The sequence below is a fragment of the Ornithorhynchus anatinus genome, chromosome 1 (assembly GCF_004115215.2).
Source record: "Ornithorhynchus anatinus isolate Pmale09 chromosome 1, mOrnAna1.pri.v4, whole genome shotgun sequence".
Taxonomy (NCBI): Eukaryota; Metazoa; Chordata; class Mammalia; order Monotremata; family Ornithorhynchidae; genus Ornithorhynchus; species Ornithorhynchus anatinus.
Window position 1 is genome coordinate 2,528,569 of NC_041728.1, and position 130,793 is coordinate 2,659,361.

At 54.7% G+C, this 130,793-nt stretch overlaps 1 protein-coding gene across 1 annotated transcript; it reads right to left on the minus strand.

Annotated features, from left to right (window-relative positions):
* Nucleotides 1-34,518: 34,518 nt before the first annotated feature.
* On the minus strand, nt 34,519-104,302 carry JAG2 (jagged canonical Notch ligand 2). The gene is made up of 27 exons (XM_029049742.1): nt 104,275-104,302; nt 103,733-104,050; nt 71,980-72,034; nt 69,012-69,272; nt 68,404-68,464; nt 60,385-60,515; nt 59,636-59,755; nt 59,384-59,497; nt 58,046-58,159; nt 57,701-57,814; nt 56,734-56,780; nt 55,916-56,089; nt 55,212-55,362; nt 52,842-52,994; nt 52,220-52,333; nt 51,016-51,129; nt 49,635-49,748; nt 48,419-48,535; nt 47,337-47,364; nt 46,887-46,972; nt 44,519-44,632; nt 43,910-44,025; nt 42,699-42,956; nt 39,812-39,943; nt 37,984-38,140; nt 34,723-35,048; nt 34,519-34,641 (listed from the first exon to the last, which is right to left on the minus strand). Exons 2-27 carry the CDS (start codon nt 104,036-104,038, stop codon nt 34,519-34,521), a joined length of 3,600 nt encoding a protein of 1,199 aa, XP_028905575.1. The 5' UTR covers nt 104,039-104,050; nt 104,275-104,302.
* Nucleotides 104,303-130,793: the final 26,491 nt, after the last annotated feature.

Sequence of the window (130,793 nt, forward strand, 5' to 3'; positions counted from 1 at the left end):
AGGGAGAGGCCCGAACCCAGTCCAGTGGGAGAGAAAGCCAGGTGCCGCCTAAAAATAATAATAATAATAACTGTGATATTCATTAAGTGCTTACTGTGTGCCAGGCACTGTACTAAGCGCTGGGCTGGATACAAGCAAGCCCGCACCCACCACCTGCCTGATGCCCTCTCCCTACCCTCGTCCTTGGGAGGCTGACTGAACAGTGGGTGACACCAACTGTACAAATACACATGAACATATACCCACACAGATATATCCACCCACCCCTCAGTGGGCACTGAGGGACAAAGGGAAAAGACACAGGGCGGGGCACGGTTTTTGTCATTGTGTAAGTGGGTAAGCTTGAGCAAGGGTGTGCATGAGGGCATCCATCTTCTCTATACCCCTAAAAGAAGCCATTCCAGGAGAGCAGCAGTGCCCCCCAAACGTCTGCCCACAAGGGACCAAACATCGGCTCCAAAGGGATTCAATCAACCTGAACCAGAAGGGCAGAGCAGCATGGCATAATAATAGTAATAATTATGGCATTTGTGAAGTGCTTACTATGTGCGAAGCACTGTTCTAAGCGCTGGGGAGGATACAAGGTGATCAGGTTGTCCCATGTGGGGCTCACAGTCTTTATCCCCATTTTACACATGAGGTCACTGAGGCCTAGAAAAGTTAAGTGACTTGCCCAAGGCCACACAGCTGACAAGTGGCAGAGGCGGGATTAGAACCCACAACCTCTGACTCCCAAGCCCGAGCTCTTTCCACTGAGCCACGCTGCTTCTCATAAGTGGTGTAGTGAATAGAGCCCAGGCCTGGGAGTCAGAAGGTTGTAGATTCTAATCCCGGCTCTGCCACTTGTCTGCTGTGTGACCTTGGGCAAGTCTATTCATTTCTCTGAACCCCAGTTACCTCATCTGTAAAATGGGGATTGAGATTGTGAGCCCCACGTGGGCCAACCTGACTACCTTGTATCTACCCCAGTGCTTAGAACAGTGCTTGGCACATAGTAAGCGATTAACATATACCATCATTATTATTATTGTTATCCACTAGAACTAGGGGGAAGAGATTTGGAGATAAGGAGGGAGACGGATTGAAGCCCACAGTCCTTCATAAAGCAAAAGAAGCAGCGTGGCTCAGCGGAAAGAGCATGGGTTTGGGAGTCAGAGGACATGGGTTCGAATCCCAGCTCTGCCGCTTGTCAGCTGTGTGACTGTGGGCAAGTCACTTAACTTCTCTGTGCCTCAGTTACCTCATCTATAAAATGGGGATGAAGACTGTGAGCCTCATGGGGGAACAACCTGATTACCCTGTATCTACTCGAGTGCTTAGAACAGTGTTCTGCACATAGTAAATGCTTAACAAATACCAACATTATTATTATTATTATGAAGAGTAAATCCCATTTCAGGAATTGGTGTGGAAATGGGCATGGGGCCAACTTGTCCATCTTGCCCACCCTGCCCTCCCCCGGACAAACAGCCCAAATTCCAGGCTGTGCATGGGAGTGGGCTGCGGGAACAAGTTGGAGCAGCAGAGAAGCAACATGGCTTAGAGGTAGAACCCAGGCCTGGGAGTCAGAAGGACCTGGGTTTTAATCCCCACTCCATCCCTTGTGTGCTGTGGGACCTTGGGCAAGTCGCTTAACTTCCCTGGGCCTCGGTTCCCTCCTCTGTAAAATGGGGATTAAGAGTGTTGAGCCCCATGTGAGACTGGGACTGTACCTCAACTGCTTAACTTCTATCTACCCCAGTGCTTGGGGTAGAACAGTGCTGGCCACATAGTAAGTTCCTAACAATGACCATAATTATTATTAATTATTACTAACATTTAAAGCAGAGTGTGCTTACCTTTGTGTGTATCTTCTTCTGTGTACCTATATGTGTGCATGGGTCTGTACAAGTGTGTGAGAACATAGGCATGTGCAGGTGTGTGTGCTTATTGACGTGTGTGCGTGCAGATGTGTTTAAGCATACGCTCACGTGTACACATGGGTTTCTGGTTGAGTGAGCACGTGTGTGTTTGTGTGCCCGCCTGTGAATGTGTATGCATTCAAGTGTAAGTATGGTTACGTGTGAATGTGTTAGCATATGTCTGTGCTTGTCTGTACAACTGCTTGTGCGCGGGGGCGGATGCAAGTGAAAGCATGAAGGAACATGTGTTTCAGTGTTTTTCTGTGTATGCAGTGGTAATAATATTTTTTGAGTGTCCATTGGTTACCATGTCCTGTACCGCATGCTCCATCTCTTCTGGAGTGGAGATCTTTGAGTGGGATCTCTGTGAGACTGTGAGATCTCTGGGATCTAGGAGGTGTGGGAGGACCAGGAAAAGCCCCTGAAAAGCAAGCCCTCTTCTTCCCTGATCAATCCCCACCTTCAAAGAGGGCTAGCCTAGTGGGATTTTTTTATTTGGGGGCATTTGTTAAGCACTTAATGCAAGCCAGGAATTGTACTAAGCACTGGAGTAAGCCCAAGCTCAACAGGTTGGACCCACTCCCTGTCCCACATGGGGCTCACAGTTTTAATCCCCATTTTACAGTTGAGGTAACTGGGGCACAGAGAAGTTAAGTGATTTACCCAAGGTCACAAAGCAGACAAGTGGCAGAGCTGGGATTAGAAGCCAGGTGGTCTGACTCCCAAGCCCGGGCTCTTTTCACATCTACTGAGCACTTTTTGAGGTAACCCCTCCTCCTTTCCCCATGGATGGGAACTCGCTCCCTTGGATGCCTCTAGGCAAAAGTTCTGCCCTCTCCACTCCCTCACAGACTCCTTCCCCACCACACACACACACACACACACACACACACAAACACACACACACACACTCTGTGCTCAGCACTCTTCCTAGAATCCAACTTTCCTCTCCATCCAGTCCTGACCTCTCTTCTTCCCTGCAGTTTCTCATTTCCTTCTGCCTTCAAGACATCCCTATTTGGATGTCGGAGAAGCAGCGTGGCTCAGTGGAAAGAGCCTGGGCTTCAGAGTCAGAGGTCATGGGTTCGACTCCCGGCTCTGCCACTTGTCAGCCGTGTGACTGTGGGCGAGTCACTTGACTTCTCTGTGCCTCAGTTACCTCATCTGTAAAATGGAGATTAACTGTGAGCCTCACGTGGGACAATCTGATTACCCTGTATCTCCCCCAGTGCTTAGAACAGTGCTCTGCATATAGTAAGCGCTTAACAAATACCAACATTACTATGTCCCGCTGACGTCTCAAACCTGTCCAAAACAGAATGTCTGTCTCTCTACTGCTGTAGACTGTAAGCTCTTTGTGGGCAGGGAAGGTGTCTATTGTTATATTGTACTTTTCCAAGTGCTTAGCACAGTGTTCTGCACCCCTTAAGTGCTCAATAAATATGATTGACTGATTGACTGTCTTATCTACCCACCCAAACCCTGGCTTCCGCCTGATTTTCCCATCACTGTAGACAACACCGCAGTCTTCCTGTCTGACAAGTCACCCTGGCGGTATCCTCGACTCATCTCTCTCATTCAACCCACGTATTCAATCTACCACTAAATCCCGTCAGTTCAACCTTCACAACATCTCTAAAATCCTCTCTTTGCTCTCCATACAAACTACTACCATGTTAATCAGCCTCCTTGCTGACCTTTCTGCCTCCTTTCTCTCCCCACTCCTGTCCATACTTCTGTAGACTGTAAACTCGTTGTGGTCAGGGAACATGTCCGCTAATTCAATTTCATTGTACTCGCCCAAGCATTTAGTCCAGGGCTCTGTGCACACTAAACATTCAATAAATACCAGTAATTGATTGATTGGATGATCTGTCCTGGAAAGGTGCCCAGAACAGTCATGGGTTCGACTCCCGGCTCTGCCACTTGTCAGCTGTGTGACTGTGGACAAGTCACTTAACTTCTCTGTGCCTCAGTTACCTCATCTGTAAAATGGGGATTAACTGTGAGCCTCACGTGGGACGACCTGATTACCCTGTTTCTCCCCCAGCGCTTAGAACAGTGCTCGGCACATAGTAAGCGCTTAACAAATACCAACATTATTATTATTAACAGAAGCAGCACATGGTTTCTCCATGGGTTCTGCTGCCGCTCTTGAAACTCAAGGCTGGGTGGGCGGTTGGGGTGACCCCAAGGGCTTCACTCAGGGATCGACAGAATGCTGGCTTCCCGCTCCCTGGAAGCTGAACATTATTGGTCTTTTGGTCCAGTCCCAGGATACCACCCGTTTGCGGTGCCCCGGCCCAGCAGTCCACAGAGGACCGAACTGATGGCATCCACCGCACACCCCACCGGGATGGGGCCTCAGAGATGAGGCCTGGCTGGCCTGCAGAGGGTTTGGCTGATAATCATCCACCCAACACCTCGACAGGGCCTCGGACCTCAGAGGCCAGAGCTGGCCAGACCGCCGAGGGACGAGCTGACAGCCGTCCGACTCACACCTCGCCAATGTCAGGCCTCATGCGGCCCCAAAAGGATATGAGGGTAAGCTGGAGGGGGCTGGCGGCGGGGGGGAGAGGGGCTCTCAAAATAATCCTAGCGGATGTTTCCCGGTCTGCCTCTGGCAGGCAGCCAGAGGGCCAGGACAGCATTTCCCAAATATCGTCCCCGGAACCGGAACCACTGATGTTGGTCCTCGGGGCAGTTGGAAGGGGGCATCCCGGGGGCAGCTGGGGTGGGTGGGGCTGGGGGACCTGGGACAGAGGGGTGGGATGGTGACCACCAAGGGGGAGATGGGGTTGAGGGAAGGCAATGCCCAGACTCTCCTCCCTTGGGGCCTTTTGCCCAGTGGCAGAGTCGCTGGTTGGCCCTGGTTTTGTGGTTCATGCAGAGCCAGAAATTTGGTTTTCCCTACCAAGCCCAGACCAGATTCCTTCATTTGAGATGTAACCTTGACCATTACCCTGACCCTAACCTAATCCTGAGCCCTGACAGACCCCCCAGCCTGCCTCCACATTCAAAACCCTCCTGAATAATAATAATAATAATAATAGTATTTGTTAAGCACCTACTATGAGGCAGGTACTGTTCTAAGCTCTGGAGTGGATGAAAGATAATTGTATTCATTCAATTCACACTATCGTATTTACTGAGTGCTTACTGTGTGCAGAGCACTGTACTAAGTGCTTGGGCAAGTACAATACAACCATAAAGGGAGACAATCTCTACCCACAACAAGCTCACAGGGTTGGACACAGTCCCCGTCCCACATGGAGCTCTGAGTCTTAATCCCCATTTTACAGTTGAGGGAACTGAGGCCGAGAGATGTGAAGTGACTTGGCCAAGGCCCCACAGCAGACAAGTGGCAGAGCCGGGATTAGAACCCATGGTTCATCACCTTTTGACTCCCAGGCCCGTGCTCTATCCACTAGGCAATACTGCCTAGGCTCTTTTGGAAGCCTTCCCCAACTCACCTCTACCATCCACCTGGCCCAGTGGTCAAGCCAACTGGCTCCAGCAGCCCCCACTGGCCTCCAGCAGCTCCCATGGCCAGGCTAACGGGTCCCCAGCATCACAGCTCAGGTGCTGAGCCGGCCCTGCAGAGCTCAACCAGCCACAGTTCACAGATGATCCAGGGCCCCCATCCCCTCCTCTCCCACTCCCCTGTGGACCATGACCCTCCAGGGGGTGGGACAGAAGCTTCCCTCCGAGCTAAGCCAACACACCAGGACATGGTCAAACTTTCCACTGCCCCATCCTGACAGCCCAGGCCATGGACGGTCACTGGAAACCATCCTGTAGTCATCAGCCAATCCCTTCGTTCTTCTCCCCTCCCAGCCCCACGGCACTTACATCCATATCTGTCAATTATTTATTTGTATTGAAGTCTGTCTCTCCCCCTCTAGACTGTAAGCTCATTGTGAGCAGAGAACACATGTTTATTTTCGTATTGTCCTCTCCCAAGCACTTAGTACGGTGCTCTGCACACTGTAAATGCTCAATAAATACAACTGAATGAATCTGCCCTCACCTGCTCTTTACCACGAGCCTGTGTGTGTGTGTGTGAGTGGGCACATGTGTATATAACCATGTGTGCATGTATATGTGTGTGTGCATGTCCTGTCTCCCACATCTTTTCCTCTCTGTCTATCCCCAAAGACTCCCACCACCCAGTGTGAGCTCTTCTCGATGCGGATGCTCAGCTCCTAATAGTGATAATAATGATGATCATTGTGGAATTTATTAAGCTCTACTACATGCCAAGCTGTGTACCAAGTGCTGGATGAGATGCAAGACGATTAGGTCGGACATGGTCCCTGTCCCCCAAGGGGCTTAGAGTCTAAGTGGGAGGGAGAACAGGGGTCGAATCCCCATTTTACAGATGAGGAAACTGAGGCCCAGAGAAGGTCACAGTGACCTGTCTGGACCCGCCCTGCACGGAGCCTCCCCCAGGGTCTGGCCGTGAGTCCCATGGGGGTCTGCTGGTTGAGGTCTCATGGGACCCAGGGCCCGGGGCCAGTTCTGGCATCGGAGAAGGAAGCGGAGCACCCCTAGAAGAAGCAACAGCAGCTGGGCCTGGGCTGTCTCGCAGGGTGTCGCTTCCACAGAAATTCTAATCTGGGATCTGGGGCGGGGGCCGGGATGCCAGGGGGAGGTAAGAATAGTGTGTGCATGTTCATAGTCCGGCTCTGGGGTCCCGGGGGTCCTGGGGATGGACGCAGCCCGGGGGGGGGGGCGGGTAGGCTGGAGGTTTCCTGTCGGCCTGGAGCTCCTGACCCCCCAGGCCTGGGGTGGCTTCTGGACAGCTCCCCTCCCTCCGTCCCCCTGGGCCCAGGCACGATGAACCACTGGCAGCCAGTGAGGCCCTGGAGAGAGGAGGTGGGTGGATGAGGGATCGGATTCCCATTAGGTGCGGGGGGGGTGTGGGGCTGGGGAGCGGGTCTCCTTACTTCCCGGACTGGCGCTGGATCTCGTCCAGGTTGGGTGGGTGGGTAAGGGAACCGAGGCAGATAGAAAGACAGAGACAGAGAGAGACAGGGAGGCAGAGAGAGACAGAGAGACAATGACAGAGGTTGGGAGGGGGTGTTTGAGGATGATTTTTACTATGGTTGAAGGGCAGAAATGGAGATTATATAAAGAGTCTGTCTCGTCCTCTCGCTCTCTTTCTTCTTCTGTCTCCCTCCCTCCTTATCTCTCTCTCTCTTTCTCACACTCTCTTCTTCTCTGACGCCTTCTCTCCCCCCAAATCTCCCCTCCGAGGCCAAGAAAATGCAGCTGGAAAGCAGATTTCTGTGTGGCACCACAGAGCGGGGAAGACAGATGGCCGTGGAGAGAATAATTACAGGTAGATGCCAGTAATTGACTGAAAGGTGCTGTTGGGATAATATGATTTAGAGTTACGTGAATTAATCAATAACACTGATTGAGCATCTGCTGTGTGCAGAGAACTGGAATGAGCCCTTGGGAGAGTAAAACAGAGTAAGCAGACAGGCTCCTTACCCTCAAGGAGCTGATGTCTACAGCGTGGCTTAATGGAAAGAGCACGGGTTTGGGAGTCAGAGAACGTGGGTTCTAATCCTGACTCTGCCACTTGTCTGCTGTGTGACCTTGGGCAATAATAATAATAATAATGGTGTTTGTTAAGTGCTTACTATGTGCCAAGGACTGTTCTAAGCACTGGGCTAGATACAAGGTTATCAGGCTGTTCCTTGTGGGGCTCACAGCCTTTATCCCCTTTTTACAGATGAGGGAGCTGAGGCACCGAGAAGTGAAGTGACTTGCCCAAAGTCACACAGCTGACAAGTGGCAGAGCCGGGATTAGAACCCAGGACCTCTGGCTTCTAGACTGTGAGCCCGTTGTTGGGTAGGGATTGTCTCTGTTGCCGAATTGTACTTTCCAAGCGCTTAGTACAGTGCTCTGCACACAGTAAGCATTCAATAAATACAAATGAAAGAATGAATGACTCCCAAGCCCGTGCTCTTTCCACTAAGCCATGCTGCTTCTCTGGCAAACTACTTAACTTGTCTGTGCCTCAGTTGCCTCATCTGTCAAATGGGGATGAAGATTGTGAGACCCACGTGGGACAACCTAATTACCTTGTATCTACTCCAGAGCTTAGAACAGTGCTTGGTACATAGTAAGCATTTAACAAATACCATCATTATTATTATGTAGAGCGCTGCACTGAGCATTTGAGAGAGAACCCTAGAATGAGTAGATCTGCTCCCTGCCCTCGGGGAGCTGACAGTCTGCAGCAGCCCCACAGGGAGGGCAGTGGAAGGTCCTGGCTGCAAGGGAAGAAGGGAGGAAGAGACACGGATCCTGGCCTCAGGGAGCTGCCAGTCCAGTGCTTAGAACAGTGCTCCAGCACTTAGAACAGTGCTCCAATGCTTAGGACAGTGTTTGGCACATAGTAAGCGCTTAACAAATATCACCACCATCATCATTATTATATTTTATTAAGAACAGACCCACCCAGGTGTGCAACTGGGGAAGACACAAGCCACAGAAGTCATTCATTTATTCATTTAATCATATTTATTGAGCGCTTACTGTATGCAGAGCACTTACTAAGCACTTGGAAAGTACAATTCGGCAAAAGAGACAATCCCTACCCAACAACGGACTCACACTCTAGAATGGGGAGACAGACCACAAAACAAAACAAGAAGACATCAATAGCATCAAAATAGATAAATAGAATTATAGATATATACACATCATTAATAAAGTAAATTAATAAATATGTACAAATATACATAAGTGCTGCAGGGCAAGGAAGGGGGTAAAGTAGAGGGAGGGATTTGGGGCAATGGGGAGGGAAGGAGGAGCAGAGAAAAGGGGGCTCAGTCTGCTGAGTCGGGCTGACCGCACCAGGCTGAGACAGACAGGAGTAGAAATATCATTCACAGGGCAGAGGAGGTCACTGCCAATCCCTGCAGTTACCAAATATTTTCTTCATGCCATTTTAAGTACTTATTACGTTCCAGACACTGTACTAAGCACTGGGGGAGATACAAGATCAAATTGGACACAGTCCAATCATCCCCATTTTACAGATGAGGGATCCGAGGCACAGAGAAGTGAAGCGACTTGACACAGCCAACAAGTAGCAGAGCTAGCATTTGAACGCGGGTCCTCTGACTCCCAGGCCCATTCTCTTTCCACTAGGCCACTCTGCTTCTCATTTCTGTCCACCTCCACTGGATCGTGATGTGGCCAGTCAGCCCCTAGAGAACACGTGTGTGCTCAGCATATCCCTCACTCTGGGTGGGGCACGGGGCTGGGGTCAGCCCTGGCGGATCTCCCGCACCGAGAAGGATGGACGTTGCAGGGGATCAAAAGTTTATCAACTCCCTCCTCTCCATCCAAGCACCTATCATAGGAGGGAGAACAGTTATTGAATCCCACTTTACCGTCGAGAAAACTGAGGCACAGAAAACTTAAGTGACTTGTCTAAGGTCATACAGCAGGCAAATGGCAGAGCAGGATTACTCTTGACTCCTACATCAGCCTCTTCACTGACCTCCCTGCCTCCCGTCTCTCCTCACCACGGTCCATACTTCACTCTGCTGTGGTGTTAATTATTTTATTGTACTCTCCCAAGTGCTTAGTACAGTGCTCGACACACAGTAAGCACTGAATAAATATGACTGACTGACTGCTCAAGTCATTTTTTCTACAAAAACGTTCGCTCCATGTTTCCCCACTCCTCAAAATCCTCCGCATCCGCCTCCACATCAAACAGAAACTCCTTACCTCCGGCTTTAAAGCACTGAATCCCCTTCCCGCCTCCTACTTCACCTTGCTTCTCTCCTACTACAGCCCAGCCAGTACACTTTGCTGTTCTAATGCCACCGTGCCTCAGTTTCATCTATCTCACTGCCGATCCCATGCTCACATCCTGCCTCTGGCCTAGAACTCCCTCCCTCTTCATGTCCAACACATCACTCACCCCAACTTCAAAACTAAAATCCCATCTCCTCCAAAAGGCCATCTTTAACTAAACCCTCAATTCCCCTACTTTCCCTCCCTTCTGCTCTTCACACAGAGCACACAGATCCACACACTTAAATCCAAATCCTTACTTTGCGACTTCTCATATCCATAATTTAAAGTCTGCCTCCCCCTCTAGACTACAAGCTCTTTTTTTATTACAATAACAATAATAATAATAATGGTATTTGTTTAGTGCTTGCTATGTGCCAGGCACTGTACTAAGTGCTGGTTGGATACCAGCAAATCAAATTGGACACAGTCCCTGTCCCACGTGAGGTTCACACTCTCAATCCCCATTTTATAGATGTGGTAATTGAGGCCTAGAGAAGTGAAGTGACTTGCCCAAGGTCACACAGCAGACAAGTGGTGGAGTCAGGATTAGAACTACGACCTTCTGACTCCCAGGCCTGTGCTCTATCCACTATGCCATGCCGTTTCTCTGTGTCAAGCACTGTTCTAAGTGCTGCGGTAGATATGAATTTATCAGATCAGTCACAGTCCCTGGCTCACATAGGGCTCATAGTCTAAGTAGGAGGGAGAACAGTTACTGAATCCCATTTTACAGGTGAGGAAACTGAGGCACAGAAAATTTAAGTGACTTGCCTAAGGTCATACAGCAGGCAAATGGCAAAGCAGGATTAGAACCCAGGACTCCCAGGGCCCCGCTCTTTCCACTAGCCCATGCTGCTTCCTTTCATTCGATCATATTTATTGAGCCCTTACTGTGTGCAGGGCACTGCACTAAACGCTTGGGAGAGTTCAATACAACAATAAACAGACATATTCTCTGCCCACAGCGAGGGATCGTATCTTCCACCTCTAGTGTATTGTACTCTCTCAAGTGTTTAGTACAGTGTTCTGCACACACTAAGTGCTCCGTAAGTACCCTTTTTTGACTGATTGATGGGGGAGAGGAGTAGAGTAGCAGCCTTGTCTACCCCCCAGCAGTTGCTAGGTGACAGATCGACTCTCTCTGAACCAGCCCCTGGTCCACGGGTTAAAATATTCCTTTTTTCAGCTCCCTGTGTGTGGAGGGTTCCCTTCCAAGGTTCAACCCTCCGCGACGTCCAGAGACCGGACCGCTTCCAGATGGACAGTCCACCTAACGTCCGGCCGCTGCCAAAAGGCCCTAGAACAGTGCTTAGCATGTACTAAACGCTTACCAAGTACCATAATAATTATTACAATAGTGTTCTGCGGGCAATAAATGCTCAATAAATAACATGGATTATTAGGGAAGCAGCATGGTGTAGTGGATAGAGCACAGGTCTGGGACTCAGAAGGTCATGGGTTCTATTTCCCTCTCCAGCACTTGTCTACTGTGCGACCTTGGGCAAGTCAACTTCACTTCTCTGAGCTTCTGTTACTTCACCTGTAAAATGAGGATTGGAACCTTGAGCCCCATGTGGGACAGGGACTGTGTCCAACCCGTACTATGTTCCTAGCACTGTTCTAAGCGCTGGGGTAGATACAAGGTAATCAGCCCCGACGTGGGGCTCACAGTCTTAATCTTCATTTTACAGATGAGGTAACTGAGTCACAGAGAAGTGATGTGGCTTGCCTAAGGCCACACAGCAGACAAATGGCAGAGTCAGGATTAGAACCCACATCTTCTGACTCGTCCATTCAATCGTATTTATTGAGCACTTACTGTGTGCAGAGCACTAAGTGCTTGGAAAGTACAATTCAGCAATAAAGAGAGACAATCCCTGCCCACAAAGGGCTTACAGTCTAGAAGGGGGGGAGACAGCCATCAAAACAAGGAAACGGGCATCAACATAAATAAATAGAAATATAGATATATACACATCAAAACAAGTAAACAGGCATTCATATTAATAAATAGAATTAGAGATGTGTACATATATACACAAGTGCTGTGGGTCAGAGAGGTGGGGTAGAGCAAAGGGAGCATGCTGGGGCGATGGGGAGGAGAGGGGGAACTGAGGAAAAGGAGTCTTAGTCTGGGAAGGCCTCCTGGAGGAGGTGAGCTCTCAGGAGGGCTTTGAAGAGGGGAAGAGAGTTAGTTTGGAGGAGGTGAGGAGGGAGGGCATTCGAGGACGGCAGTAGGACGTGGGCCAGGGATGGATGGCGGGACAGGCGGGAACAAGGCCCAGTAAGGAGGTGAGCGGCGGCAGAGGAGCGGAGCGTGGGGGCTGGGCTGGAGAAGGAGAGAAGGGAGGGGAGGTAGGAGGTGGGTAGGGGATGGACTGCTGTGAGGCCAAGAGTGAGGAGTTGTTGCTTGACGTTAAGGTTGGTAGGCAACCACTGGAGATTTTTGAGGAGGAAAGTGCCATGCCCAGAGCCTTTCTATAGAAAGTTAATCTGGGCATCAGAGTGAAGTATCGACTGAAGAGGGGAGAGACAGAAGGTTGGAAGATCAGAAAGGAGGCTGATTCTGAGTGCTTGTACTAACTCCCAAATCCTCGCTCTTGCTACTAAGCCACGCTGCTTCTATCTTTCTATCTATGCTTCTATCAGCTTGTATCCGCTCCAGCGCTTGGTACAGTGTCCCGCACATAATAATAATAATAATGCTGATATTTGTTAAGCGCTTACTATGTGCAGAGCACTGTTCTAAGCGCTGAGGTAGATATAGGGTAATCAAGTTGTCCCCCTTGAGGCTCACAGTTAATCCTCATTTTACAGAAGAGGGAACTTAGGCCCAGAGAAGTTAAGTGACTTGCCCACAGTCACACAGCTGACAAGTGGCGGAGCTGGGTTAGTAAGCGCTTTAAAAAATACCATTATTATTAATTATTATTATTATTACCAACACTTCCCTGCTCAAACCGCATCCCCGCCCTGGCGTCGGTGGATTGCTTTGCTGCAGCAACCGCCAGAGGGCGCTCCCTCCCCGTCCCCGACCCTCCACCTTGGGGGAATGGGCTGCTTCCCCGCGTCGGCCGCCAGGGGGCGCTTCCGCCTCATTAATAGTAACATTAGTATTCATTCATTCATTCAATAGTAATAATAATAATGATGTTGGTATTTGCTAAGCGCTTACTATGTGCACAGCACTGTTCTAAGCGCCGGGGTAGATACAGGGTAATCAGGGTGTCCCACGTGAGGCTCACAGTCTTCATCCCCCTTTTACAGATGAGGTCACTGAGGCACAGAGAAGTGAAGTGACTTGCCCACAGTCACCCAGCTGATGAGTGGCAGAGGCGGTATTCGAACCCATGACCTCTGACTTCCAAGCCCGGGCTCTTTCCACTGAGCTACGCTATGCGCAGAGCAGTGGACTAAGCGCTTGGAATGTACAATTCGGCAACAGATGGAGACAATCCCTGCCCAATGACAGCTCACGGTCTAATTGGGAATAATAATAGTGGTATTTGTTAAACATTGGCTATGTGCCAAGTACTGTTCTAAGCACTGGGGGGGATACAAGGTAATCAGGTTGTCCCACGTGAGGCTCACAGTCTTAATCCCCATTTTACAGATGAGGAAACTGAGGCACAGAGAAGTGAAGTGACTATCCCAAGGTCACACGGCAGACAAGTGGCACAGCCGGGATTAGAACCCATGACCTCTGACTCCCAAGCCCTTGCTCTTTCCACGGAGCCACCCTGTAAGCACCATAACCATTTGTTAAGCGCTTACTATGTGCAGAGCACTGTTCTAAGCGCTGGGGTACATACAAGGTCATCAGATTGTCCCACGTGGGGCTCACAGTCTTCATCCCCATTTTACAGATGAGGTCACGGAGGCCCAGAGAAGTGAAGAGACTTGCCCAAGGTCACACAGCTGACAAGTGGCAGATCAGCAATTCGAACCCATGACCTCTGACCCCCAAACCCGGGGTCTTTCCACTGAGCCACGCTGCTTCTCCCATTCTCCCCTCCAACGCCATGGGATCGGCTGGTTTTGATGTCTGTCCCCTCTCCCTTTTAGACTCTAAGCCTGTCGTGATTCATTCGTTCATTCAATAGTATTTATTGAGTGCTTACTACGTGCAGAGGACTGTACTAAGCCCTTGGAATGCTCAATTCGGCAACAGAAAGAGACAATCCCTGCCCAATGACGGGCTCACAGTCAAAACGGGGGAGACAGACAGCAAAGCAAAACAGAACAAAACAAAACAAGTAGCCTGGCGTAGATATCATCAAGATAAATAGAATCATAGAGATATACACCTCATTAACAAAATAAACAGAGTAATAAATAAAATATAAAAATATGCACAGCCCTGAGGGGAGGGGAAGGGAGAAGAACAGAGGGTGGGAGAAGTGGGAATGGGATAATAATGTTGGTATTTGCTAAGTACTTACTATGTGCACAGCATTCATTATTCATTCAATAGTATTTATTGAGCGCTTACTTTGTGCAGAGCACTGTACTAAGCGCTTGGAATGTACAAGTCGGCAACAGATAGAGATAGTTCCTGCCCTTTGACGGGCTGTTCTAAGCGCCGGGGTAGATACAGGGTAATCAGGTTGTCCCACGTGAGGCTCACAGTTAATCCCCATTTTACAGATGAGGTAACTGAGGCACAGTGAAGTGACTTGCCCACAGTCACACAGCGGACAAGCGGCAGAGCCGGGATTCCAACTCATGACCTCTGACTCCCAAGCCCGGCCTCCTTCTACTGAGCCACGCTGCTTGGATGATGATGGTATTTGTTAAGCGCTTACTATGTGCCAAGCACTGTTCTAAGCGCTAGGGTAGATACAAGTTAACTGTCCCACGTGGGGGCTCACAGTCTTCATCCCCACTTTCCAGATGAGGGAACTGAGGCCCAGACAAGTGAAGAGACTGGCCCAAAGTCACACAGCTGGCAAGTGGCGGAGCTGGGATGAGAATCCACGACCTCTGACTCCCGAGGCCGGCCTCTTTCCATTGGGGATTGTCTCTTTGTTGCCGAATTGTACTGTCCAAGCGCTTAGTACAGTCCCTTGCATGCAGCGAGCGCTCAATAAAGACGATTGAATGAATAGAGAAGCAGCGTGGCTCAGTGGAAAGAGCGCGGGCTTGGGAGTCAGAGGCCATGGGTTCGAATCCCGGCTCCGCCACTTGCCAACTATGTGACTTTGGGCAAATCACTTAGCTTCTCTGTGCCTCAGTGACCTCATCTGTAAAATGGGGATTAAAACTGTGAGCCCCCCCCCCCCGTGGGACAACCTGATCACCTTGTATCCCCCAGCGCTTAGAACAGTGCTTTGCACATAGTAAGCGCTTAACAAATACCACAATGAATGAATGAATGAATGAATGAATGAATGTTTGTTCCCCTTGCAGCCGCCAGGAGGCGCCCCGACCCCACCAATCCTGCCCAGCAGGTCGCCTGGGTCCCCACATTCCCTCCTCCATCATTTCATTCATTCAGTGGTATTTATTGAGCGCTCCCTGTGTGCAGAGCACTGTACTAAGCGCTTGGGAAGACCAATTCGGCAACAGAGACAATCCCTACCCAACAACGGGCTCACAGTCTAGAAGGGGGGAGACAGACAACAAGAGGAAACAAAAGAAGTAGATGGGCATCAGTCCCATGTTGGTTGGGTCCCCTCCCCAGGGGAGCTGGGCTCAAGGTTTGGAACGGTTAGCTTAGCGTTTAGCGTGGTTTAGTGGAAAGAACCCGGGCTTGGGAGTCAGAGAGGTCGTGGGTTCTCAACTCGGCTCCGCCACTTGCCTCCTGTGTGACCTTGGACAAGCCGCTTCACTTCTCTGGGCCTCAGTTCTCTCATCTGTAAAATGGGAGTGAAGACTGTGAGCCCCCTCTGGGACAACCTGATGACCTTGTATCTATCCCGGCGCTTAGAACAGTGCTTGGTACATAGTAAGCGCTTAACAAATACCATTATTATTATTATTGTTCTCTGTGCCTCAGTTCCCTCGTCTGTAAAATGAGGATGAAGACTGTGAGCCCCAAGTGGGACAACCTGATGACCTTGCATCCTCCCCAACGCTTAAAACAGTGCTTGGTACACAGTAAGTGCTTAACAAACACTATTATTATTATTATTATTGTTCTCAGTGCCTCAGTTCCCTCGTCTGTAAAATGTGGATGAAGACTGTGAGTCCCAAGTGGGACAACCTGATGACCTTGCATCCTCCCCAGCGCTTAGAACAGTGCTTGGTACATAGTAAGCGCTTAACAAACACTATTATTATTATTATTGTTCTCTGTGCCTCAGTTCCCTCGTCTGTAAAATGAGGATGAAGACTGTGAGTCCCAAGTGGGACAACCTACTCACCTTGTTTCTACCGCAGCGTTTAGATCAGTGCTTGGCACATTTGGTAAACAAATACCAAAATTATTAATTATTAATTGGGAGCCTCCCCCCTCCCCCGGATTCGGGTAAATATTGCCCACCCGGGGTGGAAAGCCGGAAAGGGGGGCACCCCCCAAAAAAATTGGGGGGTTTTGGAGGCTGCTCATAGCCCCCTCCCCTCCCCAGGCCATTTCCCATCGTTTAGCACAGCAGCAGCAGGTGGCCGGGATGAAGGGGGGCAAGAGTCCGTGGAGACCTAAGCCTCCCTTTTCCTCCTCTCCCCTCGTCCCCGCATCGCCCCGACTCCCTCCCTTTGCTCTACCCCCCTTCCACCTGAACAGCCCTTGTGTAGCTATGTACATTTTTGTAATTCTATAATAATAATAATGGCATTTGTTAAGCACTTACTATGTGCCAAGCACTGTTCTGAGCACTAGGGTAACTACCAGCGTGGCTCAGAGGAAAGAGCCACGATTAGACCGTAAGCCCGTCAAACGGCAGGGACCGTCTCTATCTGTTGCCGACTTGTTCATCCCAAGAGCTTAGTACAGTGCTCTGCACATAGTAAGCGCTCAATAAATACTATTGAATGAATGAAAAGAGCCCAGGCTCTGGAGTCAGAGGTCATGGGTTCGATTCCCGGCTCTGCCACTTGTGGGCTGTGTGACTGTGGGCGAGTCACTTCACTTCTCCGTGCCTCAGTGACCTCAGCTGTAAAATGGGGATTAAGACTGTGAGCCCCACGTAGGACGACCTGATTCCCCTGTGTCTACCCCAGTGCTTAGAACAGTGCTCGGCACATAGTAAGCGCTTAACAAATACCAACATTATTATTATTATTATTACCAGGTAATCAGGTTGTCCCACTTGGGGCTCACACCCTTCATCCCCTTTTTACAGATGAGGGAACAGAGGCACAGAGAAGTTAAGCGACTTGCCCAAGGTCACGCAGCAGACAAGTGGCGGAGGTGGGATTAGAACCCACGTCCTCTGACTCCCAAGCCCGGGCTCATACCACTAAGCTATGCTGCTTCCATTTATTTATATTAATGATGTGTATCTATCTATAATTCCATTTTTTTCATTCATTTATTCCATGGTATTTATCGAGTGCTTACTGTGTGCAGAGCACTGTACTAAGCGCTTGGAAAGTCCAATTCAGCAACCAATAGGGACAATCCCTACCCAACAACAAGCTCACAGTCTAGACAACGGGTTCACAGCTCACAATATTGATATTGATGTTATTGATGCCTGTTGACTTGTTTTGATGTCTGCCTCCCCCCTTCGGAGAAGCAGCATGGCTCAGTGGAAAGAGCCGGGGCTGGGGAGTCCGAGGTCATGGGTTCGAATCCCACCTCTGCCATTTGTCTGCTGTGTGACCTTGGGAAGTCACAACTTCTCTGTGCCTCAGTTACCTCATCTGTAAAATGGGGATGAAGCCTGTGAGCCCCACGTGGGACAACCTGATGACCTTGTATCTACTCCAGTGCTTAGAACAATGCTTGGCACATGGTAAGCGCTTAACAAAGCCCTTGGGTATATCTCTTTGACTCCATTTATCTTGATGATGCCTGAGCCAGGCTGCTTGTTTTGTTTTGTTCTGTTTTGCTTTGCTGTCTGTCTCCCCCGTTTAGACTGTGAGTCCGTTGTTGGGCCGGGATGGTCTCTGCCTGTTGCCGAATTGTACATTCCAAGAGCTTAGTCCAGTGCTCTGCACATAGTAAGCGCTCAATAAATACGATTGATTGAATGAATAATAATGTTGGTATTTGTTAAGCGCTTACTATGTGCAGAGCACTGTTCTAAGCGCTGGGGTAGACACAGGGGAATCAGGTTGTCTCACGTGGGGCTCACAGTTCTCATCCCCATTTTACAGATGAGGTAACTGAGGCACAGAGAAGTGAAGTGATTCGCCCAAAGTCACACAGCTGACAAGTGGCAGAGCCGGGATTCGAACCCATGATCTCTGACTCCAAAGCCCGTGCTCTTTCCACTGAGCCATGCTGAATGAATGAACAGATACCGTTACTATTATTATTCTAGACTGTGTGCCCAGTGTGGGCAGGGATTGGCCCTAATTCTTGCTGAATTGAACTTCCCAAGGGCTTAGTGCAGTGCTCTGCACACGGTAAGTGTTCAATAAATACGATAGAATGAATGAATGCATGCATGAATGCGTGAATGAATGAATGCTGCATGGACGAATGAATGCACGAAAGAACGAATGAATGAACAAATGAATTAATGCATGAATGAATGATTGCAGGATGAATGGATGAATGAATGAACAAATACCATTACTATTATTATTATTATTATTCGAGACTGTGAGCCCAGTGTGGGCAGGGATTGGCTCTCTTTGTTGCTGAATTGTACGTCCCAAGTGCTTAGTACAGTACTCAATAAATGCATGCATGCATGCTGCATGCATGCATGCATGAACGCATGCCGCGTGAGTGAATGAATCAATCCATGCTGCATGAATGAATGATTGCTGAATGAATGCATGCATTCTGCATGAATGCATGAATGATTGCTGAATGAACGAATGAAGATCGAATGAATGAAGTTTGAATGAATGACGATTGAATGAATGAATACATGAACGAACGAACGAACGAACGGATGGACGAATGAATGAAGAATGAAGGAAGGAAGAAGGAAGGAAGGAAGAATGAATGAATGAATGAGGAATGAATGAACGAAGAATGAATGAAGAATGAATGAATGAAGAATGAATGAATGAATGAAGAATGAAGAATGAATGAATGAATGAATGAATGAATGAATGAATGAATGAGAGGGCGGGCGGGCGGGCGGGCGGGCGGTGGAGCAGGGCGGGCCCCGCCCCTCCGGAGGCAGGCGCGCGCAGGGCGGGGCCGCGAGCCGCTCCCGGCGCGTGGCGGGCGCGTGGCGGGCGGGCGGGCGGGCGCGCGGACGCGCGCGAGACGTCGGGCGGGGAGGGGAGGGAGCGACGACGACCAGAGGGGGGCGCTCCGTCCCCCGCGCCTGCGCACCCCGAGGCGGAGCCGCTCCCGGCCCCGCCCCTCGACGGGAGGGGGGGGCGTGCGCGCGCCCGCCCGCGTGCGGCCACGTGGGCCGAGGGCGGGCGGCCACGAGGGCGAGGCCGGGGGCCCCCGCAGGCCCCGTCCCGCCCAGGACCTGCCCCTGCGGGGTCCGGACCCATTTTCTGACGGGATTTGGCCGAGCGAGGGCCGCATTCCGGGCCTGTGCGGGCCCGACCGGCCTCCCGCCACAATCATAATCATCATCTTGGTATTTGTTAAGCTCTTACTCTGTGCAGAGCACTGTTCTAAGCGCTGGGGAGATACCGGGTCATCAGGTTGTCCCACGTGAGGCCCCCGGTCTTCATCCCCATTTGACAGATGAGGTCACTGAGGCACCAGAAAGTGAAGTGACTTGCCCACAGTCACCCAGCTGACAAGTGGCAGAGCTGGGATTCGAACCCATGACCTCTGGCTCCCAAGCCCGGGCTCTTTCCACTGAGCCACGCTATGTGCAGAGCACTGTACTAAGCGCTTGGAATGTATAATTCGGCAACAGATGGAGACAATCCGTGCCCAGTGATGGACTCACAGTCTAATCAGGAATAATAGTGGTTTTTGTTAAACACACAATGTGCCAAGCACTGTTCTAAGCGCTGGGGGGGATACAAGGCAATCAGGTTGTCCCATGTGAGGCTCACAGTCTTCATCCCCATTTTACAGATGAGGGAACTGAGGCACAGAGAAGTTAAGTGACTTTCCCAAGGTCACACAGCAGACGTGGCTCATTGGAAAGAGCACGGGCTTTGGAGTCAGAGGTCATGGGTTCGAATCCCGGCTCGGCCACTTGTCAGCTGTGTGACTGTGGGCAAGTCACTTCACTTCTCTGCGCCTCAGTTACCGCATCTGTAAAATGGGGATTAAGACTGTGAGCCCCACGTGGGACAACCTGATTCCCCTGTGTCTACCCCAGCGCTTAGAACAGTGCTCTGCACATAGTAAGCGCTTAACAAATACCAACATTAAGTGGCACAGCCAGGATTAGAACCCATGACCTCTGACTCCCAAGCCCGGGCATTTTCCACTGAGCCACGCCGCTTCTCAATGCCATGCCAGCCTGTCATTAAGACCCGAGAAAACCCCACCTTCCAAGCCAGGAGACCCGCCGGGCCTCCACCCCAGTAAGGCCCAGAGGCGAAAGGGAGCCCTGGTGGCCCGAGGCTGGGCCCTCAATTGTAATGATTGAGCGCTTACTGTGTGCAGAGCACTGCACTGAGCACTCAGAAAGCATTAGACAGCAATTCTGAGAGACCATCCCTGCCCACAACGGGCTGGGAGGGCACAGCAGCAGAAGTCAGGCAGCTTGACCGAAGCTGCCCCCATGCCCGCAGAAAATCGGGCCGCCAGGTAGACCTGGACCCCGTCGGGCCGCCAGGTCGATCCGGACCCCGTCGCATTTTATGATTATGGAACAGGCTGTTAGATAGGGACAGTGGTTATGAATTAATTATAGACTGTGAGCCCGTTATTGGGCAGGGATTGTCTCTATCTGTTGCCGAATTGTACATTCCAAGCTCTTAGTACATTGCTCTGCACATAGTAAGCGCTCAATAAATACGATTGAATGAATGAATGGTCGATTAACAACTGCTGCCCCATGACCCCCTCAGCTCGTTGTGGGCAGAGAATGTGCCTGCTTATTTTCATATTTGTGTACTCTCCCAAGCACCTAGTACAGTCTGCTGGACAGTCCGCTTGGCTGTTGTGTGACCTTGGGCAAATCACTTCACTTGATGATGATGATGGTATTTGTTAAGCGCTTACTTTGTGCCAGGCACTGTACTAAGCACTGGGGCCAATACAACAAATACTGCCATTCTTATTTATTACTACAGTGCTTTGCACACAGTAAATGTTCAGTATATATGATTGAATGTATAAATGGATGCCTACAGTCTCCTGGAGAGGAGGCCTGCACCCAGAGCGGAGGCCGGGAATTGGGGCCGGCGGCGGGGAGGAGGCCAGCTGGTAAATCCCAGGGTCTGCGTGAACCAGGCAAAGCTTATTGAACCCCCGCTCGGGGGCACAAAATCTCGAGTAAACACAGCAACGGGCCCGGGCAGGAGACGGAAACATTTTTAGCAGCAAACTGGTTCGTCCACATATTTTATCCTTCGGTGCCTGAGCTCCTGATCCCAGATCCCAGCTCCATCGACTAGGAAGAGCTTGGAAAAGACAGCAGAAAATGAAGCACCCAGAAGTCTCTATCGGGTGCAGAGTGCTGAATTGGGCGCCTGCTCTGGGCAGGTGCCTACTACACGCAGTGCACTGTGCTGAGTGCAGAATGGTGTAGTAGATTCCTGGGAACATACAATATCGGGAAAAGTTCCTGCCTTCAAGCAGCCTAGAGTTTCCGGGAAACTACCAAACTTATTCATTCATTAATTCATTAAATCGTATTTATTGAGCGCTTACTGGGAGCAGAGCACTGTACTAAGGTCTTGGAAAGTACAATTCGGCAACGGATAGAGACAATCCCTACCCAACAACAGGCTCACAGTCTAGAAGGAGGGAGACAGACAACAAAAAAAAAAACAAGTAGACAGGCATCATTACCATCAAAATAGATAAATAGAACCATAGATAAATGCTCATCATTAATAAAATAGAGCAATAAATAAGTACAAATATATATGAGTGCTGTGGGGAGGGGAAGGGGGTGGAGCACAGAGAGGGAGTAGGGGGAATGGGGAGGGGAGGAGGAGCAGAGGGAAAAGGAGGGTTCAGTCTGGGAAGGCTTCCTGGAGGAGGTGAGCTCCCAGTAGGGCTTTGAAGGGGGGAAGTGTGCTAGTTTGGCGGAGGTGAGGAGGGAGGGCATTCCAGGTCAGAGGTAAGACGTGGGCCAGGGGCTGACGGCGGGAGAGGTGGGAACGAGGCCCAGTGAGGAGGTTAGTGGCGTCAGAGGAGTGGAGTGTGCGGGCTGGGCTGTAAGAGGAGAGAAGAGAGGTGAGGTAGGAGGGGGCAAGGGGTTGGACAGCTTGGAAGCCAGCTTAAAAAGGGAATGCGAATTGACAATAAGCTCCTTGAAGGCAGGGATCATATCTACACTCCTCTAAATATGCTAGATGCTGTGCTTTGCACCCTGGATTCAGTGGTATTCAGTTAATACCACTGCTTGAAGAGCGTGGGTACAGAGGGTAAGAGAGGAGGGAGGGCAGGCCGGCAAGGAGCATCCAGGGCACACATGATAAAGAAGACTAATCCTGATCTCATCTGCCCCCACTAGCCTCTAAACACCTCGTGGGCAGGGATCGTGTCCACCCTCTCTACTGTCCTGTAGTTTCCCGAACGCTCAATACAACACTCTGCGCTCAGTAAACTACCGGTAAATACCTTTGATGGATTGGTTCAAGGTCACAGGCGTGGGAGTTGCTCTTTGCCCAATGCCGGAGTAGATTCCCGCCACTTCTCGGTTCCTCAGAGGAAGCCGGGCCTCACGTGGCTCTGCCCGGGAATGCCCCAGGGAGAAGGGGCGGGGGCAGTGTCTCTTGGCAGGTTCCCGTGGAGCCCCGGTTTCCCGGGAGATGGACTCTCAGAGACGCCGAGGTCACTGCCGGGGAAGGTGGGGAGATGGGAAGGCAGGCGGGCGCCCTCTCCTCTCCAGGGCTCGGTCATCCAGGATGGCCTGCTGTGGCCGGGCGGGGTCAGAGATCGGAGGGGAGGATGGAGGGGACAACAGTCAAGGCACTCCCTGCCACCCTGATTTGTCCCTTCTAGCACCATCACAAGACTCTAGTTTTGTTTTGTTGTCTGTCTCCCCCTTCTAGACTGTGAGCCCGTCGTTGGGCAGGGATGTTGCTATTGTACATTCCAAGCGCCTAATACAGTGCTCTGCACCCAGTAAGCACTCAATAAATACGAATACAAAAGAATGAATGAATCAGAAGGACCTGGGTTCTAATCCTGGCCCCGCCACTTGTCTGTTGGGTGACCTTGGGTGGGTCACTTCACTTCTCTGTGCCTCATTTACCGGCAGGGACTGTATCTGTTACCAATTTGTACATTCCAAGTGCTTAGTACAGTGCTCTGCACATAGTAAGCGCTCAATAAATACTAATGAATCAATGAATGAATGAATGAATCTGTAAAATGGGGGTTGAGACCGGGAGCCCCATGTGGGACATGGACTCGCTCCAACGTGACTAGCTCGCATCTACCCCGGAACTTAGTACAGTTCCTGCCTCATAGTAAGCGCCCAACAGAGACCGTAAAAGAAAAGTAGTGTCAGGAATGCTGCCGGAAACGGCACCTTCTCCTTCTTGGTGGTACGCCTGCCAGATCGAATTGTACATTCATTCATTCATTCAATAGTATTTATTGAGCGCTTACTATGTGCAGACCACTGTACTAAGCGCTTGGGATGAACAAGTCGGCAACAGAGACAGTCCCTGCCGTTTGACGGGCTTATGGTCTAATCGGGGGAGACGGACGGACGAGAACAATGGCAATAAATAGAGTCAAGGGGAAGAACATCTCGTAAAAACAATGGCAACTAAATAGAATCGAGGCGATGTACAATTCATTAACAAAATAAATAGGGTAGCGAAAATATATACAGTTGAGTGGACGAGTACAGCGCTGTGGGGATGGGAAGGGAGAGGTGGAGGAGCAGAGGGAAAAGGGGAAAATGAGGCTTTAGCTGCGGAGAGGTAAAGGGGGGATGGCAGAGGGAGTAGAGGGGGAAGAGGAGCTCGGTCTGGGAACGCCTCTTGGAGGAGGTGATTTTTAAGTAGGGTTTTGAAGAGGGAAAGAGAATCAGTTTGGCGGAGGTGAGGAGGGAGGGCGTTCCGGGACCGCGGGAGGACGCGGCCCGGGGGTCGACGGCGGGACGGGCGAGACCGAGGGACGGCGAGGAGGTGGGCGGCGGAGGAGCGGAGCGTGCGGGGTGGGCGGTAGAAAGAGAGAAGGGAGGAGAGGTAGGAAGGGGCAAGGTGACGGAGAGCCTCGAAGCCTAGAGTGAGGAGTTTTTGTTTGGAGCGGAGGTCGATGGGCAACCACTGGAGTTGTTTAAGAAGGGGAGTGACAGGCCCAGATCGTTTCTGCGGGAAGATGAGCTGGGCAGCGGAGTGAAGAATAGACCGGAGCGGGGCGAGAGAGGAGGAAGGGAGGTCAGAGAGAAGGCTGACACGGTAGTCTAGCCGGGATATAACGAGAGCCCGTAACGGTAAGGTAGCCGTCTGTGTGGAGAGGAAAGGGCGGATCTCGGCGATATCGTAGAGGTGAAACCGGCAGGTCTCGGTAACGGATAGGATGCGTGGGGCGAACGAGAGAGACGAGTCAAGGACGACACCGAGATCGCGGGCCCGAGAGACGGGAAGGATGGTCGTGCCATCCACGGTGATAGAGAAGTCCGAGAGAGGACCGGGTCTGGGAGGGAAGATGAGGAGCTCAGTCTCGCTCACGTTGAGTTTTAGGTGGCGGGCCGACATCCAGGTGGAGACGTCCCGGAGGCGGGAGGAGATGCGAGCCCGAAGGGAGGGGGAGAGGACAGGGGCGGAGATGTAGATCTGCGTGTCATCTGCGTAGAGACGGTAGTCAAAGCCGTGAGAGCGAATGAGTTCACCGAGGGAGTGAGTGTAGATGGAGAACAGAAGAGGGCCGAGAACTGACCCTTGAGGAACTCCAACAGTTAAAGGATGGGAGGGGGAGGAGGCTCCGGCGAAGGAGACCGGGAATGACCGGCCAGAGAGGTTAGAGGAGAACCAGGAGAGGACAGAGTCCGTGAAGCCAAGGTGAGATAAGGTATGGAGGAGGAGGGGATGGTCGACAGTGTCAAAGGCAGCAGAGAGGTCAAGGAGGATTAGAATGGAGTAGGAGCCTCCAAGTGCTTAGTACAGTGCTCTGCACGTAGTAAGCACTCAATAAATACTACTGAATGAATGAATGACTCTACCGATCCCCGACCTGATGCGGATGCTGACCTGGGCACCAGCTGTGTACAGGGGACCGTACTGGGCACCTAGTCAGCCAATAGTATTTATTCAATTCAATTCAATAGTATTTATTGAGCGCTTACTATGTGCAGAGCACTGTACTAAGCGCTTGGAATGTACAGATCGGTAACAGAGACAGTCCCTGCCCTTTGACGGGCTTATGGTCTAATCGGGGGAGACGGACAGACAAGAACAATAGCAATAAATAGAATCAAGGGGATGAACATCTCATTAAAACAATAGCAAATAAATAGAATTAAGGCAATGTACATTTCATTAACAAAATAAATAGGGTAATGAATTTATTGAACACTTACTGTGTGGAGAGCACTGTACTAAGATCTTGGAAAGTACAATTATATACAATTATATAACAATATAACAGACACATTCCCTGCCCACAACAAGCTTACAGTCTAAGCTACCCTACACAGAGCCCTGTTCTGGTAGATTGTTATCTGCCAGGCACTGTACTGAGCAACCAGGCTGGCAGAGCTCTCTCCTGGATGCCTACAGTTCTGTTGTATTAGTACGGTGCTCTGCACATAATAAGCACTCAATCAATAACATTGATCGAGTGATTGATTGACTGATTGACCGAGACTTGTTCGTCAGTCCCGAGGGGAGACTTTATCTCAGTTGGTGTCACTGTACTGGGCACCGGCTGGGTGTTGTGGGGGGCACTGTACTCTCTTGATCACCTCCGGTATTGAGAGGGCTCTGCTGAGCACACACGATATGCTCAATTGTCTAAACACCCGGTCCCCTTTCTCAAGTGGACCCAAATACACAATAGATAAAGGAAGGGCTTGGATCCAATGATCAAAGCAGAAAGAAACAAAGACGTTATCTTCATATCAAAGAAGTTAACATATGAAAGCTAAAGGATGAGAGGACGGCAGGAATGGGACGGGGGTGGAACAAGGGAAGGCCTCCTGGAGGAAGTGGCTTTTTGGAAAAGTGCAGAAGGGGTTGAGCGAGGACAGGAGGGGGTGGGATGGGGGGGAGGCAAGGAGCGGGAAGGGCCTAGTGGGTAGAGCCCGGGAGCGAGAATCAGAATTTCATTCGTTTTTATCCCCATCTCTGCCACTTCTCTGCTGTGTGATCTTGAGCAAGTCACTTCACTTCTCTGGGCCTCGGTGACCTCATCTGGAAAATGGGGATTGAGACTGTAAACCCCTCGTGGGACAAGGACTGTGTCCAACCCGATTTGCTTGTATCGACCCCAGCGTTTAGAACAGTGCCTGGCACATCGTAAGCGCTTAACAGATGCCATCATTATTATTACTATAATTATTGGATGGGATTGGGGTAAGGCGGGGCGGGGAACGGTGTAAGATCGGGGGGAGGGGGAAATGAGGTGAAGCAGAGAAGGGGTTGGGGTGGGGAGGAACCCTGGAAGCAGCCCGCTGTGCTGCCCAGCCCCGTCCCCCAGGACCATCACCTCTCACTGAAGAACAACAATCCGCCGGGGAGGGAGGGCAGGAAGCCAAGAGGCGATGCAGGCTTCGTTACTGCAAGAAAACAACGCAGAACCGATTCTCCTAGGCCACAGGGCCACCTACCTGAGTCAGGTCCCCCCGCCTACTCCCCTCTATCCAGCCCCCAACCCAATCCCTATCACCTTGCCCCCTCCTACCTCACCTCCCTTCTCTCTTTCTACTGCCCAGCCCGCACCCTCCGCTCCTCTGCCGCTCACCTCCTCACCGTCCCCCGTTCACCCCTATCCCGCCGTTGACCTCTGGCCCTCGTCCTACCCCTGTCCTAGAATGCCCTCCCTCCTCACCTCCGCCAAACTAACTCTCTTCCCCTCTTCAAAGCCCTACTGAGAGCTCACCTCCTCCAAGAGGCCTTCCCACACTGAGCTTCCCCTTTTCCCTCTGCTCCCTCTCTGCTCCCCCTCCTCCCTCTGCTCCCTCCCCCTTCCCCCTTCACCTCCCCTCAGCTAAGCCCCCTTTCCCTCTGCTCCTCCCCTCTCTCCGCCCCCCCAGCACTGTGCTCATTTGTATATATTTTTATTACCTTATTCATTTTGTTAATGCGGTGTACATCCCCTTGATTCTATTTATCGTGATTATGTTGTCTTGTTTTTGTCCTTCTGTCTCCCCCGATTAGACCGTAAGCCCGTCATTGGGCAGAGATTGTCTCTATCTGTTGCCGAATTGTATATTCCAAGCGCTTAGTACAGTGCTCGGCACACAGTAAGCGCTCAATAAATACGATTGAATGAATGAATGAATGAATGAATGAATGAATGAATGAATGACACACAGGATCACCTGCCTGGGTCAGCTCCCCCGGGGCCCAGCTCCAGGGATCAGGGCGCAGTTCAGGCCCAAGTCCCCGGGGATCAAAAATCAATGCAGTCAGTGGAAAGAGTAGGGGTCTGCGAGTCAGAGGACTTGGGTTCTAATCCCAGTTCTGCCACTAGTCTGTTGTGTGACCTTTGGGAAAGTCACTTCACTTCTCTGGGCCTCAGTTTTCTCATCTGTCAAATAGGGATTAAATCCCTGTTCTCCCTCGAATTTAGGCTGTGATTCAATGTGGGACAGGGACTGTGTCCGACCTAATTCGGTACCTACACCAGCGTTTAGAACAGCTTTGACACAAAATAAGTGCTTTACAAAGATAATAAAGAAAAAAACCAAAGTTCCTCAATTGTAAAATGGGGATTCAATACCTGTTCTCCTGCTGGGAAGGTGGGCCCCACACAGGATGGGGACTGTGTCCGAACTGATGATCCTGTGGCTTCCCCAGCGCTGAAGATGGACCCTCACAACCTCTTCCAGGGTGGGTGGGCTGGTTCCTCTGGGGACCTCAATGTGGGTAGCAACTGGGGCTGGGAGTCAGAAGACCTGGGTTCCAGTCTGGATCTGCAGGGGGATCCCAGGACAAGGCACTTCAGGAGTTTGGGGGAAGGGGAGGAGGGAGAAGAAGGAAGGGAAGGAGGATTAAGCACTTTAACTGTGTCAGATTAACCCCTCTGGGCATCCACTGCATCTTTTTTTTTTTTACTAGGATTCATTAAGCGCTTACTATGTGCCAGCCACTGTTCTAAGCACTGGGGTAGATATTCATTCGTTCGATTGCATTTATTCAGTGCTTACTGTGTGCAGAGCACCGGATTAAGCGCTTGGAAAGTACAGTAGAGCAGCAAATAGAGACAATCCCTACCCACAATGGGTTCACAGTCTAGAAGGGGGGGGATGGATATCAAAACAAGTAAACAGGCATCAATATAAATAAATAGAATTATAGGTATATACACATCATTAGTAATCAGGTTGGACACAGTCCATGTACCACATGGGGCTCACAGTCTTAATCCCCATTTTGCAGATGAGGTTACGAGAGGCCCAGGGAAGTAAAATGATTTAATAATAATAATAATGTTGGCATTTGTAAAGCGCTTACTATGTGCCGAGCACTGTTCTAAGCGCTGGGATAGACACAGGGAAATCAGGTCGTCCCACGTGGGGCTCACAGTCTTCATCCCCATTTTTACAGATGAGGTAACTGAGGCACTGAGAAGTGAAGTGACTTGCCCAAAGTCACACAGCTGACAAGTGGCCGAGCCGGGATTCGAACCCATGACCTCTGACTTCAAAGCCCATGCTCTTTCCACTGAGCCACGCTGCTTCACGATTTGCCCAGGGTCACACAGCAGACAAGCGGCAGAGCTGGGATTAGGATCCAGGTCCTTCGGACTTCCAGGCCCCGTGCTCTGAAACTAGGCCACACGGCTTCTGATGATTCCATCAGCTGCATATCCCCCACAATCTTCTCCCCATCGGGCAGGGAACCTCAAACAGATACCTGCCGATCAGGTCCCGAGGAGGGGTCTCCCGGGGGGCGTCCCCCAGCTGCCTCATCACTACCTGCTCCCTTCTCCCTAGCTGGAGCCCTTGCTCCCCCACAAGCAAACCCGGCTCCCACCACGCCAACATCCCACCCTCCAGCCCGTGACTTTCTCCACCCTCCTGCCGGCCTCCCGGATTGAGAAGCAGCGAGGCTTAGTGAATAGAGCGTGGGACTGGGAGTCAGAAGGACCTGGGTTCTAATGTCGGCTCTGCCACCTTCTGTCGCGTGACCTTGGGTAAGTCACTTCACTTTTCTGCGCCTCTAGAGACCTCCTCTGTGAAATGAGGATAAGAGCATGAGCCCCATGTGGGACAGGGATTGTGTCTCACCTGATCAACGTATATCTACCCCAGTGCTTAGAACAGTGCTTGTCACGTAGCACTTAACAAGTACCCTATTATTAGGCCACACTGCCCTGTAGCCATTACCCCCTTGACTACCACCTTCTCCTGCTGCCGACCTTTGTTCTAATAATAATAATAATTAACAACTGTGGTATTTGTTAAGTGCTTATTATGTGCCAGGCACTGATCTAAGCACTGGGGTGGATACAAGCAAATAGGGGAAGATCCATTCCCTGTCCCACTGGGGACTCACAGTCTTAATCCTCATTTTACAGATGAGGTAACTGAGGCACAAGGAAGTGACTTGCTCTAGGTCACATAGGATTCAAGAGGCAGAGGCGGGATTAGAACCCAGGTCCTTCTGACTTCCAGACCTCTGCTCTAGCCACTGGACCACGGTGCTTCTCATATGTATCTGCTTATTAATTGTATCTAGCCACTCCTCCTTGGCTTATTGTACATTAGCAACCTGTATCAGCTAGTTTTCCCCCACTGCACTGTAAGGTCCCTGAGGCCAGTGGGCCTTGTCTCTTACAGTGCCGTACATGCAGGAGACACCCATTACAGTGACTAGAACACTGACCTTCATACACAGTAGGGACCCAGTACAGTCCCCTTCCCACTGCGCACAACCAACATAGTATCCAAAACGGTACCCTGGACACAACACCCAGCACAGTGCCCTGCACACAGGAGGTGCCTAGTACAGTGCCTTGCACACAGTAAATATCCAGGAGTGTCCTGCACATAGGCAACATTTACTACAGTGCTCAGCCCACAGTAACAATAACAATGATGGTATTTGTTAATAATAATAATAATAATAATGTTTGTATTTGTTAAGCGCTTACTATGTGCCGAGCACTGTTCTAAGCGCTGGGGTAGACACAGGGGAATCAGGTTGTCCCACGTGGGGCTCACAGTCTTAATCCCCATTTTACAGATGAGGTAACTGAGGCACCGAGAAGTTAAGTGACTTGCCCAAAGTCACACAGCTGACAAGTGGCCAAGCCGGGATTCGAACCCATGAACTCTGACTCCAAAGCCCAGGCTCTTTCCACTGAGCCACGCTGTTAAGCACTTACTAGGTGCCTCCCTCTGCTCTACCTCCTTCCCCTCCCCACTACACTTGTGTATATTTGTATATATTATTTATTACTCTATTTTATTAATGATGTGTATATATCTATGATTCTATATATCTATTCTGTTGGGATTGATGCCAGATTGCTTGTTCCATTTTGCTGTCTCCGCCTTTTAGACTGGGTGTCAGTTGTTGGGCAGGGATTGTCTCTATCTTTTGTCGAATTGGAAATTCCAAGCACTTAGTACAGTGCTCTGCACAGAGTAAGCGCTCGATAAATACGATTGAATGAATGAATGAAGTACTGTTCAAAGCGTTGAGCTAATTGGGAGGGGTACATTCTCTGTACCCCATGGGGCCACAGTCTTAATTCCCATTTACAGAGGAGGTAATTGAGGCACAGAAGAGTTAAGTGACTTGCCCAAGGTCACCCAGCAGACAAATGGCGGAGCCAGCATTAGAACCCAGGTCCTTTTGACGCCCAGGCCTGTGCTCTATCCTCTAGACCATGCTGTTTCCCTACAGTACCAGCCCAGTAGATTGCCCTTTATTCATTTAATCGTATTTGTTGAGTGCTTACTGTGTGCAGAGCACTGTACTGAGCGCTCGGGAGAGGACAACAATAAATAGACACATTCCCTGGCCGCATGAGCTTACAGTCTAGACTTACATAGTACATACTACAGTCACAAGACACTGTCCTGCACACAGTAGGTGTTCTGGAAACTCTGAAGAATGGATGACAGAGGGTCTCCCCAACTTTGTCATCTGCAGATCCTGGGGGAATAAGTGGGGGCAGGCCCTCATGAGTCACTGGGGAGTGGGGCCTAATGGAAAGAGCACGATTCCGGAAGTCAGAAGGACCTGGGTTCTAATCCCAGCTCTGTCACTTGTCTGCTGTGTGACCTTGAGCAAGTCACTTCACTTCTCTGGGCCTCAAGTATCAATCATCCCCTTGATTCTATTTATATCCCCTTGATTCTATTTATTGCTACTGTTCTTGTCTGTCCGTCTCCCCCGATTAGACTGTAAGCCATCAAAGGGCAGGGACCGTCTCTATCTGTTACCGATTTGTACATTCCAAGTGCTTAGTACAGTGCTCTGCTCATAGTAAGCATTCAATACATACTATTGAATGAATGAATGAAAAGTACCTCATCTGTAAAATGGGGATTAGGACTGACCCCTATGTGGCAAGGTAATTCACCTTCCTGTGCCTCAGTTACCTCATCTGGAAAATGGGGATTAACACTGTGACCCCCATGTGGCACATGGGCTGTGTCCAACCAGATTGACTTGTATCTACCCCAGCACTTAGAACAGTGTTTAACCCGTAGTGCTTAACAAAAACCATCATCATTATTATGATGATGATTATGTGAGACAGAGCCCGTGTCCAACCAAATTTCCTTGTATCTACCCCAACGATTAGAACAGTGTCTGGCACACAATAAGTGCTTAAAAAATACAATTGTCATTATTATTATTATTGTTAGAAAGCAGAGGTGGGGTAGGCAGGCAGGACCGAAAGGATCTTGCTTCTGGTGGGTCAAAGGGAAACAGATTTTCCTTCTTCCCAGATGTTCCCGTCTCTCCCGGTTCCCCCCAGCCTCCCAAACCCCTGGGCTAGGCAATGAAGACATTTAATGCGAGACGCCCCAGACGTTGTTATAAAATGATTTAATAAATAGTTTCTCTGAAAGTTAAGAACCTGTCCAACAAAATGTACTAAAACAGAAGGTCCTGCAAAGCAATGACTGCATTAAATGTAGAAAATAACGCGTTTCCAACATTCACTTGTTCAATTGGCCAGTTTTTGCTTTCTGAGCGGAGGGTGCCCCCTCCCCCATCTTCCTCCCGTCTTCCCCGCCCACAAGGGAGACCACCCCACCCGGGAAACCAGTATTCTGGGAATGGGTGCTCGCCCCCTTAAGAACAGCCTTACGGCCTCAGACGGACAGACAGACATGCAGGAGGACAGAAACGCAGCCCCCTTTTCTCCCCGCGCCCCCCGGGGTCAGCCGGCTTCGGGGGGAAACCAGGATTGGGGGGTGCTGCCCCTATTAATCCAGGCGACGGGTGAAGGAGTATAGGGGTAATGAGCAGGAGTCCTCTAGACCGTCAGCTCGTTATGGGCAGGGAGCGTGTCTGCTAACTCTTGCGCTGTACTCTCCCAAGCGCTCCGTACAGTGCTCTTGCACATAGTAAGCGCTCAATAAATACCATTGATTGATTGATTGATTGACTGAAAGAGGACAGAGAAACTCTCCCCCCACCCAAGACAATGAACTCTCCCCCGCGCTGGGCCTGGGCTGGAAGTTGCCAAGTGGGGGAGGGCGGGTGACCCCAGGGCCTTCAGGAACGCGCTAGGCCTCAGTCGGGGTCCCCGGCCTTGGCTGGGAACGGTGGGAACGGGGAGACCACCGAGGTGGGGGCGGGGAGAGGGGTCCCGGCTCTGACCCCCAACGTACGATGAGTCTGGACGGACCACCCCCCCCCCCCCCGCAACCCAGAAGAGGATTCGGCAAAACCTCCGTCCGCCCCTTCTTGGCCACCACATAAATTACAAAAGGAATGGTCTATTTCAACCAAAAACAGACAGAAATAGTTTAAGTTATTAAATCAAATATACAGAGGGATTCATTTAATATGTACATATTTACACACACGCACTTTCACAATGAGAAAATGACCAGGTCAGAAAGGAGGCCTCCCCCTGCCCTAACCCTAACCGCCCCCTCACCCCCAAGGCTGCAGGTCCTTTGACAGTTGCTATCGGAAAGTTCCGTCTCAAGGCACTTAACACATACTTCAATACTGCAAATCCTAAGAGTAAAATGAACAACAACAACAAGAAAAAACCCACCACCAAAACACGGAACGGAAACGGGATGAACGAGAGCGAATGGGAGCCCAGCTGAAAGGCCACTGTTTGAGTCTTCCACGGTATCTCTGTGTGTGTGTGTGTGTGTGTGTGTCAATGTCCCAAATTAAGGGGACAGTATTTTCTCTCTATCTCTCTCTCGCTCAAGCAGATGTCCCCGGCCCAGAGTGAGTAAGGCAGGTGTGTGGAGGAACCGGCTCGAATGGCTTGGGTCACATGAGTGTTTATGTTTGTGTGTCCATGTGCCCGAGCATGTCAGTATCCCAAGCACAGTGGAGATCTCTTTATCTCTGTCTCTTTCCTTCTCTCTCCCAGACATCCCAGAGTGGGTAAGGCAGGTGTGTGCAGAGACCGGCCCGAGCGGCTTGGGTCACGCGTGTGTTTGTGTGCGTGCCTGCGTTTGTGCCCGCAGACACGTCTGTGTCCCTAAGCACAGAGGCGAGCTCTCTCTTGCGGACGTCCCAGGGCCAGAGCAGGTAAGGCAGGTGGGTGTAAGGAGAGACCGGCCTGAGCGGCTCGGTCCACGTGTGCGTGTGTGTACGTGTGTCGGCGTCCCCAAGCACAGTGGCAATCTCTCTCTCTCGTTCTCTCGCTCTCATTCTCTCTCTCTCATCCCAGGCCCAGAGCGGGTAAGGCAGATGCGTGTAGGCCCGAGCGTCTCGGGTCACCAAAGCGCGTGAGGGGGAGGCGAGAAAACAGCTACAAAATTCACACATTTTCCTCAACCAGGAGGAGGTTCCCAGAGCCACCGTTAAATTAGAACAAGTAACAAAAGGAAATATTCTGTAAACAGTGTACAATCTCTTTGTAATAAACTTTACACGATATATTGAAAATACAGACCCACCCGCCCTCCCTCCGCCCTCCCCTCCCCCCAACCCCCCCGCCCCCGGCCCTTCCTCCTCGGCCCGACAGTTGAGTGTTTTCGAAGTAAACTTTACAAAAATAGCAACTATCAAAGAATACTCCATCTCTTTTTCACCTGACGGTCTGTGAATAATTTATACGCGGCTAAAGAAACATAGAAAATAAACATTTTTTTTTTTTTACACAAAATAAAGAAACTATAAACAGGAACGAGACTCAGCTTCTCAGTCCCTCAGTGCCGAGGGGTCCTTGTCCCCCCACACCCCTGGACCCTTGCCCCAGCCTCCCCCTGCGCCGGTCGGGGCTGAGAGCCCCCCGCTCCACCCCTTCCCCCCTCCTCCCCCGCCACCCCCGATCCCCGGCTACCCCTTCCCCACCTCCACGGGGGACACGTTCACATTCTTGACGTCCCGGTTGTCCACTTTGGGGGGCCCCGAGGGGCAGGGCTTCTTCCCGGGCGATTCCTGCGAGCGGTCCAGGGACCCCTTGGGGGCGGGGAGGGGAGGCCGAGGTTTGTAGGGGAGGAACTTCCCGCCCCCGGGGCCGCAGCGGCCCTCCTCGTCCTCTTCGTCCTCCTCGTCCTCCTCGTCGTAGTCCTCGCCCACCTCGTAGCCCCGGCCGCCGTGGTCGCCGCCGCCCCCGGGGCGGGCCCTGCGGGGCGGGCCCAGGAAGTTCCGGCACTCGTGGGGCGCGTCCTTGCTGCCGAAGGGCCGGTCGATGGGGTTGCGGATGGGGTTGAGCGGGGCCCACTGGTTGCTGGCTCCGCCATCTTCTCGCGCCAGCTGGCCCCTCTCGCGCTCTTTTCTCCTCTTGCGGGTCCACCAGACGCACAGCACGACGCAGGTCAGCCACACGGCGCTGAACACGGCGCAGAGGACCGGCACCAGGGAGTCTGAGGGCGAAGGCAGACGGAGATGGGGTCCTCACCTACGGAGGTCGGGCGGGCCCGGGTCTCCCCCGGCACCGGCCTGGGCAAACAGTCTCCTCCTCCCTCCAGTCGCCTGGGGTGACCCTGTCTTGCTCCTTTCTCTCCCCCTCCCTCCCAGGCCCCACTCCAACATCAGAGGCTGAACCAGTGCGCTAGACTGTAAGCTCGTCTTGGGCAGGGAATGTTTCTATTTATCATTACATCGTACCATCCCTAGCACTTAGTACGGTGCTCTGCACTCCTTTTACAGTGCTCCCCACAAGAGGAGAAAAGAGCACGAGAGGGGCCAGCTGGCGCGGGAAGATGGCGGGCCCAGCAACCAGTGGGCCCCTCTCAACCCCATCCGCAACCCCATCGACCGGCCCTTCGGCAGCAAGAGATGGAGTGCTCAGCAACACGGTAAGTGCTCGATAAATAGGACAATGAATGAGTGAATGAATATTCATTCATTCAGTTGCATTTATTGAGCACTTACTGTGTGCAGAGCACTGTACTAAGCACTTGAGAAAGTAAAATACAGCAGTAGAGACAATTCCTGTCCTCAATGAGCTCTAATTATGGTCTTTGTTAGGTGCTTACTACTTAGAACAGTGCTCAGTGCTTAGAACAGTTCTTGGCACATAGCAAGCGCTTAACAAATACCATCATCATCATCATCATTATTACTATTATTGTTATGTGCCAGGCACCGTACTAAGCTCCGGGGTGGATACGAGCAAATCGGGTTGGACAAAGTCCCTGTCCCACGTGGGGCTCGCGGTCTCAACCCCATTTTACAGATGAGGGAACTGAGGCACCAAGAAGTGACTCGCCCAAGGCCAAACAGCAGACGAGTGGTGGAGCTGGGATTAGAACCCATGACCTTCTGACTCCTAGGCCCGTACTCACCGGTCACTGGGGGAGAAGCAGGGATGGAGAGGGGAGAGTTGGGGGAGTGGGATGGTCCACGCTGGGTCACTGAGGGAGAGTCAGAGGTGTGGGACGGTCCGTGCTGGGTCACGGGGGGAGAGTCCCGGATGGAGAGGGGAGAGTCGGGGGTGTGGGACGGTCCGTATCAAAGAGTGAGGGGCACTACTCTCCCAAGCTCTTAGCACGGCGCTCTGCGTATAGTAAGCGCTCAATAAATACAACTGAATGGATGAAGGAGCGCCCAGGAGGACTCCAATGCACAGTTCCTTCAGGCGTCCTAGTGCTGAACCCTAAGGGCTGAACCCCCCAGGGACCCTCTGGTCCAGGCCCCTGTCCCGTTTTGGTCTCTCTCCCTCCTCTAACTGTCCATTCTGGTTTGTGGTCAGTGTGGCGGGTGCTGACCCTGGGGAGGGGGAGCCAGGATGATGTCGGCACTCCCTCAATAATAATAATAATAATAATGTTGGTATTTGTTAAGCGCTTACTATGTGCTGAGCACTGTTCTAAGCGCTGGGGTAGACATAGGGGAATCAGGTTGTCCCACGTGGGGCTCACAGTCTTAATCCCCATTTTACAGATGAGGGAACTGAGGCACAGAGAAGTTAAGTGACTCGCCCACAGTCACACAGCCGACAAGTGGCAGAGCTGGGATTCGAACTCATGAGCCCTGACTCCAAAGCCCGTGCTCTTTCCACTGAGCCACGCTGCCTCAACCCCTGACCCTCTCTCAAACACAGGGCAAGGAGGAGGTGACGGCTGCCAGGGTCCTGTTTCCTTTTCCCGTGTCCAGCGGGGGTCGGAACCTCTAGCTGGGCTACGCCCAGCCGACGTTTAGCACCTGGGAGCGTCCCTGGTTCCTTGGCCCTAGGCCCTTTGAGAGAGGTCACGCTCCTGCTCCGGGAACGGGCCCAGAATGGCCACAGGGAGCGACCAGATAGAATGTGGCTCTGGGCTTCAGGGTCCACGTGCCCGCCCCTCCCCCCGCCACTGCATTCAACTGATCGATCGACGATCGAGCCCTAGCCGAGAGCGACGCCGGCGGATCCGCTCGGGTAGCCGGATGGGCACTTGGGGGGGGGCTCAAGTCTCGTGGCCGAAGGGAAGGCGGGACAGCGCCGTGGGTCTGAGGATCCCCACGTACGACGCCTGCTCCCCCTTATCCTCCCTGCTCCCCTGGCCTCGGCCTGGTCGTGCCCAAGGGGAGAGGTCTCCTCCAGACTCTAGGTTCCTTGAGGGCTGGGATCGTTACTACCAAGTCCACCTGTCTCAAGTATCCTGTCTCAAGTGCTTAGACCAGTGTTCCACACACAATAAGCACACAATAAACACCACCGATTGCCTGACCGATTGAGGGCTGGGGGAGGGTCCCATGCCCGTCTCTCCCGCTGAGTCCAAATCTCCGCCCGTTCTGGGCCGGAGCCAGGAAACAAAACACTTCCGCCGGACCTTCCTCCCGCCAGCCGGGGGTGCAGGGAACGAGGTCCTCCATAAGGCGCCTATCGGGGGCCACCAGGCATGGGACACCTTGGACCCTGAGTCCCAGGAGGGAGGCGTGTCCACCCATCTGGCCGGCTTAGGGGTCAGTCCCTCCTGGGCACAGGGGGATGGACGGCATGCCCCTGTCACAAAGGTCGCTGCCCTCGGCCAATTTCCAAACCGTGTCAAGATCAGAAGGTAAGGGGAGTACCTTCTTGCATCGTTAGGGTGACAAGGACAGGCAGAAACTGAATCTGGAGGACGGGAGCAGGGGGATGTTGATCTGCTGGGCAAGGCAGGGGCCCTCTCACCCCCACGCTCAAAAGCCCCTCCCCAGTTAAGCCTGCTGACCCCTCCTTCTCCCCACCCCAGACTCATCTACGACCTCCTCCTCCTGCTCCACTCACCCAAATCATTATTCTATGGGTCCAGGGGGACCTTCGGCCTCTTCGGTTAGATTGGTCCTCCCCAGCCCCCCGGTGAGGACTCCCCACCCACCGGAGGCCAGGCTTACCCGTGGACGAGCTCCCCACGACGATGGTCTCCACCTTGACCTCGGTGACCGCCAGCATCACCGTGCTGTTCTGGCGCTTGGTAATGGCATTGACCAGCGTGTTGGCCGCGTTCTGGATCAGGCTGTTGTCCTGTTCGTCCTGCGACGGGCTGAAGGACTGGGACGAGGGCGGAAGGGGGATGGTCAACTGGCTGCCCGCTCAAAGGGGTCAGGCTGACCCTCCCGCAGGCTACGAACGGGGACAGCGGGGGACGCCCCCACACCCAAAACTACCTGCAGAAGCCCCAGGTGAGCCTGGAATGGTCAGTCCGGCTGGCGGTGGGGGACGGGAGGCAGCGGGCATGACAATTACTCTCCCCCTTTCAAAGCCTAATCGAAGGCCCATCTCCTCCAAGAGGCCTTCCCCGACTAAGCCCCCCTTTCCTCTTCTCCCACTCCCTTCTACAGAGCCCTGACCTGCTCCCTTCATTCATCCCCCCCTCCCAGCCCCACAGCACTTATGTCCATATCTGACATTCATTTATTTCTATTAATGTCTGTCTCCCCCTGTCTAGACTGTAAGCTCGTTGTGTGCGGGGAAAGTGTCTGTTATTGTTCTAGTGTACTGTCCCAAGTCTTCAGTACAGTTTTCTGCCCACAGTAAGCACTCAATAAATACGAGTGAATGAATGAATGAACAGATGGGTCGGAGAGCTCAGTCTGGTCAGGGGGCACCGGCTGGGGCAGTGGGTCCAGCTCGGGCGGGGGTGAAGAGGGGGAGGGTCAGCCAGAAAGGCCCGGCCTGGCCGGGCCCCACCCAGCAGCTGCATCCGCCCAAGTCCCCGCCAGCTCCCCTCCGGGGCGGGGTGGGGCGGGCTGGGCCTGCAGCCAGACGCCCCTTCCTGTCCGCCGGGGGGCTCCCTCCAGGCTAAGATCAGGCCGGGCCGGAGGGCTCGGAATCACGTCAGCTGACCGGGCTGGCTATTTATAGTGGGCGACAGAGACCGGTCTCCGGGGGAGGGCTGGCAGGGTCTCCCTGGGGCTCCGGGGCGTGGCGGGCACGCCAGGGGAGCGAGGGCCAGGGCCGAGCCCACCACGCCCGCTCCAGCCGGCTCTCCTTCCCCTTCGCCTTCCCATGGGACCCAGGGCCGTTTCCCAGAACGAGCACTGGGACCGAGGAGGAGGAGGACGTGGCCAGCCCATCCCCCGCCGATCATTTGGGCAGAATTTCCGGAGGCCGGACCCCCTGGGGCCCCAGCCCAGACTGACCCCTAGCCTGCGACACACCAGCCGGCAACCCGCCCAGGCTCTTCTGCCTGGCCCGGCCTCGGGCCACTTTCTCCAGGAAGCCCTCTAGGGTTATAACTGCTCCAGCTCTCTGATCGGCCGGCACCATCCATCACGCCCTGCTTCTCTCCGTGTATCTGCATCAGCGAGGGCCGGCTGTGCATCCCTCCCATCTCGTCCCACCCCGGGCCGGGGCCGTGGGCAGGACTGTGTCCGCTCTCCTGCGGGGAGCCCGCCCCCTGCCCGCCGCCAGCTCAGGATGGGATGGGGGACGAACCGCACCCGGAATGTAAATGACCGCGTAGGCCTCCACACCCCCTCGCCAACCCAGAGGCCACTGCCCGGCGCCCACGGGCTTCCGGTTCAGCCGAGGCAGGGGGCCGGTCTGTCAGGAACCATTAGGGTGTCTGCGGCCCGGCTGGCTCCGGACAGGCCAGACGCCTGGGCCCAGAGTGGGTGGGAGGGGGGAGTGCCGTCCCGAGCTGGGATGGAGGGGCGGTCTCCCGTGGGGAACCCACGGCCCCCCGCTCCCCAGCCACCCCCAAGCCGCTGTAAGACTCACGATGGCGACTTCCACCGCGTTCTCGGTGCTGTGGGACAGGTCGCAGAACACCACCAGCATCCGCTCCCGAGACACGGTCCGGGCAGCTGGCAGGTAGCGGATGTCACTGCAGATGTTTTCCACCGTGACTCCCTGGGCCGGGGGAGGAAGGGAGAGGGAAACCGATTTAGGGAGGGACACGGGTAGGAAATACTGCCCAACGCTGGGTCCATGGCTATCACCCCTAGGACCACCACCGGCCTGAGACTCTGTGTACAGGCCCCTACTGTGTGCAGAACACTGTGCCACACCCCAAATGTATCCAGGGCACTCTACCAGGTGCCTATTCTTTCCAGAGCACAGTGCAGGATGCCCACTGTGTCCAGAGCGCCGAGCCGGATGCCTACTGTATCCAGAGAACTGTGCCAGGCACCTACTGTGTCCAGATCACTCTATCAGGACCCTATTATGTTCAGATCACTGTTTCGGGGCTCCTACTGTGTCCAGAACACTGTGCCGAACACCTATTGTGTCCATAGCACTATATCAGGTGCCTACTGGGTGTAGAGCACTGGATCTGGGACTGAAGAACACATATTAAGAGTAATTAGACTGTGAGCCCATTGTTGGGCAGGGACTGTCTCTATCTGTTGCCGAATTGTACATTCCAAGCGCTTAGGACAGTGCTCTGCACAGAGTAAGCGCTCGATAAATACAACTGAATGAATGAAAAGTCACAATTCCTTCCGTTGATGACTTGATGACCCAGGGGTGGAAATTAAAGCCCGCAAATGGCCAAAATACGATCGGAAGAGCGTGTGAGAGCGCGGGAGAGAATGCACACACATTTAGAGAAGCAGCATGGTTTAGTGGATACGGCACGGGCCCGGGCCTCAGAAGAACCAAGATTCTACTCCCATCTCAGCCGTATGTCTGCTGTGTGACCTTGGGTATGTCACTTCACTTCTCTGGGCCTCAACGATCTCATGTATTAAATGGGGATTAAGACCGGGAGCCCCACGTGGGACAGAGACTGTGTCCAACTCGATCAGCTCGTATCGACCACTGCACTTCCAACAGTGTTTGGCCCGTAGTAAACGCTTAACAGGTACCATCATCATTATGATTATAAACAGGGAACCCTCTGGATCCGTGACAGACAAAGCTTCTCCCCTAAGTGCTAAGGCCATCGATGGGGTGAGCAGCAGGGCCGGGCCGGGGAGGGAAGGTGGTCAGTGGGTGGGCGGCAGAGCCTTAGGGCCGGACCGGGGAGGGGAGCAGGTGTGTAAGATGGGGAGCGCGGCTGGAGAGCCTCAAAGCCAGCGGACGGGAGTCCCTGCTTGATGCAGAGGGAGGTGAGTGATCCCTGGTGGGGGGACTCGGAGGAGGGGGAGGGACCGGGACACCCGACTGGCATTCGATGAAGATGAGACAAGCACGTGGCGGAGGATCGGGGGACGAAGAGGTCTCCCGCTTGAACTGCGGCAGGAGAAACTGCAGTAGGATACAAGGAAGAACTTCCTAACTGCTAGGGCCTGGCAGGGGGGAGTGGCGTGGTGTGCTATGGTTTTCTGTGTGTGTGTGTGTGTGTGTGTTTCTAGGCTGTGGCGTCTCCACCTCTGGGAACAGACATGGGGAAGGAAGCAGTCTGCCCCGGCCCGGAGGCATCAGGATTCATCTATCCTGGAGACAGAGGGAAAGCCCACGTGACTTCTCGGGGTCACCACTCCCAGCCCTGGGGGGCCGCAGGCTCTGTAGGGCCAGCAGAGCCCAGGCACCAGATGGGCACATTCCCGAACGCCCCTCCCCGGAGATGTCCGCCTCACAAAGCTGAACCGCGTCGGCTCCATCCCCACAAAATGGGGCCCTCGGTCGGCGGGCTGGGAACTCGATCAACGGAATTTCATTTCGGACAAGGAACGTGACTACCAACCCTGTTGTATGAGACTCTCCCAACTGCTTCGTACAGTGCTCTGCACACAGTAAGTGCTCAATAAATATAATCGATTGATATTCCCTTAATGCTTACTCCAAGGGGAGCACTGTACTACTGAGCACTTATGCGATGGTCCTGGAGCATGGGCTCAGATCCCTGAGGGCTGGCGGGCACCTGCTCTGCCTTGGGTCCAAGCTGGGGCCTAAGTCATCGATACAGAGCTTCTGGCCGGTCCCCGGGGGACCGGCGGATCCTGAAGAGATCCTCTCCTCCTGAGGGAGGGGTCCCGTGAGGCAGAGACACGATTCGTCCCCTTTAGGACAGTGCAAGGCTGGGGTCTCTCTCTCAAATGGCCCGGTAGTTCGGTCCTCTGCCCCCTTCAGAGGCTAAGCATCTCGAGCACTGCCTGGCACAGGCCCAGCCAGACAGTCCACGCCCACTTAGCACCCAGCACGCAACCAGTCAGTCAGTGCCTGGCCTGTAGTGCCAGCTCCAAGGCTTTGCATCCTGGAGATCCTTGCACCAGAGATAGATCGATTAGACTGTAAGCCCGTCAATGGGCAGGGACTGTTTCTATCTGTTACCGATTTGTATATTCCAAGCGCTTAGTACAGTGCTCTGCACATGGTAAGCGCTCAATAAATACCATTGAATGAATGAATGAATCTCCAGCACCCCCTCCTCCTCCCTCACCCACCCCTCCCATCCTCTAACCCCACTCATGGTCAGCTAATTCTTTCCGCCGCCTAACCTCAATCCCTCCTGCTGCAATCTAAGCTCAGTTCCTAGCATTCAGCCCTCGGGGAAACCAGAGGTCCCAGGCACCACCCTCTGCGGGGCATCCCACACAGGAGGAAAGATGTGTTTCTTTCCCTACCTCCCCGGGACCCCCACCCAGGCCGCCCCCACCAACCCTTTCAGCCTCCCCGGGGAGCAGAGGTGGGGGCACGGCCGGCCAGACGCCGCTCTCACCTGGGGCACCTTGTCCCGGTTGAAGATGAGGGTGACGCGAGCACAGTTGTTGTCCAGGAAGCCGGAGTTGGGCTGGCACTTGGTGCCGGCGGGCAGGGGCTCCGTGGCGACGGCGGGCCCGCACTGGCCCCAGGCTTCACAGGGTGGCTGGAAACACTTGGGGTAGCCCTCCTCGCGGCACTCTTGTCCCGGGGGGCACTGGTCGCGGCTAAAGTCCGGCGGCCGTGGCAGCAGGCAGGGCTTCTGGCCGCACCAAACCTGGGGAGGAGGGAGACGGGAGGAGGCCCTGGGGTCACAAGGCCTTGTGAGGACCACCCGCCCGGTATCTCCAGCCCTGCCTCCGGGGAAGAACTGTGCCCGGGGTCACCGGGGCCCAGAGAGGGTGAGCGACTTGCCAAAGGCCACAGAGCAGGGGCGGGATAAGAATCCGAGTCCTCCCAATTGGCCCGCTTCAAGATGCTGACGCCTGGGCCACCCTGTCCATTCAGGGGCAAATGAAATAATGATGATAATAATAATAATAATGATGATCATGTGGCAATTAATGGTATTCATGGCATTTAAGCACTATGTGCCAGGCACTGTACTAGGCACCGGAATGAATACAAGCAAATTGGGTTGGACACCGACCCTCTCCCATGTAGGGCTGCCAGTCTCACTCCCCATTTTACAGATGAGGGAACCGAGGCCCAGAGAACTGAATAATAACGTTGGTATTTGTTAAGCGCTTACTATGTGCAGAGCACCGTTCTAAGCGCTGGGGGAGATACAGGGTGATCAGGTTGTCCCACGTGAGGCTCACGGTTAATCCCCATTTTACAGATGAGGTAACTGAGGCACAGAGAAGTGAAGTGACTCGCCCACAGTCACCCAGCTGACAAGTGGCAGAGCCGGGAGTCGAACCCATGACCTCTGACTCCGAAGCCCGGGCTCTTTCCACTGATGACTTGCCCAAGGCACACAGCAGACAAGTGGTGGAGCCTGGATTAGTACCCATGACCTTCTGACGCCCAGGCCCGTGCTCTCACCACTACATAAAGGGGTCCTGTCCCAGATTTGCAGATGCTCACTGTCCCCGCATGGTCCCATGTCTCGGTCCAGACTCACCCACGCCTCCAGATCCCACAGTTCTAACCAGAATCCTGATCTTGGGCCGGACCGGATCAACCGCCCCCGTGACAAAATCCCCGGGCCAGTTCACCTGGCACTACCTTGGTGCAGTCGACGCGGCCATCCAGACAGTGGCAGGAATTGCAGGCTTCGCTCCATCGGCTCCCGTGGGGGAACGGGGTCCCCCGATATCCGCATGACTTCCCAAATCCGATCACTGGAGGACGGACGGGAGAGAGGGAGAGGGGGAAGGTTTAGCCCCATAATAATAACAGTAATAATGAGGACGGTGGTATTTGTTAAGCAATCACTATGTGTCAAGCACTGTTCTAAGTGCCGGGGTAGGGATGAGCTAATCAGGTTGGACGCAGTCCCTGTCCCACATGGGGCTCACAGTTTTAATCCCCATTTTACAGATGAGGTAACTGAAACCCAGAGAAGTAAAGTGACTGGCCCCAGGTCACCCAACAGACAAGCGGTGGAACCGGGATTAGAAACCAGGTCCTTGTGACTCCCGGGCCCACGTTCTATCCACCAGGCCACGCTACTTCAACTGGGCAAGCAAGGTCAGATGCCGGACACCGGGACCGAGGTCCACCGACGGCTCCAGGCACGGAGGGAGGGATCAGCTCACGTCTCCCCCGTCTCTCCCCCCGCCCCATCACGGGTCCCGCCTTCGCCCCCCACCCCAGTCGGGCAGAGCTCCTCACCTTCCTGGCAGCGGGGACCGGCCCTGCCGGGAGGACAGGTACACCTGAAGCCGTTGATCTCGTCTACACAGGTGGCACCATAGGCACAGGGAGCAGACTGGCACTCGTCGATGTCTGTGTGTGGGGGGGCAAGGACAGAGCACACACCGGGGGGTCAGAGCCCGAGGGTCTCCCTCTGCTCCAGGACGCCATGCCATCACACTCCCCATCCCACTCGGGTACAAGCTTCCGGGCCCGCCCTCCTTTACCCGCCGGAACAAGTGACAGCTGCTGGGCGCTGCTCTTCTGTGCCACTGCCCCCCCCCCCCCAACTAGCTCAAGTCTATCCCACTGCCCCCCGACCAGCCGGGTAGACGCCCCCACAGCCCACCTAACAAGCCTTCCCCTGATTGGCTATATAGACGTCCCACTTCCCACGCCCCTCCACCATCTGTGTAGATGCACCCCCTCCGCCCCGACCCCAACCAGCCGTGTAGACCAGCCTCAGGCCAATTTTCCACGAAGACCTGGGGTTGGGAGGGGGCACCGGCCTATCCTTTGAATAATGCAGAGCGGCCCCTCCCCCCTCCATCTGGCCGGACATTTGGGAGGCGGAGCGAGGTGGGGGTGGGTGGGACCGCGGGTGTCGGGGTCCCTGGGGTTTAGAGGAGAGAGAGCCCACCGGTGTTGGAACCAACGGATTTTCCCCTGAGGCCGGAACTCACGTCCCCTCCTCACCCCCCTGCCCAAATCTGCCCCAAGTTCTAATCGGGGAGATTAGAGGCGAAGACGTTTTCGGTCTTGCCTGGGGTGGGGGGGGCGAGTCGGGCTCACCCTTCCCCCTCCCGCCCAACTCCAAGTGACCCAGGGCGTGTTCTGTTCGGTAACAGGATCTGCCGTCTTTGTTCCCGACACAGTGGCCAATCCCCGCCACACCAACTGTTGGCCCTGGGAGTCGCCACCGTCAACCCGCTTCTGTCAATCTCCCGGGCCCGGAGACCGGGAGGGGGTGCGGACACGCTGAGGGTGTCCTAGCCCAGGACCCCCACTCCTATCTCATCTGGGCCCTCTCCCCTCCTTCCAGAGTGCTCTGTCCCCCCCAAAATGACCCCATTCCCCATCTACTCCCCGAACGCCCTCCCCATCTCCTCCCCAGGTGTCTCCCCCTTCTCGGCCTCCCCGGGGGAGACAGGTGGGCTGCAACTCCACAGCAAGCAGAGAGGAGACGAACTGCAAGAACCCTTTCTCCGGTGGTCTAGAGGTTAAGGTTCACCGCTTTCACCACCGCGGCCCGGATGCGATTCCCCTTCGGGGAAGTATAATTTTAGAAAAGCAGCTCGGCTATTGGCTGGAGCACGGGACTGGGAGTCGGAGGACATGGGTTCTAATCCCGGCTCTGCCGCATTTTTTTTTAATGGTATTTATTAAGCACTTACTATATGCCAGCCTCTGTAGGGGTAGATATAAGTTAATCAGGTTGGATACAGTCCCTGTCCTATATGGAGCTCACAGTCTTAATTCCCACTGTACAAATGAAGCACAGAGAAGTTAAGTGACGTGCCCGAGGTCACACAGGAAGCATTTGGCAGAGCTGGGATTCTGGGATCCTTCTGACTCCCGGGCCCGTGCTCTACCCACTGAGCCATGCTGTTTCTTGTCTGCTGTGTGACTTTGGGCAAGTCGCTTCATTTTTCTGTGCCTCGGTTTCTTCATCTGCAAAACGGGGATTAAATCCTATTCCCTCCTACTTAGGCTGTGAGCCCCATGTGCGACCCGATGATCTTGTATTCATTCATTCGTTTATTCAATCGTATCTGTTGAGCGCACACTATGTGCAGAGCACTTGAGAGAATACAACAGAATGAACAAACTCCCTGCCCACGTCGAACCTACAGTTTACAGCCTGCATCCTGTACCTTCTCTAGTGTTCAGTGCAGCGCTCGGCACAGAGTAAAAGCTTGCCAAACACCACGATTACCACGGTTCTTACAGCGTGGTTCCGTGGAAAGAGCACGGGCTTGGGAGTCAGAGGTCATGGGTTCTAATCCCGGCTCTGCCACGCGTCTGCTGTGTGACCTTGGGCAAGTCACTTAACTTCTCTGTGCCTCAGTTCCCTCATCTGGAAAATGGTGATTAAGACTGTGAGCCCCACGGGGGACAACCTGATTATCTCGTATCCCCCCCAACACTTACAACAGTGCTTGGCACATAGTCAGTGTTTAACAAATACCACTATTATTATTATTAATGCGCACAGCCCGGGGCAGCCCGCACGTGGCAGCCACTTCTAGATCCGTTTTGGGGTCCCTGCCTCAGACGGCCCCCCTCCACAGTTGAAGGAGTGACCCTTAGAGCCCCCCGTGGGCCCCCGCCAGGCCCCCGCACTCACTGATGCGACAGTCGGGCCCGGCGAAGCCCGGAGCGCACTCGCAGCGGAACCAGTTCACGCCGTCCACGCAGATGCCACCGTTGTAGCTGCAGGGAAATGACCCACGTCACCCGCGGCCTCCGCCCCGATGTCTCTTCCCGTCACCCCTGCTCTCCCACGGCCTCCACCCCGGCCCCACCGCCCCTCGGCCTGCCGGTGCCCCGTGGCCCCGGTCAGTAACCATTTGGGTCATCCTGCTGACGTCGCTAGCTCCCCCTCCGGCTCGGCCTTGGCACGGACTAGACCTCTAGAAGTCTAGCCGGACACAGCTCCAGGAGGCGCTCAGTACGACAGCCCTCTCCTCTGCTCAACTGGGTAACTGGGCCAACCCTAACCTTCACCCTCCGCCCTCCGCCTCCACTCCGTGCCCTGTGCCCTCGTCTTCGGGGCCGGGTCGAGCAGGTCACTTACCATGGGTGAGGATTGCAATCGTTGGTGTCTGTGATGAAGAGCACAGAGGGGAAGAGAGAGAAGGAGGAGGTGGTGAGTGACCCTGCAGTGACCCCTTGGTTGCCCACCCCCCGGGGGGGGGTCAGCCTCAGCTGCAGAAACCTGACCATCTCCCCCAACCGTGTCTCGTGTCCCCTGTCCACCCAGCAGGGCAGGTGCAGCCCCAGGCCAGGGCCCCCACAGGACCCCGACTCCATTGTCGGGGGTAGGGGGGGCAAATTTCTAAAATGGGGCAGGGGGAGGGGCAAAAGTGATGCATGAAATAGCTGCACCTGCTAACCTCTGAACCCCGGCCAGCGGCCGAGGGGCACCAGAGATTAAAGGGTCACCTCGAAGTCCGGCTGGCCTGGCTCAGGCTGGCAGCTGGGACTAGGGACTGCCCCAACCCCCACCCCCAGCTCCCACGCCCCTACTCTGCCAGGACCCCATCACCCAGAATGGCACACACAGCTGGGTGGCCCTGGCAGATGCGGGCTTGTGTCTGGACCCCCTCCAGTCCTCGGTAGCCCCCTGGGAACGATCACCACCACCCGCCCAAGGGAGGGCTCCTGGGGCTTGGGATGGGGAGGGGCAGGGGAGAAAGACAAGAAAGAGGATGGGGGAGGAGGAGGAAGGAGAATTAGGGAGGAGGGAGGAGGCGAATGAAGAGGGGGACAAGGAGGGGACAAGGAAAGCAATGAGGAGAAGGATGACGAGGAGGAGGATGACGAGGAGGAGGACGACAAGGAGGAGCAGGATGACAAGGAGGAGGAAGATGAAGAGAAGGAGGAGGACGAAGAGGAGGAAGATGACAAGGAGGAGGATGGGGGAGGACAAGGAAGAGGGGAGGATGAGAAAGAGGGGAGGATGAGGAAGGGGGAAAGAATGAGAAGGAAGGGGATGGATAAGGAGGAGGGGCAGGATGAGAAAGGGGAGAAGGAGGTTGAGGAAGAGGTGAACAAGGAAGAAGACACGGATGGGGAGGACGAGGAGGACGAGGAGAGGAGGGGGAGGAAAAGGAGGAGAAGGAGGAGGATGAGGAAGAGGGGCAGGCGGCCTCTTACTCTGGCTGCAGACGCGGCCCTCCCAGCCCTCACGACAGATGCAGGAGAAGGATTCTCCGCTGCCCACGCAGGTGGCCCCGTTGAGGCAGGGGTTAGGGAGGCAGCTGCTGTTCCTGGCTGGGGACGGAACACACACAACCCCAGCAGCCCATGAACCCAGGAGTTCGGGGCCCTCCTTGCGCCACCCCTGCCCAGTTCTCCGCCCACAGCCAGCACGGCACTCCCCTGCCTCCGGGCCCCGCCTTGGGGACCAGAGGTCAGGGTGGCTCCTGGGAGGGAAGGCCCCTTCCTCTCGGGCAGAAAGGGTGACATCTCCAAGCCTCAGCGGCAGAGGGAAATAGTCCAAAACCAGAGTCTGCCATCCCTCAGGCTGGATGGGTCACAAGGGTCCCTTCCCTTGACCCACAGGGCTTCCTAGACGGGACTGAAGGCTGAAATAATAGCAGCAGGAGAAGCGGCCATGGTAGCTATTGAGCGCTTAGCGGGTGCACAGCACTGTACTAAGCGCTGGGAAAGAGTACACTAGATTGCCCTTTGGGCTGTAAACTCCTTGAGGGCAGGGATCCTGTCTACCAACTCTACTCTGCTTTAGTTCAGCGCTCCACACAAGCAGACTAAGCTCCTTGAGGACAGGAATCATGTCTCTCGCTACTGTGCTCTCCCAAGCGCTTAATGCAGTGCTCATAATAGGCGCTCAATAAATAAAAATTGAAGACTGAGGTGGATGAGAATTCAACAGGGTTTCTGGTCCTCAAGGGCTCACAATTTAGGAAAAAAGGGGGAAATGGGACTGATGATACACAAAGGGAATAATTAAAAAAACAAGTCCAAAACAACATAAGAGACAAGAAGAGGAATAGATACTAAAATAAAATAAAATAAAAAGCTATACGGTGCTGTGCCTAGAAGAGCAGAGTTTCAGGCTCCTCACAGCTCAGAGTCTAACAGTTCCAGCGGCAGCCCGGGGCCAGGTTAGAGTGATGGGAAATAAAGTGCCGGGGCTGGTAAATCTGGGTTCATACCTGCAAGGTTGCGTTAACCCCACACCCCCGGGGGAAGAGAGAAACAGGGAAGCGAGGGGCTGCCCCAAAATGACCCAAGGAGGTGGGGAGAAAGGGAGGGGGCCCAGAACCCCCCGGAGGTCCCTTCCCCTGCCCATCCTCCAGCATCCGCCGGCCCTCTCGCTCCCGGTGGGCCAGACCAGCCTGTCGGTTACCTGTGTTGCAGGTGCTGCCCTTCCACTCGGGAGGACAGGCGCAGCGGAAGGTGTCCCCGCTGTCATAGCAAGTCCCGCCGTTACTGCAGGTGTTGGCATCGCACTGGTACTCTCCTGGAGGGCAGACGCCGAGGGCACTGGTCAGCTCCGCAAGGGCACCGGGGATCGGGGGCCAGACCCTTGATGGGGCAAAGCCCCTCCCGGGGCCCGGGACAGGGAGCTGGCCCTCTTTGTCGGCACAACCCCAGACGGGCTGTGCTACAGTCAGTGGCCTCAGAGGACAAGGGCCATTAGCCACAGTCTCCACACTCACAACCAAAGCTGCAAATGATCCTGTTGGCTGTTTCTCCTCTGGCCTCGGAAGGGATGGCCCAGTGGATACAGCACGGGCCTGGAAGTCAGAACGACTTGGGTTCTAATCCCGGCTCTGCCACTTATCGGCTGTGTGACCTCGGGCAAGTCGCTTTGCTTCTCTGTGCCTCAGTTACCTCTTCTCTAAAATGGAGGATCGAGGCTGTGAGGGAGCCCCATCTGGGACAAGGACTGTGTCCAACCTGATTAGTTTGATCTATCCCAGAACTTAGTACAGTGCATCGCAAATAGTAAGCGCTTAACAAATACCATTTGAAAAAGGGGTTGGGGATGTGGTTTATGCATATGTGTGAGGGTCTGTGTGTGCGCGCAGTAATACACACATGCACTAGGTCTTCAAGCCGTTTCCCTGTGACACAAGGACAGATGGCTGGCCAGTGAGTCTGTGTGGCCAGGCTGGACACCACCCAGCCTGAGGGGCTGACCACGTCTGAACAGCTGACCAATTTCCAAGCCCGGTTTGAACAAGAGCTATCCACTTAATAATAACAATAATAATAATTACAATTATGGTATTTGTTAAGCCCTTACTATGTGCCAAGCACTGTTCTAAGTGCTGGGTAAATACAAGGTAGTCAGGTTGCCTCATGTGGGACTCACAGTCTTAATCCCCATTTTACAGATGAGGTAACTGAGGCCCCAGAGAAGTGAAGTGACTTGCCCAAGGTCACACAGCAGACAGGTGGTGGAGCTGGGATTAGAACCCATGATCTTCTGACTCCCAGGCCTGTGCTCTATCCACTACGCCACGCCACGCCAGCCACTGTCTCCGGGGGAAGGATCAGAGTTTGGGAATCGAGACACCCGGGTCCTAGACCCATTTCTGCCCTGGTCCACTCTGTGCGACCTCGGGTAAGCTAATTAGCCTCTCTGGGCCTCAGCTTCTCCATCTGTGAAATGGGGAGAACGCTCAATGTCTCCCCCACCCAGGGGTTGTGGTGGGGGTGGGATGAGGCCATTGCTTTCCTTGGCAGAAGCTCAGGGGGATCCCGGGGAGCGCAGAACTCACGGGAATGGCAAGTCTTCCCCTTCCAGCCATCTTGGCATTCGCAGTAGAAATCGTTCACCAGGTCCACACACCGGCCGCCGTTGTGACACGGGTTGGGCGAGCAGTCGTTGAGATCTGTGTGGCAGCGGGGACAGAAGGGGAGGTGGATGGAGGGGAGGAAGAAGAAGGGGAAGAAAAGAAATGGAATGAGAGAGAGGAGGGGGGAGAAAGAGGAGGGTGGAAGGAGGAAAAAATGACAGAGGAGAAGCAGGAGAAGGTGCCGTCAGTCAGAAGAGCAAGGGAGGTGGAGGGATGGGAGGAAGAAGGGGAGGAAGAGAAAGGGAAGGAGTGAGGGAAGGAGATAGGAGAAGGAAAGTGGGGGAGGGAGGAAAAATGAAAGCGAGGAGGAGCAGGAGGGGGGTCAGGTCAGTCAGGGGAGCAAGAGAGGTGGAGGGATGGGAGGAAGAAGACGGGGAGGAAGAGAACGGGAAGGAGAGAGATAGAAGATGGGACAAGGAAGGGGGAGGGAGGAAAAAATGAGAGAGAGGATGAGCAGGAGAGGGGTACGGTCAGTCAAGAGAGCAAAGTGCCTCGGAGGGACACTGTGAGGGACAGAGAGGAGCTGGCTAGACCTGGAAACGCTAACATCCCACTTGGGCAATGGCCACTGCCACTTGCCCCTCTAGAGTCCAAACCACCGGCAGACCCGGGTCGAATCCCAACTCCATAACCGGCCATCTACCTGACGTTGCTTCCCCGTGCCTCAGTTTCCTCATCTACAGAATAGGAATGAGATCCCTACTCTCCCTCCCCATCAGACGGTGAGCCCCGGATGGGACCGGGGCTGGGGCCGACCTGCCCTGACCCCAGCGTCTGCCCGGTAGTGAGGCCTTAGCGAACGCCATCATTACCGTGGTAATTCATTCATTCACTCAATCGGGTTTATTGAGCGCTTACTGTGTGCAGAGCAATGTACTAAGCGCTTGCAAAGTCCAATTTAGCAACAGAGAGAGACCATCCCTACCCATCAATGGGCTCACAGTCTAGAAAGGGGGAGGAAGACAGCAGAACAAGTAGACGGGCATCAATACCATCAAAATAGATAAATAGAATCATAGATCTATACATATATACACACTAGGGTAGTCCCTAATGCAGGAGGCCCGGCCCCGCCGGCCCACCTGGGCCCCAGCCCACTCGCCCCGTCCCCGCCGCTCAGACTCACTGGTATCGCACAGCTCGCCCTCCCAGCCGCTGGGACAGAAGCATCTGAACGCGTCCACCTCGTCGATACAGGTTCCGCCGTTCCGGCAGGGCCGCCCCAGGCAGTCGTTGATGTCTGTGCGTGAGAGGGACATCCGGCCGTCACGGTGGCCGGCCGGCGGGGCGACTGGACGGGACGGACCTGGGGGGGCCCGCCTAGCCTGCTGCCCGGGAAACGCTCCAACCCGGGGAGAGACTCGAGACGGGTGGAATGGATTGACTCAATCCATCAATGGTGTTTACTGACTACTCGCCGAGTACAGCGCACTGTACTAAGCACTTGGGAGAGTGCCAGAGTTGGAAGGCACGTTCCCTGCCCACGGTGGGCTTCCCGTCAGATCTGGATTATCCGCAAACCTCAGTGATGAGAGCCATCGCTCCCCTCCCCACCACCGGGTCCCCTCTCCCCGGGACCCCCGTCGTCACAGGTGATGGACACTGGCTGCAACCATGCCCCCTCTCTTTCCCGCCCCCCCCGGATGGATCCTCGCCAACTGGGGGGGTGAAAGGGGAGGACTAGAGAGGGGGAATGCCACCCCCAGCTCCGGGCAAGGTTGTGGTCAGGGCACCCAACCACCACTCACTCTCGTGGCAGTAGGCTCCGGTGAAGCCGCTGTCGCAGGCGCAGGTGAAGTTGCCACCCGGCTGGCTGACGCAGCGCCCGTGGGGTCCACACACGTTTGAGGAGATGAAGCGGGTCATGTTGGTGAAGACTTCAATCTCGCAGCTGTCAATCACTGACAAGAACAGACAGGCCACGTGTTAAGTGCTTACTATGTGGCAAGCGCCGTCCTGAGCACCGGGGTAGACAGGCTATAATCGGTTAGGACGCGATCCCCGTCCCACACGGTCCGAGCGAGAGGGAGAATGGGCCCCGGAGTCCCATTTTACAGATGACAAAACCTCGGCACTGTGAAGCGAGGTGTGTTGCCCAAGGTCACACAGCAGGCAAACAGCAGAGCCGGGACTAGAAGCCGGGTCCCCTGACTCGGTTGCCTGGGCTCTTGCCACTAGGAACTACAGAAAACCCAGCAAAGGTCAGGTTGGTTGTGCAGGGGCGGGAGATGGGCTGTCCAGGGGGGTTGGGTCAAGGGCAGTAAAGGCGGGAGGCCAGGACGAAGCTAGCAGCTGGTGGAATCTGGGGGCTGGGGGCGCCTGGGTTCTCTCAGGACAAGGCCCGACACGTGGAGGGCCTGAGGGAGTCACTATTCAGGCCTGGGTCAGTCAGGGCATGGGCTGTCTTGACAGCTCACCCATCTAGTTCGGACTGGCTATTTCATGGGAAGCTGCTTCCACCCCAGTGGGATTGACGGATAGAGCGCTTCTCCAGAGCGCACATCCCTCGCCTGTTCCCTCATCTTTCCCATCCTTTTGAAAAGCCACCTCCTCCAGGAAGTCTCCCCTGAAGATCTCCCTACTTCTTGGTCTCGCCATCTCCTCAGACACCTCAGCTCTCTGGCACAAACCTATTTATCTGCTTTTGGTGGCTCTGTTCCCTCCCGCACAACCTTGGTTCTTTGTAGATTTAGATTTTAGGGGAAGCAGCGTGGCTCAGTGGAAAGAGCCTGGGCTTCGGAGATCAGAGGTCATGGGTTCGACTCCCGGCTCTGCCATTACATTATAATAATAATACCAACATTATTATTATCTTTTCTTCCCCCTCCCGACCCCACAGCATCAGCGTGGCTCAGTGGAAAGAGCACGGGCTTTGGAGTCAGGGCTCATGAGTTCGAATCCCAGCTCTGCCACTTGTCAGCTGTGTGACTGTGGGCGAGTCACTTCACTTCTCTGGGCCTCAGTTACCTCATCTGTAAAATGGGGATTAACCGTGAGCCTCACATGAGACAACCTGATTACCCTGTATCTCCCCCAGCGCTTAGAACGGTGCTCTGCACATAGTAAGCGCTTAACAAATACCAACATTATTATTTTCCAAAGTGAATCAATCAACCAACAGTACGTATTGAGCATTTACTGTTCTGAGGGCTTGGGGAAGTGCAAGTGTTTGTATCCACCCCAGCGCTCAGTAGAGTGTCAGGCAATATAGAAAGAGCTTAACACATACCGTAATTATTATTATTATTCTTGCAAGAGATTTAGTAGACACAATCCCTGCCCTCAGGGAGCTTAGTCAGGCTGAAAGAAACTTGAGGACAAGGATAATGATAATTGATGTGTGGTATTTGTTAAGCACTTACTATGTGCCAAGCACTGTACTAAGTGCTGGGGTAGATACAGGATAACAGGGTCGGACATGGTCCCTGTCCCACATATGGCTCACAGTCTTACTCCCCATCTTGATTCTATTTAGTTGCCGTTGTTTTTACGAGATGTTCTTCCCCGACTCTATTTATTGCCATCGTTCTCGTCTGTCCGTCTCCCCCGATTAGACCGTAAGCCCGTCAAACGGCAGGGACCGTCTCTATCCGTTGCCGACTTGTTCATTCCAAGCGCTTCGGACAGTGCTCTGCACATAGTAAGCGCTCAATAAATTCTATTGAATGAATGAACAGATGAGGTAACTGAGGCACAACAAAATGAACTGACTTGCCTAAGGTCACGCAGGAGAAAAGTTGTGGAGCCGGGATTAGAACCCAGGTTCCCTGACTCCCAGGCCCATGCTCTTTCTACTAAGCCACGCTGTTTTTCTAATTTAGAGAAGGATGGCCTCCCTAATTTTTCTGCCTGCCACTTCCACCCGGCCTAGCACTCGGCCCACCCTGGGGGCGTCCAGCCATATAGCTGAGGGGGCTTCTGGGCCGGGGGTGGGAGGGTGGGGGCAGGGGTGGCCCTGAAGCCCTGGGAGAGGCCGACTCTGGCCACCCTTGTCGGTCTTTAGGGGATCACTTCCTTGCAGACACTAGTGGGTCCCCCGGGCTTCCTGCTCACCCCAAGCCCTCCCTCCCGGAGCTGGCTACCGGATGACCCCTGGTCAAGGGCCCGGCCGGGACTACCTTTGCAGGAGCTGTTCCGGCAGGGATCCTTTGGGTGGGAGCAGTTCTTGCCGGTGAAGCCGTCCGGGCAGGCGCAGTAGTAGTCACCGTCCAGATCGTAGCACCGGGCCCCGTTGTGGCAGGGGTTTGGCTCGCAGAAGTCGATGTCCACCTGGGACGAGAGTAGGTTCAGCGAGGGTCAGCAGGATGGGGTGGGGGTCGGTGGGGTGGGATGTAAATGTCCCAATTTGCAGGGAAGGGCGGGGGACTCTCAGAGGAGCTTCAGTTCCACCTCGGAGGGGCCCCATCTCGGGCCTCTGGATGTTTTGAGGGGTAGCCGCTCACATTCTGGCCGCTGACCCTCACTAGTCTCCTGGTGCGTTCAGTCCTGCTCCGGCCACCCTGCTGCAGGGTCACACCCAGGCCCAAACAGCTGGCCGTTGGGCTGCCCAGCCCTACCCCCACACAGGGTAGCCCCCACGCGTCCACTGAGCACCCTCAGTAGTCAGTCCCCCTCCAGGCACCCACATCCCCACCCGACCCTGCAGATCCTACTAGGAGACCTTCCTACCCCACTCCAGGCCCCACTATCAAGATGAGCACTGACCCCTGCCCAGCGCCACCAAACCGGACAAGTCTGCTTTGTCCTGGGACCTACGGGGCTGGGCCAGAGTCCTGATTCTAGCCTCCGCCCCCTGCCATCGCCCTCCCCAACCCCCGCTCACCTCACAGAAGAGGCCCGAAAACCCTTGAGGGCAGCGGCAACGGAAGGCGCTGAGCAGGTCCTGGCAGAGCCCGCCATTTTGGCAGGGGTTGCTGGCACACTCGTCCCGCTCCACCTCACAGTTCTTGCCCACGAAGCCCCGGGGACACAGGCACTGGTACCCGTTCACCTCATCCTGCGGAATGGGGGACGTAAGGGGTGCTCGGCCCACTCTTGGTCCAGGGCCGTGAGTGGGAGGGGACAGCTGGGGAAGACCCAGAAGTCTCCTTCCGTCATCAGTGTTTCTACCCTTTTCCTTAACGGAATTCGTTAAGTGCTTCATATGTGCCAGGCACTGTTCTAAGCCCTGGGCTAGATTGTGAATTCCATGTGGGACCGGGGACTGTGTCCAATCTAATTATCTTGTATCTACCTCAATGCTTAGAACAGTGTGTGGCACCTAGTAAATGTGGTGTTATTTTTTTTTTAAGTCTGCAGCAGATAATTCACAAAGTGGATATTCTATTCATAGAAAGCTGAAGAACTGACTAGGGACAACTTTCCTGGCTCGAACCCGCTTTTCTCCTCTCTTTTCTCTGGCCACTCTGCTCTAGTGAGCCAGGAAGTGGCCCTGGGTGGGAAATAGGAGGAGAGGGGGCCCCAAAACCCCACCATCGGGTGGCTGTAACCCACCTGTAGAGGGCCGAGAGTGACCAGGGGTATCCTGGGGGCATCGGGGACAACGGCAAGAACCCAGGGTCGCTACTTTGGGAGCTTTTATCACCCGGGGGAGGGCAGAGTCCCCTTTGGCACCAAGAGTCTCCCCAGAGGGAGCCTTACCTTGCACGTGCCCCCATGCTGGCACTGCCCCCGACAGTCGTTGATATCTACAAACAGAAACAGCGACTTTCACTTTTCTCCAGTCACCCACAGACCGAGCCCGGGTCGACCCAACGACACCCTAGCCCCTCCGCTGGCCGGGGCCCCAGAAGCCAGTCGGTGCAGTGAGCTCTTACTGTGCCCCAGCTCTGTCCCCAGAGCCTGCTGTGTGACCTCTGGCCGGTCACGCAGCCTCTCTGGGCCGGAGCGTCCTCATCTGTGCAGTGGGGAGACAGAGGAATCCCTGCATCTCCCTGCCCCTGCACTGTGGGAGGGTGGTGTGAGATCCTGGCCGGTCTGTGGCTGCTGACATTATTAATTCATATCTGCCCATACTAGCTCTGAGAGCTCACCGTAACCTCCCGCTTGCCTGGCCCTAAGACAGAGAGGTTTTAAGGACCAGGCCGCGGGGAATTTACCCTTATCTAAGGGGAAACTAGATTGTAAATTCCTTGAGGGCAGGGATACTAACTCTATTATTCTCTCTATTGCTCTTGGGTCTGTATCTTTCAAGCACTTAATGTCCATCCAAGCCCCGTAGCACTTAGCCTATATCCTTATACCTTGCCATTTCCTCTATCTGTAATTTATTAAAATGTCTGGCTCACTTCTAGACTGTAAATTGCGGCTACCAACTCTACTGCATTGCACTTTCCCAAGCGCTTAGTACAGTGCTCTGCACACAGTAAGCGCTCAATACCACTGACTGATTGATACACTCCCAAGTGCTTATCTCGGTGCTCTTTGCTCAGAAAGCTCTCAATAAAAACCACTGATTATCACGTTGCTCGAAACTATCTTTTTGTCAGGAAAAAGACTCAACAGAGTTCCCCCTTTGGACCCCTTTTGTATCCCTCCTCACCCTCCTTCGGAAGAGCCCCTCCTCCCCTCCAGCCCCCACGACAAGAAGTCCAGGAGCAATACTAACTGATGTGACAATTCACTCCTTGCCAACCGGGGACGCAGTCACAGAAATATCCACCAATCAGATTTTTGCAAGAGAAAGCATTAAGACAGGGTTTGCCCTCACACTCATTAGCATCTGTGAAACGAGACAAAAAAGAGGAGAGAAAAGCGTCAAGCCCAGACAAGCTCGGAACCGGCTCCACCAGCGTTCGCCGGTGGGGTCTCCGGGCCGGGGAGGGGGTGCCCGCCCCCGACGAGCCTGGCGGGCCACCCCCAGCACCGCTGCCTCCTCCAGCCCCGCCCTGCAGGCACCGCCGGGGCCGTGGGAGAGAAGCGGAGAAAGGCCGCGGGGGCGCCGAGGTCTCACCGAGCTGGCACGTGGTGCCCACCCACTGCTGAGGGCAGATGCACTCAAAGCCGTTGACCAGGTCCACGCAGGTGCCCCCCTGGGCGCAGGGGTTGGAGGTGCACTCGTCGATGTCTGCGGAAGGAAAGCGGTCCGTGAGTCACGGGGGCCAGCGGAGACATTAGCCGGCTCGAGACGCACCCCCCACGTCGGACACTTAACCCCGGGGGCTGGGGACCGGTGCAGGGCCCAGTGGATGGAACCCGGGTCTGGGAGTCAGGGGACCTGGGCCTCTGCCACTTGTCGGCTGTGTGACTGTGGGCAAGTCACTTAACTTCTCTGTGCCTCCGTTACCTCATCTGTAAAATGGGGGTGAAGACTGTGAGCCTCATGTGGGACAACCTGATGACCTTGTATCTCCCCCAGCGCTTAGAACAGTGCTCTGCACATAGTAAGCGCTTAACAAATACCAACGTGATTAATGCCCGCTCCGCCGCTGGCTGGCTGTTTGACTTTGGGAGAGTCACTTGACTTCTCTGAGCCTCAGTTCCCTCATCTGTAAAATGGGGATTCAAGACCTGTTTTGCCTCCCCCTTTGACTGTGAGCCCCTTGTGGGGGGGCAGGGACCGTGTCTACCTGATTATTCTTTCAATTCATTCATTCATTCGACCGCATTTATTAAGCGCTTACCGCATGCACAGCACTGTACTAAGCACTTGGGAAAGTACAATACAACAATAAACTGTAACATTCCCTGCCCACAGTGATCTCACAGTCTAGACTGGGGGGAGGCAGACATCAGTACAAATAAATTAAATTACTGATATATACATTAGGGCTGTGGGGCTGGTGATTATCCTGTAACTACCTCAGCCCTTGGCTTATCAAACACCACAACGACTATTATTATCATTATTGTTAAAGGCTTTAAAGCTGATTGGGAGGAGTTTCTGTTTGATATGGAGGTGGATGGGCAGCCACCGGATGTTCTTGAGGAGTGGGAAGATTTGGACCGAATGGTTTTGTAGAAAAATGATTCGGGCAGCAGAGCGAAGTATGGACTGGGGGGGGGGGGGGAAGAGGAGGCACGGGGGTCAGCGAGGAGGCCGATGTAGGAGTCAAGGAGGTATAGGAGGAAAAGAGCTTGGATCGATCGGGAAAAGGAGGAGTCTAGAGATGTCCACATCCTCCCACCAGCCCACGCCCATATTTCTCTGCCTTCACCTCTCCCCCAGGCTCTCCGTCTTTCCCCGCAGGAGGCATCCGTCCAGACAGACAAGCCGTCAGGCCGACTGGCCCAGGGTCCGGCCCGGGATACCCCCTCCCCGAAGCCCACGTGCCCTCCGACGGCTACTTACCGACGGCGCAGGTGGGGCCGCTCCAGCCCGGGGGGCAGTGGCACTCGAACCCCGCGGGGACCTCATGGCAGACTCCCCCGTTGGCACAGGGGTTGGAGACGCAGGCGTGCTCCGCTGGAAGCCAAGCACACCCATCTGGTGAGCCCCCTCGGGCCCCGCTGCCCCAGGACCGCCCCTCGCCCCACCCCGCAGCTCCTCCACGTTCCCTGCGGGCATCCCGGTCCCGCGGTCGTCCCCACCGGGGACACCCACCGATCTCGCAGTTCTTCCCCGAGTAGCCGTCAGGGCAGGCGCAGTGGTACTCGTTCGGCTCCGTGTTCATGCAGGTGCCGCCGTTGGTGCAGGGGTGATGGTTGCCGCAATAGTTCAGGTCTGGCAGAGAGACCCCCACCCAAAACACACACACACAGGGACGGTCGGAAAAAGAGGACGAAGACTCTCAGGCCACCCGGCCCGCTCCTCCAAGCCATGACCTCCGCCACCTGCCAGCTGTGGCTGCCCTTTACCCAGTCAGACTTGTGCAGCGGGCCAGTTGAGGGGGTGGGGGAGTGGGGAGGTTTGGGAGGGTCCGGGGTCCTTCCTATGCCTTGAGAAGCAGCGTCACCTAGGGGAAAGAACCTGGGTCGGGGAGTCAGAGGACGTGGGTTCTAATCCCGGCTCGTGCCCGCTGTGTGACTTTGGGCAGGTCACTTCGCTTCTCCGGGTCTCAGTTTCCGCATCTGTCAAATGGGGGCTCGATCCCTGTTCTCTCTCCTACTTAAACTGTGAACCCCATGTGGGACCGGGACCGCGTCTATCCTGACGATCTTGTATCCACCCCAGGACTCAGTTCGGTGCTTGGCACACAGTGAGTATTTAACGAATAGTACAATTATTATTATTTGCCTGGGGGCTCCCTGGCAGCGGGACCGAATCTGCTCTCCCCTCTGTGTCCCAAACCCGTGTGGTGGCGGAAGGGGGCGGGGATGGGAGGAGGGAAGGCAAGGGGGGGTGGGGGTTACCTTTGTTGCACAGCAGGCCGCCCCAGTTAGTCTCGCAGTTGCACTGCCAAGGCTCGCTGCAGCTCCCGCGGAGACAGCCGGGGTAGGGCACACATTCATCGCAGAACTGACCCTGCCAGCCGTAGTGACACCTGAGATGGCAGGACGCATGCATGTGCTCAGGGGGCGAGGGGGGAAAGAGGGCGAGGGGACGGGCCCCCCTAGGAACCTCACCCTGGCCACACTGTAGTCCCGCTCCCTGAGTCTAGAAGGCCCCGGAGCGGGAGGAATTCCCGGAGTGGGACGGGAGTAGGGCTGGAGGCGGTCCCGGGGCCGGGATGGAGGTGTTCTAGGGCCAGGGTAAGAGCGGGCTCCGGGCAAGGCTGGAGGTGGCCCCAGGGTGGGGCGAGAGCAGGACGAAGGCAGTCCGGGGTGCGGCTGGGGCGGCCTGGGTCCCTGAGGTTCAGGGGGTGGTCCCTCCCTGCAGGGCAGCCCCTGCTGCTGGCCCCCATGCCGGGGGAGGTCCAGGGCCTGGGTGTCGGGGGGGGGGGGAGATCCTGGCTCGCAGAGGAGCCCAAGATGCAGCTGTCGCGTCCGTTGTCCCGCAGGCTATTTTTGGGTCCCGCCCGCTCCCAGGCCGGCCAAGGCGGCAGCGTCCCTCCCCCGGCCGGCCCCCGCACCCTCGGACACCCGACACCTGAGCCGTGGCCGGCAGCGAGGAGCCTCGGATCCCCGTCGCCACTGCCGGGGTGTGCCTGCCCGTGTACGGGCTGGGCGGGCACCCATCCCGCACACGTGTGCCCGAGGAGCTGGGTGCACACCCCCACCCCGTATGTGGGTGCACGAGTGCGCATGCATACCGGGGAGCCGGTGTACATGCAGGCAGCCGTGTTCGGTGCTTAGTACAGTGCCCGGCATAAAGTAAGCGTTTAACAAATGCCAAAATTATCATTATTATTATTATTCATTATTCTGGGACCGGGGAACGAGGAGGAGACGTTCCCTCGGACAAGGCGGGGAGGAGTAAGCTCCCTGTGGGCCAGGAACGTGTCGTCTGTTTATTGTTACACTGTACTCTCCCAAACACTTAGTACAGTGCTCTGCACACAATAAGTGCTCAATAAATATGACTGAATGAGTGAATTGAAAGAAAGGAATCCCCCCCCCCCCCCCTCTCTCTTTGGGTCTCCACAGGGTGCCTCCCCACCCCCTGCTTCTACCCTGGGCCTACAGGGAAGGTAGCTTGGGTCTCGATTTTCCTGGTCTGTAAAATGGGCTTTAGAATAAGATAGCCACTGCACTCTTTGCCCCATCTGGCAACGGGGAGGGCCACAGTCAAAGAGCAGGACCGAAGGTAAATGACCCAAGTGAATTCTGACCCAAGCCCGTCTACACCATCCGGGTCCACCCTGTCTTCCTGTCGTCGGTCTGGCCTGCTCGCTAAAGGGGAGGCAGCCGTGTAGCCTAACGACGCTGGGAGTCGGGAAACCCAGGGTCTTGCCCCAGCCTTGCCTCCGACTCACTACAACAGCTGGGGCAAGAACCACTTACCCTCTCGAAGCTCGTTGAGGGCAGGGAGTGTGACTGTTAAACTGTACTCTCCCGAACACTTAGTATAGTGCTCTGCACACAGCAAGCGCTCAATAAATACCACTGACTGACTCTCACGGCCTCAGTTTCCTCATCGGTATAATGGGGAGAACCACCCCTGCCTCTCCCTGCCGCCCCAGGATGACTGTGGGTGAAACCGGGTTGTGGGATGTGAAGGAGCTGTAGGACCCTAAGGGCGCCAGACAGGTCTGAGACTGTAAGCCTGTTGTGGGCAGGGAAAGCTTCTGTTTATTGTACTAACTGTACTCTCCCAAGCGCTTAGTACAGTGCACCGCACATAGTAAGCACTCAAATACGATTGAATGAATGAATGGGTTGCCGTGATTTTGATGGGGGCGGGGAAGGGAGGGGTTTGCGGACGCAATAGAGGCTACCAGGTGCAGGCTGGCCACCGCCACCTCGGCAACAAGTGGGACTTCAGCCTGCCCTTCTCGAGATGGCTGAAACCAGGATGCCTCAGCCCGTCCAGGCTCTGCCTACCTCTCACTGGACCCCGTCTCCGCCCCTCCATCCCCCCAGGAGGCGGCGGAAGGTGACCTCCTGACCCCTTTCCCCTCGCTCATCCATTCCCCCATCCGTCCACTTCCCCCAGGAGGCAGTCTGCCGGTCAGCCTCACTCCACTGAGGGTCTATTCTGACCTCAACGTCCTCTTCACCCTCCGCTGCCTCTTCTCTTCCTCCAGTCACGCAACTGGAGTCGGGGGCAGCGCGTGGACCCGACACTGCGTTTCCACATCCCCCTCCCCCGCCGGCCAACACGGCGTCTCCACTTCCATGCCCCACCCCACAATCCGGCTCCATCCGGCTGCCGGTCCTGGCCTGAACCACTTGGGGGGTAGGGCGAGGGTCCCCCTGACCTCCCACCCGGAGGGCCCAGACCATGCCCCCGTGCTCCGCTCAAAGCCAGCGCTGCCTGAAGCGGGGAGGGGAAGGAGGAGGGGAGGGAGGCTTGCTGGTGGTCCGGTTGGAGTTTATTTCTCCCCTTCCACAGCGGCCTCCCCGGCCCAGAATAGCTCCTGGAGAGGCCCGGCTGGTCGGACCAAGGCAGGAACACAAAGGGCGCCAGGAGACAAGCGTCGTCGGTTCAGAGAGGAGGTGGGGAGGCAGGGACTGAGGGAGGGAGGGGGCTGGCAAGATGCCAGGGGGCCACGGGGATGGATAATGACAACTGGACACTTGCTGCTTCTGCAGGAGAGCTGAGACTCTTCTTTTGCCTCCCCGCCCGGCAAATATGGGGGTCCTCCCTCAGGGCTCAGTTCTGGATCCTCTTCTATTCTCCATCTACCCCCACTGCCTTGGAGAACTTATTTACTCCTTCGGCTCCAACCTCCAGTGGTTGCCCATCCATCTCGGCATCAAACAGACACTCCTCACCATCGCCTCTAAAGCACTAATCAGCTCTCCCCCACACCTCACCTCGCTGATTTCCTACTACGCACTGTGCTCCTTTAACACCAACCTACTCTCTGGAAGTGTAGTGGTATAGCGGATAGAGCGCGGGCCTGGGAGTCAGAAGGCCATGGGTTCTAATCCCGGCCCCGCCATTTGTCCGTTGTGTGACCTCGGGCAAGTCACTTCACTTCTCTGGGACTCAGTTCCCTCACCCATAAAATGGGGATTGAGATTGTGAGCCCCACATGGGACGGGGACTGTGTCCAACCCGATCTGCTTGTGTCCACTCCGGTGTCTGGCACAAAGGAAGCGCTTAACAAATACCACGATTATTATTGTGATTACCTTTATCTTTACTTATCATAACATCTGTCTGTCCCTCTAGACTATAAGCTCATTGTGGGGAGGGAATGAGTCTGTTTATTATTATACTTTACTCTCCCAAATGCTTTGTACTGTAAGAGCTCCATCAGCCCCTTCCTCACATTCTCCCTCCTTCCTGGAGCTCCTTCGCCCTTCAATCACATCTCCTCCAAGAAGCCTTTCCTGACTGACTGTCCCCTCATTTCCTCATCCAATCCAACCTCCCTTCTTCATTGCTTATGTACCTGGGTGTAAGCCCCTTAAGCACTCTGATACTCACCCCCTTTTCAGCCCCACAGCACTTATGTACATAGCTGAGAAGCAGCGTGGCCTAGGGGATGAAACATAGGCCCGGGACACAGAGGACCTGGGTTCTAATCCTGGATCGCCACTCAACTGCTACTTGGGCAGGTCACTTAACTCCTCTGGGTCTCAGTTCCCTCATCTGCAAAATGGGGATTCAATACCTGTTCTAGCTCCTACTTAAACTGTGAGCCCCATCTGGGACCTAATGATCTCATATCTACTCCAGTGCTCAGTGGTGCAGTGTAAGCACTTAACAAATACCACAATTATTAACTCAATCAACCAATCGTATTTATTGAGCTATTACTGTAAGCAGAGCACTGCACTAAACGTTTGGGCGACTAAAATATAACAGAGTTGACAGGCACGTTCCCTGTTCACAGTGAGCTCTCAGTCTAGAGGGGGAGACAGACATTAATATAAATAAATGACAGATATGGACATGAGTGCCATGAGAGCAAGGGAGGGGTGAACGAAGGGTGCAAATCAAAGTGCAAGGGCGATGTAAAAGAGAGTGAGATTAGAGGAAATGAGGGCCTAGTTGGGGAAGGTCTCTTTGGAGGAGATGTGCCTTCAATAGGCCTTTGAAAGTGGGGAGAGTATCGTTCGTTGGATATCACACTCAACCACTTCCCCATCTGTAATTTCTTTAAATGCCTCTCTCCCCCACTAGACAGCAAATTCCTTGAGTGCAGGGATCGTGACTACCAACTCTGTTGTGTTGTATTCTCCTTAGAGCTTAGTACAGCCCCCTGAGCAAGGGAAGTGCTCAATCAACACCACCGACTGACCCTCCCCAGAGGACAGCAAAGCCCACTGTGGCCGAAACGAGGAGGAAAGGGTAAGAAAACCTGCTACTCAACCACTCCTGCTTGCTGGGGCAGAGGGGAACCTCTGACCTAATCTCAGTGGCTCCTTTCCCAGGTGCAGGCCCGGAGAGGGGCAGGGGAAGAGTCGGGTCTGGCGGGCTGGTAACTGGCTGGTTATTTTCAAGGTTATTTGTCCCTATGGGACAGGAACCCTACCCAACCTGATAAAACTTGTATCTCCCACAGCGTTTAGAACAGTGCTTGACCCATAGTAAGCGTTTATGCCCTCCCTCCTGAAATCAATTACTATCCCCATCTTGAAAACTTGATTGAAGGCTCATCTCCTCCAAGAGGCCTTCCCACACTAAGCCCACCTTTCCTCATCTCCCACTCTGTTCTGCGTCGCCCTGACTGACTCCCTTTGCTCTTCCCCCCTCCCAGCCCAACACTTATATGCATAAGCAATTTACATTACTTAATTTATTTGTACAAATAAAATTTATAATTTTATATATTTTCATATAATTTATTTAGTATATATAATTTTACAGTTTACAAATTATATTAATTCATTCTTTTTATTTACAGTTTATTTGTATTGATGTCTGTCTCCCCCCTTCTAGACTGTAAGCTCGTTGTGGGAAGGAAATGTGTCGATTTACTGTCGTATTGTACTCTCCCAAGTGCTTACTACATTGCTCTGCACGTAGTAAGCGCTTAATACAATTAAATGAACAAATGAATACCATGAAAGAAAAATAGAAAGGTCACTGCTTCCTTCCGGTCTCCGCTTACCCACAGTTCTGCAACAGCTCAATCGTTTTGTATTTTTGGGTGGGTGGGGCCCGAATTACTCTGATCCCCAAAAGCCCAGACTTAAAGGTGGAAAAGTCTAGAAAACTGAAGCAGGGATTATATGATGGAGCACATGGGACCCCTCTGCCTAGCGGGATCCTCTGGGGTTGGGGGTACTGGGGGGAGCCTGTGAGAACAGGGTCCCCATCCCATCCCCCACCTCCCTACACCCCCAAGGCAGGGGGGCAAGGGTAGGATGGGGTCCCCTAGAGGAGGGGGAGAGAGGCTGGGGTCACGTGATCCCATCCCCTGCTCCTTCCCTCCCTCCATCCAGCTGAACTGTGGTCAACCATCACCTTGGGCCTACCGTCTACACTGTGAGTTCATTATGGGAAGGGAACGAGGCTGCTAATTCTGTTGGACTGTCCTCTCCCAACTGCTTAGTACATAGTAAATGCTCAGTAAACACCACTGATTGATTGAGGTGGCCTTGAAACCATACTGGATAAGATCCCCAGCTTCCCGCTCCCCACTCTGGCTTTGGCAGCCTGACCTAGAGAACCACTCGTGTGGAGGGGTGGAATGAGGCCAGGCCTGGAAGTCGGAGGGACTGGATTCTAATCCCGGCCCCGTCACTTACCCGCTGCGTAACCTTGGGCAAGTCACTTCACTTGTCTGAGAAGTGACTGAAAACAACTGTTCCCCCGCTCAGACTGTGAGCATCGGATAGGTCAGGGACTGCATCTGACCTGATTATCTCATATCTACCCACCGCTTCGTACAGTGGCTGGCACATAGTAGGTACTCCATGAACACATTTATTATAATTATTTGGGGTGGTCGTCCAGCCACCGCTGAGCCCTTTGAGGCGCCAGACACCTGGTGATGCCCTATGTAAGGTCCCAACACCCTAGTCAGACTCGACCACTTGCACATCCCAAAGTTGGGAGAGCTAGGGTGGACCGACAGGCAATCACTCTCCCCCTTTCAAAGCCTTATTGAAGGCCCATCTCCTTCAAGAGGCCTTCCCAGACTAAGCTCTCTTTTCCTCTTCTCCCAATCCCTTCTGCGTCACCCTTTCATTCATTCATTCATTCAATCGAATTTATTGAGCTCTTACTGTGCGCAAAGCCCCTGGCAGCCCTGGGATTCCAGCGGACCACGGCCCCCTGGCAACCCTGGGATCCCTGCCGACCACAGCACCCTGGCAGCTCCGGGACGATCCACTTAGCAAGGCTCCCCAGCCTGCTGACCACGGCCCCAGGGGCCCCGGAGCCCCTGCTGAGCATGCCCCCCTGGCAGCCCCGAGACTCCCAGCAGAGCAGGGCCCACCCCAGCAGTCCCCAGACCCCCAGCCGCCCAGGAGCCCGGCAGCCCCCTAGCCGAGCGCAGGTCTGCCTGAACCGCGGGGATAGCTGCTTTGGGCCAAGGAAGAGGCCCAGGGAGGCAAGTTGCAAAATCAGGGCTCTCCACCTGTAGGCTGCGTCGGCCTCCTCGCTGACCTCTCTGCCTCCAACCTCACCCCCATCCAGCCCACGCTTCACTCTGCTGCCCGGATCACTTTCCTGAAAGATCGCTCTGCACACATCTCCCCATTTCTCAGAAATTTCCAATGGCTGCCCATCCACCTCCTCATCAAGCAGAAACTCCTCAATCAGCTCTTGCCCCCATTCCTACCCTCGCTCCTCTCCCATGCCGCCCCAACTCATCTGTTTCACTCCTCTTGGGCCGACCGACTCCCTGGCCCTCGCTCTCGCCTCTCATTCATTCATTCAACAGTATTTATTGAGCGCTTACTATGTGCAGAGCACCGTACTATGCACTTGGAATATACAATTCGGCAACAGATAGAGACAATCCCTGCCCAATGATGGGCTTGATCTCCCACCGAGGACCCTTGGAACCCACCCTCCCTCCCCCTTCACAGCAAGACCGCCCCTCCCCACCCAAGCACCCATTCCGAGGGGTCTCCTGACTTTACTCATCCTAGCAATCTGACCACCACCTGAGAATTTCCCTGACTCTGCATTCTCGGTGACACCTCCTCCAGGAGGTCTTCCCTGCCAAATGCTTCTCTCCCCTACTAACAACACCCTACCACGGCCTCACTCACGTGCTTCTGAGGTAAGCTCTGCACCTCACACTCGCCCGCGGCCCTTATGTCCCCGTCTCTACACAGTTCATTCCTCCTTTCTGAAATTTGCGTCGGTGTCTGTCTCCCAGGCCAGACTGTGGGCAGGGGAGGAGTGTAGTCTCCAGGGTGCTCAGTACTCTGCGCTGTACACGGTGAGCACTCAGAAAGTACCGCCGGTTGACTGATGGGCTCTGAGACGGCCTGCGGTGACCCCCATCTCCCCTCCAGTCCCTGCCCCCAAACCACGAATCTACAGCCATGCCACTCTGAACGCGCTCCATCTCATCTGGTCTCGGAATCTAAGCAAGGTCGGGCCTGATTATTACTTGGATGAGAGATCACCTGGGACTAACGGCCACCGTAGGCTTCCCTCTGGACTGTAAGCTCGTTATGGGCAGGGAATGTGTCCATTTATCATTATATTGTAACTCTCCCAAGACCCCAGTACAGTGCTTTGCACACAGTAAAGGACTCAGTCAGTCCTAGATTGGCCACCGCCAACGCAAAGAAGGGTGGTGGGGCGCGGCACACGGGAGTCTAGCCCACCCTTAGTGACCCTCCCCCGGCCCCCCAGGCTCACAGGTCGGCCTCCCACCCCCCATCCTTCAGAGGGGGCACCGGTCCACTCACTTGCACTCTCCTGGCACGCTGCAGCCTCCATGCAGCAGATTGCACCCTTGCTTGCAAACCGCTGTGGACAAAGACAGAGAGCTGTAATCTGTCGGTCCCACCTGGTGTCCACCGTGAGGCAGGTGACCCGGACCTGGCGTTCTGGATGGGCCTGCTTTAACCATCCCCTCCCCCCAGACAGAGACACGGGGCTGGGGGCTCTGGGAGGGCAGATGCACGGAGTGGCATCTGTCCATCATGTGGCCCCAGAAGGCAGATCCCCCAGGGCTGGGAAGAGCTCGGTGCGCAGAGGCCGCTCACTGGGCTTCGCCCGGCCCGACCTCTTGGCATAGGGGCATAGTGAAGTGACTTGCCCAAGGTGACAGAGCAGAGGAGTGGCAGAGTGGGATGAGAACCCATGACCTCTTGACTCCCAAGCCCATGCTCTATCCACTACGCCATGCTGTTTCTCTATGAGGCAGAGAGATGTAAAATGATAAAGAGTTGGTGCTGTCTAGCTGCAAATGACAGAGATCGAGCCACTCTCTGTGGGAGCGGAGATGGGTGCAGGAGGAAAGTGGGGAGCCCCAGGGAGTTCTAGGAGGGGGAGACGGGGGTCATTCGGTCACCTTGCTTGCAGTCTTTGCCCATCCAGCCCTCCATGCAGGCCTTGTTGCCGTACTGGTCGCAGCTGTAGTGGCCCACGAAGTCGTCGCGGGGCCGGCAGAACTTGTTGCAGGTGGTGCTGTAGTAGTTCTCGTCGCACTTGACCCGGATGGTGGCCTCCAGGTTCACCACGTGGCCGTGGAACTGCAGGCTCTTCCAGCGGTCCTCGGGGTTAATCAGCCCCGCGTGGGTCACCCTGTCGATCAGCAGGGCGTCTGCACGGCCTGCGGGGACGGAGGGGAGCCCACACCCGGAGAAACCGGGGGTCCGGCACGGCGAGGGAGACGGAGAAGGTGGCGGAGGGAAGGAGACAGAGAGAGACGTGGGGGAAAGAAGAGAGAGAAGGGGAAAAGGAGAGATGGGGAAAAGGAGAGAGAGAAGGGAAAAAGGAAAGATAGAGATGGGGGAAAGGAGAGAGAGAGAGGCAGGGAAAGGAGGCATGGGAAAGGAAAAAGATGGGGAAAGGAGAGAGAGAGAGATGGGGAAAGGAGAGCGAGATGTGGAAAGGAGAGAGGTATGGAAAGGAAAGATGGGATGGAGAGAGATAGGGAAAGGAGAGAGAGACAGGAGAAAGGAGAGAGATGGGAAAAGGAGAGTGAGGTGAGGAAAGGAGAAAGAGAGGCAGGGGGACAGGAGAGAGGTGGAGGGGAGGGAGAGAGAGACAGGGACAGAGAAGAGGGGGAGGAATAGAGATGAAGGGGAGAAAAGAGACAAGGGGGAAGGGATGGAGAGGAGAGACGATTGGTGAGCGGGCGTTCCGCTGAGGCACACACGGATTTCTCCTCCCTCGGGACCTGACTAACCCTGAGCCCCTAAGAGAGAAAAGCCCAGCCCGGCCCAGCAGGATCTTCACTGGCCACCGGCTTGGCCCGGCTTCAACGAGAGCAGGAGATGGTCGGGGCCTGGTGGACAACAGTCCATCCACCCGTCCACCCACCCAGCCGCCCAGAGCCCAACGGCATGGCAAAACCTCCCTGGGGACTAGGGAGGCAACAGTCCGTCAGCCTGGGCAGGGGCAAGCAATCGATCATCACCTCTGGACGCTCGGAAACTGAAGACCGAGTCCCCTTAGGTGAGGATGAGGAGGAGGAGGAGGGGGCCAGAGAGGGACCACCAGTCCTGCTGCCCCCAACCCTCAGCCCCACCTCCGGCCCCAAGGATCGGTCCTGTCTGGTCCAGAGGGACCCGGTGTTGGATAGAATGGGTCAGAGGATTGCCTGCTCCTTGTGGGCGTCCCTCCTAGGCCCAGGGAGGCTGCGAGACATCTTCCACCGTCCCCCTCCTCCTCCAGGTGGGTGGCCCCGGATCACCCAGAGGGTGAGCCCTCCCGGCCCTCTCTCCGGCCGCCCAGGGCACAGCGATCCGGCCTGTTCCCCGATCCCTCCTATGCTCCAGGCCGTCCACCCACATCTGCTCTGCTCCTCCCACCCCGGTGAAGACGTCGGCCTCGGGCTGCCGGTCCCCTTTCGGACTCGAAAACGGGCTTCTGGCTTCCCCCACCTCGGCCTGGGCCAGCACCGATGGAGCTGGAAGCTGTGCTCCGGGGAGGACATCCGTGCCCCGGGGAGAGGCGGGGGTGGGTGTTGCTGTCGGGTGCTTCTCGGAGACACTGCCCACCAGGAAGCCCAATCCTTGGTTTCGGCTGGAAGATTCCCGCCCCGAGCCGGCCCCCAAGCGCACGATTAAGTTAAGGATTCCAGTCCCTGGATGAAACCCCACGGTCACCTTACTGATCTTCTACTACCTTCCAGTCCGCACACTTCGCTCCTCTAATGGCAACTCGCTCCTCTAATGGCAACCTCTAATGCCAAGTCACTCAACTTTCCTGTGCCCCAGTTACCTCATCTGTAAAAGGGGGATAATCATGTGGGACATGGACTTTGTCCAATATGATTAGCTTGTATCTTCCCAGTGCTTAGAACGGTGCCTGGCACATATTAAGCACTTAACAAATACCATAAAAAAACCCCAACTACTCACGGTACCCCTATCTCGTCTATCTCGCCGCCAATCCCTCACCCACATCCTGCCTCTGGCCTAGAACTCCCTTGCCCTTCATATCCAAGAGACCATCACTCTGCCAACTTTCCTAGTCTTATTAAAATCCCATCTCCTCCAAGAAACCTTCCCCAACTAAGTCCTCATTTCCCCTACAACCTCTGCCCTCTACATCGCAGAAGGATCAGTATTGGATCAGTACCCTTTAAGCCCTTGACATTCAACCCCCCCTTAACCCCACAAAATGTATAATAATAATAATGATGGTACTTGTTAAGCACTTACTATGTGCTCTATGCGCTGAGCACTGTTCTAAGCACTGATGTATGTACTTACACTCTGCCATTTCCTCTATCTGTAATTTATTTTAATGTCTGTCTCCCCCTCCAGAGTGTAAGCTCTCTTTGGGTAGGGAGCGTATCTGCCAACTCTACTGTACCGTCCTCTCCCAAGCGCTCAGTAGATTGCTCTGTACACAGTAAGCGCTCAGTAAATACCGACTGATGGGAGCAGAGGGGTGTGCCTATAGCCCAGACAGACTCCCCGGGGGGCAGGTGGGGAGGGAATCCCACAGGGACGCAGCTACTGCCATTGAGGAAGGGGGGTCATCCTGCCACAGCCGTCCACCCTGCCGGCAGTCAGAGCCAGAAAATCCCCAAAATCCCGGGGCTGGCAGCTTCCTACAGCCATTCGCAAGCAGTCTGCCCCGGCTCCGCCACACTGCACCAGAGACGGCCTTCAGAAGGGGCCTTCGGAGCCCCTGGAGAGTACCTGGGCCAGCCGCCAGAGAGACCGACCCTCCGCCCTAAGTCAGACCCAGTCAGCGGGGCACGGGACACCCACAAACCCGCACGCCCACGCCCGATGGCGCCGGCCCCGTTGGGCGAGGCAGCGGCCCCCAGATCCCGGTGGTCCCCCTCACCGCCTACTCACCATTCCGGGTGTCGTTGTCCCAGTCCCAGGCCTCGATGATCAGCGTGAAGGACCTCTGGAAGGAAAGGGGGAGGCGGACAGGTGGTCAGAGACGTGGGGGCCGCTCCGCGCGGGAAACCAGTTCGCCCCAGAGATGGGCAGGCGTGAGGGGTTGATGGGGCAGTCAGACCCCAGACCCTGGCTTGGACTGTCCGGTGGCTTTGGCTCTACTGTCTGAGGGGGATTGAGGTCTGGAGGGGGGAATCACGCAAGGGGGTGCATTATCCGGGGGCCGTGAAAGATTCTTGCCTCCTCGTGCCTCCCGACATCCCGGCTGCCGGTTCCCTCCCTCATTTGCCACCCGCTCCTCCTCAGCTCACCGTGTCCCCTGCCCCGCCTCTTGATTTCTCTGCCTCTCCCATGCACCAACCAATTGCCCACATCCTTCCTTGATACCTGCTACTTGTTTTGTTTTGTTGTCTGCCTCCCCCTTCTAGACTGTGGGCCTGTTGTTGGGTAGAGATTGTCTCTATCAGTTGCCTAACTGTACTTTTCAAGCACTTAGTACAGTGCTCTGCACACAGTAGAAGCAGCGTGAGAAGCAGTGAGAAGCAGCGTGGCTCACTGGAAAGAGCATGGGCTTTGGAGTCAGAGGTCATGGGTTCAAACCCCGGCTCTGCCACTTGCCAGCTGTGTGACTTTGGGCAAGTCACTTAACTTCTCGGTGCCTCAGTTCCCTCATCTGTAAAACGGGGATTAAGACTGTGAGCCCCACGTGGGACGACCTGATTCCCCTGTGTCTACCCCAGCGCTTAGAACAGTGCTCGGCACATAGTAAGCGCTTAACAAATACCAACATTATTATTATTATTATTATTATTACAGTAAGCGCTCAATAAATACGATTGAATGAATGAAATCCTTCCCTGCCCCGGAATGCCCCTCTGCTCTCGGAAACTCCCCCAATTTCCCAATACCCCAACTGCCTCATTCCTAGCCAGCCGCCACCGGAGCTCCGGCCTGCTTATCTCCCAGCACCCCCCAACCAGGCAGTTGCCCTGGGCAAAGAGGGGGTTCACCACAGCCCCTCCAGCCACCGGGCTCCCAGAGTGAGCTTCCGAGACCCTCCTGGGCCCCCACCCACCCGGGACATCTTAGGTGTGGCCCTACATGGAGGCAGGGGGATGGCCAAGGTGAGATCCACAGCCCCCCGAACTCATAATTGGCACCAAGACCTTCCCAACGCAGGGCCCCTGGTGCTTCTGGAACAGCCCTAGGGCAGCACACAGCTGAGGCCATTTTAGGGTTTAAAGCAGATAAACCAGCAGGGCCCAGGTCATGGGTTCTAATCCCGCTTCTCCCACTTGTCTGTAAAGTGGGGATTGAGACTGTGAGCCCCATGTGGGAAAGGGACTATGTTCAACCCAATTTGCCTGAATCTAACCCAGTGCTTAACCCAGTGCCTGGCACATAGTAAACGTTTAACAAATACCACAACTGTCATCATCAACATTATTAAATACAAGTCTGAGAGTCGGAGGACCTGGGTTCAAATGTGGATTCTGCCACTTGCCAGCTGGGTCACTCTGGGGCAAGTCACTCCACTTCTCTGAGCCAGTTTCCTCGTCGGTAAAATGGGGATTCAATACCCGTTTTCCCTCCCCATTAGACTGTGAGCACACTGAGGGACAGGGGCTGAGTCGGATCTGATTTTATCGTTATCAACCCCAATGCTTACCAAAGTGCTTGGAACATAATCACCTTTCTGGCCTCTCCTCCGACTCTTCCACAGCCTAACTGTGGGAGTACCTCAAGACTCAGTTGTGGGACCCCTTCTATTCTCCATCAAGAGCCACTCCCTTGGAGAACTCATCCATTCCCAGAGCTTTAACTACCATCTAGAGAAGCAGTGTGGCCTAGTGGAAACAGCACTGACCTAGGAGACACAGGATCTAGATTCTAATTCCAACTCGGCCACTTACCTGCTGTGTGACCTTGGACAAGTCCCTTAACTTCTCTGTGCCTCGGTTCCCTCGTCTACAGAATGGGGATTCGAAACCTGTTCTCCCTCCTACTTAGCCTATGAGCCCCATGTGGGACCTGCTTTTTACCTTAGTCTTTAGTACAGTTCTTGGCACATAGTAAGCACTTCACCAATACCGATATTATATTTTATCTCTATGTGGATGATTCCCAAATCTACTTCTCCGGCCCCAACCTCTCTCCTTCTCGCATTTTCTCCTGTCTTGAGGACATCTCTACTTGGATATCCCGCTGACACCTCAAACTTAAAATATCCAAAACAGAACTCCTTATCTTCCCGCCCAACTCAATTCTCTCATTCAACCCGCATAGTCAATCGGTCTCCAAATTCTGTTGGCTCTACCTTCGCAACATCTCTAGAATCTTCCCCTTCCTCTTCATCCAAACTGCTATTACAATGTCCCAAGCTCTTTGCATTTCCCACCCTGACCATTACATCAGCCTCCTCGCGGTCCTCCCTGCCTCCTCTCTCTTCCCACTCTAGTCCATACTTAATAATAATAATAATAATAATAATGATGATGGCATTTTTTAAGTGCTTACTATGTGACAAATACTGTTCTAAGCACTGGGGAAGACACAAGGTAATGAGGTTGTCCCACATGGGGCTCACAGTCTTAATCCCCATTTTACAGATGACATAACTGAGGCGTAGAGAAGTTAAGCACTTGGCACATAGTAAGCGCATAACAAATACGTGTCATTATTATTAAGTGACTTGCCCAAAGTCACACAGCTAATAATAATAATAATAATGTTGGTATTTGTTAAGCGCTTACTATGTGCAGAGCACTGTTCTAAGCGCTGGGGTTGATACAGGGTAATCAGGTTGTCCCACATGAGGCTCACACTTAATCCCCATTTTACAGATAACTGTTATGAAGAGGTTAGGTTAGCTGAAAGGTTAGTCTGGTGAAAGGTTAGGCTTGGTGTCAAGGTAAGGCCGGGGAAAAGTTTAGGCCAGGGGATAATGTTAGGCCATGGGAAAAGCTTAGGCCATGGGAAAAGGTTATGCCTGGAGAAAGGTCTAGGGCCAGGATTAGAATCCACGACCTCTGACTCCCAAGCCCGTGCTCTTTCCACTAAGCCACATTACTTCACTCTGTCTGGATCATTTTTCTACAAAACTGTTCAGTCCATGCTTCTTCACTCGTCAGGACCCTCCATCCACCTCTGCCTCAAACAGAAACTCCTCACCATGGGCTTTAAAGCAGTCTCCCTCCCTCCCTCCCTTGCTCCCTCCTACCTCAACTCGCTATTCTCCTACTCCAACCCAGCCCACAAACTTCACTCCTCTAACGCCAACCTACTCACTGTACCTCGATGTCGTCTATCTTTCAGCCCACCCCTGGCCCATGTCCTCCCTCCGGCCTGGAGCGCCGTCCCCGCTTCATATCCGACAGACCTCTCATTCTCCCCACCTTCAAAACCCTTCTAAAATTACATCTCTTCCAAGAGGCCTTCCCCGAATAAGGCCTCATCTCCCCTGTTTGTCCACTCTTCTGGGTCATCTATGCGCTTGGGTCTGTACACTTTTAATCATTTTGATATTCAGCCTACCCTCTGCCCCACAGCACTTATGTACACATTCATTCATTCATTCAATCAATCGTATCTATCGAATGCTTTCTGTGTGCAAAGACTTGAATTAAGCTCTTGGGAGAGTACAACAACACACTGCCATTTCTCCTACGTGTGATTTATTTTAGTTAATAACTATGGTAGATTTTTATACGGTTACTTTTGTAAGTGCTTAAAATGCGCCAAGCACTGTACTGTGCACTGGGGTATAATATCATCAGGTTGGACACAGTTCCCATTTCACATTGGGCTCATAGTCTAAGTAGGAGAGAGTAGGATTTATTTCCATTTCACTGAAGCACAGAGAAGTTAAGTGACTTGTCCAAGGTCACACGGCAGGCAAGTGGCAGAGCCAGAATTAGAACGCAGGCCCTCTGACTCCCAGGCCTGGGCTCTTCCCTTTAGGCCATGCTGCTCACTGAGCGCTTACTATTTGCAAAGCACTGTGACCCTTCTAGACTGTGAGCCCGTTGTTGGGTAGGGATTGTCTCTATCTGTTGCCGAACTGTACTTTCCAAGCACTTAGTACAGTGCTCTGCGCACAGTAAGCGCTCAATCAATACGCCAATGAAAAGTAAACACTTGGGAGAGTAGACAAGTACAAAACAATTCTGTCTTCCTCTCTAAATTGTATACTCCTTGAGGGCAGGAATCGTGTCTACCAATTCTATTGCACTGTACTCCCTCAAGTGCTTATTTACAGTGCTCCACACACAGAAAGCACTCAATAAATACCATTGATGGTAAGTGCTTAACGAATACCACAGTTATTATAATAATAATTACTGTCATAGAAAGAAAATTCTTAGTCATCCACCCGGCATTCTCTTTCAAGCCCGGCCCCGTTTTTTCCGGGCATCTGGCCCCGACACCGGACCAGTTCGCTGCAGTTCGGGGCAGTTTGCGCAGAGCAGCAGGGACGCCGGCTCCTGTGGTCAATCCCCGGCCTGTCCAGCGGCCCCAGCCCCTCGAGCCTGCCTGCCCCCCGGCCAGCCGAGCCCGGGACGCCGACTCCCCCTGTCCGTCCATCCCACCTCTCGCAAGCTCAGGGTCCTGACACCCCGGGCCCATCCAGCCTAGGGTCCCGACTCCACGTGTCCAACGGTCCAACTGCTCGCCAGTCCGCCCCCAGCCCAGGGCTCCGGCTCTCCCCGTCCCTCCATAGCACGGCCTGCAGGCTCTGGGTCCCGGCGTGCCGGGCCAGGCTGCTCCAGGGCTCCGGTCCCCACGTCCGTCCATCCGTTCCACCGCCCTCCAGCTCAGGGCCCCAGCTCCACGACCAGTCCATCCCAGGCTCCCCATGTCCGCCCATTCCACCGTCCCCCATCCCAGGGCCCCGGCTCCCCAGCTCTGTGTCAGTCACGGCTTTCCCGCTGACCACACATCCACCCGAGCCTCAGGGGAAGCCCGCCGTCTGGCCAGAAGGAAGCGGGGCAGAGGAGGGGTTGGAGAACGGAGCCCCCACATGCCGGATCCCAGAGGGGCTGGGAGTAACCCACCTCCTCTACCCACGCGTAAGTCCACGGACCTCGGAAAGGCTGTCCAACTGGAGATCGACCGGGGTTTGTCCCTAACGCTGTGATGCCCCTGGACTGTAAACACCCTGAGGGCAGGGACTGTGTCTGCTCTCCCAGGCTCTTAGAACAGTGCTCTTCACATAGTTGGAACCCGATAAGCGTGGGGGAGGGGAGAGAGGAGGTGACAGACAGAAACCGAGGCCCCCATCCCACCAGCCAGGCTTTCCGCTATTTAGACAATTAGCACGGCCCGGTGAATAGAGCCCGGGCCTGGTAGTCAGAAGGACCTGGGTTCTAATCCCGGATCTGCCACTTGTCTGCTGTGTGACCATGGGCAAGCCACTTCGCTTCTCTGTGCCTCAGTCCTCTGATCTGTAAAATGGGGGTGAAGACCGTAAGCCCCGTGTGGGACAGGGACTACGTCCAACCTAAATAGCTTGTATCTACCCTAGCGCTTAGTACAGTGTGCCTGGCACATAATAAGCACTTAATTCCACAATTATTATTATTGTCATTATTTTTATTAGAGGAAAATGACAGACGCTCCCAGCTATTGCCCCGATCTGGGTGCGGGGTGGGGCTGGAAGCCAGTGGAGCCCCAAGACTGCTGCTCCTGGGGATCCCACTTCGTCTTGGCCATGGAAGACGGCTTCTCCCCATGCCAGTGTCACGGACGGGGCCGGGGACAGAGGGGCCGGAGCCCGGGCCCGCCTCCCCCACCAGCCCGCGGCGTGCTGCCAGGGTTATTGACGAGCGAACGCCGCCAAGTCCGACGGGGCTTTTCTAAAACGAATTAGTCGCTAAGCAACGCCAGCCTCTTCCCCGAAGCCACGGTCCCTCCCGGATGGGCCTCCAAAAATAAAGAGAGGAGGAGACGTCTGCCCTCCCACCCCTCCCGTCCCCCCCCGCCGGTGCCTGTCTGTGATGAGGATGGAGTTACAATTTAATATTTTATCCGCCCTCCTGCTGGACAGGCTGGCCGGTGGCCCCGAGAAGCCCCCTGGCCGTGAAGCCCCGGTCCGGGCTCCTCCCAGGCCGGAAGGAGGGAAGCGGCCTTCCCGACGCCGGGGGTCACCGACGTTTCCCTGGGAAGCGCCCGGCCCCTTGATCTCCCGAGGCCCGGGCTCGTCGCCCACGGCCACCTGCGGCCCAGGGCGGGTGTCTTCCTGTGTCGGTTTCTCAGTCGTCACCCCCTCTGTTTGGGTCCAAGCCCTCTCCCAGGTCCGGCCCGGAGCTTGGCTTCCCCTCATCCCTCGTTCGACCGTATCCCCCTTGAGGACAGGGAACATAGCATCTCCTGCGAGTTTATAGTCCCAAGCCCCAACGCCACACCCCACCAGCCTCCTCGCTGACCTCACTGCCTCCCGCCTCTCCGGTCCAAACTTCGCCCCGATGCCCGGATCTCTGTTCCGACACGTCGCTCTGTGCAGGTCTTCCCCTCCTCAAAACCTACCGCTCTTCTCTGTGACAAGCCGAAACCCCGAAATGTTGGCTTTAAGGCACTCCATCGGCTCTCTGCCTCCTAGACGCCCCCTCTCTTCCCCGTCTCTTTGTTCCCTCAAGCTAACCTACTTGCTGTGTCTCCTGCTCACGGCTTCTGCCTCCAATACCTTGTCCACACCCTCCCCACTCTCCCTGGATCTCCCTCCCCCTCTGGCGAACTGCCGCTCTCATCTTTTTTTAAAAAATGGCATTCATTAAGTACTTACTAGGAGCCAGACACTGTGGGATAGATGGGTAGATGCAAGAAAATCAAGTTGGACAGTCCACGTCCCACAGCTTTAATCCCTGTTTTACAGATGAGGTAACTGAGGCCCAGAGAAGCAAAGTGACTTGCTCAAGGTCACCCAGCGGACTGGTGGGAGAGCCGGGATTAGAACTCAGGTCCTCCGATTCCCGGGCCCGTGCTGCTGCTCGTCTTCGAAGACCACCTGAAACCCCAACTCTTCCACAAGGTGAATCTTTCTTCTCTTTGGGGTCACGCCCTCCCGACTGCCCCCTCAGCACTTTGACGGCACACCGCCGCCCCCATGCCCCGACAGCCACCCCCATGCCCCGACAGCCGCCCCCATGCCCGGACAGCCGCCCGCAGCACCCACGTACGTATCGACTTACGCGTTCTACTATCTAAGCACTTAGTCGACTCCAGATCCATTTTCCGGTCTCTTTCGACTCCTGCCTAGAGAGCCCTGCGTCAGTCTCCCCCGCTGGATGCGGGCACCTCGAGGGGAGGGGTCGGATCTTCTAACTCCACTGTGCTCCCCGAAGCGCTCAGTATAGCGTTCCGGCCCCGGCGGGCACGCGGGAAATACTACTGAAGACCTGCACGCAGCCGACAGTCAATCAGTTACATCAGCGCTTAGAACGGCGCCTGGCACCTAGTAAGTGCTTAACGAATACCATCGTTATTATTTATTGAGTGCTTACTGCGTGCAGAGCACTGTACTAAGCACTTGGGAGAGTACAACAACACAATAGAACAGACACATTCCCTGCTCACAACGAGCTGACAGTCTAGAGAGGGTGAGGACGTGGAGGGCGGAAAGGAGGGTGTGGGGGGAAGCGGGAGCCATTCTGAGCACATCGCGGAGGCCGGCTCGCCTCCGAGTCCCAAACGAGTCCCAGCCCCGGGCGTCGTCCAACACTCGCCCACCTGACCCACGGACCCCCAGGTGCCCTGGCCCGGAGCGACCCGAGGCCGAATCCGATCACCCCGCACGGTCCGAAGAGCTTCCCGGCGATAGGTGGGCCGAGACGTTCGGAGACACGGTGGAGGCACGGAGGGACGGTCAGGGCGATCTAGGGGTCCGGGATTGGCTCGGATCCAAACCCCAAACGGGAGCACCCCCCTCCCTCCCCGCCACACCTACTCAAAAGGCCAACCACGACCAGCCGACCGACAGACCATCGGTCAAGTCTTCCCAGGGTGGCCCCGGGCTGCCGACGCAGCCGCCCGTCCAGTCGTAAACAAGCAAGTTGGGAAACGCATCAACACCCTGAGAGCAACAGCGGGGCCCATTGACAAGAGCCCAGGCCGTAGAGTCACAGGACCTGGGTTCCAATCCCGACTCTGCCACCTGCTTCCTGGGTGATATTGGGCAAATCTCTTCACCTCTCTGGGCCTGCCTCATCTGTAAAATGGGGATGCGATACCTGTTCTTCCCTCCTACTCAGACCGCAAGCCCCGTGTGGAACAGAAATTGTGTCCAACCTCATTATTTTGATCTACCCCGGTGTTTAGTACAGTGCTTGGCACATAATAAGCATATAGTATCAAAATTATTAAACGCAGAATGAAACAACTGGGGGATTGAGGTGGGGATTGTAACAAGGGCACGAAGCGCTCCTCCCATCCATGTTTCTTATGCTATTTGTTAAGCATTTACTATTTACCAAGTACTGTAATAAGCACTGGGGGAGATACAAGCTAATCAGACCGGACACGGGCCCTGTCCCACATGGGGCTCACAGTTCTTAATCCCAGTTTTACAGATGAAGTAATTGAGGCTCAGAGAAGTTAAGTGACACGCCCAAGGTCACACAGCAGACAAGTGGCAGAACTGGGATTAGAACTCAAGTCCTCCTGACCACCAGGCCCATGCTTTATCCACTTGGATGGATTGGTCTGTTCCGGCTCAACAGGACGATGAGCTGGATGGCCTCAAAATCTGTGGACATGGGTCCATGGTGATGATAATAATGATCGTTGTGGGATTTGTTAATTTTTGTTAACGGTATTAGTTAAGCGTTTACTATGTGCCAGACAACGTATTAACCACTAGCGTAGATACAAGCTAATCATGCTGGATACAGACCATGTCCCCTCATGGGGTTCACAGACAGTCTTAATCCCCATTTTACAGATGAGTTTACTGAGGCAAAAGTAGTGAGGTGACTTCCCCAAGGTTACCCAGCAGGCAAGTGGGGGAGGCGGGATTATAACCCAGGTCCTTTTGACTCCCAGGCCTGTTCTCTATCCACTAGGCCATGCTGCTTCTGTTTAGCATTTACTATGTACCAAGAGCTCGGGGAGACACACACAAGATAATCAGCTCGGACATAATCTCCGGCTCATAGTCTAAGGGGGAGAATGGGTATTTCGTCCCCATTTTACAGATGAGGAAACTGAGCGCCAGTGAAGTGACTTGTCCAAGGTCCCACAGCAAGGCAGTGACAGAGCTGGGATTAGAACCCAGTTCCCTTGACTCCCAGCCCGGTGTTCTGTCCACCAGTCCATGCTGCTTCTCAGGGCTACCAGTCACGACTCGGGAGAGAGATCACGGAGTCACTGCTTATGGGCCCAATGAAACGTCCGTCCAGCGGGTGATGGCAACAGGCCAAAAGGTCAGAGAACGCTGGACACCATCATGGAGGGAGAAAAAAATCCCCCCGGGAGGCCCCGCTGTGCCAAAGTGTAAGGAGCCGGGCCCTGCCCACTCCTGGAATATGCCCCAGGATTTCTGGGCACCATCCGCAAGCGGCCAGGGCACAGACTGCACAGCTGGAGGGCACGGGGCAACGAAGAGCAACCAAGAAGGTCGGGGGGATGGAGCAGCTTCCGAAAGGGGCAGGGCTCTGCGGCGGGGACGGACCCACGCTGAGAGGGGGCAGGGTTGGAGTTGCTGGAACCAAGAAGTGGGTGGACACCGTGAACGTGGAATGGTTGCTCCCCAAATCCCACCCCACCACGGCAAACTGGAGAGGGGCTGGTTCAGATCCAGGGAATATACAACAATATTCCCCTAGCGAAGGATGAGCACGTGGAATCCATTCCCATGGGGAGCTGTGCAGTTGGTAACCCCAGCAATAATAACTGTGGTATTTGTTAAGCACTTACTAAGCACCAGGCACCGTAAGTGCCCGAGTAGACACAACACAGTCCCTGTCCCACATAAGGCTCCCTGTCTTCATCCCCATTTTCCAGATGAGGTAGCTGAGGCACAGAGAAGTGAGGTGAGTTGCCCAAGATCACACAGCAGACAAGTGGCAGAGCTGGGATTAGAATCCAGGTCCTTCTGACTGTCAGGTGACTGCTCTATCCACTAGGCCCTGCTGCTTCTCATGGGCATTTGGATAAATCCACGGACAATAGACAACAGTCACTGGATGGTGAGGGGAGGATCAGAGGTGTCGGATGGTTCAGGCTGGGTCACTAGAGATGGAGGAAGGAGAGTGAGCAGGGTTGGATGGCCCGTGCTGGGTCAGTGGGACAGAGTCAGGGATGGAGAGGGGAGAATCGGGGGCGTCAGATGGTCCGTGCTGGGTCCCTGGGGGAAGAGTCAGGGGAGTTGGATGATCCACGCTGGGTCACTGGAGAAGAGTCAGGGACGGAAAAGGGAGAATCAGGGATGTGGCATTGTTCATATTGGGTCTCTGGGAGACAGTCAGGGAGGGAGAGGGGAGAGACAGGTGAGTTGAACGGTCTAGACCACAGAGAGAGAGAGACAGGGCTGTGGGAAGGTCCATCTCAAAATTTGAGGGTGTGTGTTGTGCTGCAGGGTCCCTGGGGATGACCCGGGGGCATCACCCAGGGTTTGATCTCATTCTCCTTCACACTGGGTTGGGTGCCTAGGCCAGGGCTCTGCCCGCAGAGGGGGTTCCCTGCACACCACCGACTGGCTAGCGGGCGGAGGCTCCGGCTCTGACACTGAAGGTCCATTTTAGTGGATCCCTCGGGCGGAGATGCCAAAAACATCTCGGGTAAGATTACAGCCGCCTTCCCACTGATTCAGCCGGCTCCCAGGTGGGGCCTGGCCTGGGATGGGGTTAACGCGCTCTCCTCCGGGGACCAGGGAGACGCTCCCCAAGTCCTGCTGGTGGACTCTGCTTCCTTCAGCTTCTGGGTCAGACAGAACCGATCCCATTGTTCCGGGAGGCCCGCCAAGCTCCTGGTGGACACAGACCTTCGCCTCTCCGCCCCAGCAAGGTGCCAGGAAGTGAGTAGGACATCATGGAGATCAGTGCAGGCCACACTGCCATCATTCTCGTCTGTCCGTCTCCCCCGATTAGACCGTAAGCCCGTCAAACGGCAGGGACTGTCTCTATCTGTTGCCGACTAGCTCATTCCAAGCGCTTAGTTCAGTGCTCTGCACATAGTAAGCGCTCAATAAATACTATTGAATGAATCTAACTAGTGGTTCCAAGAAGGGGTCCACTCTGAGCCTCAAATCCTTTTAGTCTGACTATGAGAGAAGCCACAAGCTAAGACACTGACCGAGGACTTAGAATCCATGCCCGCCGGCGGTTGAGCAATCGGAAATGTCAGCAGGACCTTGGAGGGGCATCAATGCTGGGTCCCTGGGGCAGATTCTTGGATGGAGAGGATAAAGTCAGGGCTGTTGGATGGTCCGTGCTGGGTCACGGGGAAGAGTTAGGGTTGGAGGAAGGAGCCAGGGGTTTTGGATGGTCCATACTGGGAAACTGGGGGGATTCGGGGATGGAGAGGGGAGAGTCGGTGGTATTGTGTGGTCTGTGCTGGGTCACTGGAGGAGAGAGAGAGAGGCATTGCGTGGTCTGTGCTGGATCATTAAGGGAGAGTCAGGGGCGTTGGGTGGTCCATGCTGGGTCACTGGGGGAGACTCAGAGGTGTTGGGTTGTTCACGTTGGATCACTTGGAGAGAGACGCGGTGTTGGGTGGTCCGCAGTGGGTCACGGGATAAAGTCAGGGGTGTTGACCAGAGGGTTGGGATACGGAGGAGACAGACCCGTTCTGGAGGTCTAGACAGAGTCCAGAGACAGGTACGGCACAACTCACAACTCAAACGACTACTCAGAAACGCGTCATCCACCCATGACTCTCACCCAGTGTCCCAGCACGGACCATCCAACACCCCTGACTCCCCTCTCCATCCCTGTCTCTCCCCCAGTGACCCAACACAGACCGTCCAACACCCTTGACTTTCCCCTCTCCATCCCCGACCCTCTTCCAGTGACACAGCAGAGACCACCCAACACCCTGACTCTCCCCTCCCTACTCTTGACTCTCCAAAACTGACCCAGAAAAGATCATCCAACACCCCTGACTCCAGCCACGGCTCTCCCTGCACGTCCCTGCATGGACCATCCAACACCCTCGACTCTACCGCACGACCCGGCAGACCATGCAACACTCCTGACCCGCCCCCTGTGACCCAGCATGGACAACCCAGCACTCATAACTCTCTCTTCTCCATTCCTGACTCTCCCTTCCCCCCAGTGACCCAGCAATGACCATCCGACACCCTTGACTCTCCTCCCCCAGCCCCCTCATTCCCCTTCCAGACCCAGAACACACATACACACACTGACACAAACGTAAACACACACTCATCCAAGGATCTGCCCATGGATTTGGATCCGAGGGGGGTTTTCCTCTTGCAGTTTCCCTGCATCTTTATCCCCTGGTGGGGGAAGAAGTACTTCCTTTTATTCTGAACCTGCCCCACTCCAGCAGGGAGCCCTGGTCCTGGGAGAGGTCAGGGGCAGGCAGGAGAGGGGAGTCAGGGGAGAAAGGCCAGGGGCGGAAGGGTCTGTGTGAACCTCTGCCAGACCAGTGATGGGACAGGAATTACTAAACCTAAAAATAGCCACAGAAAGCTCCTTTGGACAGACAGGCGGCAGAGGCCCAGGGTGGAGGCTAGGGCAGAGACCAGAGGCAGAGACTGGGGCAAGTCACTTCACTTCCCCGGGCCTCAGTTCCCTCATCTGTAAAATAATAATAATAATGATGGTATTTATTAAGCACTTACTATGTGCAAAGCGCTGTTCTAAGTGCTGGGGGGGGGGAGACAAGGTGATCAGTTTTTCCCACGTGGGGCTCACGGTCTTAATCCCCGTTTTACAGAGGAGGTAACTGAGGCACAGAGAAGTTAAGTGACTTGCCCAAAGCCACAGAGGTGACAAGCGGCGGAGCCGGGATTAGAACCCATGACCTCTGACTGCCAAGCCAGTGCTCTTTCCACTGAGCCACACTGCTCCTGGGATTAAGATTGTGAGCCCCAAGTGGGACAGGGACGTGTCCAACCTGATAATCTTATATCTAGCCCAGCACTTAGAACAGTGTTTGGCACATCGTATGTGCTTAACAAATACCACAGTTATTATTACTCAGACCCAAAAGAAACCACCAAGGCCCAACCCGGAGGGGCTCACCCATCCCCTCTGGCCGGGCCAGGGTCCCGTGGGCACAAAGCGGGGAGAAGAAGAAGGGAGCATCCACCACACCAGAGGTCTTACACTGAAGAGCGTGGGACTGGGGGCCGGGGGACCTGGGTTCTAACCCCAGCTCTGACACTTGCCTGCCCTGTGACCTTGGGCAAGTCATTTCACTGGAACTCAGTTGCCTCATCTGGTAAAACGCCGATAAAGTAGCTATCCTTCCCCTCAGATCGTGAACCCCATGTGGAATGGGGAACTGTGCCCAATTTGATTGTCTTGTATCTACCCCGCCTCTTTTTTTATGGTATTTGTTAAACACTTAATATGTGCCAGGCACTGTTCTAAGCACTGGGGTGCATACAAGAAAATCGGATTGGACACAGTCCCTGTCCCACATGGGGCTCGCAGTCTTAATCCCCATTTTAGAGATGAGGTAGCTGAAGCCTAGAGAAGTGACTTGCCCAAGCTCACACAGCAGACAAGAGGCAGAGACAGGATTAGCGCCTAGGTCCTCTGACTCCAGCCCCGTGCTCTTTCCACTGGACCACACTGCTTTTCACCAAGATCTTCGCCATGGTTTGACCCATAATTATTGCTGAGCAAGTGCCATCGCCGTTAAGTCTTGTCCCCGACCCAATCTCTAAGAGCCTCACGCTGACTTCTTGGCGGCCCAGGGCTCACGAGTCATTTGGCTGTCCCAGGAGGCGTGGGGGAGGGGGCTGCCCCTGACACATGGTCAGACGCCAGGCAGTGCCCGAGCAGATAGATTTCCTGAAACATGAACCCGATCTGGAATCAAAACGGACCGGTCACCAGCTCTCCTCCCTCTTTCCCCATTGTCATCTGCTCAGGGCTGGGAGCGACACAGTGACGACCAGAGACCACCACCCTGCAGCCCAGAGACTCAGAGATACAGACCTCAAAGTCAGAGACAAGAATGAGAGACAAAGGGGTAGAGCCTGAAATAGAGGGCCACGGCCAGCACACATTGGGAAGGGCTGGTGCAGGAGGGGGAAGAGGAGGGGGAGGGAAAGGAGAAGAGAGAAAAAGAGAAGCAGGAGGAAAATGAAGTAGAGGAGGTGAGGAAGAGGAGAAGAAGAACGAGAGGGGAGGAAGGAAAGACTGGAGAAAAAGAGGAAGAGGAAAAGGAGGAGGAGGGGGAAAGAGAAGAGGAGGAAGAAAAGGAGGACAAGAGAAGAGAAGGGGGAAAAGAGAAGAGGAGGAAATGAGAAGAAGAGGAAAAAAGAAGAGGAGGAGGCAACGAAGAGGAGGAGAGAGGAGCCAATTGTGCCTATCAACTGTTATACTGTAATAATAATAATAACGATGGTGCTTGTTAAGCGCTTACTATATGCAAAGCACTGTTCTAAGCGCTGGGGGGATAAAAGGTGATCAGGTTGTCCCACATGGGGCTCACAGTCTTAATCCCCATTTTACAGATGAGGTAACTGAGGCCCAGAGAAGTTAAGTGACTTGCCCAAAGTCACAGAGCTGACAAGTGGTGGAGTGGGTATTAGAACCCACGACGTCTGACTCCCAAGCCCGGGCTCTTTCCACTGAGCCATGCTGCTTCTTACTGTACTTTCCCAAGCACGTAATACAGTGTTCTGCTCACAGTAAGTGCTCGATAAATATGTTGGGTTGATTGAAAAGAAAAGGAGAGGAGGAAAAGAGAAGAAGAGGAGGGGAAGAGGGGAAGAAATGGCAGAGTAAGAAGAGCGAGTGGCAGAGAGGATGAAGAGTAAGAGAGGAGGATGGCACCTCAGAGATTGGGCCAGGCATTGCCAGCCCCCAGACACTCTCCGCGCCCTCTCCCCGCCTCCCACAAACCCTTGGAGTGGCCCGGCACCGTTCCCCTCTCCAACCGTCTGGGCCGGACACCCGGTTCGCTGTTCCCAGGCTCCAGCCACTCTGGAGCCCTGCCAGCGGGGTTCTGGGACAACCCTAAGTCGGGGTTTCTGCCCCATTAACCACACCCCAGGAGGTGGTTAACGGGGCAACAGAGGTGAAGGCGGGCAGGAGCAGAGAGGTTGAACAAAACTCCTCAGCCCTGCCCTGTGTTGACCGTACTAGCCCACGGGGCCAGCCGTGTCCCAAGCCTGGCACTGGAGCCCGGCTCCACGGAGAGCCCGGTGAACGTCGTCAGCACCCTGGGCTAGGGAGAGACGAGGGCGGAAGGGGAGGGTGTGGGTGAGCGAGCCCCAGCTCTGCCCAACTGATGCCAACCAACCGGATCGCAGTGTGGTGCCCAGACCACCCTGACCCGCAGCTCAGAGCAAAAGATAGTCCCACTCAAGCCCGGCTGGTCTCCACGTCCCAACCCAGAATTCCCCTGAGGGGAGAGGGCAAAAGAGGGGACAGTCTCTTTGCCACCCAGCAAAGAGTATTTACTGAGCATTTACCGCGTGCAATGCACCGTACTATGCTCTTGGGAGCGGATGATACGACAGGGTCGTACAGGGGATCCTCGAAGAGTTTGCAGTCTGGTTCGGGGGTGACCCCGCTGGACTGGAAGCTCGTTGTGGGCAGGGAATGTGTCTGTCATATTGTTCTATTGTACTCTCCCAAGGGCTTAGTACAGTGCTCTGTACATAATAAACACTCAATAACTACGATTGACTGACTGATTGACTAACCGGCTCCAGCTGGCTGCCAACCCCGGTCCACCGGGCCACCACCCACTGACCACACACGGGAGATGGGAGCCGGTGTCAGCCCCGGGCCCCGCCGCCGTCCGCTGTCCCCCCGCTGCAGTCCTCTGACCACACATGGAAGCCGATGTCAGCCCCGGGCCCTCGGAGCCAGTTATGGCAAGTAGCTACCCTGCCCTCTGGAGACGTTGGGCTTTGAAGAGACCGACCGCGGACCCGGCGCCTTCAATCCGAGGCCGTGGTGACCATGTCCCTCAACAGGGGCGGGCCGGGGGCTTCGGTGCCTGGGGTCACCAGCGCGACTCAAATCCCTCCTGCCTTGTGCTGGGGGATCACTCTCTCCATCTCCAAAGTCTTATTTAAATCACATCTCCACCGAGAGGCCTTCCCCAACTAAGCCCTCATTTCCCCTCCTCCCTCTCCCTTCCGCTTGCCCTTGCGATTGGACTTTCACCCTTTATTCACCCCTCCTTCAACCCCACAGCACTTATCTGATATCCACAATCCATTTATTTATATTAATGTCTGTCTCCCACTGTAGACGGAAAGCTCCTTGTGGAGAAGGAATTTGTCTGTTTATTGTTATGGTGTACTCTCCCCCTGGGTCCAAGATAATGGTTCCTTATCAATGCTATTTCTCCCAATCCAACTTTCTCCGGCTTCAGGAGAACCCAGCTCACAAGACGTTACCCACCCGGATCGACCCGTTATCGAATTACGAGAGTTCCTTTGTCAGGACACCCACTCTGTAGTGATGCTCCAGCAGCCGGCATCCCCCCATCCCACCCGCACCGTAAACAGACACGCACACATACGCTCCGACCACCGCCCCCAGCCCAGGGACCTGAAGACAGTAGTTTAGTCAGAGCGGATGATAACAAAGACGGTGGGAGAAGAGGAAGAGGAAGAGAATAGAAATCTTCTCTCGATCCTTTCCGGTTATTGTCCATTCTCCCTCCTACTGTTCCTTTCCAAACTCCTTGATGGAGCTCCTTGCACCCACTGCCTCCGCTTCCTCTTCCTCAACACTTTCCTCGACTCCCTTTATGGTTTCCATCCTCTCTGCTCCACAGAAACCACCGTAAGGTCACCAATGACCTCCTCCTTGGCAAATCCAACAGGATTCTACTCCATCCTAATACTCCTTGACCTCCAGCCTGTGTCGGCAGTCTGGACCACCCCCCTTCTCCTGGAAACGTTATCTAAACTTGGCTTCACTAATACTGTCCTCTTCTGGTTCTCCTCCTATCAATGGTATTTAGTGCTTATGGTACGCAGAGCACTGTACTAGGTATTTGGGAGAGAATATTACAACAATAAACAGACACATTCCCTGTCCAAAACGAGCTTTCAGTCTAGAATGGGAGACGGATGTTAACATAAATTATGGATATTAGATAAGTGCTGTGGGGTTGAAGGAGGGTGAATAAAAGGTGAAAAGCTCAATGCAAGAGCACACAGAAGGGAGATAGAGGAGGGGAAATGAGAACTTAGTTGGGGAAGGCCTCTCGGAGAAGAGATTTAAATAAGACTTTGAAGATGGAAAGAGTAATCCCCCGTCACATATGAAGGGGAGGGAGATCCAGGCTAGAGGGAGACTAGAGAGGCAGCACGGCGGAGTGGATAGAGAACGCTTCTGGGAGTCAGAAGGTCACGGGTTCTGATCCCAGCCCCGCCACTTGTTTGGGGGCAAGTCGCTTCACTTCTCTGTGCCTCAGTTACCTCATCTGTAAAACGGGATTGAAAATGTGAGCCCCACATGGGACAAGGACTGTGTGTCCAACCCAATTAGCTCGTATTCACCTGATGCTTATTACAGTGCCTGTCACATAGGTAAGCGCTTAACAAATACCATAATTATTATCATTATGTGGGAAAGGGGTTGGCAGCGAGATAGATGACATCAGGGCATAATAAGTAAGCTGATGCTAGAGGAGTGAAGTGTGTGGGCTGGGCTGTAGTATGAAATCAGGGAGTAGGATGGGGAGAGCTGATTGAATCCTTTAAAGCTTATGGAAAGGACTTTTTGTTTACTGCGGAGGTGGATGGGCAACTATCGGGGGGTTCTTGAGGAGTGGGAAGAAATGGACTGGAAAAATGATCCTACCTTTCTTGCCGTTCCTCAGTCTCTTTCGCAAGCTCCTCCCCTACTTCCCACTCTTTAACCGTAGGAGTCCCTCAAGGTTCATTTCTCCTCTCCATCTTCAACCACTCCCTTGGAGAACTCATTCACTCCCATGGCTTCAATTACCATCTCTACATAGATGATTCCCAAAGCTACATCCCCAGCCCTGACCTCTCGCTTCTGGAGTCTTGCATTCCCTCTGGCCTCCGGGACCTCTCTACCGGGATTCCCCGGCAACACTTCGATGATGTCATACAGAACTCCTCATCTTCCCAACCAAACCCTGTCCTCCCCAAGATTCCCCCCTCACTGGAGACACCACCACCATCCTCCCTATCTTACCAGTCCGTAACCTCGGCGATACCGTCAGCTCATCTCATTCAACCGGCATATTCGGCCTATCACTAAATCTTGTCAATTTTATCTCCAGAACATTTCCCAAATTCACTCCTTCTTCTCCATCCAAACTGATCCAAGCCCTTAACCCATCCTGCCTGGTTTACTGCATCCCCCTCCTTGATGACCTCCTGGCCTCCCAACTCCAGCCACCACCGCACCCAAGAAAAACCATCGGTTTCGAAGCAATCACCTAGCCCCTTCCTATCTTTCCTCGTCGATTTACTCCCACAACCCAGCACGCTCAGTTGGGTCCTCTAATGCCAATTTACTCTCCGCACCTCAATCGCGCCTATCTCGTCGCCAATCCCTTGGCCACCTCTTCCCTCTGGCCTGGAACTTCTCTCTCACTCCATATCCAACAGACAGTCACCCTCCCCCTCTTCAAAGTCTTACTGAAATTCTGTTTCCTTCAGTAAACTTCCCTGATTAAGCTCTCCCATCCCCTACCCTAACCATCCTCCCTACCGCCTCACCCACGCACTTAGTCCCAAACCACAACCCACCAGAGCACTTATGTCCATATCCTTATACTCTGCTGCTTCCTCTCATCTGTAATTTATTTTAATGTTTGTCTTCCCCACGAGACTGTTAGCTCCTTGAGGGCAGGGACTGTGCCTACCAACTCTCTCATATTGTCTCAAGCACTTAGTACTGTGCTTCGCACCTAGGAAGGGATCAAAAAATACGACTGACCGAGAGAGGGGAAGGGAGGACATTTCCCCTCTTCCCTTCAACATTATCAGCTCCTGAGAGAAGCCACCCTGGGGAAGAACATCCATTCATGAACCATTCAGTCTGGGACTGTCTTGGACAAGGGCATCAGGAATCTTGGAGGAATCATCCATCACGTGCTGGTAGTTCTCTTGAAAACCTGTGGTTTCGGATGGAACGCTCCCCAGAGTCTAAGCATGGACCATCTAACCCCCCTGACTCTCCCCTCTCCATCCCTGACTCTCCTCCAGTGACCCAGCACCAACCAGCCAACACCCCTGATTCTCCCTTCTCCATCCCTGACTCTCCACCTTGATCCAGCACAGACCATCCAACACCTCTAACTCTCCCCTCTCCCTGACTCTCCCCTAGTGACCCAGCACCAACCGTCCAACACCCCCGACTCTCCCTTCTCCAACCCTGATTACCCCCCATGACCCGGCAGAGACCACCCAACAAACCCGACCCTCTCCCTCTCTGACTCTCCCTCCAGTGACCCGGCACCAACCATCCAACATTACTGACTCTCCTCCAGTGACCCAGTAGAAACCATCCAACACCCCTGACTCTCCCTAAGACGACCAGCATGGACCATCCCACACCCTTGACTCTTCTCCAATGACCCGGCACAGACCATCCCACAACCCCGACACTCCCCTCTTTCCCCAGCTCTCAGCCAGTCAGTCGGTCAATCGTAGTCAATGATCATTTCCTGTGTTCGGAGACTGTATTAAGCGCTTGGGAGAGTACACTATAACGATAAGAAGACACATTCCCTGCCCAGAGCGAGCTTACAGTCTCTCCCCCAGTACGGACCATCCCACACCCCCGACTTTCCCCCACTGACCCAGCACAGACCCTCCTCCACGGTTTATCCCAGCCCCTGTGGAATCTGCTGGTGTTTGTGGCCGAACAGCTTCCTGTGGGAACGGATTTGGAGTGCGCTCGCCCCTCGCCGGGGGAAGACGTGCTTCCTGCTGTTTGTTCTGAACCCGACGCCTGGGCCGGTTTCCGACATCCGGCCAGTCGTCCTCCGGCCCTGCGTGACGCCAGGGTATCGCCCCACACGTGCACGCGACGACACGTGACGGCGTCACGTGGCCCACTGCGGGACAGTGAGCCTTCGGCCCGAGCAGCCACCCCTGAGAGGTGTGTCGCCATCTTTGGAAAGGGCTGGGGGTGCTGCTGTCTTTAATTTTCCCCGCCGCCGCCCCCAGCCTGAGAACGGCCTGGCCCACCAGCCTCCACCTCCAACTGGTGGTCTTATGTCCCGGCAGGGTGGGAAGCAGTGTACCCTAGTGGAAAGAACCTGGGCCCGGGAGTCAGAGGACCTGTTCTCTACTCCCAACTCTCCCCCTTGCCTGCCAGACGGCCCTGGGCAAGTCACTTAACTTCTTTGTGCCTCAGTTTCCTCATCTGTAACTCCCTCCTAATTAATAATAATAATTGTGGCATTTGTCAAGCGTTTACTGTAGGCAAGACACCGTACTAAAGGCTGGGGTGGATACAAGTAAATCAGGTTGGACACGGTCCCTGTCCCACCTGGGTCTCACACAGTCTCAATCCCCATTTTACAGATGAAGTAATTGAGGTTCAGTGGTAGTCAAGTGACTTGTCCAAGGTCACGCAGCAGACGGAGCGGCAGAGCCGGGGTTAGAGCTCAGGTTCCTTAGACTCCCAGGTCCGGGGTCTATCCACTAGGCAACACCGCTTAGACAATGAGCTCCACGGGGATAGGTCCACCCTGATCATCTTGTATCTACCCCAGTGGTTGGTAAAGTGGTCGGCCCACATTAAGTGCTTAATACCACAGTTATTATTATTATTACTATTTAGGGGAGCGGCAATTCCTCATTCTCCCTGCGCACCCTCTTCCCGGTCCTAACCCCGTGCCCTCTCCGCCAGCGGAATTCTGACCTACAACCTTTCCTCACACGGAAGCGGCTTCTCTCGCCACCCGCCCCGGCCACCCGGCTCTGCCCTTGCTGCGGCTCTGGGCCGGGATGCCAGCCGTTCTCATGGGGGAGGTTGGCGCGCTGGAAAGGCTCGCGCTGGGGTCCCCGGAGGGTTGGCTGAGGAGGAGGGAGAGGATCGGGCCGGGATTGTTTTTACCAACTCTATTATAGTGTACTTTCTCAAACGCTTCGCAGAGTGCTCTGCATACAGTAAGTGCTCAAAAAATACCAGTGAGTGACTAAGATCCGCCCCCAGGGATGGTGCCTGCAATGGGCGATGGCTCCCACTCCTAGTCTGAATCCAACCTTCCCGCCCCTCCGCGATCCCCACAGCCACCTGGCACAGTGCCTGACACATAGTAAGCGCTTAACAAATACCATAATTATTATTAACCCCCCTGCAGCTGGTAGAAGCCTGGCACAGTGCTCTGCACACAGCAGATGCTCAAGAAGTTTAAGGTGATGGCACCTTAAACCCAGGGAGGCCATCTGTAGTCGCCTCTGCCTCGCCAGCTGGCAGCGCTTAGAACAGTGCTCTTCACACAGTAAACACTCGGCAAATATGATGGACTGTCAGCTGACCCGAGCGTACTCTTTCCTCCTTTCCTGACCCATGACCTAAGAAATTAATAATAATAACCATGAGAGTCATAACGGTGACATCTGTCAAGGGTTACGATGCGCCCATCACTGTACTAAGCACTACTACGAAAGACCTTGTCCCTGTCCTTTGCACTCATGTAATATAGGTGCATTCCATAACCTCGTGAATTGTAAATATCCCAGAGTATAAGCTCCTTGTGGACAGGGGACATGTCATTTTGTTATACTGTATTCCTCAAGGTCTAGCACAATGCACCAACCCAAGAGGGCGCTCCCTAAATGCCTCGGTTGATAAGAATGACGACGATGGTATTGGTTAAGCGCTATGTGTCAAGCACCGTTCTAAGCACCGGGGTAGATACGAGTCCCTGTCCTACATGGAGCTCGTAGTCTTAATCCCCATTTTACAGATGAAGTCGCTGAGGCCCAGAGAAGTTAAGTGACTTGCCCCAGGGCAACACGGCGGACAAGTGACAGAGCCGGGATTAGAACCCAGGTCCGCGCTCTATCCACTAGGTCACGCTGCTGCTAAAGAGGGCTCGGCCAGGGGTCAGAGACACGCGAGCCCACGGCACCGCTCCGGCTCCTCAGCCGGGCGGAGGGGATGGGGGGGGGGGCAGACCCAGCTGGACACCCGGTGGGGTGTCCAGGCCCAGCTGACCCTCCAGCCCCCAAAGCCCTGAGAGGGATGGCCTTGCCTGGCTGCCTACAGCGGCCCTCCCTGAAGGGGCAGGAAGGACTAGATGCCCCAGCCCCCCGATAGACACACACGCACACGGAGAGACCATCCAGAGGCGGTGCCCGCTTGGGTCGGCCAGGGTCAGTGGGCCAGCCCGTGTGGCGGCTTCCCACCACGTGTGACCGGGGGTGCCAGCACCTGCTGACACTGGGGCCTTGGCGTCTCCCTGGCAGCCTCCGGCGGGCACGGGTTCTTTGTGCTACAGTGAGGGCTCTGGCAAACGCCGCTCCTGAGAGCCCCACTCCGCCATCCCTGGGCTTCCTGCTCCCCCTGGCCTGGACCCCTCCCTAACAATAATAATAACAATAATAATAAAGTGGTATTTGTTAAGTACTTATGTGCCAAACCTCCTTCTCCCCTCCCCAGCTCCTGCAGGTACTGAGAGGCTTGCTAAATCAACATCCCTGGCATAAAAGCACGCGAGCGCACGCGCGCAGACATACGAAGACAGACAGACAGACACACACACACACGTACACACAATCCCCAAGAAGGTGGGGTCGGTGAGGGTTTGCCCACTTGATCTACAAATATGCCTGGAAACTTCAGTGATTAAAAGACAAGAAGTCTCACACACACTCCCCACAGAGCAGGGAAAGGGTAAAACAAGACTGATAAACAGAGACAAATGGCGAGACAGAGACAAACAGAAAGAGAGGCAGAGACATGGAAATAAATAGAGAGAGACAGAGAGACAGAGAGAAAGAGACAAGCAGCCCCATCCTTACATATAATATGCGGAAAGAGAGGTTCCCTGTTCTTGGCCTCCCTGCCTCGGCCTCCCTGCCCCGAGCGGAGATCCGGCCACCCCCGAGGGCTGGCCGCTGGGTCCGGAAACGCCGCCCTCCAGGAGCTCCAAGTCCCCAGGAGGTTGGGCCAGTAAGAGCAAGACCGCGTCGGATCCCAAGATCGTGACCGGCTGACCCTGGACCTCCACTCCCGATGCTGGGGGGGAGATAAAGGGAGGGGGACACAGCTAGGATGACCCCAGCGCCTACCCAATAATAATAATAATTATGGCATTTGTTAAGCACTTACTATGTGCCAAACACTGTCCAGGTAATCAGGTTGGCCCACGTGGGGCTCACAGTCTCAATCCCCATTTTACAGATGAGGTGACTGAGGCACAGAGAAGTTAAGTGGCCTGTCACACAGCAGACGAGTGGCGGAGCCGGGATTAGAAGCCACATCCTCTGACTTCTAAGCCCATGCTCTTTCCACTAGGCCACGCCGACTCTCTAATGTCAGATCAAGGGTCATCCCTTGTCCAAGAAGCTTCACGGGAACAGGATTTGGCATCGGACACTGTCCTCTCCTGATTCTCCTCCTCTGTCTCCGGTCGCTCATTCTCAGTCTCTTTCGCGGGCTCCCCTTCTGCTTCCCACTCCCTAACTGTGGGGGGGGGGGGGTCCCACGAGGTTCATTTCTGGATCCTCTTCTTTTTCTCCTTCTACACCCACTTCCTTGGAAGACTCATTCTCTCCCATGGCTTCGACTGCCATCTCTACGCGGATGGTCCTAAATCTACATCTCCAGACTCAACCTCTTTCCTTCTCTACAGCCTCGCATCACCTCCTGCCTTCCAGGCATCTCTACTTGGATGTTCCGCTGACACCTCCAACAACATGTCTAAAACCAAACTCGTCTTCCCACCCAAACTCTGTCCTCCCCCTGACTTTCCCATCACTGTAGACAGCACCACCATCCTCCCTGTCTTACGAGCCTGTAATCTGGGCATTGTCTTCAACTCATCTCTATCGTTCAACCCCCATAAGCAACCCCCATAATCAACCTGTCACCAAATCCTGCTAAAATTGCTAAAATCCACCCTTTCCTCTCCCTCCGAATTGCTACAACGCTGATCCACGCACTTATTCTACCCCTCCGGGGCTATCGCATTAGCCTCCTCGCTGATCTCCCTGCCTCCAGTCTCTCCCCAATCCACACTTCACTCTACTACCCAGATGTTTTTTCTATAAAAGCTTTCGGTCCATATTTCTCCGCTCCTCAAGAACCTCCATTGGTTGCCCATCCATCTCTGCATCGAACACAAACCCCTCACCGACGACTTTAAAGCACTCAATCACCGCATCCCGCTAATGTCCTACTTCCCTCCAGCCCACCCACTTCGCTCCTCCACTGCCAACCTACTCACTGTACCTCGAGCTCGTCTGTCTCGCTGCTGACCCCTCGTCCACCTCCTCCCTCTGGCCTGGAACTCCCTCCCCCTTCACATCCGACAGACCACCGCTCTCCCCACTTTCAAAGCCTCATGGAAACCACATCTCCTCCAATAGGCCTTCCCCGACCGAGCCCTCATTCCCCCTTCTCGGTCTGTATCCGATTCCCTCTCTAGATCGTAAGCTCACTGTAAGCAGGGACCATATCTACTCACCGTATTGTGTCGTGCTCTTCCGAGCGCTCGGTACATTGTTCTGCACACATAAGTGCTCGATAAATACCACCGACCGATCGAGCCTGACATGGGACACGGACTGAGGCCGATCTGATCATCCTGTAGGCAACGACCGTGTCTGCCAACTCTACTGGACCGTGATAATAATAATAGTGGCATTTAGTTTAGCCCTTCCTACGTGCCGGGCACTGTACTAAGCACTGGGGTGGATACAAGCAAATCGGGTTGGACACAGTTCCTGTCCCACATGGGGCTCACGGTCTCGATCCCCATTTTACAGATGAGGCAACTGAGGCACGGAAAAATGAAGTGGCTTGCCCAAAGTCACACGGCTGACAAGTGGCGGAGCCGGGATTAGAACCCACGACCTTCTGACTCCCAGGCCCGGGCTCTTTCCACCTCGCCATGCTGCTTCTCCCTCCGCCATCTTCCCAACACTTAATACACCACTCTGCACAGAGTAAGTTTTCAATAAATACCACCGACTGAGCCCGACACGAGACACGGACTGTAGCCAATCTGATGATCTCCTAACTACCCCTGTGCTTAGTACAGTGCTTGGCACACAGTAAACTCTTGGCAAATACCGCAATTGTTACTTTGGCAAAACCGTTTTTCCTCCTGCCCGGGATTCCTCTTCCAATTACCCAAGCCGCACCCTTCCCCCTCCTTCCCAGCCTCCTCTAAAGCCACGCTTTCCGGGAGGTCTTCCCTGACCATTCCCTCCTCCGTGGGGCCGGTCCGATCCTCACTGCCCTACGGGGAAGGAAGGCGCCTTCTTGACCTCGTTACTCTTGGCTTCCCCGTGGCCTGTGGCAGCCGCCCGTGGACCCTGGCCCACGTCCTGCCTCTGGCCTGGAACGTCCTCCCTCCTCAAATCCAACAATGACTCTTCCCCCGCTCAAGGTCTTACTGAAGGCCCACCTCCTCCAGGAGGCCTTCCCTGCCTAAGCGCCCCCTTTCCTCTTCTCCCACTCCCTCTGCGTCGCCCTGACTCGCTCCCTTTGTTCTTCCCTTCTCCCAGCCCCACAGCACTTATGTACATATCCATCATTTATTTATTTCAACTAACGTCTGTCTCGTCCCCTCTGGACTGTAAACTCGTCATGGGCAGGGAATGTGTCTGTTTATTGTTGTACTGTACTCTCCCAAGCGCTTATTACAGTGGTCTGTACACAGTAAGTGCTCAATAAATGCGACCGAATGAATGCTGTACATTTGATCTCACGTTCCTGCCCCGCTCTCTGCAGCGCCCTGGAAGCTCCCCAAGGACAATTCTGTTAAAGCTCCTGTATGTACCCAGGTGCCCAGAGAGGAGTCCAGCACAACATCAAACAATCCAGCACTTAGCTTGGCACATAGTAAGCACTTAACAAGTACCATAATTATTAATTCAGATCCCAGTGCCCAGTCCGGAGCCCAGCATGGCACCCAGCACAGTGCCCAGGACGGTATCCGGCATGGCATCCTGCATGGAACACAGTACAGCACCCAATAAATGCCCAACGTGGCGCCCAGCACGGCATCCTGCAGGGAGCTCAGTACGGCCACTCAGCACAGCACTCTGCCCAGAGCTCAGCACAGAGCGCTCAGCACAGCACCTAACATTATGCCCAACAGGGCACCTACTACACAGCCCGGTCTGGCAAAACCCAGTGTTCTCTATCAGCCGATCGATCACGGAAACAGCGTGTCTCAGTAGAAAGAGCCCGGGCTTTGGAGTCAGAGGTCGTGGGTTCTAATCCCGGCTCTGCGACTCTGGGCAAGTCATTTAACTTCTCAGTGCCTCAGTTACCTCACCTGTAAAATGGGGATTAAGACCGTGAGCCTCACGTGGGACAACCTGACTACCTTGTATCTACCCCAGCACTTAGAACACTGCCTGGCACATTGTAAGCGCTTAACAAATACCAACATTATTATTATTATTGAGCGCTTACTGTGCGTAGAGCGCCGTACTAAATATTTGAGAGAGGAAAACTGAGTAAGTAGACATGATCTCAGCCCCGGTGGAGCCTACGGTCTAACGGGGGAGAGAGGGCCATAAAATAATGAGCGGTGGGGGAAATGGGAGAGTGAAAGGATAATGGTAAGAAGTGTTGAAGGACAGAGTGGGGTGCAAGCTCATAAGCCCGCCCTGAAGTCCCACCGCAAGCACCACTTCTTTTCCCAACTCATCTCCGTGCCCTTCGCCCACTGCGGGCACGAGCAGAGCTCTCTCCCAACCCCTTTGGCCCCGGCATCGCCGGACGTTAACTTGGCTCCCCGCTAACCCAAGATGGCGGCCCTAACGCCAACCGGCAGCCAGATGGCCCACCTCGGCGGGCTCGGCCCCCAGACCGCAACGCAGGGAAGACACCACCCTCGGGGGGGAACCGCCCCGAGCCCACCGGGGAGACGATCTACAGCCCTGGCGGGGTGGCCGGTCCCAGAGCCGAGGGGCCGGTGCCGCCCTCCACGAGAGAGGCTCTGTCCCACCCCCCTGGTCCCGCCCGCCACATTCCTGGGCTGCTCCCCGCCTACCGGCCCGCCCGCCCTCCCCCCCTCCCTCTGCGGTGGCGGCTGCCAGCTCTGTGCAGAAAACACATCCTCAGGTGGTGATTTTAGGACATTTCTGGCTGGGCCCCAGCGGCGGCGCCTTGCAGACCCAGCTGACGGGCAAACGGCGTCTCTGTTCGGGCCTGCTGGAGTGGTTGGCGGTGGGTGGGGCGCCCGCCCGCCTGCCCGTGTTTGTCGTGACCGCCGAACCGGAGAGAGATCAACGGAGGTGGAGACGGGCCGCTGCCGCCAGTCACCCCTGCCCTCAGCAGTCCCGGCTTGGGACCAAGGAGGGGAAACCGAGTCCCAGAGGCACCGTCCCAACCCCGGGAAGGAGAGGCGGGTCCAGGTGCCCGGAAAGGCTTCTCCGAGCGCCACGGGCGGCAGTGCCCCACGCCCCAGCCGAGGGAGGAAAGAACCACCTTCCGGGAGCCCCCAGGGGCAACCCCAAGGGGCAGAGGGCACGTGGATGCCCGTGCGGGCCTCACAGGATGCCCGGGGGTGGATGCCGGACCCCAGCTCTCTCCAAAGCCCACGCTCCCGGCGCCGGCTCCCAGCCTGGGCTAGGCCGGGCCCGGGCACTGTTCCCGCCTCACCTCGAGGCTTCCCGGCCCCTCCGGTCCACGTCCCGGGGGCGCCTGGGCCCTGAGCTCTGGGGAGGAGGGGGATCCGCCCCCCGGAGCCGGGACCGGCAGGAGCGACCGGGGAAAGGTTTCGGCGGCTCCGCTAGGCTCCAACTACGGAAAACTTCCAAAATCCCAAAGAGACGTCGCCCACTCCGTGCCAGCTCATGGGGGCGGCTGCCCCCCACCCCCCCCCCCGCCCCACCCCACCAGCTCTCCACCCACACCTGAGCTTCCCGGCAGGAGTCTCTGCCCCATTAACCCTTCACCAGCAGTCGGCTGCCCCAGTGCCATTCTGCCTCTCCCTGCTGCCTCACATGGAATCTCTGCCCTGGTGAGGACCAGGATGAGGGCGTGAGGGGGTCCCGCAGCCCTTTGGGGGTTGGGGGCGGGGACAGTATCGGGGAGACGTTGCAGTTTAAAGTCACAGCCATCCACCTTCCAAACTGAAACAAGTCACCTACCCCGTGCCCGGCGTGGCATGGGGAGGAGAAGAAGCGCGGCCTGGTGGATATAGAACCTGGGCCTGGGAGTCAGAAGGACCAGGGTTCCAATCCCAGTTGCCTGCTGCGTGACCTTGGGCGAGTAATAATAATAATAATAATGATGGCATTTGTTAAGCGCCATGTGCAAAGCACTGTTTTAAGCGCTGAGGAGGCTACGAGGTGATCAGGTTGTCCCACGTGGGGCTCACAGTCTCAGTCCCCATTTTACAGATGGGGTAACTGAGGAGAAGTTAAGTGATTAGCCCAAAGTCATACAGCTGAGAAGTAGCTGAGCTGGGATTTGAACCCAGGACCTCTGAGTCTCAAGCCTGGCCTCTTTCCACCGAGCCACGCTGCTTCTCTAGGCAAGTCACTTTGCTTGTCCGAGCCCCACTCCCCTCATCTGTAGAACGGGGATTACGGCTGTGAGCCCCACGTGGGACGGGGACTGCGTCCAGGCGGATAAACCTGTATCTAACCCGGCACTTGGGGTACAGTGCCCGGCCCCCAGTAACCGTTTCACAAAACACCACCGCAGGAGGGTGGCTCGGCCTGCAGCCCTTGGGGGGGACACAGCCGTCCGTATCCTCGGTTCTCCAGTTGACCGGCCCCTCTGACCCTAATTTCCCTGGGGAGAGGCCCAGCAACTCTCTCCAGCCCCCCGGCCTCTCTCTCGAGCCCCCCTGGAATAACTTTCCCACCCAGGACACGGGCACGCCCAAGCCCACCCTCTATCCTCTCGGGGGCACCGCGCGGTCCCGGGAATGCAGAAATTCTTCCAGGAATCTCACCTAAATCCTTCCTACCAGGGGGTGAGCTCGCTGCCTCCTGCCCCGACCTCGATGGGGAGGGGCTCTAGGATGGCCGTAACTTCCCCTCCTCCGGGAAGCCCTCGGGACCCCCAAAGTCAGGGAAGGGAAGAGGCCAGGTGACCGACGCCCAGGGGCGGGGGGCTTGGGGGAGGAATGGACGGCTGGTACCGGCCTCTTCCGGAGGATGCTATCAGCAGAGCGCAACTATGATGATATTGGTATTTGGTACTAATGACAGTAATAATTGTGGTACTTGTCAGCTCAGTGGAAAGAGGCCGGGCTTTGGAGTCAGAGGTCACGGGTTCGAATCCCGGCTCGGCCACTTGTCAGCTGTGTGACTTTGGGCCAGTCACTTCACTTCTCGGGGCCTCGGTTACCTCATCCGTAAAATGGGGATTAAGACCGTGAGCCCCACGTGGGACAACCTGATTCCCCCGTGTCTACCGCAGCGCTCAGAACAGTGCTCGGCACATAGTGAGCGCTTAACAAATACCAACATTATTATTATTATTATTATTATGTGCTTACTGCGTGTCAAGAGCGTACTAAGTGCTGGGGCGAACACCAGCAGATCAGGTCCGACACCCACCCTGTCCCTCTCGAGGCTCCCGGTCTTCACCCCCCCTTTTCCCGATGGGGTAACTGAGGCCCGGAGACGTGAAGTGACTTGCCCGAGATCACCCAGCAGACGAGCTCCGCCGGGATTAGAACTCATGACCCTCCCACTCCCATGCTGTAGCCGCTATTCCAGGCCGCCCTGCGCTTACTCTGTGCCCAACCCTGATCGCAGCCCTGGGTGAGCAGGTTGGCCCTCCTGGGGGCTCACACTTTTTACCCTCGTTTTCCAGGTGAGGCAGTCGAGGCCGGGAGAAGTGAAGTGAGAAGCAGCGTGGCTCAGTGGAAAGAGCCCGGGCTTCGGAGTCAGAGGTCATGGGTTCGATTCCCGGCTCTGCCACTTGTCAGCTGGGTGACCGTGGGCGAGTCACTTCACTTCTCTGTGCCTCAGTTCCCTCATCTGTCAAATGGGGATTAAGACCGTGAGCCCCACGTGGGACGACCCGATTCCCCTGTGTCTACCCCAGCGCTTAGAACGGTGCTCTGCACATAGTAAGCGCTTAACAAATACCAACATTATTATTAAAAATGGGGATTAACTGTGAGCCTCACGTGGGACAGCCTGATGACCCTGTATCTCCCCCAGCGCTTAGAACAGTGCTCTGCACATAGTAAGCGCTTAACAAATACCAACATTATTAAGGGACTGGCCCAAGGTCACCCAGCAAACTATGCACGCCCACCTGCAGGCGTGCACGCACAAGTCCCCCCCGAGGCGCGCCCCCGCCCCCCTGCGGGCACGCGCGCGCGGGACCGCGCTCCGGCGCCGCTCGGCGGAGAGGCCGCCCCCTGCCGGCCGCGGGGAGCGCTGCAGCGCGCCGCTCGTCCACCCGCAGCCTCGACGGCGCGGGGCTGCGGGAGGGAGGGGGGATATAACGATAATTACGGTATCTCTGAAGCGCTTCCTACGTGCCAGGCACTGTTCTAAGCGCTGGGAGACGAGAGGGAGAGGGGGGGGACACCCGCAGGACCGGCGGCCCCCCCCCCCCAACGCTCCCTGATTAGACCTCAAGCCCGTCAAGGGGCAGGGACTGTCTCTGTTACCCATCTGTCCGTTCCAAGCGCTTAGTCCGGTGCTCTGCACATAGTAAGCGCTCAATAAATACTACTGAATGAATGAATGATCACAATCATCGTAATCACGGTATCTGTTAAGCCCTTCCTAGGGGCCAGGCACCGTACTACGCGCCGGAGGGGGGAGGGGGAGAGGTCACAAGCAAATCCGGTAGGGCAGAGTCCCTGTCCCACGTGGGGCTCACGGCCTCCATCCCCATCTGCCGGATGAGGTCACCGAGGCCCAGGGCACAGTAATCGGAACGACGGAATCCGCTAAGCGCCAAGCGCCGTTCTAAGCGCCGGGGCGGATCCGAGGTCACCGGGTGGTCCCGCGTGGGGTTCGCGGTCTTCATCCCCCGTTTCCGGACGAGGGACCCGAGGCCCGGAGAGGCGAGGCGGCTCGCCCGGCGAAGGGGAACGCCGCCGACGGCGTCTACCGAGCGCTCGCCGGGCCCCGCCGCTCGTCCTCCGCGTGACCGCGGGCAAGTGGCTTCGCTGGGCCTCGGTTCCCTCGGGTGGAAAATGGGGACGGAGCCCGGGCGCCTCACGCGGGACCACCCGCGGCGTGAGCGCCTCGGCAAACACCGGCGGTACGGTCACGCCCGGGCGCCGGCGGGGACGGGGGCCCGGCGAGGCGGGCGGCCGGCGACCTCCCGACCCCGCCGGGCCTCGCCGGGGCCCTCCGACCAGCCGGGCCCGGGTTGGCGGGAGCGGAGCGGGTGGAGGCGTCGAGGCCCGGCGCGCGCGCGCGGGCGCCCCGGGGCCTTACCGGCCAGGCGTACTGGAAGGGGATGACCACCCGTCCGGGCCGCGGGCCTCGGCGTCCGGGCCCGGGGTCGGGCAGGCGGAAGGTGTTGCCCCCCAGGACGGGCGTGGCTCCGTGTCCGTAGCTGCAGGCCCCGGTGGCGGTGACCTTGGCCTGGTACTCCTTGAGGCAGACCCTCACGTAGGTGTCGCATTCGTCGCGCCCGCAGGCCCCGGCCGGGCCGGGCCTGTCGCCGTCGCAGCAGTCTCCGCTCAGCAGCTCCCCGTTGGCGTTGCGCACCGACCGCAGCTGCAGCTCGAAATAGCCCATGGGCCGGGCGGCCTGCGGGGACGGACCGACGGTGGGAAGGGACGCCCGCCCTCCCCCCCCCCCCGCCCGGACCCGGCTCCGCCAAGGGGATCCCGGAGCGAGCGGGGGACCTGGGACTCCCGCACCCTCCTCCTCCCGCCTCGACGCCCCCGCCCGGTTGCACGCCCCGGAGCCGCCCCGTTGCTGCAATGTGCGGGGCGGGAGGGGGGGAGGGGGGGAGGGGGGTCCCCGCTTACCTGCACGCACAGGGCCAGCAGCAGCCCCAGCCGGGTCGCCGCCGGCGGGGCCGGGGGATCCCCGCGCCTCCGGGGCCCGGCGGGCATGCCGCTCGCCCGCTGGCCCGCGTCGGCGGGCGGGGGTGCGGGTCCCGGCCTGCTGCGCCCCCGGGCGGGGGGGAGCCGGGCATGGGCCGACAGGGCAGGCGGCACCGTCGCGGCGGGCACCGTCGCGGCGGGCAGCGGCGCAGCCTCGCTGCGGCGGCGGGAGAAGGACCGGCCGTCGCCCCGGCCGCCGCCCCTGTGCGGCCGCCGACCCACGGCCGGCTCCTTCGCCCATTCGTCCCCGGCCTCCGCCCTCATCTGCATATTCATCACGGGGGCGGAGCCCCGCCGACCCCCCCCACCGGCGCCTTCGCCCATTCGTCCCCGCCCGCCGCCCTCATCTGCATATTCATGCGAGGGGGCGGAGCCCCGCCGCCCCCCCACCGGGGCCTTCGCCCATTCGTCCCCGCCCGCCGCCCTCATCTGCATATTCATGAGAGGGGGCGGAGCCCCGCCGCCCCCCCACCGGGGCCTTCGCCCATTCGTCCCCGCCCGCCGCCCTCATCTGCATATTCATGCGAGGGGGCGGAGCCCCCGCCGCCCCCCCACCGGCGCCTTCGCCCATTCGTCCCCGCCCGCCGCCCGCATCTGCATATTCATGAAGGGGCGGAGCCCCGCCGGCCCCAGCCCGGCTCCTTCGCCCATTCGTCCCCCGCCGCCGCCCTCGTCTGCATATTCATGAGGGAGGGCGGAGCCCCGGTGACCCCCCCCCCCCCCGGCCGGCGCCTTCGCCCATTCGTCCCCTCATCTGAATATGCATGAGGGGGCGGGGCCTCGGCCCGGGGGAAAGCCGACCTAGCGGGGGGCCTTCATTCATTCGTTCCTTCAATTCATTCAATCGTCTTTCTAATCATCAGCATCCCTGCATTTCATTCATTCGATAGTATTTATTGAGCGCTTACTACTACTACTACTAATAATGTTGGTATTTGTTAAGCGCTTACTACGTGCAGAGCGCTGTCCTAAGCGCTGGGGTAGACACAGGGGAATCGGGTCGTCCCGCGTGGGGCTCACAGTCTTCATCCCCATTTTACAGATGAGGTCACTGAGGCCCAGAGAATAATAATAATGTTGGTATTGGTTAAGCGCTTACTATGTGCAGAGCGCTGGTCTAAGCGCTGGGGTAGACACAGGGGAATCAGGTTGTCCCGCGTGGGGCTCACAGTCTTCATCCCCATTTTACAGATGAGGAAACTGAGGCTCCCCAGAGAAGTGAAGTGACTTGCCCAAAGTCACACAGCTGGCAAGCGGCAGAGCCGGGATTCGAACCCATGAACTCTGACTCCCAAGCCCGGGCTCTTTCCACGGTGCCACGTTGCTTCTCACGCTGCTTACTATGTGCAGAGCACTGTACTAAGCGCTTGGAATGGACAGATCGGTAACAGATAGAGACAGTCCCTGCCCTGTGACGGGCTCACGGTCTAATCGGGGGAGACGGACAGACAAGAGCAATAGCAATAAATAGAATCGAGGGGATGAACATCTCATTTAAACAATAGCAAATAAATAGAATCGAGGTTGCTAAGCACTCGCTCTGGGACGAGCACTGTTCTAAGCGCTGGGGTGTTCATACATTCAATAGTATTTATTGAGCTCTTACTATGTGCAGGACACTGGACTTGGAATGTACACTTTGGGGACAGAGAGAGACAGTCCCCGCCCAATCCGTTCAATCGTATTTACTGAGCGCTCACTGTGTGCAGAGCACTGTACTAAGCGCTTGGAAAATGCAACTCGGCAACAATCCCTACCCAACAACGGGCTCACAGTCTAGAAGGTAGATACAAGGTCATGAGGTTGTCCCACGTGGGGCTCCCAGTCTTCATCCCCATTTAACAGATGAGGGAACTGAGGCCCAGAGAAGTCGAGTGACTTGCCCGAACTCACACAGATGGTAAGTGGCAGAGGGGGATTCGAACCCGCGACCTCCGACTCCCAAGCCCGTGCTCCTTCCACCGAGCCACACCGCTTCTCTAGAGTGGGAGCCCGTTGTCGGGTAGGGATCGTCTCGGTTGCCGAATTGTACTTTCCAAGCGCTTAGTACAGTGCTCTGCACCCGGTAAGGTCAATAAATACAATTGAATGAATGAATATTTATATTAATAATGATGATGGTACTTGTGAAGCGCTGATGGTACGTGCCGGGCATCGCTCTAAGCGCCGAGGTAGGTGCCAGGTCATCGGGTTGTCCCGTGTGGGGCTCACAGTCTTAATCCCCATTTTATAGATGAGGTAATGGAGGTCCAGGGAAAAGACTTGCCCAAATTCACACAGCTGATAAGTGACGGAGCCGGGACTGGCCGGGATTATTGAGTGCTAACTGTGTGCAGAGCACTAAGCGCTTGGAAAGTGCAATTCAGCAATAAAGAGAACCAATCCCTACCCACGCCGGGTGTACAGCCTAGAAGTGGGGGGAAGAGACATCAAAAGAAGTAAAGAGGCATCAAAATAAAGAGAATTATAGATAATAATGTTGGTATTTTTTTAAGCGCTTCCTATGTGCAGAGCACCGTTCTAAGCGCTGGGGGAGACACAGGGTCATCGGGTCGTCCCACGTGAGGCTCACAGTTAATCCCCATTTGACAGATGAGGTGACTGAGGCACAGAGAAGTTAAGTGACTTGCCCCCAGCTGACAAGTGGCGGAGCCGGGATTCGTACTCATGACCTCTGACTCCCGAGCCCGGGCTCTTTCCACTGAGCCAATATAAACCTAAGTGCTGGGGGGAGGGGGAGGAAGAGCAAAGGGAGCGAGACGAGGTGATGTGGAAGAGAGGGGAAACTGAGGAAAGGAGGGGCTTAATCTGGGAAGGCCTCTTGGAGGAGGTGCACCTTCAGTAGGGCTTCGCAGGGGGTCCCTGCCCCTCTGCAGGGCAGTTGGGGTCCCTGGGGTCCCCAGCATCCGAGCCTGGAGGAGGGGGGGGACACTGGAGGACAGGGAGTGGATGTGGATAATAATAATAATAATAACGATGGCATTTTTTAAGCGCTTACTGTGGGCCAAGCACTGTTCGAGGCGCTGGGATAGATAATAAAGATAATAATGACGACGGTATTGGTTAAGCTCTTATTAGGGGCCGAGCACTGTTCTAGCTGCTGAGGTAGATGATAACGATAATAATGGTATTTGTGAAGTGTTTACTATGAGCACTGTACAGTTCACAGCACTGTTCTAAGCGCTGGGGTAGAGGCAAGGTCATCAGGTTGTCCAACTTGGGGCTCACAGTCTTCATTCCCATTTGACAGATGAGGGAACTGAGGCACAGAGACATTGTTTGGCAGACAGGAGGTGGAGTCAGGATTAGAACCCACCTCCTCTGACTCCCAAACCCGTGCTCTCGCCACTAAGCCACACTGCTTCTCATTAAGCTTACGATCCGCCAAGCGCTGTTCTAAGCGCTGGGGGAGATTCAAGGTAAACAGGTTGGACACAGTCCCTGTCCCCCCTGGGGCTCACTGTCTCGATCCCCATTTTACAGATGAGTTAACGGAGGCCCGGAGAAATTAAGTGACTTCCAAGGTCACACGGCAGACGAGGGGCGGATTTGCCCAAGCAAATCGGGTTGGGCACGGTCCCTGTCCCACGTGGGGCTCCCAGTCTTCATCCCCATTTTACAGAGGAGGAAACTGAGGCACAGAGAAGTGAAGCCACTTGCCCGAGGTCACACAACAGATAAGTGGAGGAGCTGGGATTTAGGACCCAAATCCTTCGGACTCCCGGGCCCGGGCTCTATTCGCTAGGCCGGCTGCGTGGATTCCCCACGGATCTCTTTACTATTTTTTATTTTTTAAAAAATATTCACCCGCTGGGAACCCGCCTCCCTTCTGTTCTCTCCCCGTCACAACGACCGACCTCTAGCAAGCGGGGTGGATCGCAGCGGGGTGGATCGCGGAGCGCCGGACTGGAAGAAGGAGGACCCGGTTCTGCCCCCCGCCCCCGGCCTGCTGCGTGACCTGGGGCAAGTCACTCTACCCCTCTGGGCCTCGGCTTCCTCCTCTCCAAAATGGGGTTAATAATACGAGCCCTCCCACCGAACCGGCGCGGTGGTTGTGAGGGCAGAAGTGAGACGGGTAATGTGAGAGTGCTTTGGGAAATAAAAGTGCCGTCCAAAAATGAAGGTATTCTATCCTCGAAAGGGCCTGTCACGACCCGGCCAAGATTATAGGAGCCAGCATCCCCTTCTTTCCAGCTGGTAATCGAGTTGGCCGCATTTCGAGACACGGATCGGCCCTCCGAGGGCTTCGCCTAGCTCTTTGAACTAGTGAGTCTCGGGGGCGAGAGCCTCATTCGTTTCTCGGGGTGGGAAGGATGAGATCGGGGGCATGGGGAGAGCACGGTTTGGGGCTTGCCCCGAGGCATCAAGATCGCCAGACTCCAAAATGCTATATCATTATGATCATTATCAATAATCGTCATAATAACTGTGGTATTTGTTAAGCGCTTACTGTGTGCCAAGCCCTCACTAAGTGCTGGGGTAAATGCAAGCTAATCGGGTTGGACGCAGTCCCTGTCCCACATAGGGCTCGTAGACTTGATCTCCATTTTACGGATGAGGGAACTGAGGCACAGAGAAGTGAAGGTCACACAGCAGACAGGTGGCAGAGCCGGGATTAGAACCCAGGCCCTTCTGACTCCCAGACCCGCGCTCGTGCTCTAGCCCCCCGCCTCGACCCGAGCTTCCGACAATGGCCCCGGAGTGAGTGGAAGACGGTCAGTTGGTCAGTCGTGTTTACCGAGTGCTTACTATGTGGTAAGGTAACCGAGGCACAGACAAGTTAAGTGGCTTGCCCGAAGTCACACAGCAGACAAGTGGCAGAGTCAGGATTCGAACCCATGGCCTCTGGCTCCCAAGCCCGGGCTCTTGCCACTAGGTCACGCTGCTTTTCCAATGTAAACTCCTTGAGTGCAGAGATGGTGCCCATTAACTAGAATACTCTCCCCAGCATTTAGCACAATGTTCTGCACCAAGTAAGCGCTCAGTAAATACTATTGAGGGACTTGCAAGTTCTCCACAGTAGCATTTACTGTGAGCAGTACTACTAATGTCAAAGTAATAACAATTATAATAACTATGGCATTTCTTAAGCACTGACTATGTGTCAGGCACTGTACTAAGCGTTGGAATAGTGGTATTTGTTAAGGGCTTACTGTGTGCCAGGCACTGTACTAAGCACTGGGATCCATTCAAGGAAACGAAGGGAACTCACAGTCTTAATCTCCATTTTACAGATGAGGGAAGGGAAGCGCAGAGAATAATAATAATGATGGTATTTGCCATGTGCTTATCGTGTGCCAAGCTCTGTTCTAAGTGCTGGAAGTGAAGTGACTTGCCCAAGGCCACCCAGCAGACAAGTGGCAGACCTGGGATTAGGACCCATAATAATGATAGCGATGATGATGATGGTATTTGTTAAGCGCTCACTCTGTGCCGGGCACGGTTCTAAGCTCTGGGGTAGATAGAGGGTAGTCAGGTTGTCCCCCGTGAGCCTCACAGTCTTAATCCCCATTTTACAGATGAGGTAACTGAGGCCCAGAGAAGTGATGTGACTCACCCAAGGTCACACAGCAGAGAGGTTGTGGAGTCGGGATTAGAACTCACGACCTTCTGACCCCCCCAGGCCCGGGCTCTCTCCACTAGACCATTCGGTACTGATCTTTAGACGGTATTAAGACTATATGAGCCCCGTGTGGGTCAGGAACTGTGTCCACCTTCTTACCTTGTACCTACCCCAGTACTTCATACAGTGCTTGGCTTATAGTATCCACTTAACAAATACTACGATTATTATTATTACTGTTATTATTATTACTGTGGGTCCTAATCCTGGCTCCACCCCTTGTCTGCTGTGTGGCCTATAGTAATAATAATGTTGCTATTTGTTAAGCGCTTCCTATGTGCAGAGCACTGTTCTAAGCCCTGGGGTAGATACAGGGTCATCAGGTCGTCCCACGTGAGGCTCACTGTCTTAATCCCCATTTTACACATGAGGGAACTGAGGCCCAGAGAAGTGAAGTGACTGGCCCACAGTCACCCAGCTGACAAGTGGCAGAGCCCTTAACGAACACCCGAGTTATTATTATTAGTGTTATCATTTCGGAGCACCTGCCGAGTGCAGCACACTGTTCTAAGTGCTTGGGAAAATGCAACAGAAGCAAAACACACTGACAATAAGAAATGGAATAGGGGAGACAGGCAAAACTATTTATAAACAGTGGGAGCAGAAGGAAGAAGAAGGATTAGATTAGCGCTTACCTAAATAGCCATTTTCCTCCTTCCTATCTGTAAATCGTTTTATTGCCCGTCTCCCTTGCTAGACTGTAAGTTCTCCCCGGGCAGGGAGGCCTTCTGCTCTTTTGAACTCTCCCAAGTGCTTAATTTCAAACCTCCGTCAGGGTCTAAGCTCGTTGCGGGCAGGAAACCTGTCTACCAGCTCCGTTACAACGTTCCCTCCAAGTGCTTATTACAGTGTTCCGCACACGGTAAACTCTCAGAGGAAACTGGGGCAGGGACGGCGTCTTATCTGGATATAGTGTATTTTATTACAGTATTTGGCAAATAGTAAGCGCTCAACAACTCCACAGATATGACGACGACGTTGAACAATAAGAATAGATGAATTATTTTAAACTTGAGCGCACCTATATACCCAAAGGTTAAGATTGGGCAAAAATACATATCCGTAATGGATGTTAATGTCTGTTTCACTCTACAAACCGTAAACTCCTGCGGGCAGGATTCATGTCTAGCAACTCTACTGAATTGTACTTTCCCAAGTGAATAATACAGGGCCCTGCACACAGGAAACACTCAATCATTACCGCTGATTGATTGATAAGTGCACAGGGAGGTAGTTGGAAGAGGGTTGGGAATAAATGGGGGGAGGCTTCCTGGAGGAGGTTTTTTTGTTTGTTTTTAAAGAAGATGGGGAAGGCTGATATCTGGCAGATTTAGAGCAGCATTTATTCATTCAGTGGGATTTATTGAGTGCTTACTGTGTGCAGAGCACTGAACTAAGCACTTGGGAAAGTACAGTACAGCAATAAAGAGAGACAATCCCTGCCCACAGTGAGCTCACGGTCTACAGCGACACGCATGGCGTCGCGGATAGGGCACGGGCCTGGAAGTCGGGCCATGGCTTCTAATTCCGGCTCTGCCACTGGTCTGCTGTGTGACCTGGGGCGAGTCTCTTCACTTCTCTGGGCCTCCGTTCCCTCATTTGTGAAATGGGGATTGAGACTGTGAGCCTCATGGGGGACAGGGACCGTGTCCAACCCCATTTGCTTATATCCATCCCGGCGCTTAGTACGGTGCCTGGAACATAGTAAGCGCTTAACAAATGCCACCGTTATTATTATTATTTGGAGGAGAGGGAGGGGGTTCAAGGATGGGGGAGTAGCGTGAGGGAGGGGACGGAAGCAGGAGCATCGAAAGTGGGGTTAAGTTGGGAAATAGCAGTTAAAAGAGCCAACGTGTAAGATGGAGAGGGCTGGTGATAAGTCTGGAAGCCAATGGTAATGAGTTTCTGTTTGACGCGGAGGAAGACGGGCAGCTGTTGGGAGTTTGGACCGAGCGACATTTCCGGAAGATTTCCTGGGAGTGGACCACCATACTGAGGGCTTGGAAGAGATAAAAGACCCAGTCCCTGCCTCTGAGGGGCTTTCACTCTAACCGGGGAGACGAGTGGCTGCGAATTGGTGGCGATCCGTTCGGGACCCCCAGTACAGTCAGGGGTGAGGAACTTTCGGAAGATGTGTCCGGGAGGAGTGGGGAGTACGAGCTGGGATGTAATGGGAGAAGAGAGAGCTGGGTAAGTGGGAGAGAGCAGGTGGGAGAGTCATTTTCGTCACTGTCCTCACTAATGCTGTCTTCGTCACTTTCACCCTCCTTCTCCCATCCCTCCCCCGGAGTCTCCTTCCCTCTCCTGGTGGGAAGACCGACGTCGCACCCCCAGCCTTCGCCAAGAGTGTCGGGGTGAGGAGGCGGGGTGGATTATGTGGGGGGAGGTTGAGGAGTGGGGGTGGAGACAGAGGCGGGGCAGGTGGTCTCCGCACCCCTAGCTTGGGGCAGGGGGGCACTCTTCACTTCTCCTGCCCCCCTCAAGCTCCTCGACCTGTCCCGCCGCACCTGGAGAGTCAGAGAGTGAACAGCGGAGCCGGGTATACGTGTCCACGGCGGGGAGGAGTGGGAGGTGAGGGAGGGGATACGGGGCTGGTTCAGACCCGATTCCGCTGCAGAGCTGGGGGCGGAGCATTGAAACGGGGACCCACGGGAGTCTCCGAAAGCTATTAGAGTCAGATCTCAGATACTTAACTAGCGCTCAGCCCGAAATCTCTGAGGTCATCGGATCTAAGCTGCGCAGATTCTCATCCAGCAGGCCGCCCACCCCCACACCTGAAGCAGCGAGGGGTGATGCGTGGGAGCCGGGGACAGCGGGGGAGGGTTTGTCAGCAAACCGTGGCAGGTTCTTTGGGAGACAAGGGAGACCCTCTGTTCTCAGCGTGGGTGGCCGGGGAGAGAGACAGCAGCGACAGTAGGACCGAGGCCTGTTACCGCACCCTCGGGCCTAGGACGAGAGGAGCGAGGAGCAGGCCGAGCCCCAGTCCTGGACATCCCTCATCCGAGCTGGAGACGACCCCCAAATGCCGGGCCTAGAGACACCGCCGTGGCCACAGAGGCACGGACGCGGAGGGCTGTTGCTAGGCAACGAGAGGACGTGCTTCCCGTCTGATGACCGACATATCGGGTCGGTCCTTCCCCTAGGATGGAGGGCGAGGTGGGGTACGGGGGAGCGATCCCGTTGGCCAGGTTTAGTTGAAGGGATGGGTGGGAGTCCCAGAGCACAATTCCCGGGGGATAAGGGCCAGGTCCGGAGGGTGCCGAATGGTCTGGAGGTTGGATTCTTGGAAAAAATCTAGTGTGGTCTCTCTGCTACCTTCTCTGCCCCTGAACTCCCGGACCTAGTCCCAGCTCGGGGGAGACTCTTCGAGTCCAACATATGTGTGCTTGAGCCCGGGGTACATTTTGTAATCATCATAATAATAATAACGATTCAGGTACTTGTTAAGCACTTTTTATGTGTCAAGTACTGTACACATCCACTGTCGACTGTACAATGCAATCAGATCGGACACGGTCCCTGTCGCAGATGGGATTCAGAGTCTAGAGGGGAGAGAGAGCAGATTCAGAGAAGTCGCGCATCCCCACTCTCTGCAGACTTGCAAATGTCTCAAACGTTCAGTCCTCCTGGAGGCCATCATCAACCTCACCGTCAAGCGGGGCCACAGTCAGTCCAGCCCAGGACTCCGCATCCATCAGAGCACCAAGGAGGCACTTGGAGGGATCTTAGGCTGATTGTCCTCCGGGGTACAATCGATCCATCAATCAAAGGTATTTATCAAGCATTTACTATGTGCAGAGCACTGTTCTAAGCTCTTGGGAGAGTACAATGAAAGAGAATTAGCAGATACGTTCTCTGCCCATAGTGAGCTTACAAGTCTAGAGGGAAAGGTGGACAATAATATGAATAAATAATTTATAATAAATAATTTAGATACCTACCCTCATGAACCACCCATCACCCCTGATTCCCTCTCTCCATCCCTGACTCCCCACAGTGACTCAGCACAGGCTTGACTCTCCCCTGCCTGACTCTCCCCTCTCCATCCCTGACTCTCCCCAGTGACCTGGGACAGATCATCCAACCTAGCACAAATAATTCAACACCCTGACTCTGCCCTCTCCACTCCTGACCCTCCTCCAGACATCCAGCACGGAGCATCCAACACCGCAACTCTCTCCCATCCCCGATTCTCCTCTAATTGGACCATCCCATCCCCCTGACTCTCCTCCAGTGACCCAGCACGGACCATGCAACTCCGTTGACTCTCCTCTCTCCACCCCGACTCTCCTCCGAGGAACCAGCGATTGACTGATTAATCAACCCCCTCATGAAGCTGTTCAGGGAAACGGGAAGACCCTGCCTCCCGCCCCAGGAATGTGGACTTCCTTCCTGACCACTCTGGTGACTGTGGTGTCCACTTGCTGCCTAGAGAACTGTCAGGCCTGTGCTCTTTCCACTAGGTCACTGGGTGTAGAGAAATGAACTGAGAGAACAATACACTAAGCACAATAAAATGAAATACAATTAACAAAACAATACATAAAGCAGCATGGCATAGCGGATAGAACAGGGGCCTGGGAGTCAGAAGGTCATGGGTTCTAATCCCACTTCACCACTTGTCTGCGGTGTGACCTTGGGCAAGTCATTTGACTTCTCTGGGCCTCAGTTTCCTCATCTGTAAAATGGAGATTGAGACTGTGAGCCCTATGCGGGACAGGGATGGTGTCCCAATTCAATTTGCTTGTATCCATCCCAGTGCGTCGTACAGCACCTGGCATATAGTAAGTGCTTAAAAAATACCATTGTTATTATTATGAATTCATTAGCATGGATAGCGTCGGTAGACAGGGCCTGTGATGATAATGACATCTGTTAAGGTCTAACTGTGAGTCAAGCCCTGTTCCACATGCTGGGGTAGATGTAATTAATCAGGTTGGACACAGTTCCTGTCCCACCTGGGGCTCACCATCTAAGTAGGAGCGGGAAGAGCCCGGGCTTGGGAGTCAGAAGATGTCAGTTCTAATCCCAGCTCTGCCACTTGTCTGCTGTGTGACCTTGGGCAGGCCACTTCACTTCTCTGAGCCCCAGTTACCGCATCTTTAAAATGAGGATTAAGACTCTGCGCCCCACGCGAAACAACCTGATTACCTTGTCTTTACCCCAGCATTTAAAACAGTGCTTAGCGCATAGTAAGCACTTAACAAATGCCATAATTATTATCATTTTTATTATTACTTTATGGATGAGGAAACTGAGGCACAGAGAAGTGAAGTGACTTGCCCAAGATCACGCAGCAGGCAAGTGGTGGAGCCGAGATAAGAACCCCGATCCTCTGGCTCCCAGATCCAGGCTCTTCCCAGTAGGCCACGTGACTTCTCCCACAAGGAGTTTTCAGATTAAGTCACTTCACCTCGCAGAGTCTCCACAACCTCATCTGTAAAATGGGGAGAATAACCCACTCTTCCCGGGGATGTTGTGAGGATGAAACCACGTGAAAGGGCTGTAGGGAGGAGAAAGGGATTATTCTGGTCATAGAGAGAGCGATCTGAAAGCCACAACCTGTCAGAAGGAAGCCCAAAATCTTCAGGGCACTTGGTCAGTGTCCTCCCTTGCCCCAGGGCTCGCCCAGCGGCTCACTCACTCTGGGTGGGGAGAGGGAGAGGAAAGCTATGTCAGTTTTGGGTCCCCTTTCATTCTCCATCTACACCCACTCCCTTGGAGAACTCATTGGCTCCCATGGCTTCAACTCTCACCTCTACGCGGACGATTCCTAAATCTCCATCTCCAGACCTGATCTCTTTCCTTCTCTGCAGTCTCGCATTTCCTCCTGTCTTCAAGACATCTCTACTTGGATGGCCTACTGTCAACTCCAACCTAACGTGTCCAAAGCAGAACTCCTTATCCTCCCACCCAAACCTCGTCCTCCCGCTGACTTTCCCATCACTGTAGACAATGCCACCATCCTTCCTGACACACAAGCTCATAACCTTGGCGCTATCCTTGATGTCTCACTCTTATTCTACCCACATATTCAATCTATCACTACATCCTATCAATTTCACGACACGGCTAAAATCTGTCCTTTCCTCCCCATCCAAACTTCTACCGTGTTAATCCGAGCACTTATCCTATCCTGCTTTGATTACCGTAGCTGCCTCCTGTCTCTCCCCGCTCCGGTCCATACTTCACCCTGCTGCCCGCATCATTTTCCTACAGAAACATTCAGGCCATGTTTCCCCACTCCTCAAGAACCTCCAGTCATTGCCTGTCCACTTCTACATCAAACAGAAACTCCTCGCATTCAATCCCCTTGCCCTCCTACCTCACCTCGCCGCTCTCCTACTCCAACCCAGCCCACACACTTTACTCCTCTCGTGCCATCCTACTCACTGTACCTCGATCTCGTCTATCTCGCTGCCGACCTCTCACCGGCAGCCTGCCTTTGGCCTGGAACGCCTTCCCTCTTCTTTCCTGACAGTGACTCTCCCCACCTTCAAAGCTTTATTGAAGACCCATCTCCTCCAAGAGGCCTTCCCTGATTTAGCTTTCTTTTCCTTTTCTTCAACTCCTTTCTACGTCACCCTGACTTGCTCCCTTAAGTCATCCCCCCTCCCAGCCTCACAGCACCTATGTACGTATCTAAATTTTATTTATTTATGTTAATGTCTATCTCCCCTTCTAGACTGTAAGCTCATCGTGGGCAGGGAACGTGTCCATTATATTGCTGTGTTATAATAATATTAGTAATACAAATTATGGTACTTGGTAAGTGCATATTATGTGCCAAGAACTGTTCTAAGCACTGGGGTAGACACAAGTTAATCAGGGTGGACACTGTCCACGTTCCTCAAGGGGCTCACACTCTCGATCCCATTTTACAGACGAGGAAACTAAGGAGACGAGGAAACCAAGGCCCAGAGAAGTGAAGTGACTTGAGGTTAAGGTCACACACACAGCAGACAGATGGCGGAGCAGGGATCAGAACCCAGGACCCTCTGACTCCCAGGCCCGCGCTTCATCCACGAAGCCACGCTGCTTCTCCCAAGCTGTTGTCCTCTCCCGAGAGCTTAGCACATTGCCCTTCACACAGTAAGTGCTCAATAAATATGGCTGATTGATTGACCAGAGAGGGGGCGGCAGGGAGAGGTGGTTTCATTTGCTTTCTTTTCCACTGGGTCCCTCCACCTGGAGCTGGGCAGGCACCGAGCAGACTCTCCTCAGGCTCAACAGCCCACTCGTCTTCAATCAAACATTTCCCCGACTGCAGCTGGCCCCGACAGGGCACGTCTGCCCAGGACACTAGACAGGGCCCCCTCCCCCCGGCCCCCAGCCCCTAGCCCCCAGCCCCCGGCGGGTTTTACGGGGCTGGCCGACATGCACGAGACCTGTCAGCCTAATAAGGAAATTCTGAGCCATTTGTTTAAAGACTTGGTAATTTATGTTTTCCATCAGTGCACGGCGAGGAGAGGCTGTTTACTCTCTGTTTATGCAGCAGTTTTTAACCGCCGGGAAAAGAAACATGGGGATTTTGTCCCTCCCCCTCCCCGTCTGCAAACCCCCAGACCCCTCCTGGAGAGGGAGGGCCGGGCTCTGCTCTCCCCAGGGTCCGCTCGGGGTCGGCCCAGGCTCAGCGGGGGTCCCCAGGAGACGGAGAAGGGAATGTTAAAAGAGAAGCAGCGTGGCTTAGTGGCAAGAGCATGGGCTTGGGAGTCAGAGGTCGTGGGTTCTGATCCCGATTCTGCCACTTGTCAGCTCTGTGACTTTGGGCAAGTCACTTAACTCCTCGGTGCCTCAGTTGCCTCATCTGTAAAATGAGGATGAAGACTGTGAGCCCCATGTGGGACAACCTGATTACCCTGTGTCTACCCCGGCGCTTAGAACGGTGCTCGGCACATAGCAAGCGCTTAGCAAACACCATAATCATCATCATGTTTCCCCGATCCAGTCGCCGGGGTCAGAGCGCGGAGCACAGGGTGAACTGAGCAGATTGGCTCGATGAGGAGTTGGGTGATCTGGCTTCTAATCCCTGTTCCGGCCCCCAAGTGACCTTGGGCGAGTCACTTAATCTGAGAGAGAGGGAGAACCATCCTCGCCTTCCAGAAAGGGATGAGTGAGGATGAGATGAGTTCGCCGACGAGGAAGTGTTTGGGGGCCATTAAAGTGCTCTACAGATCCAAGGTTGGATGATTATCTCCTTTCCGGGGTCCTTTCCCTCTCCCTTCCTGCCCCCCACCCCTAATTCCTACCCCCCAGTTCCAGAAGGCCTCGGGTCCCAGTGGTACCGGATCTCTTTCACAGAGACCCTGGAGGACTGTTTAGCACCTCAGGAAACATGGCTCTGGCCCTGCTCTCACCTCCTAATCAACAATAATAAAAATAAGGATAATTGCGATATTGGTTGAGAAGCAACCTGGACTTAGGGACACAGCACGGGCCTGGGAGTCAGAGGGTGTGGGTTCTAATCCTGGCTCTGCCACTGGTGTACTGTGTGGCCTTGGGCAAGTCGCTTCATTTCTCTTGACTCAGTTTCCTCATCTATAAAATGGGGATTTAATCCCTACTCTCTCTTATTTAGACAGGGAATTCCAAATGGGACCAGGACTCAGCCTAGCCTGATTAACTCCTATCTATCTCAGTGCTTAGAATAGTACTTGGCACATAGTAAGTACTTAATAAAATTTTTTTTAAAAAACCACCCACTTGGCTACATGCCAGACACTAAGATAGATGCAGGATAAGCAGATCAGACACGGTCCCTGTTCCCCACAGCGCTCACAGTCTAAGGGGAAGGGAAAAGAGGCATTGAATCCCCATTTTACAGATAAGGTAACTGCAGCACAAGGAAGGGAAGTGACTTGCACAAGGTCACATGGCAGACAAGTGGCAGAGCCAGGATTAGAACCTATGACTTTCTGACTCCCAAGCCCGTGCTCTCTCCACTAGGCCACACTGCTTCTCTTCAGTGGAGTTGGCCCCAGGGGGCCGAGCTCAGTTAGGCTTCTCCTCCCAGTTCTCCCACTAGCCTGCTGTGCGGCCTCAGTCAAAACACCTCGTTTCTCCAGGCCTCAGTTTCCTCATCCGTAAAGTGGCGATAAGACGCTCTGCTCTCCCTCCCTCGTAGCCTGCAAGCCCTGTGAGGAACTGGGTGGTCAGACGACTCGGTCATCTCTGTCTCACCCTGAGCTCAGCACAGGGTTCGGCACAGAGTGACGGGGTCTCTGGCGGTAAATGATGGAGGACCCCTGGCCCCATCCCGAAGACTTCGGGCCCGAGAATCCACGAGAAGGAAGGGATTTTTGGTGCTGGTGGTTTATCCAGCACCACTCGCTCTCTTCATATTCCTCCTGGGGCAGTGGGTGCAACGAGGCAGGATCACGAGTGGGTACTTGGCCCACCCTAACACTTAATAAATGAACACACTTCGATACAGCAGGAGATACTCAGGTGGGCCACCTGGAAGGACCTCCCTGTCTGGGTCAGCTGTGCGACCGTCAGGGAGGTGTCGGGTGAGACACTGGGGGACCAGGAGAGAGGCGTCGGGAAGGATCCCAGATCTGAAATCCTTCCTGACCCAGACTACCGCTCTCCCCACTTGCAAAGCCCTCTTACGGGCACATCACCCAGATCTTGCACTTTCCCCTCCCTCAAAGCCTTATCGAAGGCCCATCTCCTCCAAGAGGCCTTCCCTGACTAAGCCCTCATTTCTTTTTCTCCCACTCTTCTGTGTCACCCTGACCCCCTCCCTTTATTTATCGCCCCCTCCTAGCCCCACAGCACTTATGTTCATATCCATAATTTATTTCAATGCCTGCCTCCCCTTCTAGACCATAAGGTCATTGTGGGCAGGGAACGCGTCTACCAACTCTTTTGCACTGCACTCTACCAAGTGCTTAGTACGATGTTCTGCACATAGTAAGAGCTCAATAAATATGACTGATTGATTGCTCTCCTCCAAGAGGACTTCCCCGATTAAGTCCTCTTTTCCGTGGCTCCCTCTTCCTTCTAATAATAATAACTGTAGTATTCGTTAAGTGCTTACTGTGTGCCAAGCACTGTTCTAAACGCCGGGGTAGAGGCAAGGTAATCGGGTCGTCCCACGCGGGGCTCGCGATCTTAATCCCTGTTTTCCAGGTGAGGTAACTGAGGGCTAAAGAAGCGAAGTGATTTGCCCAAGGTCACACGACGGACAAGTGGCGGAGGAGGGATTAGAACCCACATCCTCTGATTCTCTTCTGTGTCATCTATGCATTTGGATCTGTGACCTCTGGCCAACTGATATTAGCCCTACCCTCGGCTCTGCAGCACTTCTGTCTATATCTGTAAATTATATATTATAAATTATTTATATTACTGTCTGCCTCCCCATCTAGACTCTAAGCTAACTGGGGGAAGGGAACTTGCCTACCAACTCTGCTGTATTGTAGTCTCCCAACTGCATAGTACAGAAAGCAGATAAATACCTCGCACAGTAATACGCCCGATAAATACTATGGATGATGAGCAATCCATCGATCAATCGGCGTGGCTTAGAGGAAAGAGCCCGGGCTTGGGAGTCACAGGACGTGGGTTCTAATCCCGGCTCCGCCACTTGTCTGCTGGGTGACCTTGGGCAAGTCACTTAACTTCTCTGTGCCTCAGTTTCCTCATCTGTAAAATGGGGATAAAAGACTGTATGAGCCCCATGTGGGACAACCTGATTACCTTGTATCTACTCCGGCATTTAGAACAGTGCTGGGCACATAGTAAGTGCTTAACAAATAGCATTATTATTATTATTATTATTAATCAATCAATCAATGGTATTAATTGAGCTCTTATTGTATTCAGAGCACTGTACTTAGTGCTTAGCAGAGTACAGTGCAACAGACTTAGCAGGCAGGTTCCCTGCCCTTAACAAGCTTATAGTCTAGAGGGGGAGACAGACATTAATATGAATAAATGATTGATGAGGATGAAGACCCATATACTTGGGGTGGCTGAGGGGGTCCCGGGGACGGCCTGGGGCCCCTCCCCGGCCTCCCCGCCCTCCTGCCCCCCTCCCCTGAGGTTCAGCCATCAGTGGCCCTGACGAGCACCGGGACGTCGCACCCAGGCCAAAGGGGCCGGCGGGACCCCACTCGGCCCCTCCCCTGCTCTCTCCCACCCCCGGTCTTGCCCCACGCTGCCAGAGACAAGCCCCCCATCCTCCGCCTCTGGGGTCCGGCTGGAGGCTCTGCATGGTGGGAGCTTGCTGGACGCTGGGCAAGGGTTCCAGACATCCCTTTTCCCACGGCTTCCCGGCCCGCTCCGACACAGAAAACCAGGCTCTCTGGGGTAGAATCATTTTGCATCGGTGGAGAGTGTTGAGGAGATGGAATTGGGGCTCTTTGGCAGGGCTCCCCCAGTTCAGTGTAGGGTGAGGGGGTAGGTCGTGGCAGCGTCCATCTAATCCAGCCCCCAGTCTCCGGACAGACCTTCGCCCCTCGTATCCTGCTCCCTGTGGGTTTGGGAGCCCACCCCTAGCCCCTTGCAGTGGAACTCAGGAGTTAAAAAATAATACTAATAACTGAGGTATTCATTAAGCAATTACTTTGGGTCAAACACTGTACTAAGCACTGGGGTAGATACAGAATCATCAGGTCCCACAGGCTAAGTGGGAGGGAGAAGCAGCTTGGCCTAGTGGATAGAGCACGGGCCTGGGAGTCAGAAGGACTTGGGTTCTGATCACAGCTCTGCCACTTGTCTGCTGTGGGACTTTGGGAAAGTCGCTTCACTTCTCCGGGCCTCAGTTACCTCATGTGGAAAAAAAGGGGGATGACGATTTTGTGTCCCATGTGGGACGGGGACGGTGTCCAATCCGATTTCCTTGTACAGGGTTGCCCGGCACATAGTAAGCCCTTATCAGATACCATAAAAAAAGAACAGGTAACGAATCCCCATTTCGTGTGCATGTGCAGGTGTATACATTAATGAGGGTTTGTGTACGTGTGTTTGTGAGCATTCGGGGGGGGGGGGGGGAATAATTGCGTACGTGCTTGAGGGTCCACAAGCAAGCGTCTGGACACATGCGTGTTTGATTGTACGTGTGTCCGCGTGTTGGTCGGAGCCCGTGCGTGCCTAGGCCGATCTGTTTGCACGCGTGTGTATGCACATTCTGCCTCCCGGGATTCACTCCAGAGTATCTCAGCCCCAACAGAGGGAACGACAGCACTGATTTCCTGATTTGCCGCCCCCCGGCCCAGGAGGGGCTCCCCGTGGGACAGTCTGCCCGGCCCACCCCATTCCAGACTTTCCCTTTCTCTTTGAGGGGAAAGCGTCCACTTTGCCTTATAAGGGGGTCGGGCAGGGCCGGCCAGAGTTTGTGCGAGGAGGAGCGAGGAGCCGAAGCCCCAGGCCCCCCTGCCCACCGCCCACGGGCTCTCCCTGGAGGGTCTTTCAGAACCCGGCTCCCCTCCCCGCCCCCAAACTGGGGGGCAGAGAGGGGGATGAGCTCGGGCCACGTGGGGGTTGAACTCACCGTGGCTGACTGGGGGGCATCTGGGTGTGTGGGGGTGGTCAGGGCCACCTGCCGCTCAGAACTTTCCACTTCTCTCCAGCTGACCGATTAGTCACTCATTCGGTCAGTCAGTCATATTTATTGAGCGCTTACTGTGTGCAGAGCACCGTACTCAGTGCTTGGGAAAGTACAATACAACAATAAAGAGTCACATTCCCCGCCCATGACGAGCTGTAGTTTAGCCGGGCCTCTTTGGGTCTGACCCCTCATTCACATCCCTCCTCATCCAGACACTCCTTCTCCCACCTCAAATCTGCCAAACCAAGTCACTGCCCCCTCCCCAAATCTCGGGCCTGAGGGGATTTGCCTCAAGAGGAGCAGTGTTTCGGGGCTCCTCGGGGCTCGGAGCCCATCAGCCTTGGTCACCACTTCAGTGACCGCTCGAGGTCCGGCAGTTGCCAGGACCTTTCCGGCCTCTCGCACGGGCCCCGCCGCTATCTGCGTCCTTCCTGCCGCATGTGGGAGCAGCTCCCTCCCTTACAGAAGTGGTGTGGCCTAGAGGAAAGAGTGCGGGCCTTGGAGTCGGGGGCCCCGGGTTCTAATCCTGACTCCGCCATTTGTTCATCCCCCCGATTCTATTTATCGCTATCGTTCTTGTCTGTCCGTCTCCCCCGATTAGACCGTAAACCCGTCAAAGGGCAGGGACTGTTATCTGTTACCGATCTGTACATTCCAAGCGCTTAGTACAGTGCTCTGCACATAGTAAGTGCTCAATAAATACTATTGCATGAATGAATGAATTTGTCGGTGACCTCGGGCAAGACACTTCACTTCTCTATGCCTCGGTTTCCTCACCTATAAAATGGTGATTCCATATCTGTTGTAATAATAATAGTAATGATGGCATTTGTTGAGCGCTTACTATGTGTCAAGCACTGTTCTAAACGCTGGGGTAGATACAAGGTGCTCAGGTCGGACACAGTCCCCGTCCCTCATGGGGCTCACAGTCTTAGTCCCCGTTTTATAGATAGATGAAGGAACTGAGGCACAGAGACATGAAGTGACTTGCCCAAGATCACACAGCAGGCAAATGATGGAGCTGGGATTAGAACCCAGGTCCTTCTGGCTCCCGGGCCTATGCTCTACCCACTAGTCCATGCTGCTTCTCTGTTTTCTTCTCTTCTCTATCCTCCCTCATTAGACTGTGAGCCCTCCGTGGGATAGGGACTAGCCTGACCTAATTATCTTGTACCTAGCCAGTTGCTTAGAACAGTGCTTGACACGTAGGAAGCCCTTAATAGATACTATGATAATAATTGCTATTAATATTAGATATAGAAACGGAATTCCAGGTGTTTCTATCTGCCTCAGCCACCACCAACCCTGTTGGCCTCTCCAACACACTTCATTCCCCCTCTAGGCTGTGAGCTCGTTGCGGGCAGGGAATGTGTCCGTCTGTTGTTCTACTGTACTCTCCCAAGCGCTTAGTACAGTGCTTTGCGCACAGAAAGCACTCAATACATACGACTGAATGAATGGAGTGGAGACTCTCTAGGTATCCTGGTCACTCCACCTCTTTCGTCTCCTGCTCCTCCTCGTTCCGGTCTACTTCTCCTCCTCCATGTCTTCTTCCTTCTCCCTTTCCTTCTCTCCTCCTCACTCTGGTTTCCTCCCCTTCCTCCTCCTCCTCGCCCTCTTCCTCCTCCGGCTCCGGCCTGCTCGTCCCGCTCCCGGATGGGGAGGGGAGCGTCGGGGGGAAGGTCCGCAAGGGATCATGGAAACCGAATGCGTCGCTTCCCGTCGTCGTTTGCCGCCCTGGACCTCGGCCAGAGCTCACGCAGATGGTCGCAGACTTCTCCTCTCTTGCCCCCGGGAAGCGGGGCTCGCCCCGGCGGAGGGAGGGCCAGTTCCGGGGCCAGTCTTCCCAGGATGGGCAACCTCCCGAGGGATGTCCCCAGGGACGGAAGGCAGCCGTCCACTAGACTCCTCCACCAGAGAAGGGGCCGATTCGTTGGCCAATTCCACCTCCTTCCGGCCCCGGCCGAGATCCTCGTCCGGACGGTCTGTCGCGCCCCAGGTCCCGCCGCCGTGGGGCCTTGTGGGGTGACCTTCTGGGGCGACGAGATGGGCAGGGGAAGAGGCCGGCGGGCTCCCCAGGCCCCACACGCCCCTGACCCCCGGTGAGCCCGGTTCCCGCGCTTCCGGCCCCGGGTTTTCTCTTTCCCCGCGACCGCTCTGCCCAAGCTGAGCCGTTGAGGACCAGTTTTCTCCCCGCCCCAATGAGGATGTAATTTGTGCAACGACCTGGCTCCAAAGCAAACACGGCGACGGCAGGTGCGGCTCATCGCTGACGCCTCCCTGCCCCAAGCCGGGGGGGGGTCCCCCTCCCCTCTCCCGGGAACTCCCGCCACCGCCGGGGGAGGGGTCAGAGGTCAAGCGGGGGAGGTCGCCAGACCCCCACCAGGATGGCAGGGTTTAAGCCAGCGATGGGTCCCCCTTTCCTCCATCTCCTCCTCTACCCCCATGGACACCCTCACATCCCAACCCAGTCACACCGGCCATCCACTTTGTGCAGAGCACTGTTCTGGATGCCTGCTGTATGCAGCGCACTGTACTGGATGCCTTCCGTGTACAAAGCACTAGCAGAGAAGCAGCAAGGTGTAGCGGGTAGAGCACAGGCCTGGGAGTCAGAAGGTCGTGGCTTCTAATCCCAGCTCCACCACCAGTCTGCTGTGTGACCTTGGACAAGTCACTTCACTTCTCGGTGCCACATCTCTAAAACAAGGATTGAGACCGTGAGCCCCTCATGGGACAGGGACTGTGTCCAACGCGATTTGCTCGGATCCACCTCGGCGCTTAGTACAATGCCTGGCGCACAGGAAGCACTTACCCAACACCGCAATTATTATTGTTTATTATCAGACTGGAAATCTACCATGTGCAGAGCCTGGACTTGACGTCTGCTGTGTACAGAGCCCTGAACCAGGCATCTACTATGTGCAGAGCCCTGGACTGAAAGTCTACGGGGTGCAGAGCCTTACACTAGGTGCCTACTTGGCTCTTCAGGGCTGTACTGGGTGTCTACTGGTTGTTCTGGTTGTTCAGGTGCCGAGTTCCTCGTGGCTAGGGGACGTGCACACAAAAGGTCCTCAGTAAATAACCGTTACTACTACTGAGCAATGTACCGGCTGCTTCTGTAGCCACAGCGTTGGATAGTGTTACGAGGAATAATAATGATGGCATTTATTACGCACTTACTATGGGCCAAGAAGTGTGTGCTGAGCACTGGGATGTATACAAGATAATCAGATCGGGCACAGGGCTTGCTATTTAAGATTTTCATTCATTCGTTCATTCAATAGTATTTATTGAGCGCTCACTATGTGCAGAGCACTGTACTGAGCGCTTGGAATGGACAGATCGGTAACAGATAGAGTCAGTCCCTGCCCTTTGACGGGCTTACGGTCGAATCGGGGGAGACGGCCAGACGAGAACAATAGCAATAAATAGAATCACAAGGTACTTATCCCCACTTTACAGATGGGAAACTGAGGCTCAGACTTGCCCATGGTCACACAGCGGCCCATTGACCAATCCGGGGCTAAAACTAGAGTTAAACGCTGAGTCCAGGGCTCTACGCCCAGTAAGCACTCGGTGAACACCATTGATTCAATAATATTGCATACATCAATTCAATCATATTTATTGAACGCTTACTATGTGCAGGGCACTGTATTAAGCCCTTGGGAGAGTATAATAGAACAATAAACAGACACATTCCCTGCCCACAACTTGTTTACAGTCTAGAGGGGGAGACAGACATTAATAGAAACAAATAAATTCCATCGATTGATCGAGAGAACCCAGACCTGCTGACATCCTTCCCCGTGCTCGTACGCAACACGGTGTAGGGGACAGAGCCTGGGAGTCAGAAGCTCGCGGGTTCTAATCCCGACTCTGCCACTTGTCTGCTGTGTGGCCTCGGGCAAGTCACTTCACTTCTCTGTGCCTCGGTCACTTCATCGGTAAAATGGGGATTAAGTTTGTGAGCCCTGTGCGGGACAGGGACTGTGTCCAACTCCATTTCCTCGTATCCACCCCAGCGCTTAGTACAGTGCCCGGCACATAGTAAGCGCTTAACAAGTACCACAGTAATAATAATAATATCACCGAGGGCAGATCCCTTTCTGGATACCGACTGTGTGCAGAGCACTGTGTTGACTGCTGGGGAGAGGACGGTAGGGATCTTGCGTGAACTGCCTTTTCTCTCTCCCAAGGCTCCCAAAACTGAGGAGTAGGGGAACAGGACAATGAGCTGCTCACCCAGGTTCCTCCCCTTGCTCCAGAAACATCTCCACCGGCCCAGCCTGGCAGAGCCACTAGCCCGGGTTGCATAACAGCGCTTGGCACATAGTAAGCGTTTAACGGATACCGTATAATATTATAATAATAACGACGGCGTTTGTTAAGCACTCACTACGTGCCAAGAACCGTTCTGAGCGCCGGGATAGATACCAGGTAGTCAAGTTGTCCCACGTGGGGCTCACGGTCTTAATCTCCATTTAACAGATGAGGGAACAGAGAAGTTACGGGACGTGCCCAAAGTCACACAGCTGACGAGTGGCGGAGGCAGGATTAGAACCCATGACCTCTGTCTCCCAAGCCTGCAGGCTTTCCACTAAGCCACGCTGCTGCTCTAAGCCATCATTCTCTCTCTCGCTATCTCTGTCTCTCTGGTTGAGGATACAGATCCCTCTCTTGGGGCAAGTTATGGGCAAGTCGGTACCACCAAATGCCCTTATTTGGGCATGGCTGGAGGCTTTATCGATCACCGGGTGGGAGGGTTTTCCCCCTCCCCGTCCCCCCCAAGAAGCCACAACTGCCTCGGAAGCAGACATTGTACAGCCCGGACCCTGGACGTCTGCCAGAGAAACACGACTGGTCAGACGTCTTCAACGGACGAGCAAACTGGGGAATCGCTCACACGGACACACGCACACGGACACAGATACGGCTACTTACAGCTGAGATACGGCTCAGCTAAACTGTGAGCCTCCCGTGGGACAGGGACTGTGTCCAACCTGATCAGCTTCTATCTACCCCAGTGCTCAGTACGGTGTTTGGTTCATAGTAAGCGCTTAACGAATACCGGCATCATTTCTTTATTATTATGGTTATTATTACTGCACATAAACACACAGTCCCAGATACTCACACAGGCGTATACAAATACACACACGGACGCACCAGCAGACGCTTATGGACGCGCACGGAGAGGGAAACCCAAGCGGTTGGTCAAGGGCCCCGTGGCAAGAGAAGCAGCCCGGCTTAGTGGAAAGAGCCCGGGCTTGGGAGGCAGAGGTCGTGGGTTCTAATCCCGGCCGCGCCACTTATCACCTGTGTGACTTTGGGCAAGTCACTTCACTTCTCTGGGCCTCGGTTCCCTCATCTGTAAAATGGCGATTAAGACTGTGAGCTCCACGTGGGACAACCTAATTACCTTGGATCTATCCCAGTGCTTAGAACAGTGCTTGGCACATAGTAAGCGCTTAACAAATACCACCATTATCATTACTGATGAAGATGCTGTGTGTCGGGCCTATACTCTTGCTTTTCCCGAGCACTTCCCCTGAGGGGTGGACAGAACACTCCCCAATTTACAGACGGAGAAAGTGAAGCCCAGAGAGGTTAAACGACTTGCTGAGGTCACTCAGCAAGGCAGGGGTCAAGCCGGGACTTGACGCCTGGTCTCCTGGTTCCATTAATAATAATGATAATTATCATTATTATGGCACTTAAGCGCTTACTATGTGTCACTGTACCAAGTGCCGACACTATACTAAGAGCTGATTAGTCAATCGTATTTAATGAGCGTTTACCGTGTGCAGAGCACTGTACTAAGCACTCGGGAGCGTCCCTCTGGACTCTAAGCTCTTGGTGGAGAGGCAATCTGTTATATTGTTCTGTTGTACTTTCCCAAGCGCTCAGTACGGTGCTCTGCACACGGTAAGCGCTCAATAAATACGATTGACTGACTACGATGCGACAGAATTGAGAGGTACGTTCCTTGCCCGCAGCATCCTCATCCTTGCCGTGAGTCTGTGGCTCACTGAGGCTGTGGGCGGCTGCTGCTGGCATGATTTCTGCCATCCTGCCCCGGGGCCCCCCAAAACGGAGTTCCTAATGGTGGATGGGGGTGGGGAATCCAGAGAAGCTCTTCCCCCTTCCCCTCCCCTCAGCACTGCGCTCATTTGTATATATTATTTATTACTCTATTTATTTTGTTAATAAGGCGTATATCTCCTTGATTCTATTTATCTGGATGATATTGTCTTGTTTTTGTTTCTGCCATCTGTCTCCCCCGTTTAGACCGTGAGCCCGTCGTTGGGCGGGGACGGTCTCTATCTGTTGCCGAATTGTCCATTCCAAGCGCTTAGGACAGTGCTCTGCACATAGTAAGAGCTCAGTACATGCTATTGAACGAATGAATGAAAGAAGCCTCAGACAAGCGGTGTGGACGAATGGATAGAGCTCGGACCCGGGGGTCAGAAGGTCCGGGGTTCTAGTCCCGGCTCCACCACGTGTCCGCTGCGTGACCTTGGGCAAGTCATTTAACTTCTCTGGGCCTCAGTTAGGGCGTCCGTCAGATGGGGATGAAGACCGTGAGCCCCATGTGGGACACGGACTATGCCTGAACTGATTTGCTCGTAACTGCCCCGGCACTTTGAACGGTGCCTGACACGTAGTCAGCGCTTCACAGATACCACGGTTATTGTTATTCTTTCTCAGGCCAGCGCAGGGAGTGTCTCTTCTCTCTTCCGAGAAGCCTTCCCTGACTGAGCCCTCCTCTCCTCTTCTCCCACTTTTTTCTGTATCGCTCTCACTTGCTCCCCCATTCATCCTCTCTCCCATCCCCACAGCACATAAGTATATATCTGCATCTACCTGTAATTTATTTATATTAATGTGTCACCGCCCCCCCCCCCGCACTGTGGGCAACAATGTGTCTGTTGCTATATTGTACTCTCCCAAGCGCTTAGTACAGTGGTCTGCACATAGTAAGCGCTCAATAAATACGATCGAATGAATGAATGAATGCATTCACCCCATCACCCAGAGTTGGGCGGAGGGTCGTCAGGTCTTGGAGCTGGAGGGTGGGGGGCGCGTGGAGAGATGACGGGGGGGGGGGGGGGGGGGGGGGGACAGCGGGGGGCCGGAGAGGGTGGGAGGGGCAGAGAGGAAAGCCAGTTGTCGGTCGGAGGTGTGTGGAGAGCCTTGTTGGTCCCAAAAGGTGATTGACCATAATAGCTCCTGCTCCGAAATCAGGCTGTGGGCTAAAGGAAACGACGTCCTTCCTCTCTGTCTCCTTTCTATTGTGTTCCTGGGCTGTGTCCACGGGCCCGGGGGCTCCGGGACAGGGGAGGTTGGGTTGGGAGGTGTTTATTGTGGAGGGACACGGGGACCGGGGAGAAAATCCCGGCCTGCTGAGATATGTGACACGGTTGTCCCTTGGGGAGGCTCCGACTGCATCCTCCTCTCCCCCCGGGGTGTCCGCGAGCACACAGTGGGCTCTCGGTACGTTGCTCTGCACACGGTAAGCGCTCCATGCATCCTGACAGTAATAATAATAACATTTACGGTTCTCGTTTAGCTCCTACTATGTGCCGAGCCCTGTTCTAAGCGCTTGGGGTAGATACAAGCTATAGTTTGGACACAATCCCTGTCCCAAGTAGGGCTCACTCTTAATCCCCATTTTACAGGTGAAGTAACTTAGGCCCAGAGAAGTGAAGCGACTTGCCCAAGGTCACCCAGCAGGCATGTGGCGGAGCCGGGACTAGAACCCAGGTCCTTCCGACTCCCAGGCCCGTGCCCTATCCACTAGGCCACAGTGCTTCTCCTGATGATGATAGCTTTGGCGAAGATTTAACGATAACAATGATAATGATAAGTGCTTACTGTGTGCCAAGCACTGTTCTAAGCCCTGGGGTAGATACAAGGTAATCAGGTTTTCCCCCGTGGGGCTCATAGTCTTAATCCCCATTTTACAGATGAGGTAACTGAGGCCCAGAGAAGTTAAGCGGCTTGCCCAGGTTCACACAGCAGACAAGTGGCAGAGGCGGGATTAGAACCCATGACCTCTGACTCCCAAACCCGGGCTCCTTCCACTGAGCCACGCTGCTTTAGCTTCCTGGGCTGAAATGGCAGTAGCGCCGGCAGGCCCGGGTTCGTGGCGCTTTGGGGAGGAGTTCGAGGCTGCGAGAACGAGGCGGGACACATCCATCGGACCGGCTCTTCCCGGGGGCCCGGCTCCCCAGCCCATCTCCGTTTCAGATGGAGTTT

Coding starts and splice junctions, on each gene's coding strand:
- JAG2 (XM_029049742.1), bottom strand. CDS start 104,038: ATGGGCTATTTCGAGCTGCAGCTGCGGTCGGTGCGCAACGCCAACGGG. Junction 57,815..58,045: donor GGGCACCACGTGCCAGCTCG/GTGAGACCTCGG, acceptor CTCGTTTCACAG/ATGCTAATGAGTGTGAGGGC. Junction 51,130..52,219: donor GGGCGAGCTGTGCGATACCA/GTGAGTCTGAGC, acceptor GCTGCCACACAG/ATCTCAACGACTGCTCGCCC.